The following is a 144,179-nucleotide window of genomic DNA, read 5'->3' as shown; positions in this document are numbered from 1 at the left end:
AGGGATTCACAGCAGATTCTGACAGGTACCCACTCAGTCTTCTAAATGATCTTTCAAAGCAGTGCTATTCACATATGGTGGGAATGGACCAATTTAAAGCCCGGCCTCCCGCCGCCATGTACGCAGCCACTTCTGGGTGGTGAATGATGAGCAGCACTCAGAGAGCAGGAGGTGGCGGTTAGGCAGAACTTCACTTCAATTGCTTTATTTGCACAATGCTGTAGCAAAGAACCTTTGTATGTACAGCAGAGGCGTAGACAGGGTAGGGCCTGAGCGAGTTTCAGGCCCCACTTGCTAGACAATCCTGGCTATGCCTCTGATGTACAGGCATGGGCAGCGCCAGCCTAGAGCTTGGAAGGACTAAAGCCCACCTTCTTTGAAGCAGCAGGCATCACTCTGCTAGGATACCCATACCCAGCCCATGGCAAGCGCTTGTCACATTTCTTACTTCAGAACAAGGTGTATTTACTTGCTTTTAAACAGTCATTTACGTGAATGCAGCAAACGAACACTGGAAGAGGACAAAAGCCTGTCCAGGTGACATCAATAGATCCAACGCCTGTGTGCAAATCAGGAAGTGAGGGATGTGGCCAGTACCGTGGAATGGGGCACCCATGTAGCTGGAGAGCACGCGACAATAATCCGGGGGCCCAGGGTAACGGAACACGCAACAAACATACAGGCTGCCTGGAGCAGCCAAGCAACATAAAGGGAGGAAGCTTGGCACCCTCTCTCCCGCCACACACCACACCAAAACAATTGCACACCAGGGTGCTAATGGAGCAAGGGGACAAGCCCCAAAACAGGAAGTGGCAGGGAGACAAAAGAACAAAAGCAAAGGAGGGCCACACCAAGGTCCGGCCACGCCAGTCGGCCGGAGCGGCAACAAGCCCACCAATACATGCATGGCCTCTGGCTATAAAAAGGGAATAAAAGGAAGTAGCTTGGACAAAGGAAGTCAGTTCTTCATGGTTCTCCGAACGGAGCACCAGCAGTCATCCCGCGAATGCAGGTGACTTTTTTTTCTTTCCTTTTGAGCATTGTCCTGCTCACACAGGCAGCAACGAGCATTTCACTCTTCTTGAGGGATCCAGCATTTCGTGAGCATCTGCCTGATCAGAGAACCAGCACTGAGCTTTCATCTAGCTTGAAGGAAGCCAACAGTTCCAGCGCATGACTGAAGTCGACGGCGTGTGCACTGCTCACTGGGGTAGGTAAAACCTACAGCTGGTAGACACAAGCGTGCGGCAACCGGGACAAAAACAGCAAGCCAGAGAGAATCAAAACTGTGTGGAAGAGAGAGCGACACTGCAGGAGTCTGAAAGTCCGAGCGGAGAAAAGCGACAGCCATCGCTGCATTTGAAAGAGTGTACCAGAACATTGGAAGTCCCCGCCGGCATAAGAAAGACACCTTGCCACCCTGCATGAACACACTTGTTGAAGGAGCATCTCACAGTGTTTCCTGACGGCTGCGAGCAGGAAGACAAGAGCCGGAGCGCATCCGCAGCCTTCCGCATGGGGGCGCAGCAAGCGGAAGAAGGACAGCGAAAATAGAGCCTGGCCAGGGTTGCCAAGCAACCACCAGGGGACTCCCTCCAACGGGCTTTGCAGATTTAGCAGGGCAAGTACCGCTGGCGAAGTAGATGGGAAAGGTATTGCCAGTTTCACAATTTGAAGCAAAACAGGGAAAGATTATCAACACAGTTGTACACCGTGCAAGCAAACTGAATCCTCATGTTTAAACTAGTTTGCAGAAAAGGCAAGACGCTGCAAAAACAAGGCACAGTGAAACACCAAGATGACTGTGTGATTTAAAGGTTACCTATTGACTGAAACAAAGTGCGTGATCCTCACAGAGCTCTCAAAAAGACATAACTTCGTGAAAGGAAAAATGGCAGAGAAAAGCCTGACCAACGCAGAGAAGAGAGGGAATAGATTAATGGAATGGGCAGCAGCTGCAGAGAAAATACATGGCTGGTTCTGGGTGCACAAGAGGCTAGGGGAGGACACACATTATGAAGAAGATATCATAGAGCTGGACAAAGGCGAGCCACCAAAAAGGAAACCGCAAAGCCAACTACAACAAAGGAACAAGTGGAAGCAGACGCAGAAGGGAAGAGAAAGAAAAACAAAGGTAAAACAGAGACAAGTATAACTGAATTGATGGATACTTTTGTGAACAAGTACATTGCACAACAAGAATGAATAGTAAATGCTAAATTTGATAGGCTAGCAAGGATTGTGACATAATTGGGGGAAAAGAAAGTAAGGGACACAGGGGCAATTGTAGAAAATGGCCACAAAGACGGTGTCCACATGTCGGAAAAGGGAATGGCCAATTTCCACGCTAAGGTCATGAATAACTTAGCCACAAGAGGATGCAGGTAAAGCCGTAACTTTTAGGGGAACCAGGATGGCCGAGTACCCATCCAGGTGTGGCAGCACGGGCCAGGTGGGCGCCCCCTGACCCATGTGCCCAAAAGATAATAGTGTTTATCACTGTGTTTTTTGAAAAATTTACCAAAATATGTTTTATGATTATGCGTTGTGCAATATAAAGCACAGCCTTTTATTGCCAACACCAATACGTGCCTCAAGTCGTCATTGTACAACACTAAGCAGGAGAGGGGCCAGTTGGCTCTGGGCTCCAGAGATTATGCAAGAATTGAGGGCTGTATGTAGAGCAGCGTGTGCAGACAGAGAGGGTATTGGACAGAGCAATGTGCGCTGACTGTGAAGGGTGCAAGTGCAGGGCTGTGTGCCGAGCTGTGTTTTCTTCTGCAGCCTGTGTGAGGACATTATGCCAGTTTGTACTGTCTCTGAGGGCTCTGTACTGAGCACGAGGTATCTGTGCAGTGCAGCAAGAGCTGTGTTTAGCCCGTCACTGGCTACCCTCTAGCCCCCTTTTACCATCCTTGCACCCCAACTTTCTGCACCGGATGTCACAAAATTCAGCCCACTCGTATTGGTTGTAAAATTCAAGGCCGCAACTTTTTTGGTAGAGCAGAGCATTGTGCGCTAGCGGAAAGACCTCTTGCTTTTGCTGCATTCTCCTCGGGTTATGTATAGCATTGTTCAGAATTGGGGTAAACGGAAGACACCCTATTACAGGCAACACATGGAGTTATATGTATACTGTACAAAACGGTTCTGGATAAACTGGTAACTAGTTTAGTAAGTGGAGCGCGTGCTGCAGAAATACATGTCACCTGCAGATCATGGGTTACAATCGCAAAAAGATAGCTCAGCTCACCTGCTGCAGAACCCACTGCCAGTGACATAGTGTAGGGGGCATGGACGCTGCTGCAAAGATGTCTGTTTTAAGATGGAGGTTGCAGGATCCGTACCAGTGAGATGGTTATGGGGTTAATTCACTTGCTAAAGAGTTGCGTTTATGGCTGGAAGATCAGAGGTCGGTCCAATCCTCATATATAACATTGGGATTAATATTAATGGGCCTGCTGCAGAGATGTGTATGTAGCCTGCAGGAAACTGGTTCTCATCCTAGCCAAATAGCTAAGGATGCAATGTGTTCGCTGCAGAGCTCAGCACATGCCCTAAAGTCCAGAGGTTTTTGGACCGCATGCATGACCAACCCAAACTTTCCTCCCTCGCAGGCTGATATCATGTGTGTGTTTTAAATGGGAATTAGAAGCATGTATTACTACAGGATTGGAATACACCGAGGACTAACCTCACTACATAAAACAGAAAAAAAGTGAGGCAGTAACATGTTTCTATCGAAGTTAACTTCAGTAACTTCCGTTTTTCATTTTTGAAACGGGGAGACAGGCTTGTGACCCCAACAGTAGAAAAGAATACCCCTCTACCCGCCCCCCGTTAATCCCACTATTAGAGAGTTGAACAGATTGTCATTTTTTGGGTAGTCCAAAGGAATCATTTCCAATTTACAAGTATAATGCACTCATCATATATATTTTTTTTAAAACGGATAAAAAAGAAAAGCACACGCAATAGTCTGAAAGATAAGAGTGCCCCTTCCAGAGAGACAGCTGAGAAGTATGAACACATGAATGAAGGTCTATATTTACTGCCCCCTTTCTTCCCTTCTCCCCCTCTTTAAAGCCGCAGTCCCATATTACACATTCAGAGTGCGTAATTGAGGGGGGCTTGGAGCTACTTAGCTGCTGCTTGAAAACTAGAAGGGCCTGGTTAGTTTGACACCAACAGCCACCAGGAGCTACTTTTGGCTCCCCAGACCAACTGATGCCAAGCAAGCAGATCTATGTGAATTTAACTCTGTGTTTGGGACAATTTATCAATACACATTAGTGCACATCTATACAACATTTAAAGCATATATAATGGACAAAACGCTATGTTTGCATCGTTTGTGTAAGCTACATTTGCGGAATGCTGTGCACTAGCTCCTTGTTCCCCTTTTGGTAGCTCCTGGTCACTGGTTAATGCTGGATACACAGGAGCTGATTTTAGCTCCGTTTTATACAATCTGAATTTCAAGCCCTGATTACATTTGTAAGTTTGTGCCCTCTTTTCCACTTGATACCATAGAAAAAAAACATTTTAGGATCTGAAATGTATGTATACTGCATCACCCAGTAGAATACGTGTGCAGTCACTTTTAACATGCCTCAATTAAGTGCTAATGGGTACAATCAATGCTAATGTACTCATGCTCCAGCCTCCAGCTCGTGATCAAGAGCTGGGGCGTCCCTCAGACACACATCTTCTCTTGCTGTTGGCTTGGCCTATGTATCCTGTTCGCCCAGAACACAGACCATTTCTTGATGATTTTGAACGTCTTCATTAAGCAGCACAGGGCCCAGCTCACTTTCATGCAAAGTTTACTCTTCTGGCAGTTGCAGCTGCCAAGCTTGCCCTGGCCTAGCCCAGTGCAGGCAACCTGAAAGATATCAAAGCCCTGGGGCAGTGTACCTCGCCCCAGTCCAGGTGGAGAGGCAGTGTACCTCTCCCCCACCTCGCCCCCAGTCCAGGTGGAGCCTCCAAAATAGAGACCATGGACCAAATTCTCAAAGCTATTTAAAAAAAAGATGCAACCTATTCTGAAAGGGCGTTTGAGTCTGTCAGTCAGAGATACACAAATTCAAATGCCCCGTTTTCACAGCTTTGCTCATTTGCCAAAGCAGGGGGCATTTCTGCCTATTTTAAAATGCATCCCGAATTCACAAACAGGAAGCGCTTTAAAAGGTGCAGTAAACAACAGCATTCCCCAACAACTGTGAACAGGTGCAGGGGGAAAGGCATTGTATCCGTGGGCGTCTAGGCGCTAGTAACAAGGGATGAGCGGTTACGCAGATAAAGCAACAGATACCAGGCGGTTGCGGCTGTTATCCTTGCATAGGCCTTGCATTGATTCCCCTCAAGCAAGGATAGAAACGTTTTTAAGAATATATTTGTAGCATTTCACATTGACAGGCCACTTGCCTGTCACTGGGAATCCTCCACACCCCACCCCCCACACGTCCTCCCGCCCCCAGCACCTAAGCCTGTAATACTTTAGTCTCAGGCGCGAGCTACCGACACTAATGTATGCCTGGGGGCTCGCCAGCGTAACCTTCGCACTGCTGTCCAGACCCCAAAAATGCGCAGGTCGCCACATAGAATGAGGTGACCTGCGCATTTGATTTACGTGAATGCAAATGAAAAAAAAAACACCCCCTGCGCTTTTTTCATTTGCATTCACTGTTTAGCATCTTGCCCCATGTTCTGTTGGCAGGAGGTATTTCAGGGATTTGCTGGACCCCCAGAATTTGCGACTGCCTGGAGCTTTTTTTTCACGTCAGCTGAAGATTGGGAGCTGTGCATCCTGAAAGGGAGCCACAAAGGTAACACGAGCTTGCTTAGTATGTGACCTGGCCTGCTTAACTTTGCATGTGTGATATTACTTTTAAAAGTGTGCATGAGCAAGATGGCCGCCAGAGTCATTAGGGGCACAGACCAACGCAGCCTTACTGCGAGGAGGCGACGAAGGAACAGAAACATGCTTCCAGTTTCACATTGTGCCTCTCTGCTGTAAGCCCAGAGCACGCACCCAGCACGAGCGCTATCAGCCATGATAAAAATGTCATGTTTACAATAAAATGAAGATTTGTACAACGTCATTATAGCAGCACGTAGCAAGTGTGTTTCTTTATCTTATAGCAAGCTATTATCTCCACATACTAACAGTAGGAGGTTTGAAAAGTGAGTTTTGATGAGAATAAGGAATGAAGCTGTAGTTTTTATAGCCAATATAGTTTCAGATCTGTCAGGGGTCTACTGTATAATTCAGCTAATGCATATGGGACTTTGTCCAGGCAGACCCCATATTACATGAATGGAGGGTTTTTCCTTCTTGATTGTCCAGGATAACAGAGGAACCTTATTCTCCTCGCGCAAAAAGATTATCCTTTGCCATTGGCTCCATAGGAGGCCCCCTGAAGTGCTCTGATAGACCAGCAGTTGAAGCGTTTAAAGGAAAGTGACTCCAAGAACGAGTCCAAGGATCAGATGGCAGCAAATTCCTATTAGAGTTTCTCATCCAATGGTGCTGAATATGGTAGGTTGATCCCAAGCCTAATCTAAACGTAATGCCTTCCCTGGTCAGCTCAGATGGCTGGAATCTCAGCCAATCAACCAGGGGTGTTGCTAGGTCTGTAAACGATCTGGAATGCTAATGTAGAGATTGGTGGGATTCGGGGCTAGCTAGCCTTTTGTTTGTAGCCCCTAAGCTTCTATCCGGGGCTAAAACCAAAAGACCCAGGGCTATAGCCTCCCCAAACCACTCCTCTAGCGATGCCTCTGCAAGCATCAATTGGCCAATAAAATGCCACATTGTCGCCCATTAATTTTGAATATAACACAACTCTCAGTTGCCTTCTTCAGTCATTGCTTGACACCTGGGATTTTCTTCCTCTGTATAAGACTACCTAGGAAGCAGACGCGACAAGTTACTGAGGGACTAGATGAGCCTCCAGCTTATCCCACCCACTGTAAGTTCTCCTGAAGGCCTAGACTAGAGCCATTGTCTCAAACTGTGCATTGAGCCCTGAACACAATAGAGGCTGGTCATTGTTTTTTCTATCTTGTTGGCACTAATACAGGTGTGATGTAAAGACTGGTGGTATAGTCTGAGAAATTTCTGTAACAGAGGAGCAGCATCAAACTGTGGTCTTGGGGAGCTACAAGAGAACACATTATAAGCACCCAAGCGTTACCCTTAACAAGCATTGGCAATGCCAACAGTTTGGGCTTTTGTGTAGGCATGGAACGGCACTTGCCAGGCACCGCTGTAGTGGTATCAACTGACCATTGATGGCAACAGGGGAAATGGTGCGAACACCTGTGCATCTAATAGCAGTGCCTGGGAAATGCTTAATACTGATAAAAAAGCCAAAAACTGTTGGCTTTGCCTGTAACGGTCTATTGAGATGCCACCCTCAACAAAGGGAGTTCCTCCCCTCCCCAATCTAGATGTCACACAATGAAAGGTTTTATGTCAGTTCTTTATTCAGCCCTATTTCTGATGCATAGCATACCCCTTTGAACCCTCCTCCAGAGCTACCCATGAGTCAAGGACCAGGCCGGTGTACAGGAAATATATTTGTATTTATTTGGATGATAGGTAATAGAAATCACACTAAAATGTCACTCACCACTTTATCCGTGACACAACACAATACACTTCTCTCTGCATAAATAACGCACATAATTTGGTTGGGAGCACTTAAATCTCAATATTTTACAAATTTCAAAATAAAAGATCATCAACACTGGTCCCTGAATACCATCATTTTATATTTGGAATGCTGTATAAATTCGGTGTTCCTGCATGCTTAAAAGGCTAACAGTAAATAAACACAGGGTGATTTGGCAGTGGGTTTTTCAGACTCCCCCCACCTTACTTTGGTCTACGTTGGGGAAGTCAGACAGACAAAATGGGATGATTGAAACATATGGGTTTTCAGACCCCCTCCACTTGAAGGCCTATGTTAGGGAAGCTGAACAGAAAGATTGACCAAATTACAAACTATAGTTTTCAGCGCACACTGGTTATGAGCTTTGTTAATTTCTAATTTTAACCAAAATCTCCCCATGGTGTTCTGCTAAGGGGAATTAATAAAATTATTTTTTTTTTTAGTTAAAGAGGCTAAGGATCTACACAGTTTTTCCCATCCACCAATCCCACTATAAAGGGAAAGGAGTTAAGTCAAGCAGATTCCCCAACCTTTGGTTTCAAATGTCTCAATTCTACTCATATTGAAAGCCTCTGTTTAAAGTCCAGGAAAGCCAGCTGCATTTCAGGACCCTCTAGGAGGACAGGGCAGGGGTCTGGTCACTCCACTCTCAAAGATGGTCCCCCCACTCTTCGCCATAGGACCTAGTCAGCTTTTCTAAGCCTTCCCAGTAGTATACAGCTCCACAAAAATGCAATCTCGGCAATCTCCTCTGGTGTTTCCTTGCAGCTGTCAGATGGTAAATTTCAGCAGCTCTCACCGATGGTAAATGTACCAGCTCTTCCACCTTTCCTCATAGTGCATACACTTTAAATACCAGTGATGACACAATCAAGTTTATAACATTGGGCAGTTCCCTACAAGAGTTCTCGCAACAAGGATTATCCAGTTACTATTCTCTCTACCCCCAAGTCCAGCCTCTCTCTATGGATTGGTTTAGGAGTCTAGAACAGATATATGGCAACTTCCATTTGAAATCCCCCTTTGATCCCATATCAACTTTTTTGGCAAAAATCTAGTTGTGTGTCCTCATGGGGAATTTAATAAAACCATTTCTGCATCATGTCGCATGGCCATGTGGCAATTTTCTGCCATTTACACAAAAAGCATAATAATTATGAAAATGTAATTTACTTTCCAAATACCTAAGTTTACCCCCCACCAGTTCACCAACCCTTAAATCTGGGACATGTTCATAGCAGTCAGGAATACCTTTTAGCTCGCCATTACAATACCCTCAGTCACAGGTGGATGAATTTTATTTTAACAAAATTGCCTGGAAATTACCTAAGAAATGACACATCAAGCAGGGAAGTATGACTTATGGATGCTGAGAAAAATGCTTAAATGATAATAGTCCTTTTAAATTAATAGGAGATCTTTAGGTTAGGTCCAGTGTTTTAATTAGTCTCTTTGTTGTTTGACATGTAGGCTGCAGATCGTAAATGGGGGACGCATTTGCTACACATAGATCCCCCTCCCCATATTCTAGTCATGCACTGGCTAGAGCCATTTGCTCTGCACAAAAATGAGCTTTTAGAGACACCAAGTCTGGGGAAAGTCTGTATTCAACACCTCTTAGCAGCCACAATGTAGTTGTAAACAGCTGGGATGCCAGTTACGCTTTCAGTGGGTGAGTCCTTTGTTAGGTTTGCCCCACAGCAAGCAAAAGGTTCTGCTCTGGGCCTACAGGAACTTTTTCATGGAGACAAAGTGGGCTTTTCTTTTCAAATGTTTGCCAGTAGTTTGCATGTGAAGCATAATATACATTAATTCTTGTGAACGCACAGTTTTCCTTGACATCTTTATGTTGGCAGGGGAACATTTTCTCATTTCTTGCTTTAAACTGCAAACACCCATGCAAAGTCATTTTGGTGTCAGTGTTTGAAAAACCTGCTTTCCACATGAAAGGGGCCTTTGCATTTCTTCTGCCACTGTTAATAAGAATGCTGCTGTTCCTTTTGTAATGAAAAGCAAGCCTTTTTACATAACGCATCCTTGTGTTACGTGCAGAAACCCCCGCTGTCTGCCTTAATAGGACCAGTTTCTGTGTCAAGGTTTTTCTTATTTTCTTTGATGAAAGTTGGCAGGCCATGTTGCCAGTGCCCCTTCAGATTCATTTATTTGGGGGCTTTGATTAATCTCCACATGCCAATACTTGTTTTAACAGGACTTCAGTGTAGGACACGCATTGGGCTTATAAATTGAGTGGTTGAAGACACTCCTGGTCAGCATTTTTATTACACCATTAGCAGGTTTACAGTTCCAATTAAGTCATTAACTCTCAAAAGACTGCTTTGAAAAAACACTTGTGAGTACTTCTAGTACAACGGTTGATGGTAAGGCAAACTCAAAGAATTGCAATGAAGAGGTGTTTTAGGCAGGGAGGAATATGAACTGGGTGGGAATGGCCAGAAGGATTGGCATGGCCATGGGCAGTCAATGGTGGGAAAATAACCACAAACAACATTTACAAGCTGTAGGTCTCACCTCATATGCCATTCCTCCCTATATGTACTCTAATGCAATAGTTTTGGCTTATAAGTGGCTCTGTCAAAATGACCTCTAATCCATAGAAGTTTAAATAAAACAGCATGCTGTATATATTGGGCTTTACCAACAATGCGGCTTTCACTTAGTCATTTTCGAAACAGTTAAGAAGCTAATTCCCTGTTGTGGAACATCAGGGAAAATGCTTTTGTATTGATTGAAAACGTGGATGAGTGCTTCAGTCAGAAAGACTGTACAGAGTAGCATAAAAAAAATTGTACACCCACTTAGAAGGCGGCTTTAGGGGCAATAGTGTTATGTTATGTTACTTGGCATTTATATAGCGCTCTATATATCATTGGTATGACCTCAAAGTGCTGGTAGGTTGAACGCCCTCGGGAACCGTAGATCTGGTCAGTAGAGAGGGATAGTGTCATAGGGTGCATGGGTGCACCAGATATGTGTGCAGCTGATGTAGTTGCTGGGTGTTAGCTGCATCCTAGCATTAGGTGTGGTGCAGGAGATATCACTTGTATGTGTGCAGTCTTGTGGATGGATACCTGAGACTGGGCTCTGGTTGCGTTAGGCCTGAAGCACGCATATTTGAGCACCTATACCGGAATGTGTTCGGCTAGCTCTGTTTTATTAGGGTGATGAGGTGTTCATGGGGTCGTATGTGAACAGCTAGGCCGAATTAATCAGGGGTATAGCTGTGTTCTAGTTGAATGATGGTGTAAAATAGAGAGTAAGCGTAGTGATGTGATATGATGTTATCTTTAAAGTGCCCGAGACTGGGCAAGTGTACAGGTTGGCAGAACAGAGCGACACATGGACATATACAGACAGGGGCTGGGATTACAGTGACAGGGGGGGAATAAGGATATGTAGCAACAACATGGGAAACAGGAGGGCAGGGTACACAGTGATACACATGTGGGGCATGTTAACATTTACATTCTTATTTCTATCAGATGCGATTCACGACAATGTTCACAGCTCTAAGTGTGGGACATGCCAACATTTGCACTTCCATCCAGAGGCGGTTCAGGCCAACGTTCACAATCCTGACAGGATCTGGTGCAGGCCAATGTTCACAGTTCATCCATCCCATCTGCTCCGTCCACCCCGTCCACCCCGTCCACTCCGTATGCTTGGTCCACTCTGTACGCTCCATCCATTCATCGACTCCCTCCATTTCATCGACTCCATCCATTCCATCTGCCCCATTCATTCCATCCACTCTGTCCATTCAATACATTTCATCCGCTCAGTATATTCTATCCACTCTATCCATTTTATCCAATACACTTGTTCCATCCATTCCATCCGTCACACCCAGTCCATCCATCTACTTCGTCCACTCTATCCATTCCATCCACTCAATCCATTTCATCCATTCCATCCATTTTGTTAATTTTATCCATTCCATCTACTCTATCCATTTTATCCATTTCATCCATTCATCCATTCCATCCACTCTATCCATTTCATCTATTCCATCCTTTTCATCCATTCCATCCACTCTATCCATTCCATCCACTATCCATTCAATCCACTCTATCCATTTAATCTATTCCATCTGTTCTATTCATTTCATCATTCCATCCATTCCATCCTTTTCATCCATTCCATCCACTCTAACCATTTCATTCACTCTATCCATTCCATCCGTTCCATCCACTATCCATTCCATCCATTATCCATTCTATCCACTCTATCCATTTAATCTATTCCATCCGTTCTATTAATTTAATCATTCCATCCATTCCATCCTTTTCATCCATTCCATCCACTCTATACATTCCATCCATTCCATCCACACTAATCATTTCATCCACTCTATCCATTTCATCCGTTTCATCAATTTCATCAATTCCATCCACTCTAACCATTTCATCCACTCTACCCATTTCACTCTACAAAACTCAGGTTTGTTGGGCCTCATTTAGAGTTAAAATACTATTAATGCATGCACTAATGCCCGTGGAGGAGGTGTAGCTCTTATTTTCAAATCCTCGCTTGACATTAGATCTGTGACCTCCCCTCCTCTAAATTCCTGTGAACACCTATCCATTAAAATTCAAACCACTCCTAAGAATACTATCACCCTGGAACTAATATACAGTCCCCCTGGTCCCATAGGTTCCTTCGAGGAAGATATAACCTCCCTCATAGCTGAAAAATCTATACCTTTATCACAGAATATTATTCTAGGTGACTTTAACCTGGGATACAATGATCCTCACGACACTTCAGCATCCTCCCTTGCTAATGCACTTTGCGAACACAACTACATTCAACTCAACACCTTACCTACACATCAGAAAGGCAGAACCTTAGATTGGCTCGCTGCCCACAACTGTAACATTACCTGCAAAGACCCCCAACCACTTATATGGACGACCACTTCCTACTTTCATTTGACATTAGCACTAATAACGCACACCACACACAGTTCGCACCAGCATGTCTGACGAGAAACAAGCGGAACATTACCGCTGAAGCCCTCACCCCATTGGTTCTACCCACCCTACACATGATCCCCAACACATCGGACCTTAACTTACTATTGGAGACCTACAATAACGCCATGACCAAAGCTATTGACCTTGTTGCCCCTCTAAAACTATGTAAAGGTAAACCTAAAGCACATCTTAACTCCTGGTACACACCAGAACTTAAAATACTAAGAAATAAAAAGTCCAAAATGGCAACCCTTTGGAAAATGAACCCATCAGAGGAACACAAAATCAATCTCACAAATGCATCCTCCCTTTATAAAAAAGAAATAATTTGCACCAAAAAGGAAGCCTACAATACAAGAATAAGTAATACCAAAGAATTATTCTCCATCCTGAAGGAGTTAGAAAACCCCAATCCACCTACGGACTTATCCGTGAAGGATCAACTCTGGTGCACTAGTATCCAAGATGCCCTTGAGAACAAAATCACTGGCCTACAAACAAAAATTGAAAACAAAAGACTACAACTTTCTAATAGTAGCCCCACCCCTAGCCCCCCTATCCCTAGCCCACCCACCACCCCTAACACTAACCATGGCTTCACCTTCAAAAAAGTAAGTGCAAAAAATCATAACTTCCCTCAAACCGTCAAACTGCAAAGGGGACAGTTGCCCCGCACAGATTATAAAAGGTGCAGCAAGAGACCTCGCCCCCTTCATTTCCAAGCTCATAAACGTGTCATTCTCCACCAATTCGGTACCCAACAATTTGAAACAATCATGGGTCCTCCCGCTACTAAAAAAACAGACCTTGGACCCAGCCATCCCCAGAAATTACAGGGCTATCACAACCGTTCCCTTCCTGTTAAAAATCCTTGACAGAGTCGCTTACTTGCAAATTCAGCATTACCTAGAGTCCAACCAATTACTCGGTTTGCGTCAGTCTGGCTTCCGACCTCAACATGGAACAGAAACGGCCCTTGTTGATCTTAAAAGTCAGATTGACGAAATTAAAGAGAAGGGCAAGGCTGCCATCCTAATCCTTTTAGATCTCTCAGCAGCCTTCGACTTGGTCGACCATAAAATATTCTGCAACCACCTCTCCTCTGCCGCCCACGTTTCCCCCTCTGCTGTCACGTGGATACAGTCCTTCCTGGCCAATAGAACTATGGGAGTCTTCTCTCCGGTGGCAGCAGCAGACCCCATCCCTATCACTTGCGGTGTCCCACAAGGCTCATGTGTTTCACCCACCCTATCCAATATCTTTACAAAGCCCCTCTTTGATAAACTGGATCATCTGGGTGTCACCTACACAAACTACGCGGATGACACCCAGATACTCCTCACCATCTCGGGCAACTACAATACGGATGTAGCCAGGATCAACAAAATCTTCTCTGTCATTCAGGCATGGATGGCCACACATGGCCTCTGCCTGAATGACGAGAAGCCTGAACTGCTCATTGTTGGCTCATCTAACAACTTACTAAAACTAAGTCCCAACTACTCCAACATCATAATTGATGGCAATACCATCCCGGTCGCCACAAACGTGAAAACACTTCTACCTCAATGCCAATATTAACCTCACTAAGCAAGTCAACTCGACCGCCTCAGCCACTGCCTATACAAGAAAACTAATTAGAGCTTCTAGACCATTTCTTTCCCCCAACAGTTGCCTCACGCTAGCTAGAGCTCTTATACAATCTAAGTTAGACTACTGTAATAGCCTCTACTTAGGGGCCAACCAAGTGATAATTAGTAAACTCCAAGTCCTTCAAAATAATGCGCTACGGGCAGCACTAAACATTCCCAGGCGTGAGCACATCTATGCCACCAGAACTACATGCAAATGGCTCCCTATCCAACATAAAATCGATCTAAAAGCCCTCTGCCTCACGACAGAGCTCTCAACCATCTAGCCCCCACCTACCTTACTAACAAATTCACCATGAAATCTTCCATCAGAACCACAAGATCTTCCAATACCTTATGTCTCACAGTACCCAGATTTACCACTAAAAGAGCCGGAGGCTCGAGCTTCACTGTCCTCGCCTCCCAACTCTGGAACGCCCTGCCACTGAATATTAAGTCATCCAAATCCTTCCAGTCATTCAGGAAACTTGCCATTGGGTGGCTTCTGACAAAAAGTCAACCTTGAAGTTAGACTTAGCTATAAACTGTACATATTGCACATGTCTCATTTTTGTCATTATTGGTTGCTATTACCCACACTGTCTGTATATTCTGTATATAACTGTGTTCAACTATTACTGCTTATTATCATGTACTGTGCCTTGTAACTTGTACTAAGCGCCCTATTACTCCCGGGTCCGGAGCGCTATAGAAATAAAATAAATAAACAAACAAACAAACAAACAGAATGCAATAATGGGAAGGGTTTGCGTGATTTAAAGTCGTGAGGGTCATCTAGTTATTCCCATTTCAAGTCCCATTGGACGCAATGGGGCCTGTCATTTAACTAATTAAACGGCAATATCGCATGGATAAATAATTTTGTGTGGCCAACATGTCTCCCACACAAAACCATGCAGTTTTGGAGAGTTTCAATTTAGAAACTTGGAATTTGGAGGAGCAATAAAACATGCAGTATTCAGAAATACTGCATGGGTTACTGTTTCTGCCAATGCCAAAGCCAAATTCTACACTGGGCCCTATTGTCGCATTTCTTCGATTGCCCTTTGACTACTTATTCATGCATCCCCAGCTCCTCAGACAGTTTTAAGGCATGGTTCTGTTATAATGGTGTTACTTCATATCCGTGTATGTCATGTACTAGAATAGTTCTGGTATGTAGAACATTCCAGAACAGTTTATTGTAGTGTGCTGCTGGTCCTCGGATGGCTGTTGCTCTCCGGGGGCTCTTATCAATAAACCAATAAACCAACCGTAGATCCTTTATTACCATGCCTCGTATATTTCATAACAATTGGCGACAAGGAGAACTACTGAGCCCCCAGAGAAGGTGATCAACTGGTGTGTCTGCGACGCCTGCCACAGCCGCTGGCAGCAGAGGGGAAGCTACACGGACACGGTGGAGGCGAGAGTAGCGCAGGGAAAGTAAGGTGCAGCACGCCGGAATAAACAAGTACCTGTTTGTTCTGGCAACAGCGAAGATAGAGGAGGAAAGACCTGATTGCAGTGTGCATCTTTTGAATGGGCAACGGCAAGGGGCGAATGAGCGGCATGTTAGAGGAAAGCACCTTAAGACGTGCATTGAACGTGGCGGCCATCTTAGAAATTGTTTGTTAGGTTGCCGTGACAATCAACGTACAGAGCTTCATGAATGAAGCGGAACGAAACGTTCAAGCTTTAGATAAAGATTGGACAATTAGTGCATGTGCATCTAAAACTACAAACATGTCCTGTGCTATATACATCAAAGTAACAGATTTTGGAAGGAAAGAAACTGCAGCACATATGCAATTCAGGGTAAAGAAAATAAGGCAACAAGTTATGCATCATACTTTATCAATAGTTATGCCATAGACAATTGTCCAGTGCCACGCAATACAAGCCAGTACATAGTAAATGCATGAAATTGCATACAAGACCTAATTGCTGAGTAGATGTATGAAACAGTATACAGACTCCTGAAAGAATGATAGAAAGAAAACAAACACCTTTCTAGCTAGCAGCTAACACTATATAGCTCACAGAATTCAATGCCTGCATAGGAGACACCAACATCTGGAACATGCTGCATGTAACTGCGCCAATTCAGTTTCTTCCACAACCAGGAAATCCAATCTGTCCATGGAAGCAATGGATAAATGGGTTCCAGGTGTACTTGAGGGCAATTGGAAGAGCTAAATACAGTGATGACTTGAAGGAGGCCACATTACTGAACCGTATAGGTGCAGAAGCATTAAGAATTTTTCGTGCATTACCTGATCTCAATGGCACTGAAAGTGGATCAGGGGATAATAACAGAAAGTTTTAGAGTGCTTTGGGAAAAGTTGGCTAAACGCTTCGGAAACAAATTCAACATTGTTTTAGAAAGGTCTCTTTTTTTCCAAGGTGACAATTGAAAAATTAATCTATTGATGCTAACATTGCAGCGTTTAGGAGTCTTATGTCCACGTGTAGGTTTACGGGTATTGCTGATGAGGATTTAAGAGACCAGATGGTGCTGAATGTAGGGGACTCTCGCATTCAGCAAAGGCTCTGGCAAGCCAAAGACCCTTCGTTAGAGCAGGCACTAGAGATTGTCAGAATGATGGAGCTAGGGGAACATTATATGAGAGAAAGGCAAGAAAGGGGTGAAGTGAGAGAAATCAAATCCATTCAAGAAGAGAAGAAAGAGGATAGTGAAGAATATTTAATAACACTGATAAAGAGGGTGACCACTAACAACACCCAAGTAAATCCCAGAAAAGAGAGAGAAACAAGTTATAAGTTTCAGTTTCAGAATCGTAGCCAAAAATGTGGGTGGAACAGACATGGTAACATAGAGAAGGAATGTCCTGCAGTTGCAGTTGAGTGTTACAAGTGTGGCCATGTGGGACATTTTGCTAAAGTGTGAAAAAATGTAAGAGGAAGAGGCAGATTTGGACAACAAACTGTGAATAGACCTCTGCAGAACATAGTGGGGCTGGTGGAAGAAATTAAAGGCCCTGGCAGTCTATTGTCCATCGCCAGCAACAGCACAGAAGATGTACAAGTCCTTACGGTCACGTCCAGTGAAGGTAATAGATGGCCTTGGGTACACATGCAAATATATGATGTGTCCTTACCAGTCATGGTGGACACTGGTTCACCTTATACAATGGTGGATGTTGACACCTTTGTTACAGAGCTACGGGGTAAACTTGAAGAACTACAGTGTAATAGAGTGAGGGCAACTGGCTATGGCAAGTCACTGATAGGCATTATTGGTTACACATGGGTGAAACTGTGTTTTCAGGGCAGAGAAACTTTCTGTAAATTGTATGTGGCGAGAAATGGGTCATCAGTGGTAGGATGGTGGGAGTAGGCCACTTTGCAGGTTAAGATCCACCCAGGTGAGGAGGTCCCTATTTTGAGTGTGTTGAGGAGAGCTGCAACATTAATTATGCTTTAACTAAACAGTTTCCCAGAGTGTTTAATGATTCAATTGGACTATTAAAGCGTTTTCATCGCAAAATAATTCTCAAGAAAGGGGCGAAACCAGCGGCACAAAAGGTGAGAAGTATTCCGATTGGAACTAAGGATGCTCTACAAAAGGAGCTCACCAGACTGTGTGAATAGGGAATAATTGAGTCTATAGAGAGTTCAGAATGGCTCTGCCCAATTGTGCTAGCACATAAACCTGATGGCGCCATCATGATGTGTGTGGATTTTAGGGATCTAAACATGAACATCTGGGTGGATAGACATCCTTTGCCAAATATTGGGGAATTGTTAGCAGCCATGGTTCCGGCAAAGTACTTCACAACATTAGACCTGTCCTCAGCATATCATCAGGCCATGCTTGATGAAGAATCCAAACATCTGACTTCATTCGTCACTCCACTGGGGACTTTTATGTTCAAAGGGATGCCATTTGGGCTGGCCTCAGCTGCAGCAGTTTTTCAGAGACTAATGATGCATCTTTTTCGGGGTCTTAAAGGAGTCTATTGCTTTCAGGACGATATCCTGGTCTCGGCTGAGACAGAAGAGGAACATGATGCCAAGTTAATGGGAGTGTTACAGGTGAGTCAAGAGAGGGGGCTTACCTAAAAAATAGAAAAAGTGCAAAATCAAAAAGGAAGAAGTATTGTATCTTGGCCACTCTATAAATGCAGATGGAATAAAACCTAGGAAGGAGTTGGTAAATTCTATCATGAACATTCCAAAGGCTTGTAACAAAGATCAATTGAGGAGTTTTTTAGGGATGACCGAGTACTACTTGAAATTTCTAGCCAATTATACTGAAAAGACCAAGTGTATGAAAGAACTGATGAAGAAATGTGCCAAGTTTACAAGGATGTAAAAGGGAGTTTAAACAAATAAAGAAGGACATCAATAAAGCTCCCACATTGAGAATGTTTGATTGTAAGGCTAAGACTGGGATCTCCGTAGATGCCAGCAAGATCGGATTAGGGGTTGTGCTGGAACAAGTCCAGGAAAAAAGGTTTGGTCCACATCGTGTTTGCCTCAAGGATTTTGAGAGGTGCAGAACTAAATTATTGACGATTGAGAGAGAAGCACTGGGGCCGAAATGGATTTTAGAACATTTCAGAAATCTCATTTGGGGGTTGCCTATATTGCTGAAGACTGATCACAAACCCCTGGTGCATGTGCTACAATCCAAAACACTGCATTTGGTTTCACCTAGGATACAGCGATGGGTTTTGGATATAACGCAATACAATCTAAGCATAAATTACACTCCAGACAAACTGAATATGGTGGCTGATTGCTTTTCAAGGTTACCATGGGACAGTGGAGATTATGATGATGAGTCTTGCAGTGATTTCAACTCTGAGAACATTGTAGCTATAGTGAATCCAGGCATAGCGAAGGAAGAGTGGAGCAAAGCTGTGGATGATGATGCAGAACAGGTCAGTCTCAGGCTGGACATAAGTAGTGAGTGGAATGAAATCGACCAGAGTGTAAATGTATACTCTGAAATAAGGGATGAGATTTCAATGGATTCGTCATGTGTATACAGAGGAGACTGGATTATTCCTCCCACAGGGCCAAGGGAGACAATAATAAATTTGGCTCATGAAGGACATGTGGGCAGAAGTCTCATAAAAAGGAGGGCGAGAGGTAGTTATTGGTGGCCTGGCATGTGGAAGGAAATGGAAGAGAGGAGTGTCAAGAACTGTCTGACATACATGCCAGTGATAAAGGAAGGACTGTGAAGAAGGCCCCTTTGCAACCAGTGGAAATTCTGGGACAGTATGGTCCAAATTGGCAATTGATGTAATGGGGCCATATGAAAAGTTGGACTTGCAAAAGATTTATATTTTTCTTTTGGACTACACCTCAAAATGAGTGGAGTGGGGTGTTGCTGAAGGCACTGTCACTGCTGGAAAAATAGCAAAGTTCTTGACTGAAATTTTCAATAGGGGGGGTGATCCATTGGAAGTTGTGTCCAACAATGGAGCCCAATATGTATCAACAGAATTCCATTTTTGAGAGAGAGGTAGTTGAACGTAGGACTACTTCATTGTATCATCCCATGGCGAACGGACTTGTAGAGAGGTTGAACAGCTTTGTTAAGAATATCACTCAACTAACCCTTGCTAATGCGCTTGCATGGAGAGAAACATTTAGAGAAGCCCTTAATACGTACAGGACTACTCTGCATTCAGTGATGGAGGTGGAACTGTTCACCATGATGAGGGGAAGGTTGGCATTGAACAGATTGAGGCCTGCGTGGATGTTTGCAAGTGACAGACAAATTGATAATGGTGACATTGTAAAGAGAGTAAAGGAGAAACAAGCTAGGTACAAGGAGTACTATGACTGAAGGAATGGAGTGGTGGAGAGTAAAATCAAAGATGGGGACTGGGTTTGCATAAAGGAGCCCAAGAAAGTGATGAAAGGAGAGTCAAAATGTAGGCCCCCGTCAGAGAGTGATAAGTTGCTCTGGAAAGTCAGGGTTGTTGGATGACGGCAGAGATGGTCCTGCGATGATGTTGTACGGATGGAGAAGGGTGCTCAGAAGGCGACAGGAACTGGAGCCAGGAATTCACAGGATTGTGGTTCACAGGACTGTGGTCGTAGTACCGAGATTCAAGATGTTGTAGTGAAGACTGATGATGCAGGAGACATGTTGTCGAGAAGGAACCGAAAAGTGATCCAAAACTTTTATAAAGCCTATATTTATTATTAGTCTTCATCGGTGATGAGCAATCATCCATTTTGATATTTCCACAGCTTGGGTTGAAGAATGTATCCTTTTCTACAAGTTATTTTATTGCAGAACAAGTTTTTCTTTCTACTTTGGTTTCCCTGTTTTCCATTCTCACCTTCCCTGTTATACTTTCCTTTAACTGGTTTAAGTTGTAGGGGGGGGGGGATGTTATAATGGTGTTACTTCATATGTGTGTATGTCATGTACTGGAATTGTTCTGGAATGTAGAACATTCCAGAACCATTAATTGAACTGTGTTGCTGGTCCTCGGATGGCTGTTGCTCTCCGGGGGCTCTTATCAATAAACCAACTGTAGATCCTTTATTACAATGCCTCGTATATTTCATAACAGCTTCCTGCTTTTTAAACTCTAAATGTGTACCAAGAGTTCCTCAAAGAGGCACCTGACCTGCCTCTGCTTGTGAGCTTCCGGATTGGGTGCTGTTGGTACCTCGACTAAAGCACATTACCCTCTAAACACCTTCCCACACTCAGTTTCACTGGCTCCTGCTTCTAATAGAAATATACAGTGCCTTTGAAAGGAGCATAATACAAGTCTCTTGGCTAATGTTACTTCCCCAGAGGAGTTTAATAATGACGTGGTTGTGGTGTGGTAGCAGGATATATTTACAGATATTGAATTTGAGCCACTGCCTTAATCTGGAGGTGACTTTTATATTGAAGCGTTGGGACTGGCAGAGCTCTACATGGTGTCATGATCAGCGTGGAACTGCGGTATGTCGCGACTAGCATTGCACTAGGGGCATTGGTGCCAGCACAGTGACTCAAGAGTGATGGGATTTCAGCACCATGTAAAGATGGTTGGCATTTGAGTCTTTTCCAATACTGGGCACTGGTAGCATGCATGTTTTTTTTGTTGCAGAAATAGAAAGAGGACATGATATTTTTCCGTTGTTGTCATGTTTGCCAATGTAACCATTTTGACAGACCTTCAAGATGGAGGAGGGCATATCCGTTTAGTACTGTTCCATTCTAAAGTGTCATTGCCGGGATTTTGTGTACACCCGCTTCCTGTCAGTTTGATGTATTTAAGCAGGTCTCCATGAAGGAGACTGAAAGTCTGATGTCGTGCCTCGCTGCTGCTGGGCAGGGATTTGTCCTATGCCTTTTGGGGCTTGTCTTGAAATATTACATTTGGTAGGGCTCTTGGCAGTGTCACAAGCAGTTCTTTAATTCCTGTTTGATGCAGTTTACTTTCTGGATACAACATACTTGTTCTAACCAATCTAAGGCTAAGTATATCAATGAACATTTGCCTTGGGCGGCTTTGTTCTGGGAAATGCCCCTTTGAGACAGTTGCTGCTCTGGTTAAGGATAATTTACACCCTGGGAAGGGTGCTGAGCAAATCAGGTGGCTGGAAAAGTGGGCAAGAACATACATTGTACCGCCTGCATTTGCCCAACTGCCCAAGGCCCTTACCCAGGTGCCGCCATCTTGAGTGTGTGGCGGCAACAAGGAGAACATCGCTGTTGCCTCCCCATGACTGCACCCTCTGCCCTACCCCAACACTTCCTGCATACTTCCCCAACCCCTCCTGCCCTGCCCACTTACCAGCTGTACCAGAGCTTTCTGCTAATGACCTGGCACTTCCTCCTAGTCCTCGGCACCCGTCATAGAAAGTACAATGCCCCCTTTCTATTTACTATGACAGGGGCCATCTTATTTTCTTTCTTTTTCATGGGAAATGGGGCTTGCGCAACATGCGCAAAGCCTGTTTCGAATTTTAAAACAAACTATTGGCACCCTGGACGGAGACCCGGCGTAAAATAGCAATCACCCACTTGCCTTATCCCTCACCGAGGCCCTTGCTTCGCTCTGGTCTACCTAGCCACGGTCTGGCAGGTTGTTACGCCCCCTGACATGGGGGTGATTGCTACATTAAGCAACATTTCTGGTGAGGATTTACCAGATATTTGATCAGCTTTAGGGTCATGTCCGATGGAGTGTTTGTGACATGTAGAAAGGAACAGTGGATGTGCGTTATTGTTTCGCAAGGTCCAGGCAGTCGGCTGCTGAAACGAAGTTGGTGTAAAAACACAATATACCCTCCTAACATTCAAGGACCAATTGAGTTGTCTTACGGGTTGTTTTCTCCTCCAAGGGCACAGACAGGGAAGACAGAGGGGTATGCATTTTGGACAATATTTGCCTCCATGAGGGGCAGTTGAAGGAAACAGTAATTCTACCTTAGGGTTGCTTAGGTTGCCTGATATAGACAGTGCTGTAAAACATCCTTTCAGCAGAAGAACGAGGATGCCGGAAGTCGCGTGAATTCTGCCTTTATTGTGTCATCTTTTATCCGAGTGTTTAGTACACACTGCAAAGATTTCCAGAAGTAAAACTACACACCCCTTTTGCTGTTTTAGTTCCTGGGTTTGCTGACCAATCGGTGCTTGATGCTGTGTATACAAAAGGTGGGTTTCGGTTGATGCCGAGGATTCTGGTTCTCGTTTGGAGCGTGGGGGTTCTACTGGTATAGAATAAGGCTCTACGGTTACACGTGGCTGAATGCACACCGTGTCCAATATTGAACACGAGGCGTTAACCGAACATTGACAGCAACATGTTTATAATGCATGCCTCCGACATCTCTAGCAGGAGTTTCCCATTGTTTTTACTATTCAGCCTCTGTGTGGACTCCTTCTTCTCCACCCACTCTCACTGTTGCACTCCTCACCTCATTTTGCTCACTGCTCCGCAAGCAGATTTAGGTCTGGAGCACCCGGGCGGGGTCGCAATACATCAAGGACAAGGACCAGTGCTCTGAAACTATTACAGCGGTGATATGACACAGTTTAAAAGCAGAGTAACATAACACAGGGAAATCAAGAAAAAGCCTCATGAGTTTTTGGTGCACTACCATGCCTGGCGATTTCAGAAAATATGTTTCTTCTTGTCCAGCTTCTGCCCAGAATGTCAGGACACACATAGCGTAGCGCCTCCCTGTATCCTCGTTACTTTTATCATACAGTTGCCTTCCATTCACAAGTAGTAGGACAGCAGAATGTGGAGAAACATACACAGACATCATGCACATACACCCTCATCATTACCCGCAGGGAAATCGGGCATGCGCAGCTGCGATTCAACGTTATACCATGAGGACCAAACTCTTTTCCTTCACTAACCCACACTAAAACACAACATACACCTGCAAAAACACCTCATAAAACCAAACACGCCCAGCCCCAACAGCATCTAACGCTAGTCCTGCACTGAAGCAGGTGTGGATATGAAGACGCAAAGGCACTTTCATAGTGTCTGATGAGGCTGAAATTAGCAGCACCTTCATCATGGAGAGTTTTTTTTGCAATGGCCTTGGTCATGGTCCATGCGCCACCTTGTGCAGGGTGGTAGGGACACCAGCTTTTGCATTCACCAAGAATCAAGGTAATTTACAATGCTTTACAATTGCAAAGATTCTGCACGGTTGCATTACAAAAAAGACATATGGCCTCATTACACGGTAGGCGGTAAGGGTTTACCGGTACCGGTAAGGGCAACGGTACCGGTAAACCCTTACCGCCTTACTACGAGTTCCCTTTGCGGGACCAGACCTTAACGGCTGGTTTTACCAGCCGTTAAAGTAGGGTGCTGCAAAGGGACCTCGGTGCTAATTACGGTACAGCAATTAGCTCCTTTCCCATTCCCATTATGCCCTATGGGGGCAAAAATGGGAATGGGGAAGCGCCTTGGTGAATGGGGAATTACCGCCCCCGCTCACCTTCGAGTAGGGCGGTAATTCTGCCATCCACCAAGGCGGACACGGTAAAATACCGGCGGCAACAATGGCGCTAATAGCGCCATGGTTACCGCCTACCATGTAATGAGGCCCATAGACACTTGCTCTGTGCAGTAAAAGAGTCATCAGTGTTGTGGGACCCAGAGGATCCCTAAAATGGGGATGGCTGTTGGCTGGCTACCCAAAATAAACTAAATATTACTTGTCTGCTGGAGCCATAATCTGGCACAGAATGCTTATTTACATCCATGACCAATGGGGTTGTTAATGCTGTTGGGATATCCCTTGAACCATGGCATAAAACTGCTGGCATTCCATTGTGGGGTTACCAATCTATAGGTGGTGGTTGGTTAGTATAGCAACAGTAGATACTGTCTAATATGGCACATCTCACTATTAGCTCTCTGCTGACAAATGACTTTTTCTTTATAAAATAAGCTCCAGTGAAATAAGGCATTGTTTCTTTCTGTTCTGCTTCTACTTCATTTTTTTTGTCTAAATTCCTATGGGGGAATCTACTATTTCTTGCACCTCAATGCATGCTCAAACATAGTCAGCCAGTCCATGATGTCATTTTTCTCATCATACACGCTAAGCATATCTTTAGGAAATCTAGGATGTGAGGAGGAAACAGAGCCATTTTCAGATCTCCATGAGGAGCTGTTGGTTGCTTGAAGCTTGGTAAACTCCAACTGATGTTCCCTATCTTTTTGTTCTTCCAATGTTTCCATCTCCAGCTTAGCCATGTTAAACTCAAATTCCTTTTCTGTCAGCTTAAGCTTTTGTCTCATGAGATCTAACACAGCCTCAGCTTCAGAGGAAATAGAAGACCCATGGGATTGGGCAACCTCATCCTCATCCCCTCTCTCTATGATGGCGGCACCAGACATATCATGACTGTTACTGGGAGCAGCCCCAGCACTTTCTGCACTATCACAGGAGGGAAGAGGTACAATTCTACTTTACTGCCGATCAAAAATCTTTTGGATTAGCTCAGATTTTGTGCCAGAGGTAGTGGTACCTCTTTCTGCACATAGCTTATTAGGGTTTTAGACTTAGAAGCACTCACAGTAATAGCAGTGACTGATTCCATTTTATTAGTTAAGTGGTTCACAAGTACTGGCTAATGAAGGTCACTCTGTTACTGTGTAAGTGTAATCCAGTGCCACACCAGTGTACAAGACCCAAATACTTCAGTTCTGATCCCACCGCTGTACACACATTTGTTAGAATGGATTTCCAAACTCTGCTCTGGTGAAGAGATATTTAGGAGGCCACCTTTGTTAGTCTAACGGGGAACACATCTGCAACGTTCTGGACAATTCAAGGTAGCTTGGAGAGTAGCTGAGGCTAAGTCTCAGGAGTAGTGGAGGTGATCTGAGGTCTTGGATGAGCACACACAGCAGGATGACAAGAGTTACCCTTAGACAGCAGTATATCAAAAGTATACAGTTTGTAAGGCCCAGAACAAACACAAGGGAATAATGGCAAACTCAGTAATACCACTACTTAAACACACACTATGTAAAATATATGTACAATCACTTTTCGGTCAATTCGGTAAAGTGTGGTTGCCTGCCAAAACCTGTCGCGAGGGAAAGCAGACAAACTTTAATACATTGGCCAACTCCAGAGATGAATATCCATAACTTAAAAAGTCCAGCCCTACGAAGATTGAAGCCTTGTGCTGAGTGTCAAGTTTGTGCGAAAAAATGCCTGGTGATGCCTAAAGCTTACAAAGGACAATAATCAATGGGAAGAAAAAGTTAGGATTCTGGAGTGTGGAAATTTGGTTCCAATAGTCAGAGAAGAATCTGATGTGGAGAACAGGGCTATCCCCGACTTTCGGGCAGCTTTAGGAAGCAAGAGCCACCCAAGCCAATGCAGGGATCATAAAGGATCCTTTGTGCGTAGAAATGGGTTGGATGAACTAGGGGCCACCGGTAAGTGGTATGATTACTCACTGCCCTTAGATGACTCCAAGTCCAAACTTGGCAGGCTTGCAGATGGTCGCCTGGAATACAAAATCCTCTCCTTGGTTCAGCTTCAAAGTGAACAGGCACTGCGGGTGCAGATGCAGATCTGGTTTACAAATGGAGCTGGATCTCTTGTCAAGAATGCAGGACAAAGAAAGCACTGATGCAGCTGGTCTCAGGATACTTGAAGAAAGGAGGGAAAGTCACCAGTAGCGACTGCCACTTTCGCACTGTGACCCAGGGGCACCCAAATCTTGCAGTGTGATGCACGCTCCTCTCTCACGGCCCAAAGCATTTGGGTCAACAATTTGACGAGGAGATGCTTTGCAGTGTGAACTAGGATTTGCCCAAAGCTCGAGGCAAAACTCGATGTAGCAATGCTCCAAGCTGGTCAGTCCACTGGAGGGCCCAGGGACACTGCCGAGAAAGCTCGTTTGCAGGGCAAAAAGGAGGCGTTACTCGCACCCATCTGACCAATGAGGAGATCTGCCACACTCATGCATGCCAGCAGTGGTCCAATCAGGGACCACTGTGGATCTCATGCTCTCGTACACATCAGATATCCTGGCACCAGTTGTGTGGATTGGGACCAGACAGTCCCAGCCCACTTCCTAGATACCCACACATGTAGCATGCATTAGCCCATGAAAATCTCTGGCTTTCGCAGGTGATTTCATGGCCAAATAAGGACTCCTCGGGTCACAAAGACCAGAAGCAAGGCCAACAGACAAAATGGCCAAAGCAGAAGACAAAAGACCTTGTGGCGCGGCCATGACAGACACTAGCCAGAGTCATGAGCCAAATGCAGTAAACGCGGTATGGCTTATTAAAGAAATGTATCAACACATGACAATGCTTCTGCTACCATCAGGCTACTCCTAGGAACATTGTCCAGGTACCAACAAATCCTTAAAGGATGTCTAGGGCCCAAAAAAAACACAAGGACAGCAGTGCGCAGTACAGTAATGTACTTTGCGCAATGAAATACAGTTGCCAAAAGTGGCAAAAAATTCATAAGAATAAGAGAAAGAATGTTTCACAGTACTGACTGCCTAAAGTCCCATTTAGAGTGGCCATTTTCAGTGGCTGGGCCTTTTGTGCAACGCGGTTAGTTTCAGTGACTGTGTCGTACTTGTAGCCCCTTTTTTGTGTCCATGACAGTCAGGATCCGTTTGTCCCTCGTCTATGTGAATGAAGAGAGGCGGGTCGAGGACACGCGCGATACTTACACAGGGACACCTGGCATCTTTCTACTTCAAACACCGGTGTCCGCGGCGAGACATTAAGTATCGTGCTGTCTGCCGACCGAATTGAAAGGATTCATTGTCTTCGTATGGAATTACGCGGTAAGCATTTAATGAGCGTTGCTCACGAGCGGGAGCTGGCGGTGGCGGCCGTATGCTTCGATCTCACATGGTTCTGTGCATGCATCACGGACATATCCCTCCGAGATATCCTGCACGCTATTAAGGGTTTCTTTTCTTTTTCTTTTCCTTTTCTCTATGATACACAGAAGAGGCAAGAGATAGAGAGAAAGAGAAGATGCATGCCGGTCGTGACTGTTTGGGACCGCTAGATCGGTTTTCCATTTAAGCACGGGGAAAAGCGCCATAGTTATAATGGGGTACTTCCATTTATTAGGAGACTATTTGTGCCGCCTTCATTCTGCTTGATAGTAGGTGGGGCACAGCCCCCTTGTGAATTAGACATTCTACTTAGTGTACTCTCCGTTCTGTCTCTGTTTGTTCCACAGTGCTACAGTGATGTGGTGGCACACGAGAAAAAACTAAACAGAGGAGATATTTGTGGAAAAGAAGTCTTAACCAGCAACAGTGTTAGTGTAAGTGTTTGATCTTGAATTTGAATAGAGAGGTGTCTGGTCACACGATAGACACCTAGAGGTAATTCCACTTTGGTTTTTATATATCCCATAGGCTTTACAGCTAGTTGAAGTACTTTGGGAGGAGATTTCCCACGCCCTGTCTTGCCATCCCGCCAGTAATCAACGTGGGGGTGAGTTAGGGCCGCTGTGCCCATTTTTTGACAGCACACTGTGATATTATGTATCACCGATAAAAGAAATAGGGATGACAATCTGGCTTTTATTTATTTTTTAGATGTATGCCTGGCCCTTACATGTGGAATATCGGGCGGAGTAAGTGCTCCTTGCCCGACGTCCTGAAGAAGGTCTTTTGACCGAAACACGTGTCGACGTGATCTCTATGAGAGAATTTTTGGTGATTTAAAACACCAAGAAAGAAGTGACACCCGATACTATGGACTGGGTCATCATTTAAAATGTTAATATACATGAGAACAAAATCATTTCTGTAATCATTTGTACTGAATAGCAAAATCTGGTGCTATTCTCACATTAGGGTGTTTTATGGTCCGATGTTTGAATGAATTTTATGAATGTGAATACTTAAGTAGGCATGAGTGGTTTAGAATGATTTGTGATGTATTTTATGATGAACTTGTATAACTTTTTGAAATTAAAATATGTGATTTAAATAGAAAATAGCCAGTGTCATCCGATTCCACTGATCCAACCTTTTCTTGTTTATTGCACACATTACCTGAAGGATCAGTGTTGCAGGTATACCCCTTTATTTCTCTATCTGCTTAGTACAGCCCGTGGCTGCAGGGGCATTTATTGTGGAAGTGTTTGAAGATTCGTTCTTCTTCTTCTCTATTTTTATTATTCTTCCATAATGGAAACTGTAAATTTATTTTCATTCACGGATGACCATTATAAAAAGATGTTAGAGATACCTATGGTTCCCTTTGGAGAGGGACCGATAGCAGATAATGTGGTCGCTACTAATGAAATTGAAAAAATTTTACAAAAAATGAAAAAACTAACACGAACAGACCTACATGGACAATTCATGTTACAGTACTTGAGAGCAGGGATTATCCCTGAAGGCCTACAGGTGAAAAATATCCCTAGGATATTTATTGATAATCCAAAATTCCAAAAGAATTTTAGTGGTGTGGGAAACCGATGCTCAAGAGATTGGATCATGTTAATTATTGAAACGGCCCAGGAGGAAACAAAAAAACAGGGGGAGGAGCTTGAGGCGCTTGAAAAAGCGTTCTTAGATAGTACTATGATAAAAGATGCCAAAAAACAATTGGAAGGTTTGGAAGAAGAAATTAAAAAATTTAAAGATTTAAATTTGGAAAGAAAAATCAATAAATTAAAGAAAGATGTGGCAAATTATAATGAAGAAAGAACGTACCCTTATCTAAGAAAGGGATTCTTTACAGATCCCCCAATAGGATGTTATAACTACCGAAGAAACAATCGCTACAACAACTTTTCCAACACCTCGGGATCCTCTAGTGGATCGGACCCCTCCCTCAATGCCCAACCCGGTACTAGTACTGGGACCGGCGGGAGAGGGCAAAATCAACAACGGGTTTTTTTCAGGGGAGGCCAACGGGGCAGGCCCAGACAATGACAACCACAATACGGACAGGGACAAGGGATGAGGACCAGGCAGTGGTACTCCAACCAGTGATCCATGCGATCCCCGACTCCCTGCCCATCTTTAACCTGTCAGAATACCCTTTAGACATTTCAGATTTAGCGCTGTTATCAAAAGGCCTTTCCTATGTCCCCACTACGAGAGCCGATGCTTTTAGTATGGAACTGGAATTACAAAGATTCTTTAGGAATGTTAGACTAAAACATTTCTTTGAGGTGTACTTGCCAGCACACCCATATGAGAAGAGTTCCATCTCTGATATGATACCCAATATAAGTGGACTAAAAACAAAATCTAATTTTATCCCACCACCACATACCTGCACACCGGAAATTTTAGCCTTTGAGAACATCGTGACGCGGGAAGTGCTTGCAGTCATTAAAACTAAGAATCACAAACCTGATAACCTCACCAGAGCGGAGAGATCCAGTCTGACCAGGCTGTGTAGTGAAGAATCGATCACTATAAAACCCGCAGATAAAGGGGGCGGGATAGTGGTTTTAGATACAGCCAAATATGAAGCAGAATGTTTGCGATTGTTAGGTGATACCTTGTCGTACAAGAAATTAGAAAGGGATCCTACTAGTCGTCTACAAGACGAAATTAAAAGCCTTACTGACCATGCTATGAGAGAATGTTGGATCAGTGAAGAAGAAGCACACTTTTTGAACAAAACGGAGTCGAAAAAGGCAGCTTTTTATATATTACCGAAAATTCACAAAAGTACCACTGCGCCTCCTGGTAGGCCTATAGTGTCAGCAATAGACTCATTATTAGAACCGCTGTCCGTTTATGCTGAAGTGTTTCTTAAACCTTTCGTATTGAATATGCCATCATATATTAGGGACTCTACCCACATGATTAACGTTATTAAGGACATCGAAATCAGAGAGGATGACCTTCTCGTCACCATGGACGTAGAGTCCCTCTATACGGCCATTCCACAAATGAAATGTCTTGATGTTCTTGGTCAATTTCTCGATAGGAGGACAAGGCCCCATCTTCCCCCTACTGAATTTGTCCAAGAATGCATAAAGCTTGCTATGACAGAAAACTTTTTCTTGTTTCATAGACAACTTTATAAACAAGAGAAAGGTGTCAGTATGGGGGCCACTTTTGCCCCAGACGTGGCAAACCTGTATATGGCTTCTTTTGAGGATCAGTTCATTCTGGGTACAAATAATTTACTGATACAACATCCCATACTAAGTAAAAATCTTCAATTTTGGAAACGATATATAGATGATGTTTTTATAATTTGGAGAGGAACAGTTACATCTTTAAATGAGTTTCATCTATGGTTAAATCAATGTGACCAAAATATCAAGTTTACTATCGAACATAACTTCCGACAAGTAAGTTTCCTTGACCTGGTGATAAAGAAATCAGGTAACCGTTTGATTACAACACTTTTCAGGAAACCTACAGACAAAAACTCTCTATTACATTTTGACAGTTTCCATCCAGCAAGCCTTCGACATAACTTAGCGTATGGTCAATTTTTACGAATAAAGAGAAACTGCTCAGAAAAAGAGGAATTTAAATTTCATGCAGAACATCTAAAAGAAAGACTGAAAAACAGGGGCTACCCAAATAGACTTGTGAAGGATCATTTGAAGAGAGCAGATAATACCAACCGGGAGATATGTCTCACTGCCAGAGAAAGAAAGAAAAATGAACGCCTAGTATGTGTAACTACTTTTAGTCCGGTTAGCACGGATGTTAAAAGAATCATTAATAGACATTGAAATTTAGTGAAACAACCGGGGACTTTACAGAAAAAACCTATGTTCGCATTTAAGCGGAACCAGAACCTCAGGCAAAAGTTAGTACACACATACCTTGAGCCTAAAAAGGAAGCCACGATTAATGAGCAGTGGGGCCTGCCTGCCATCTATGGTCACTATAAATGTGGGAAATGTGTTGCTTGTCCGTTAACAGAAACTACAAAAGAATTCCATTACGGTAATAGAATATGGAAAATGAATTGCCACACAAACTGCCGAACAAAAAATGTGATCTATATCATTAGTTGCCCATGTAAACTTCTGTATGTAGGCAAGACCACACGGGAGATAAGACAAAGAATATCTGAGCACAGGAGTTGTATTCGAAATAAGGTGGCAGATAAGCCACTGGTAGAACATTTTTCGAAAATGCAACACAAAGACACTGATATAAAATGGTTTATACTTCAGCACATCAATAACACGATGAGAGGTGGCGGTATTGATAGGACATTACACCGTATTGAACAGAGATGGATATACACTCTTGACACTGTGAAGAATGGATTGAATATATCCGTTGAATGGAACAATATGATAAAGAATTAAGTACAAATACTAAGTAAGTAGCGGGGATGGATTCAGACACCATATTTTGTGCCTAACCTTACTATCTAGGTCAAGTTAACCACTATGTGTCTGTCTGTGGTGTCATCTTCTCTCAATTATCCCCTTGTCACTCATGAGTTTATACAAAATATCATGTGTGTGTACATATCTCTTTGCTGTTACATCATGAAGTAGGTAGCAGACACTGATGCCACCGTGCTGTCGAATCCATTGTAAATTCTACGTATGTATGACAATTATATATTGTTTATATGCAATGTATGTGATGGTGCCCCAGTTCCTCTTATCAGGGGGCTAACTTTATAGACTCTTTAAATATTGATATTTACCAATGTAGGTGTTGTCTTTGCTTTTGCCACTTGTTTTTACTCTCTCTGGATTAGGAGTGTTTCCTTCCCCATAACTCTGTCTGAGCTATTCTCTGCGAATTAGGGAGGTGCTATTTACAACGCGGTAACATACAGAGCAATGGGCAGCATATGGAGAAGCTGTAAGATCTACTTCATCATTTATAGTGTCTCTCTCTCTCTAATTATTCTTGGTTGTTTTTTGGGTCTTTTTAGGTCTAGGAACATGTTGCTCTTTCATTATTTCAATTATTTAATTTTTGGTTTTTTCGTTTCTTCATTTCTATTATTTTTCTTCATCGTTCCTATTGTGTTTACTTTTTTACGTTTACTTCTCACTATTCACTTACACTGTTTGGGTGTTTTCTGGACATTTGTCCTATGACAAGTCCCATTTAGAGTGGCCATTTTCAGTGGCTGGGCCTTTTGTGCAACGCGGTTAGTTTCAGTGACTGTGTCGTACTTGTAGCCCCTTTTTTGGGTCCATGACAGTCAGGATCCGTTTGTCCCTCGTCTATGTGAATGAAGAGAGGCGGGTCGAGGACACGCGCGATACTTACACAGGGACACCTGGCATCTTACTACTTCAAACACCGGTGTCCGCGGCGAGACATTAAGTATCGTGCTGTCTGCCGACCGAATTGAAAGGATTCATTGTCTTCGTATGGAATTACGCGGTAAGCATTTAATGAGCGTTGCTCACGAGCGGGAGCTGGCGGTGGCGGCCGTATGCTTCGATCTCACATGGTTCTGTGCATGCATCACGGACATATCCCTCCGAGATATCCTGCACGCTATTAAGGGTTTCTTTTCTTTTTCTTTTCCTTTTCTCTATGATACACAGAAGAGGCAAGAGATAGAGAGAAAGAGAAGATGCATGCCGGTCGTGACTGTTTGGGACCGCTAGATCGGTTTTCCATTTAAGCACGGGGAAAAGCGCCATAGTTATAATGGGGTACTTCCATTTATTAGGAGACTATTTGTGCCGCCTTCATTCTGCTTGATAGTAGGTGGGGCACAGCCCCCTTGTGAATTAGACATTCTACTTAGTGTACTCTCCGTTCTGTCTCTGTTTGTTCCACAGTGCTACAGTGATGTGGTGGCACACGAGAAAAAACTAAACAGAGGAGATATTTGTGGAAAAGAAGTCTTAACCAGCAACAGTGTTAGTGTAAGTGTTTGATCTTGAATTTGAATAGAGAGGTGTCTGGTCACACGATAGACACCTAGAGGTAATTCCACTTTGGTTTTTATATATCCCATAGGCTTTACAGCTAGTTGAAGTACTTTGGGAGGAGATTTCCCACGCCCTGTCTTGCCATCCCGCCAGTAATCAACGTGGGGGTGAGTTAGGGCCGCTGTGCCCATTTTTTGACAGCACACTGTGATATTATGTATCACCGATAAAAGAAATAGGGATGACAATCTGGCTTTTATTTATTTTTTAGATGTATGCCTGGCCCTTACATGTGGAATATCGGGCGGAGTAAGTGCTCCTTGCCCGACGTCCTGAAGAAGGTCTTTTGACCGAAACACGTGTCGACGTGATCTCTATGAGAGAATTTTTGGTGATTTAAAACACCAAGAAAGAAGTGACACCCGATACTATGGACTGGGTCATCATTTAAAATGTTAATATACATGAGAACAAAATCATTTCTGTAATCATTTGTACTGAATAGCAAAATCTGGTGCTATTCTCACATTAGGGTGTTTTATGGTCCGATGTTTGAATGAATTTTATGAATGTGAATACTTAAGTAGGCATGAGTGGTTTAGAATGATTTGTGATGTATTTTATGATGAACTTGTATAACTTTTTGAAATTAAAATATGTGATTTAAATAGAAAATAGCCAGTGTCATCCGATTCCACTGATCCAACCTTTTCTTGTTTATTGCACACATTACCTGAAGGATCAGTGTTGCAGGTATACCCCTTTATTTCTCTATCTGACTGCCTAAAGGACAAGTCAGTTTCCCCATAACGATGAGAGGAAGATGTGAGAAACCAGAAGGTGTCTCACCCACTAGTCTCAGGGATCTGTCATCCAGGTGGCCAGGACACGGCCATCGCTTTTGGATACAATTCCTGGGGGTGGGCCAGTGTGGGAGGATCAGCTGGGTGAGGTGTCTTTGGGGAGTGGGACACTGGATGTTGAGATGCGATATCCCCTTCCCTGTAACACCTTTACTCCATCATACCAGGTAGGATATTTAGGAACTCTACCCCCCTTGCCCAGGCAGCTGGCTAAGGGCCAGAGGGCAGCTCACCTCTGGGCAGCTCCCATCTCTTGTTTGCCCATGTTTACCCATGTGATAGATCAGCAAGGAATATCGAGGCTTAGTACCATCAAAAATTGAATATAACTTTATTCTGTACAGATACAAATATCAAAGCAGATAGCTATCTGGCTCCCAAGCACCTTGCAGTGTGTACCGGCAGACACAGTGAGGGGTGAGAGTACTGGTCATCACAAAGCATGCAGTATTTATACACAGTCCTGGTCATTGCCCAGCCCTTCTCCAAACTAATAAGTTACAAATTTGGGTTTGTGCCCAGTTCACATGACAAATATAACAATATTAGTTTACACTTTTGACATGTTGTCTTATCCTTGGAGATTCAATGGCGATGTTGGTTCTCCAGCTCAAGTTAAACCCAGTTTCAAGAAATTAATTCAATGGTTTATTGCAAAGGCACTTGGTTTTAGTTTGTCTGCCATTCAGTTCTGATGTTTGTATATGGCTGGATCTATTGATGCAGACAACACTTGAATTGCGGTTCACTGTGGCTCCAAGGTTCCTTAAAGATACAATACTGGCAAACATTGTATTTGTTTCTTGAGCCTTAGGATAAGTCCTGTTCCAAGAGATGCATAAAGGATTTCTTCCAAAACACACGGCTGTAGTTGCTTTGCTTTGTGCGTCATTGCTTGAAAGAGGTTGAGTCTGTAGGCACAGATAACACTTTGAATGGGAGTTCATTTTGACTACAAGGTCTCTTTGCACAGGACACACATTTCTGCTTTTGGCACTCCTAGTGTTGACATAGGCTCAAAGGACATTCTGCTCAGTGGCAGCTGAAAATATGGTTAATCATTTCTGAACAGGCAGCAGGAGTTGGGATCAAAATGGCGGATGTTTTCAAGATGGCAGTGAAGTCAATTCTATCTAAATCGAGTTAATCATAAGTTTTAATTAAAATGCAAATGTCTTAGCCAATGTTCATAATCAGGCGGTATTTATGTGAATATGGTTTAACACATTGACGCCTGATGGGACACCCTAGGGTTACACCAAGGTAAGGTGGTATGGCCAGGAAGTACAGCCATTACTGTGCTCTGGTAAAACCCAACCACTCCTACATTACTGACACCTATTCATGACAGTATGTTATCATGCACTGTGCTCTTGGATTTGCTGTTGCATTGCATTTAGAAGAAATGCAAAGGTTTGCCTATGTATTGCATTTAGAAGAAATGTGAAGGCTAGCCTATGATATATTTTAGGGGCCGGTAATGTGTTACACCTAGATGTATTTTGGGGGCAGGCAATGTGTTGCACTTCGATGTATTTTGGGGGTGCTTTTTTAAATCTGTTGTACTACATGCTTTTTTTAAAAACATTTTTATTAACTTTTCAACAATCAATACAACAAACTTACAGTGCAAGAATGGAAAATAATCAAGTACACAGTGCTGCATCCAGGTCCACTGCTTCTCCCGTTCCCACCCCCACACCAAGCCTACTCCCCCTCTTTTCCGCTACTGCATCCTGCATTAGGGGTTCCTCACCCATGATACTCGTTAAATCCTGGTCGCTAGGGTCTTCATTTGTGAGCCCAAATAGTTCAGCCATTAATTGCCTCCAGCCTAATAAGGTTCCCGCCTCTTCCTCCCCCCGACCTTCACACGCTTCCTGCCACACCGCAGTCTCTGCCTCTGCCCATTGTTGTAGATCTTTCCGCCACATCTCCAGTCTAGGTTTATAACACGCCTTCCACCCCATAGCAATTCTTCTCTTTGCAAGAACATACGCCAGATCTTTCAACTTGCTTACATGCTGAAGTTTGCGTGGCCTGGGGAACCCACCTATTAGGCAAGCCCATGCTTTATCCACCCCCATTTTGATTCCTTTGTCATCCATCTTTTGTGCTATTTCCCCCCAGAATTTCTCTATTATTGGACATGACCAGAACATGTGGGTCATTCCCGCATTTTCTTCGTTACATTTGGAGCATGATTGACGTACTGCATTTTTAAATTTGGCTATTCTTTGGGGTGTCATATACGCCCTGTGAGTTATATATAATTGTATCTGTTGTAATCTGGCGTTTATTGACACTTTTTTATGATACCCTTGAGCTCACTCCCACATCCCATCACTCATCTGGGCCCCCACCTCTTCTTCCCAGTCCAGCCTGAGTTGGATCACCTCTTTCCCCACTTTGGTCCTTATCATCTCATACAATCTAGATGTTTCATGCCCTCCTTTTGCTATATCTTATATCATGTCTATGGTGGCGTCCGGCTCCTCTGCTAGCACTACTTCTGACCAAGTCTCTTTAATTCACCACACCACCCCGTGATACGCAATATACTGTCCCGCATGCAACCCTGTATCCTCCACCAACCCCTCAAAATCCTGTATATTCCCCTCTTACCACACATCTCCCATTGTAGATATTCCTACCAGTTCCCAGAGTTTCCTAATCATTAGTCTCAGTTGTCTTTCTTCCTCGGCCACAGAGACCAATGGGATCTGCGGGGAGCATGGGGTTGGGTTCCCCATTACCTGACAGGCTTTCCGCCATATCTCCCACCCAAGCTTCATCATCCTCGGGCGTCTTCCCATTTCTGATTTAGGCAACCATATCACCTCTCTTGAAAAGAATGGGGCGCTATCTATTTGGAACAATCTGGATTCTGAGGTTGGCTCATCAGAGAGCCATTTAGCTGCATATTGTAGTTGGCTTGCTATGTAGTAAGATTTAAAGTTTGGTAATTTTATGCCCCCTTTCTCATATGGGTTTTGTAGCTTCCATAGGGCCACTCTGTTCCTCGTCCCGTGCCATAGGAATTCCCTACATATGCTGTCTAACCTAGTAAAGAACCCTCTGGGTATCAGGTATGGAATATTCGCAAAGCAGTACAACAGCCTGGCAAATACTACCATTTTAAGTATTGCCCCCCATCCCATCATTGCCAAGGGAAGCTTTGCCCAAACCTTCATACTATTCCCTATTTTCTTAACTGCTACCTCCGTATTATGTTTATGTTCTACTTTATTCCAAGATATCTAAAAGTGTTTACCTCCCATGGTATCTGCAGGGTCGGCAGCCGCTCTGACGGGATCCCCTTGTACCTGCCCAGTGGAAACATACAGGACTTTCCGGGGGTTCACAGCTATGCCAGAGAGCCTCGCAAATCGCTCCATCACCTCCAATATGTATTGGAGGTTCTCCTCCAGATAGCGTAGGTACAACATATCATCAGCATACAGGGATATTAGGTGCGGTTCCCCACCCATGTTAATGCTTATTACATCGTACTGCTGCCTCAGATATATTGCCTGGGGCTCTAGGGCCAGACTATACAGCATGGGGGACCATGGGCATCCCTGCCTAGTGCCTCTTCTTAGTTGCCATCTCTCTGATATTACAGCTCCTGTCTTGACCCTGGCCAATGGTGCACTATATAATAGCTTAGCCCATTGAAGCTATCCTGGTCCTATGCCATAATTGGCCAGGGCTGCAATCAGCCAGGGCCATCTAACCGAGTCAAATGCCTTTATCGCATCCAGCGATACAATCGCCATCTCATCTGCATCTTCTTTCATATGTTCAATGACTCAGTGAAGACGCCTGAGGTTGTGCAATATGTTCCTGTTGGGGACATAGCCTGTCTGGTCAGGGTGTATTAATTTGTTGATTACCCTCTTCAGTCTATTTGCCAAGACCGCCGTTAATATTTTGCTGTCTTGATTTAGCATTGACAGGGGCCTGTACGAGCCACAGTCACCTGCAGACTTATTAGGTTTGGGAAGTGGTATTATACCCGCTTCTCACAGGGACTCCGTAAGTTTCCCTATCTCGTATGCTTCGTTCAGCATCTCTAAGAGCGGGGGGAGTACCTCTTTTCTGTATGTTTATAGAATTCGCTTGGGAGCCGGTCAGTCCCCGGGGTCTTACTAGTAGGTAATTGCCTCACTACCTCCTCCAGTTCCTCCAAGGTGATCGGTGCATCCAGCTCCTCCCTCGCTTCTGCGCTAATCTGTGGCAATCCAATATCTTCTAGCGTTTCCCCTATTTCTTGGCTGTTGCTCCCATCTTGGTCTTCGTATAGGAGCCTATAATAATCTACAAAATCCTGATTAACCTCCTCCTGAATGTCTGCTATGCTCCCATCATTCTTCACTATCGTTCTGTTTGTGGGTCTAGGGGTCTCATTTTTATATAGCCATGCCAGTACTCTCCCTGGTTTATCCCCTCCTGCATGCTGTCTCTCTATATATTTTTTATAATTAAGGTTACACAATCTTTCCCAGCATCCCGCACATTTCTGTTGCAGTCCGAGAACTACCTCTGCATCTTCTTTAGTATTGCCTCCCCTTTTCAACATTTTTTCTAACTCTGTTTCCACTTCTTGTAGTTCGGTTAAGATCCCTCCTTGCAATCCTTTGGATTTAGCTATAGCTATCCCCCTCACCACCACCTTGAAGGCTTCCCAGAGAGTGCCCGCTGTCTTAACGCTGCCTTTGTTTATCTCAAAAAAGCTTGTTATTTCCTCTCTCATGTCCTCCCTATATACATTGTCTTTCAGCGCCTCCGCTCGCATGCGCCATGTCGGTATCCTTGCTCTCGGGGCCTAAATTACCATACTATTCTCAACGGTGAGTGGTCTGAGAGGACTCTCGCCTTGTACTCGGCTTTCACTAGTTCTCCCATTAGTTCATGCGTAACAAACACATAGGGCCTCATTACACGGTAGGCGGTAAGGGTTTACGGGTACCGGTAAGGGCACCGGTACTGGTAAACCCTTACCGCCTTACTACAAGGTCCCTTTGCGGGACCCGACCTTAACGCCTGGTTTTGCCAGCCGTTAAGGAACGGGCCCGCAAAGGGACCTTGGTGCTAATTACGGTACCGCAATCTGCGGTACCGTAATTAGCTCCTTCCCCATTCCCATTGAGCCCTATGGGGCAAAAATGGCAATGGGGAAGTGCCATGGTGAATGAAGAATTACCGCCCCTGCTCACCTTGGAGTAGGGCGGTAATTCCGCCATCCACCAAGGCGGACACAGTAAATTACCGGTGGCAACCATGGCGCTAATAGCGCCATGGTTACCGCCTACCGTGTAATGAGGCCCATAGTCTAGTCTGATATATAGGTTCTGCGGGGCTGCATAGTGAGAGTATTGTCTCTCCTGCGGATGGCGGGACCTCCATACATCGTCCAGCCCAAAATCCGCCAATAGTGACTGCAATGTCCTCGCAGCAGGAGTGGGCCTATCTAGCTTGGTATCCGATCTATCTATTTTCGGGTTTAATACACAATTGAAGTCTCCCCCCCAAATCACTGCCCCTCCAATGCTCCCACTAAGTTTGCCATATAGAGTTCTAAAATATGCTGCTGTGTCCTGATTTGGGGCATAGGTGTTCACAATGCATATCTCTCTGTTTTCCACCAACCCTTTCATCATCACCATCCTCCCGTCTGGCTCCACAGTGTGCTGTAATAGCTGAAACGGGACATGCGGTGCTACCCAAATAATTACCTCTCTTGCATAGGCTGAATATGCCGCCCCCACAACAGTCCCCCTCCACTTCTTCCGCACCATTTCCAGCTTTTCCCGCGTTAGGTGGTTCTCTTGTAACAAGGCTATGTCGATTTTCTGCCTGCGCAGATACATCATCACCTTATTTCTTTTCAGATAACTATTGAGTCCCCTAACGTTCCAGGTAACTACTTTAAGGTCTCCCGTGACTTATATCTTTTTCCAGGGTGTAGGCTCGCACCCCAACTATTTCCCAAACTTCCCCTCTACAAACACTTCAACATCCCCAACTCCAACTCTCCCTCCTCCCCTACCCCAAATTCCACTGCAATCCCCTAAACCCCCACCCACCCACAACTGTTGCCCAGCTCCATCCCTGGATCTCAGGCGCCCTCGCATTTAGCCCCTTTCCGGCAAAAGCGGTACTTACAGCTTACAGTGTATTACCACCCTAGTGGCGATGTAACTATTCTACTACTTGGGGGTAAGCCTTCTTCAACATGTGGCTCCAACTGAGTGTATCAGTTTAAGCGCCTTCTTCACTACCCATCCTGCATTTCACTGGTTATATTCAAGTCCAACATGTCCAAATGTCATTCGTTTTACATTTCGCAATGCTATTCAATTTCCCAGTTCTGTTGCTCCTATGCTGGCAACCTCCTCCCCCCCGCCACCATACACGGCATTATGATCACTTATTGTGTTCCTGCCGGGCCTGCTCCTCGGTACGGACAGCCATTTGCATCCAGCCATTTTGCCGCCTCCTCCGAGGTGTCGAAAAACAGCACTTTATTTTTGTGGAAAATTTTGAGATTTGCAGGATACAGGAGCATGTATTTGTATCCAGCTGCGCGTAGTCTCCTCTTAACCGCCACATAGCTGTATCGCTGTCTTTGCACCTGCATGGTGTAATCCCGATATGCTGTGATGGTAGCGGTTCCCCTCTTTATCGTCCCTCCTTTCCGGAAGAATTCCAATATCTTCTCTCGGTCTTTGTAGTTCAACATTTTTGCAATAATTGCCCTGGGAGGGGCCGCAGGTTGTGGTCTTCTCATCAGTGCCCGATGGGCGCGCTCAATTGCAAACCCTTGAGACAGCTCACCGGCGCCGATCTCCTGCAATATCATGTTCTCCACATAGGTTGTGGGGTAGTGCCCTTCCTCCCCCTCTGGCAGTCCGACCATCCATACGTTGTTGCGCCTCGCTCGTCCTTCCGCCTCCTCTGCTCGACTCTCCAGGCTAGCCACCTGCTGTTTTAGTATGTGGACCTCCTTAGTGTTATTCACTCCAGTGTCTGTGTTGATCTTCACCGCACTTTCCAAGCCGCTCGTTCTCCCCACCAGCGCCCTCATGTCCTGTCTCAACAGGTTAACCTCAATTCCCACTGCATCTATTTTATTCTCCAGTGCGGTTCTCATGTCTGCCATTGTTGTCCCCCACAAGGATTTCAATTCCGTTATGGCCTTTAGAATAGCGCTATCCCCTCGAGGGGTGCCTATCTCTGTGGGTGCACTCGCCATACCTTGCACCGGGGTGTTGGAGGTTTGTTGTGCCTTTGCAAAGATGTTCATCATGGGCTGTTTGGCCTTGGCTTTTCCGCCCCTCACAGACATTGCTCCACTCTGGTCATACCCTGGGGTCTGTTCTTGTCGGGACTGGCTGCTGCAGTTTATCATGCGTTACCTTCCTGTGATATAAGTTCTAATGCCCCCCAATGATTATCACTCCAAGTCGTGTCTGAGCACTTTATTTACTGCAGCACTTGTCTTTCACTCGGGCCGTAGCTCATGACTTATGTTGTATCATCATTGTCCCCTGGCTCGCCTGTTGCTCCTCTAATTCAATTGCATTCAGATCACTGGTTAATAAGATCCAATGTCCAGTATATATATCATAGGGTCGCTGTGCCTGATCATTCCACTGTGCACATCATCCCGGGGAAGGGGCCCTGCGCCACGCTGTCCACCCTACCAGAAGTTCTTTTCTCTTGTCAATCACAGCAGGGGTCGAGGGGGGACACCACCAGCCACACGCCTTCCCAACAATTTACCCTCTACTCCCTGCTCACGGGCTTATCACTGAGCCTCTGTGCAGTTGCAGGCAGCCTCTGTACTGGTAGTTGTGCTGTGCCACCCCTCGCTCCTCGCAATCAGGTGTGGCCACCTTCTGTTGCTGCCCTTATACTGCGCAGGGTCTTTTATGGCCTCTGTCCCCAGCTCCACACACCCGGATCACCTTTCACTGCTACGCGGCACGGTCTTGCGTGTTTCACCAGCATTTTATACTCTTGTTCCCATGTCCACCGACCTCCGCTTCTCACTCGCCACAGCTTACACACGCTGCAGCGAGCTGTATGTCCTGCGATGTCCTCTTCTTTACTCACGCTGTCTTCGCATCTCGTGGACCGCAAGCATCTTGTAACAAAGGTGAGCGGGCCCAGGTAAGCTTTTAATTAAGCTTTATTGAAAGGCCCCCGGAGGTTATCTACTCACTATTGTGCAGGTGGGCATCCTCACCGTCGGCTCCGCACCTCATACGTTCGCTCACGCCTCCGTTCCTATTTCGTGTGGCCACCTCTCATTTCTTGCTGCACACTGGCGCTGGGACCATAGTTCGCCTTGGACACGCACGGCTGCCCTTCCCGTCCCACTGTCTCCGGCGGCCTGCTCTCACCTCCGAGCACCGCGTATTCCGTCTTCCTTCCTTTTCCGACCAATGCAGGAAAGCTCACAGCAGCACAGCGCACTTCTTCTTCCAGTTGCTGGCGCGTCATGCTTTAATCAGCAGCCCGCTCCGCTTTCTCTTCTGATGTCCTCTCGGGTCCCTTGTCCCGATCACGCCGCCATCTTGTCTTTGTTACCTTGTTGTTGCCGCTCATGATCCCTGCAACAATGTTTCAAATCTAGCATTGTCCTGAATCAATCTGCTCGCGGACGCTCGCGTGCTGTTTCAGACGCCTTCATGCACCTCCAGTGCTATTTTAACATCAAAAACTGCTGCCGGGCAGCTCGCGCTTCACAGGATTAGTTGCCGGATCACAGAGCAGATTGAAGATGCAGCCTACTCCATGGCTGCCAAGCCACGCCCCCCTGTTGTACTACATGCTTATGGACCTTTACCTGAAGGCACGGCCACAGATTAGCATGCACCTGCCATCATACACCACTCATAAACACTTCACATAACACCTCTGCCATATGAATACAGCTGTTTTTCAAGACAAAGATTCAATATATAGCTACACACATAATAACTATACTGTTCTTGCATACCCCCTCTAGACAGCCTCTCACCACAGATCGACATGTCAGCTCGATATGGGTGGCTAGCAGGGACTTGGCTGCCCCTTCATATCTTCGTACTGACCGTTATGCACACATGCATACTAGCACTTCTCAAATGTTCCCATACCTGGACTTTAGTCCCGCAAGTACGTTCAACCTACAGTGCGTTGGGCCACACCAATGGTGAAAGGTGCTATTCAAATTATATAATACAACTTATAGGCTACTGACAATGACCTAGGAAAGCTTGAAGGCGATGGGTAGGAGGTTGGGTAAGCTGGCTATTTATGTTAGGGATGGGCGTCTGTACTGGTGGGTTTTGGAATGAGGAAGAAGGGTTCCATGCATTACCATAAAACAATGATTCTCAGATCTTGGAAAAACATCATTATCAAGCCCTGAATAGCTTAGCCTTTTTGGGAGTGCCATAAAAACATTGGCTAGGAACAATTATGGTGTTATTCTTCTGGGATATTTAACGTGCCCCGCAGCCCTTTGAATGGTCTACAAGCACTCTGGCAGATTTGTAAGAGAGGTGTTAGGCTAGGAGGAGTGACAGAAAATGTGAGACAGCTTTGCTGCTTTATTGATGTGCGCAGTTCGGAAAAACCCAGGTAATGTGTGTGAGACTATTTTTAGGTGGGCAGTGTCGAGGGCATAGAACAGTGGTGGGCAAGTCGAGGTACCCCAGATTTTCCAGCCCACAACTTCCATAATCCCCCACCATTGGCTAGGGCTATTGGAAGCTGCAGGCCAAAGCATCCGGAGTATCACCCACCACTGACTCCCCAGCACCGGCATAGAAACATTGGTGTCCAGATGAGAGCTTTATGTGCCCATAGTGCTAGTCTGCATTGGCAAGGGCAGTGGTATGTAACTTAGTTGTAGAGGTCTAGAGTTCTGTTGTTTGAGGTATATAGTGAGACATTTTAAACTAATGTGTTTGAATGGCATAGTTGGTCTGTGTTTATTGTGTTTGGGCATGAAGAAGAGGGTATCAAGGTTGGGGCAAACAATTCAAAAAGTAAGCAAACAATCTCAGATGCTAAGAAGCAAAGCACAGCGGGGTAACAATTAAACTATGCGAATAATGCAACAATTGCAAACAATTCATAAAGTATTTGAAGAGCAAATACAGTAGGGGAACAGATAAAGTTGAGCCAACAATTTATACAGTGGGGCAACACCTTTTCCAGCTTATGCACCGACCTGATCTGTCTCAGTATAACTGTTTGCCTGTACAACTGATGTAGTTTCCCTGTACCATGTGGCACAGCTTTTCCAGTTTATGCACCCACCTAATCTGTCTCGGTATAACTGTATACCTGATGTAGCCCCCCATACCATGAGGCGCAGCTTTGCCACCTCATGCAACCACCTATTTCTCTATGTACAACTATATACGTGATGTAGCCCCCCCATACCATGTGGCCCGGCTCTGCCAGTTTATGTACCCACATGAATAGTCTATGCATAACTGCACATCTGATGGAGCCCCCCCATTCTTTGAGGCGTGGCTTTACCAGTTTATGCAGCCACCTGATCTTTTTCAGTATAACTGTATACCTGATTTAGCCCCGTATCATGAGGCACGGCTGTACCAGTTTATGCATCCCCTGATTTGTCTCTGTGTGATTGTATCCCCCGTAGTAGCCCCCGGTACCATGAGGCACAGCTTTGCCAGTTTATGCACCCACTTGATTTGTCTATCTACAACTGTATACCTGATGTAGCCCCCCCCCACCCGCACCATTAGGCCCGGCTTTGCCAGTTTACCCACACACATGAATTGTCTCTGTATAACTGTATATCTGATGAAGCCCCCCATACCTGGAGGCGCGGCTCTACCAGCTTATGCACGCACCTGATTTGTCTCAGTATAACTATACACCTGATGTAGCCCTCTATACCATGAGGCGTGGCTTTTCCAGCTTATGCACCCACCCGATTTGTTTCTGTATGACTGTATACTTGATGTAGCCCCCAGGTACCATTAGGCAAGGCTTTGCCAGATCATCCTCTTCAGGAACCCACGATTCACTGTTATGCTGTAACCTGTTTACATGCTCCTGTACTTTGAAGAATGTCACTTTGCACTTACCGTGACAAGTGCCCTGATGCCTGAGGGTTTGGTGAGCTGCTATAAATGTAAACATAAATAAATCAACAGCTAATCTAGGATGCTAAGAAGCAGAATACGATAGGGCTCTATTTAAACTACGACAAAAAATGTAACTCAGGATAACAATTCATGTAGTGAAGCAACGATCAAACTAGGGAACAATTCAGACATTGCAAAAATAAAACTGGAGCAAACAATTCATACGGTGAGGCAACAGTTAATATAGAGTGCTAATTTGAGAGTATTTACATGTGGGATATGTGCATGAGAGGAAGTGTGCATGTGCTGTAAATATTCAAGTGTGCAAATATGTGAGTGTGCAAACACAAGATTACACAAATCTGTAAGTGAGTATGTGCGAGTGTGTGCATACGTACACAGATGTGCAAGTTCAAATGTGCAAGTGGGCAAATGTTCAAGTCTGCAAATATTAGGATTTTGGAGTGTGCAAATATATGAGTGTGCATTCTCACACTTATGCACATATGCAAACTAGAACATTGACACACTCGAACATTTGCCCATTCGAGCCTTTTCCCACTCGCACACAAGTGCGAGTGTGCACATGTATGTATTTATGTACAGGAAATAAGAATGTTCTTTTGATCGCACATGTGAGAGTATGCGAGGGACCGGAGAGGCATGTGCAGGTACACGCACACCAGCGTTGCCGGATCTAGCACCAGGTCTGGCCATGGACCCCAATGCTGTTTGTTAATAGATTTTGGGATCCCGGCTGCGGCTGGAGCCATTTGTAAAGAGGGAACTATCTCTATGCAAGGAGGAAGATATCAAATATTAACAATACTATTTAAAATATTTCTAACGAGGGAAACATGCGGTTACGATTCACAGGAAGTGAGTTATAGTAGCGGGTATGGGTGGACTGGCCTGTAAGGAACTCTGGAGGTTTGCTGCTGGGCCTCTGCACCCTGGGCCTCTTTTGTGTGTTATTTCTAAGGTTCCCCATAGGGAAAGGGTTGGGCTTGCTGAAAATGTGTAATAAGGGGCCACTTTGAACATTATTTCCAGGGCCTCTTTTGGTTCCCAGTCCACCTCTGGTACTAGGGAAAGGAAAGGACCCTGCCAGCTTGCAAGGAAAGGACCCTGCCAGCTTGCCGCTATGGCGTGCCATGAAGCGCATGATGATCCGTTGCTTGATGCTTCAGTGGTTTGGTCATTTTAAGGGAAAGGGACCAAGTAAGTGGCTTCAGGTCTCCTCTTCCGGAGCTGGTATCGCCGTTGACTTCTCAACAACTTCCTTAGTTCTGGCAACATACAAGTAAGCAGCTTTTCTATAAAAATGTACTCTGCATTCATGGCCGGGATACACACAAACAGCTTGAATGAAGCACAGCACAAAACAATCGATAGCGGAGTAGGTCACACAATTAGGTTTTCGGGCTACTGAGGACCTAACAGCATGCACTACACCCAGCAAATGCACTCACGGTGGGGTGATGCGCGCAAAGCACTCTTTCCGGAATCAGTCCAGGCAGGCAAAGAGAGCAGGGCTTTAGCAACCCCCCTCCAAATTCTGGGTTAAGTTGCCTTGACGTCACTAGCCTACCGAGCCATCAGCAGGGAGGGCAGGACACGGATGATACACTGTGCCTGGGGCTGGACCGTTAACAATGACCTGGCAATTACTGCTGTAAAGCAATTCATGGTTAGCAGCTGCACTCTTCATGTGCATACTTGTTTGGGCAATTGAAATTGTGATGGGAGGTTAACATTTGCATGTCAGGGGACTGCTTGGAAAGGGACAGGGGCAACACATCCTGCCAGCAGTCCTTAAGTGTCTGGTTTCAGACCTGAAGGGGAGAGTTAACTGCTTGTAGCATTGAAGCGTCACCTAAAGAGTCTCTTTAGAACGTGTAAAGACGTTAGATGCCCTAAACAGCACATTTGGCCAACAACGCCACAGAACAATAGTGACTCACACAATATAGCTACTTCTTAACGCTATGTTTATAACCATGAGGTCTACTAGTTTAAGATGAAAAGAAAACTCCATTGGGCTGGGATTCCACTATAATGCAACCGGTCATGCACCACCAGCAGCTGAAAAATCCAACCCAGCCACAGCATTCCCATGCTGCAAGTACCAGCGGAAGTGCTGCCTTTCAGCCCTGTCATGTTTAGAGGCACTGCCAGTAGCCTGCTGTGCTTCCAATTGCATCATTTGCGGCTAACTTGACACTAGCTCCCACAAACATGCCTTGGCAGAACACGCCCCCACTTAAATACGTTTGCTCCTCCCTCCATAGTCTGAAGATAGCCCCGGCTCCCAACGTTTGAAGGGTCAACGCCCACCCCTCCAAAGTTTTTGTCTAGTTGCACCCTAGACGGGGAAAGGTCGAGTCTCTCGCACTCGAAATGTTTTGCACTGCAAAGCAGGCGGGAGTCTAGCCCAGGTGCATTCTGATACATTGGCAAGACAAAGGGCTTCTGCCAGCATCCGCAATCTCTTTTGCAGTGCCCCTCTAAAGCTCCTGCCCTTCCTTGTTCCTCCCTCCTCCTATTGGGGCATCTCTTTCACCTGAGTGCTGGGTGTCTAAATGGGAGCATAATGGGCTTTACAGGGACGCAACAACCCTCAGCCTTCCCTGGAAGCAGGCATGTGAGAAAGCCTTTCATGCCTGAAGGGATATAAATACACAAAACAGGCCAACTTACTCCCCTATGAAGCACCGCCCCACCCCTGTGGAGATCAAACCACTGGGCAGCCCCCGGCCCTAATCTAAGGTACTTTGGACAGGCAGTCCAGGCAGCAGCTTCTTCTCACCTGGCATTTGTTTTCACCTATTATGTGTGCGGGTGGGGGAGGGGGACTGCACCACAATACATGATTTCTGGTGCCCCGCACAAGCGAAGCTCCCAGCTCAGAATGTTCAGAACTAGGATGAAAAGATATCGCTCAAGCCATTGAATCTTACACAGTCACTCATCCACAGGAAGGGATCTCAGCTATTGCAAGCTCCATGGCTTGCACATACAGTCAACACCTAACAACAAGAGACTAATGGAGTGTTTTACCGACGTCTGGACCTAACTCCACTAAAGCTTTATAGACAATACAAGACAAAAAGATCCAGTCGTCACTCGCCTGTAAAGTTTGTCTCCTTTCTAAGAAACTCGGTCCATGGACCAAATAGGCACCAAGTTGTCAGTGGTGGAAAAATGAATACACAGTTTATTAATACATCACAATGTTAATATCACAATATATAAAACATACTTCACAATAAAAAAGTGTAAAACCTAGTGCACATTACTAAAACACACAGTACGAAAAGATGTTAAAAAAAACCTATAAATGAACACTAACCCATTTGTAACCTGTACATCATAATAAACACAGCAGCTTGCCTATACAAATCTTTCAAGTAGAATTTGTGACAAGCAACAAAATTTCAAAGTGTATAGCAACACAATGGTTTGTAGCACCTCAGAATTCTAAGATCAGAATTTATTCAGAGGTCACCATTAATGGTTCACCACCGTACTGTCTAACCTTATTTCAGCTACTTGGGTGACTGTAACAACTAACTATGATACTAATCAGGACCAATATTATTTATGGTACCTCTCTATACCCAACATGTTCCGTTCATACACATCATTCTTATTGTTACATGAACTTCTTCAGGGGACCAAAGATGCCCTCTATACACAACAACAACGAAAATGTTGCACTGTTCTACTGCCGTAGTGGTGAGGCCCATCTGGAATCGAATCCAATTTCAATCTTCCAGACCAAAAATACCAACAAGTAATGAATAAATCTTGGTTCTGGTATCCGGGGGAGCATCTTGTGAGTAGACAGTCATCACATTCTTCAGAGAAAGTTTCTTGAAGGTACTCAACCAGACGTGTAATGCATAGTGTCTTCCCTCACTCCGCGCGTTGCCAAAGGTCCAACTAAGTGCGCTTATGTGGACAAGGAACTGATTTTCAGACTTCCTCAGTGTTGAAAAAATACACTCCTTCAGATGCCTCCCAGTGTCCTGCCTCCTTCTTGGGTGGTACACCCAAAACATACAGTCACTCATATACCGGAAGGATCCTAAGCCATTGCACGTTCCATGGCTTATACATCCAGTCACGTATCGACAGGATCGATGTGAGCTTTTGCATGCTCAATGGCTTGCATGTACAGTCATACATCAACAGGAAGGAATCTGAGCAGTTGCAGCCTCCACGGCTTGACCCTACACTCACAAATACACAGACAGGGGTCTAAGCTGTTGCAGGCTCCATGGCTTGCACGTACAGTCACTCATCCACAGGAAGGGATCGGAGCCGTTGCTGGTCCATGGCTTGCATGTACAGTCACTCATCCACAGGAAGGGATCTGAGCTATTGTGGGCCCCATGGCTTGTACGTACAGTCACATATCCGCAGGGAGGGGTCTGAGCTATTGTGGGCTCCTTGGCTTGCATGTACAGTCACGTATCCACAGGAAGGGATCTGAGCTATTGTGGGCTCCTTGGCTTGTACGTACAGTCACATATCCACAGGAAGGGATCTGAGCTATTGTCGGCTCCTTGGCTTGCATGTACAGTCACGTATCCACAGGAAGGGATCTGAGCCGTTGCAGGCTTCATGGCTTGTACGTACAGTCAATGCTGGTCATTAGGCCACATTTTGTTCCATTTCCACCACTGTGTACAGTCACATATCTACAGGAAGGGATCTGAGCCGTTGCAGGCTTCAGTCTTGTACGTACAGTCACGTATCCACAGGAAGGGATCTGAGCTATTGTGGGCTCTGTGGCTTCCATATACAGTGACGTATCCACAGGAAGGGATCTGAGCTATTGTGGGCTCCATGGCTTGTACGTACAGTCACGTATCCACAGGAAGGGATCTGAGCTATTGTGGGCTCTGTGGCTTCCATATACAGTGATGTATCCACAGGAAGGGATCTGAGCTATTGTGGGCTCTGTGGCTTGTACGTACAGTCATGTATCCACAGGAAGGGATCTGAGATATTGTGGGCTCTGTGGCTTGTACATACAGTCACATATCCACAGGAAGGGATCTGAACTATTGTGGGCTCTGTGGCTTGCATGTACAGTTACAAATCCACAGGAAGGGATCTGAGCTATTGTGGGCTCTGTGGCTTCCATATACAGTGACATATCCATAGGAAGGGATCTGAGCTATTGTGGGCTCCATGGCTTGAACGTACAGAGACGTATCCACAGGAAGGGATCTGAGCTATTGTGGGCTCAGTGGCTTGTACGTACAGTCACATATCCACAGGTAAGGATCTGAGCTATTGTGGGCTCTGTGGCTTCCATATACAGGGGCGTAACCACGGGAAGGGATCTGAGCTATTGTGGGCTCTGTGGCTTGTACGTACAGTCACATATCCACAGGAAGGGATCTGAGCTATTGTGGGCTCCATGACTTGTACGTACAGTCACATCCACAGGAAGGGATCTGAGCTACTGTGGGCTCTGTGGCTTCCATATACAGTGACGTATCCACAGGAAGGGATCTGAGCTATTGTGGGCTCCGTGGCTTGTACGTACAGTCACATATCCACAGGAAGGGATCTGAGCTATTGTGGGCTCCATGACTTGTACATACAGTCACATATCCACAGGAAGGGATCTGAGCTATTGTGGGCTATGTGGCTTCCATATACAGTCACGTATCCACAGAAGGGATCTGAGCTATCGTGGGCTCCGTGGCTTCTACGTACAGTCACATATCCACAGGAAGGGATCTGAGCTATTTTGGGCTCTGTGGCTTGTACGTACAGTCACGTATCCACAGGAAGGGATCTGAGCTATTGTGGGCTCCGTGGCTTGCATGTACAGTCACGTATCCATAGGAAGGGATCTGAGCTATTGTGGGCTCCGTGACTTGTACATACAGTCACATATCCACAGGAAGGGATCTGAGCTATTGTGGGCTCTGTGGCTTGTACATACAGTCACGTATCCACAGGAAGGGATCTGAGCTATTGTGGGCTCTGTGGCTTCCATATACAGTGGCGTATCCACAGGAAGGGATCTGAGCTATTGTGGGCTCCATGGCTTGCACATACAGTGACGTATCCACGGGAAGGGATCTGAGCTATTGTGGGTTCCATGGCTTATACATACAGTCACATATCCACAGGAAGGGATCTGAGCTATTGTGGGCTCTGTGGCTTCCATATACAGTCACGTATCCACAGGAAGGGATCTGAGCTATTGTGGGCCCCATGGTTTGTACGTACAGTCACATATCCACAAGAAGGGATCTGCGCTATTGTGGGCTCCATGGCTTGTACATACAGTCACATATCCACAGGAAGGGATCTGAGCTATTGTGGGCTCTGTGGCTTCCATATACAGTCACGTATCCACAGGAAGGGATCTGAGCTATCGTGGGCTCTGTGGCTTCTACGTACAGTCACGTATCCACAGGAAGGGATCTGAGCTATTGTGGGCTCCGTGGCTTGTACGTACAGTCACGTATCCACATGAAGGGATCTGAGCTATTGTGGGCTCCGTGGCTTGCATGTACAGTCACGTATCCACAGGAAGGGATCTGAGCTATTGTGGGCTCCGTGGCTTGTACGTACAGTCACATATCCACAGGAAGGGATCTGAGCTATTTTTGGCTCTGTGGCTTGTACGTACAGTCACATATCCACAGGAAAGGATCTGAGCTATTGTGGGCTCCATGACTTGTACGTACAGTCACGTATCCACAGGAAGGGATCTGAGCTATTGTGGGCTCCGTGGCTTGCATGTACAGTCACGTATCCACAGGAAGGGATCTGAGGTATTGTGGACTCCGTGGCTTGCATGTACAGTCACGTATCCACAGGAAGGGATCTGAGCTATTGTGGGCTCAGTGGCTTGCATGTACAGTCACGTATCCATAGGAAGGGATCTGAGCTATTGTGGGCTCCGTGGCTTGTACGTACAGTCACGTATCCACAGGAAGGGATCTGAGCTATTGTGGGCTCTGTGGCTTGTATGTACAGTCACGTATCCACAGGAAAGGATCTGAGCTATTGTGGGCTCCGTGGCTTGCATGTACAGTCACGTATCCACAGGAAGGGATCTGAGCTATTGTGGGCTCCGTGGCTTGCATGTACAGTCACGTATCCACAGGAAGGGATCTGAGCTATTGTGGGCTCCGTAGCTTGAATGCAATAGCCCTACACAGCCCGTAAGTAACCTCCTGAAATGTGACACCATGCATTATGCACACCTGCCTCCTCGGCATTGCTACAGGACAGCCTCAGCTCCTCCTGCCAGGACCAGCCACAGGGCCCCCAACCATACCATGCTCGCAGGCTTAGTCTGGAATGTAGTTTCCATACACATGAAAGGAGAGCATTCAGAGAAATGCCATCACTGAGGCAGGGGAAAGGCCGGGTGGCACGGAAGAATACGCCAGAATCCTCCAACACTGGTCTGCCAGGACAGAAGGGTTCGGAAGGCCGTGTGTATTCCTGTTTTGGGGTTTGTGATCATAATTGAAAAATGCCCGAAATAAGCTAATCTATGGCTGTCTAACTGGTGCACATAAGCAATGTGAAAGTAACAGCAGAAATGGGTATATCATTCATACTATTCTATGTAACATGATTACTAGTGTAGGTATGAAATGCAAACTGGACATGGAGTGCAGTATGATGTTCATTCACAACCTAAGAAAACATTTGAAAAAAAATTAAAAGCATACCTGGATGGGAGGAAACAGAGACAGGATTTGTGATGGGGTGGGAAGCCTGTAGAGTAACATAACTATAATTCTTATTTATCAAGAGAAATTACCATTGTTTGCCACTTTAGGAACAAGGTATGTGCTTTGAAAGCATAACAGTGGTGATTTGGTGCATTATAAAAACAAAATAGTCGTATTTTAGACACAGGCAGATGTGTCATGTGGTAGGACCCATGCTGACCTGCAGGGGGTAAATTAGTGCATGAGATGCCATTTCATGTCAGCATTCCCCTGATTCCCCTCAACCTAAAAGCAAGTAGGCTTGAACAGATACTTAAGGCAGAATATGGTGCCTAGAAGCTAGATGTGAGGTGCTTAGAACTACATGCAAATAAGTGCTTTGAATAAGCAGAGAATACTAAAAAGCGCTAAAGGCTGAACGGTAATTAACCTGAATGAGTTTGCTATACCTTTGCAACATAACCTCCCAGTGAGCTATGTGCCTTTAAGCTTCATTTATGAACGTATCTTTGCCTTGTGTCATAACGTGAAGAGTGAACCAGCAACTAGAAAGCGATTCCTTACTTCCTTCCAAAAGCGATTTTACAGTAGCTCTCAAGAGAAGGTATGTGATGTGGCCTTGCCCTTTACACAGGGAAGAAACAAGTTGTCGGTGATTGCAGAATGATGACAATCACCAACAACATCTTTCTAGGCACACGATAAGTGCACGCCTTAAGATAACGAAGGTGTCTTGCCGCCTTACTCCAGAGTAGGCAGGTGCATTTGCATCAGACAGATATGCCATCTAAAATTGGGAATTATTCAACAAACTTTAAGTTAGCATACAACTTGTACGATTGTGGGCGTAACCAGTAAAGGTTGTTATACATCATATCTTAAGGGGCAGGGTTTCAAAGTTCTGGCAAGCTGACCGACTGACCGGCTGATTGTATTTTAGGGGGTTAAAAGGTTTAGTCCGTCCTCCTCTGCAAAGAGATCTTCGGGTTAACAGGGGACTGCTGGTGATTTGTTGCAAAGGCTTTGAGGAAAAGCAGAGTTTTTAAATCCTTTCTAAAGTTTTTGGTTTTCTGTCAGTCTAGGTTTTTGTGGGAGGTCGCTCCAAAGCTTAGGTATTAGCACCCACAACCAGCCTTTTTCCTATGCTGTGGTCTCTGTTTGGTAATATCACACAGGCGTGCCCACGGGTCCTCATTTTATTATTATCTCATTTTTTACACTGCGGAGTCTCATCTAGCAGCCTCAAAGTGTGCAATCCGTGTCCGAGTTAATGCACATTAAGTCCCGCCCAGGAACCGCAGGACCATTTTAGACAGATATTGGGGATTTCTGAGTTCAGGAATTGTGGTCCTTCATTTAAGAGTGCTTGACGGAGAGTGCACACAGAGTCTTGAAATGCACTCTGGCTTCTACTGGAAGCCAGTGGCGGGATTGCATAAGCAGGAAAGTGGCATAATGCAGTGCCACCATAATAATAACACATTGAAATGGCACAAAAATGCAAGACAGCCCACAAACAATAATTATGCAGAGTGAGTTAAGTGGAAAAAAATAGGATTGCATTCCAGGCCTCATGTAGTCCATCCTTTTAGGAGCTGTGACCAAACCTGCTGATCTGTTTAGATGGAAGGAGTGTGACAGTAAGAGAAGGGGAGTGTCGGTCGGGGGACCCCATTTATTTGGTATTTAGTTCATCATCATAGAGCTGTCACTTCAACTGTGCTCTTGTTGTGCATCAGATGTCACTTGGCGGCATATTAGTACCATGGTCGATAGGTGCCTAGCTAATGTTTTGAGTATTATAGCTAGTGCCGGCCTTAGAGGTGGCAGACCCCAGGCAGTGAAAGAAAATGCTGGCACCCCATCCCCCGCGTCCCTGGTCAATGCCGGTGGGAGGAGAGGGCGTCACATTTTTTGTTTGACACTGGAATAGTTTCCCTATGCGAAAAGCATCAGCACCCTATTTTAATGAAAATCGCCCTGCTCCCACGCCAGAGCTGGGAGGTAATCAGCTCAAAAGGGTGCCGGTGCAAAAGCATTAGCACCATTTTGGTATTAAATGGGCCCCGCTCCCACGCTGGAAAGCCGGGTGCCAGCACTAATTTGAATAGGGTGCCTGCCGTGCCTTCTCCCACCATGCCACCACACCAGCTCGGGGGAGCCCTTGAAACACTCGCTGACCTGGCGTGGCGGTGGACTAATGGCGCCCCGGACAGGTGCCCGGGCAGCCCTGCCCTAAGGCCGGCCCTGATTATACCATCAGCCCTGCACTAAAGAAGTGTGGGGCTATGCCTCACAACACAATGAGACAAGAGGGTTTTAACTAACTCAATTTAGCTGTCCCTCTATAGGATATTATCCTTACAAAATACACAGAAGCTAAAGGGTCTAGTTGTTTCACACAAAACAGAAGGTCGTCACACAGAAAGCAATGTTTGACTTCTAAAAAATGGTAAAAAATGGTAATTTATGAATCCACAAAATACAATATTATTTCATATAATTCAAAACACATAAATAACAATATACTACTATCAAAATCACTACAGACAGATCTGCTGGCAACACTATGTTGTCATCACTACCTCTACAAGGGTTGTTATCGATGATAACGGGAATACCGTCCTCAGAACTTCACCACTGTTTTTGTTATTAAAGTGCTAGTGATCTTAGTGCAAATAAATCCACAGGGCTTAATAAATATCAATTCATTGACTCCGAAACCTAATTCTCTCATTCAGATTCACATCCCATACGCCCTACATGTTTCATTCCTCTCTGCACATTAACAAACGTATCTATGAACTTCTTCAGGGGCACGCCGGCCTCCGCTTGCACTAAAATATACTGGGCCTCATTCCAAGTTGGGCGGTAAAGGATACCGGGCACCGGTAAGGAGACTGGTGCCGGTAATCCCTTACCACCCTACTACAATGTCCCCTAGCGGGTCCCACCAGGAACGGCAGGTCTAACCTGCCGTTCTGGACAGGACCCGTTAAGGGACCAGGGCGCTAATAACGGGCTTGCAAGTCACGAGCCCGTTATTAGCACCCTCCCCATTCCCACTGAGCCCTATGGGGGCTCAATGGGAATGGCATTTTCAATGGGGACTTACAGGTCCCGCAAAGGTCGGACTACACCGGTAAGTCCCCATTGAACTATACCGGTGCCGGACCCGTTATTGGTGGCAGTCATGGCGCAAATTGTGCCATGACTACCACCAACCTCGGAATGAGGGCCAGTTGTCTGTTTTAGGTCTAGCCTTGCACACTGTTTCAACAAATAACCCATATCTTCTTCTGGTCAGTGCTAATCTGTACACTCTTGAGATGGGTTTAGGCCGACTCTCTCATCTCTTCCGTGGTTTTGTAGTTTAGCATCCGTGTCTATTCTATTCCACCGCTGTGCAGGCGTTTCATGCTAATTCTCAGAGCTCCCAGACTCACATTCACACGATGTTCATCTTTTTAACCTGGTATAGTATTGTAGTGTCGTATCCAGCGCTGCGGTTGCTGTGTATCTAACGTCCTTTTGCGTTGTGTTATGGTCATCCAATATCGTCTAGTCTCCCCAAATATGACCTTTACATACTCGCGTCACCAGTGTTTTAGTGATGCTCTCAAGGCTTCCTGCGATCCTCGGTGTATACCACAACTGAGCTGGTGTGGCAGGGGTCTAATGGCACCCCGGGCAGTTGCCCAGGCAGCCCTGCCCTAAGGGCGGCCCTGATTTTAGCATCAACCCTGCACTAAAGAAGTGTGGGGCTATGCCACCTTCACCCTGGGTCGTCAGGAGGTCACCCCGGTACCCATGGAAGGTTCTAGCCTGGGAAAGTGAAGAGTGCTCCACCTTCACTCGTTAAGAGGGGTGCTCAGGATCAAAGGGGTGGTGGGGGCTGTTGTAGTTGTTGGGATGCTGATTTTTCAAAGACCATGTCACGAAATGGGAGGTCTGATATTGGCTGCAAGTTTGTTTCTTATCATTATTATCATAATAATATTATTTGTTTAGTAAAGCACATGCAAGCGCGCCCTTGCAGCTTCGTAGCACTGTAACATTCTTCCAGTTGCATCTCGCCCAATCCTGTTCAGTGCCCGGTAATTGCGATGAAAGGACGCTGGCGCCTGTGTGCAGAGAAATTGCAAAGGCGCCAGCGACCTGGAGGGCCTGGAGCCGAGAAATGTTTCTCGCTATTTTTAGCCGCCTGCTAAAAGTGGGTCAGCGCTCAGTGCACGGGGGCGCCCGCCCGCCGCCAGGCCTATGTAGGCCAAGAAGCACTTGTTTTTCTCGCGCCAGCTCGCCTCCCCTCGCGGTTATTGGAGGGAACAGCATGGCCTCCTTTTTTGACAGCAGAAGTTGGTGGGGAGAGGAGTTGTAAAAGTGAAAACAAAAAAATAAATATCTTCATTTAATTGTTTTATATAACTCCAGAATATTACATTCTGGCCGCTTCAGAGCATTCCGATGACTACAATCTACTCAAATTCAACAGTTGTTTTCACTTCTGTTCTGATCTTGCATTCATTCCTTTTTACATTACTTGCCATCTCGCTGGCCTTCTTTCCCCTCACTCTCCCATTCCCTCCCTCTCTCTCTTCCTTCTTTCCTCCTATGCCTCTCCATATCTGTCGCTAGCAGGCGCCTAACATTCCTTTCTTCTTCCCTTGCTCCCCCCTTTCCCTCGTCTCTATTTCTCCTGTCTACCCGCCCCTCTCGCTTCCTTCCTTCCATCGCCATTTATTTCTCCCTCTATCTCAACTCCCTGCTCACCCTCCTTCTCTCCCTTCCTCCTTGCCTTCCTTCTTTCCTCACCCTCTTGCCCCTCCCTTTCTTCCTTTCATCCTTCATTTCACCCTGAATTCCTGCGCTCTTTTCTCCTCTCTCCTCTCCTCCCTTTCTTTCCGTTATCCCTAGCTTATTGCCTTCCTTGCTCCATTCTTTCCTTTCTCCCACTCTTTCTCGCAGCAACCTTCCATTACTTTCTTCCTACCTAATCGCTTTCCTTCCTCTTCCCTCCATCTCCACTCCTTTCTCCCAATATCTCCTCTCCATCTTTCTGTTTTTCTTTCTTTCTTTCTTAATTTCTTTCTTTGTTTCTTTCTTTCTTTCATTGTTTCTTTCTTTCTTTCTTTCTTCCTTCCTCATGCCCTCACCCACTACCCACTCCCTCCCTTTCTTTCTTACTTTCGTCCTTCCTTTCCTAAAATTTTCTCGTCCTTTTCCCTTACTCTCTTCTTTGCACTGTTCCACACACCATCCTCCATCCTTCCTTCCTTGCCTCCTCCTACCTCTTTCTCTTAACTCCATCACGTTCTCCCTCTAGTCCTCTACCTGCCCTTCCTTCCTTCCTTCCTTCCTTCCTTCCTTCCTTCCTTCCTTCCTTCCTTCCTTCCTTCCTTCCTTCCTTCCTTCCTTCCTTCCTTCCTTCCTTCCTTCCTTCCTTCCTTCCTTCCTTCCTTCCTTCCTTCCTTCCTTCCTTCCTTCCTTCCTTCCTTCCTTCCTTCCTTCCTTCCTTCCTTCCTTCCTTCCTTCCTTCCTTCCTTCCTTCCTTCCCACTCCCTCTGCCCATGCGACAAATCAGCTTCCAGGGCACCAGTGGTCCAGAGATGAATATCGGTTTCTAAACCATTAATCAGCCCCACACCTCTAGTACATCAGAAGGTATCTGAACAGATTGGAAACACAAGTCCATTATAAACCTCCGTGTCCAATTTTGGTAATGTGGACCAAACGGCAGGCTTATCTCAACAAGGTTGTCGATCGTTGGTTAGTTAAAACAGAGCGAAAATACAATTATTACTCAATGATAAAAGGGACTGTCCAGTCAAGGTTGTATACACATATGTACTTTATTATTATTACAACAGACAGTTCTAGGACACTCCAAAATACAACCCACCCTGTAACGAAACACAGAATACCGTTTCATGAAGGAAAGGGATGCACTCTGTATACTGACAGGAGCATAGTCGGTAAAGCAATCAGTCCTAGCTGTTCAAGGTTATTTGGTTTAGCACCAAGGGAGCAAGGGGTCGTAAATGTCACTAGGGGCCTTTGGAGAACCACAATGTACCTGATGCTTGAGATGACCTTGATGCTCGATAGGGTCGAGTCGGTTTCCTGGACGCTTTGCAGCTCCTACGAGAGAGTTCAAGACGGGAGACAGCTGTGGGTATCAGGCGGCAGGCAGTTCGGCAAGCGAAGCTGGATGGACGGCTGCAGGCTGGCCTAGACGGCTCCGCAGGGTCAAGAATTGTGGTCTCTGTGTTGGTTGGCAGATCTGGAATGCTGGTCGAGGCGTCTCGGGCGGCTTTAGTGACTGCAGCCTGACTGCCTCGAAAAATGTTCTTAAAAGATGGACGCTGGTTGATGTTTGTGGTGGCACTCCTCCTAGCTTCTTCGCTGGGCATGTGTTGTCCTTTAAGGCGGATGGCCCAAAGCTGAGGAGAGTGTTTGCAGGCAACAGCCTTCTCCTTTGGTCAGAGACTTTCTGGCACTTCCCACCTAGGAAGCTTGCTGGCAGAACCTAACAGGGCACTCTGTGTGTTGGCTTGGTACAGGGTCTGGAGCTGCTGGAAAGGTCCTCTGAGATAGGTATCTCCCTCGGTTCCCTGGGAGATGTTTATGGGAGGGATTTTGCTTCCCTCTTGGAAATTCGGGCCTTCCTTCACTGGCAGAAGCTGTAAGGCAGACTGTACCTTCAGCCCAGGTCCAAATGAGTCCTTCCTGTTACTCCTTTCAAAGTCGTCGGATGATCTGCCAAAAGAGGGGCTCAACCATCTTTTAAAGCTAAATGGGCCCCAGTGATTGTTGCAGGCTATACCTACCTTAATGAACCAATCCTGGGTCCTCACCAACAATCTTCTGTTATGTGTGAGGTAATAACCAGAGTGCTTTGCATCATGAAAGGTAAGGGGTGACAACATGTACTACTAAGTCCCGCCCATCTTCCTTTCTGTTGTGGATCAAAGTGTCTCTCTGGTTAATTGAGCTCTCTGTGGCTCCTGATCAAAGCGCATATCTCCCTTGAAGTTTATGGCGAGCACAAACGTTCTGCCTCCATCAAATCACATATTTCTTCCCTCTGAAAGGGAGTCCCTTGCAGGGGTTGCCTACTGTAAACAGTTTTCCCAGACATGATATTCACTTCGCTTCATACCGAGGCGTGGGAGCTAGCTTCAAGCTGACATATTGCATATCAAAAAGGTGTTGGGGCGTCATGCCCTTGTTAGTTCTGTGACCAGGCCTCTTTGCAGGCCTGCTTCAATTAACTCTCATCAGTATGCGCTGCCCCCACACAGAACTATAATGGGCAGGGCAGATCCATGGAGCCTTTGATATTTAAATAGGCTGGCCATTTCAGGAGGAAGGTGTTGCCTTCCCCATTCCTGAGATGCTTTCTTGTTCTAGTGGCTGTCACATTACAGCTAAATGTGACATGGAGGACTGTGCATGTATGCTGTGTCCCCCAGAGTACACTTGACTATGTGTCTAAATGTGACATGGAGGACTGTGCCTGTATGCTGTGTCCCCCAGAGTACACTTGACTATGTGTCTAAATGTGACATGGAGGACTGTGCCTGTATGCTGTGTCCCCCAGAGTACACTTGACTATGTGTTTGTTTTGTGGCGCGCATAGGAAAATGCATGCGGATTAGCCCCACACATTTTCCGAGGTTGATCTCCCATCATTCAATTTCTTAAAAAATGTCAAAAAAGCCCAGGCGAGCGTACACTCCCTGTGCAGATGGTCGAATTCCTCACAGTCACTTTCTTCCATCCTTCCTGCCCTCCTTTCTCCCGTTCTTCTTTTCTTCCTCTTTCCCTCCATCTCCATTCCTTTGTCTGTCTATCTCAACCCCCTGCTCTCCAGCCTTCTCTCCCTACCTCCTTCCCTTCTTTCCTTGTTTCCTTCTCACCTCGCACCCACTTGCTCCCTTCCTTTCTTGCTTTGTTCCTGCCAAACTTCCTTTTCTCCCTTCTCTCTTCCTCCCTTCATTTCCTCCTTTCTCACTCCCTTTTTTACTTCTTTGTTTTCTTCCCCTTTCCTTTCTTCGGGTCTTCCTCACACCATCCCTCCATTACTTTCTTACTTCCTAGATTCCTCTTTGCCTCCATCTCCAATTCTTTCTCACTCTGTCTCCTCTCCCTGGTCTTGCTCCTTCTCTTTGACCGTCTTTCCTTCCTTTCTTTCTTCCTTCCTTCCTCACCTCATTAACCACTCCCTCCAGCCTTTTGAAGTATTCTCATAGGCTTTCAAAGGTAAGAACACAAATGGCTTCATTCATAATAAAGACCTGGTGCCCCGCACTGCATCCACCGCCATTCGGCCTTCGCTTTCAACTATCTCTCCTCGCCCTGTTCCATCCAAACTCGCTACACATTTCTAATCCAAACATTCTAAGCGTGCGGATGCAGGCGAGGTGCGCTTTACATCACAAACGTTAATGAACAGCACTATACATAATAGATGTCACAATACCCATGAATCAGGTACAGAAAGTTAACATCATCATGCATGTAACCTAATATAAGATACTACACTATCCCCCCTATCAGAATTAAAAAAACAAAAGGAAAGCATGAACAAAACAAAACAAAAAATTAGAAACAACAAATATTACACATCCTAGAATTTACACCAAATACCAAATGCTTAACCCTAAAACAGATTCCTTTAGCATGTAACCACCTACTTGTCCATGACATAGTCCCTGGACCAAACTGGCAGTTTCCTAACTCTTCTACCTTGCACAACTCCCTCATTATTAACACCAACAGCATGATCACCTCGATGCATATTGGCCTCTCCAACATCACTGGCTTGTTGCTCATTCACGCTGCTAGTTTCTGGGTGTGATTCATCCTCAAATAATTCAATTGCTCTTCTGTTATCTGTCCTTTTGATCCGTTCACCTACACCATCATCACTCACCCAATTCCATTTACTGATTCTATCCAAATTCCAAACTGACCCACCTCGGACTCTAACAGCTCGTTTAAATACTTCTATTAGTTCCACAGGGTTAGAATATTTGGACTCACCCTTTCTTACATTGCATCCCTTTTTAATCCTAACGAAATCTCCCAGGACTAATCTCAATCTGCTTTTCTCAACACATTCATTCATGCTAACACTTCCATTCTTGTCACCTCTTTTCTTATTCCTAAAATTAACACAAACTGGGTTGAGTAAAGTGTTAGGTACTCTGCCTCTCATCATCTCAAATGGAGATTTTCCTGTGTCTCTCCTGACAGAAACTCTGCTGCTCCACAACTTCTCTTTGAGTGCCTCATCTATAGGCATATTAGTTCTCAACACGTGTTCAATTGCCTCCACTATAACTCTATTCCATCTCTCCACCAAACCATTGGTTTGAGGGTGATAATACGCTGAAAAACTCCAATCAATCCCTAAATGCTCTGCAAACTCCTTCATTTCTTTGCTCTTGAACTCTACTCCGTTATCACTAATTATAACTTTAGGGTATCCCTCTCTCCTAAAAACTTGTAGCAGAAATGTTATGACCTCACCAGAATTAACTTTACTAACTGATTTGACCTCCATCCACCCTGAGTAGTAGTCCACCAACACAATAATAAACCTACTTTCTTGCATTAAATTTCCATATGGCATAACAATGTCAACTCCTAACCTATCCCATGGTGCTTCGACTTTTGACATGCTGATAGGCTTCATTTTATAACTCTTGCAGCTGTTATCGCAATTTTGGAATGGCCAACAATTTCTCACATATCTTTCAACCATCAAATCTATACTGGGCCACCAATACTTCGCCCTCACATTATTTTTTGTCCTTGTAATACCTGGGTGCCCTTGATGAGCTTTTTCAATTAGGTCCATGCGTAATACTTCTGGAGGAACTAACTTATCTCCTCTTAGCAATAGATCCATCTTCTACCGAGAACTCCTCTCTGACTTCCCAGAATTTCATACACTCATCATCAAAAAACTTTTTGTCTGGCTACCCTGACTTGGTAAATTTCATGACATTAAGAGTTTCATCCTTGGCAAGTTCACTCAACCACGTTTCCCTTGACGTCACCTCAAAAACTGTTGCTACCACCTCAATATCTTCATTTATATTAGTGTCGCAATATATTATGGGCAATCTGGACAAGAAATCAGCAATCAGATACCTCTTCCCTGGAACATACTTCACTACAAAATGATAATCTTGTAGTCTGGGGCTCAATCTGGCTAATCTGGGAGAAACTCTACACATTCCACATACAGTAAGTACTTCAACCAATGGCTTGTGATTGGTCTGTACCACAAACGTATTTCCCCATAAGTATTTCCTAAAATAATTGATTGCCCAGACACAAGCCAACATTTCCCTTTCAATAACTGAATATCTGCTTTCAGTATCTGTAATTGCTCTGGATGCGTGATTTATGACTTTCTCATGACCATCTTCTGTAACTTGTGACAACACAGCCCCTAAACCACTTCCACTGGCATCTACAGTGACTCTAGTCTGTCTTCCAAATACAAACCCTCCCAATTCTATGGCTCCACAAATCCCTTCTTTAATACACTTGGCTGCTTCTCTGCATTCATTGTCCCAAACCAATTTCACATCCTTTTTTAGTAATTTCCTCAAAGGTACAGTAACACTGGCAAACATTTTTACAAACTTATTGTAATACTCACACAACCCGAGAAATGACCTGAGTTCATCTTTTGTGGTGGGATCAGTTGAATCCTTGATTGCCTTCATGGCCTCTACCTTGGGTTTGTACCCCTTTCCATTCCCAATGTGCCCCAAATACTCAACCTCCTCTACCTTGAACTTGCATTTACTCCGCTCCACTTTCAACCCACAAGCATCCAATCTAGACAACACCTCATTCAACCTTTTGTCATGTTCCTCAGCACCCCTGCCAAATACAATTATATCATCCAGATATACTAAGGTTCCAGCCAATCCTCTCAACACATGTGTCATGACCCTCTGGAACGCTGCAGCCACAGAGGCTAATCCGAAAGGCATCCGCTTGTATCGATATAAGCCAAATGGCGTAATAAAAGCAGTAATGTCTCTACAGTCTTCCTTGAGTGATATTTGGTGGTATGCACTTGATAAGTCTAACGTGGTAAAAGTATCTGCTCCCTCAATACAATTCAACATCTCTGATATTATTGGCAAGGGAAATATGTCTGTGATAATATTTTTGTTCACATCTCTCAAGTCTACACATATCCTTGGCTTTCCATTTTTCTTTATGGCAACAACGATAGGGCTCACCCACTCTGATGATTCTGTCTTTTCAATTACCCCTTCCATTTCAAATCTTCATAGTTCTTGTTCCAACTTATCGACTAAAGCAAATGGTATTGGCCTGGCTTTAGTGTGTGTCACTGGCAACGCCCCTCGTTTAAGTTTTATTCCATGAGCAACATTTTTAAGTAAACCTAATTTTGCTTGAAAAACATCATCTGGGTTCAACTCTGTTTACTTTACTTGTTCACTACTACTGTTCACAATCAGTACTTGTTCTTCCTCACATGGATCCAATCTTATTTGCAGTGCCGCTTGATCCCTCCAACCTATTACATTTACACCTTTCTCTGCCACATAAACCTTAACTTGAGCTCGTCGATCCTTGAACTGGATGATGCTGTAGAACCAACCCTTGATTTGTATCTTTGAGCCTTCAAATCCACCTGGATTTTTTATATCTGGTGCCTTTAAGTTGCATCTGAGACCTTCCGCACCAAGTGTCTGCCATGTCCTTTTCATAATTATAGTGTAGGGTGAACAACTATCGACTCATACCACTAACTTCCAATTGTCTATAATGACTTCACACCTTGGACACTTCAATTCTCCCCTGGGTGGTTCATGAATCACAAATATTCTTTCTTCATCAGATTCATCTTCCTCTTGTACTGACGACACTCTCTTTTTCCGCCTGTAAGTGACCGCAAAATGTCCTTTTATCCGGCAATTTCCACATTTCTGTCCAATTACGGGCCAATTTCTGGAGTATGCATAATGGCCTAACCTGCCACAACTGAAACACCTATCACCTTCTTTTGTCTGTGGAGGATGCATCTTGGAGTCAATCCTTGTCCAAGGTTTCTTGAAGTTTCCTCTCACTTCTCTATACGCCGATCCTCTGGACTTGTTGCCTCTGTTCGTGACATCCTCAAGCCGTTCTTTGGTGCGTACTACATTTACTAGCCCTTGATCTTCTATTTCTTGCATATTTCTGCTGCTATTTTGCAACATACTTTGAGTAGCTTCTTGTTTCTTATTTGTCATTTCCCTTGAACACAATTGGCTATGTTCAATCCTTTTCGCAATTGCAATAGTTTCTGGTAGAGACGGATTTCCTATCATCCATAACCTGTCTTGTATTAATGAGTCTTTTGTATGGATTATGATCTGATCTCTAATGAGTTCATCCAATGTGATTCCATGTCCAAAATGGCACGTGCGGGCCAATAACCTTAAAGCCGAGACATATTCCTCTATACTGTCTTGTTCCTTCTGGGTTCTTGTGCAAACATTGTATCTATTGATTGCCACATTTGTTTACGGTGCATAGTATTTGTCCAGTTGTCTCAAGGCTTTTTCGTGCTCATCAATGTCACCGGCTTCATCTACCGTCAGCTCTGTACACTTCCTCTGACCTTACAAACCCAATGCGTGGAGTAACAAAAGTTTCTTCTTGTGAGACGTCAACCCTTCCTGTTCAACAGTTTGGATGTAATTTATCCAAAATTCTTTCCACTCAGACCATACCACTATTGGCTGACCTGGTGTTGGCAGGAAACTTGCCGGTGGCTGAATGCTAATACCTTGTATGGTTGTTGTGTTAGAACTGATATAATATTATTTCGTCCTCATTGTATATGTTGGCCTATGCCCAGTCGCTTTGCGAGGAAATCCGTATTACAAGGTCGTGACCTTAAGTAAATCAAGCCTCCATTTTAGGTTAAAGCCGCCATTTCAGTTATTTGTGCAGTCACCCTGCAGTCTAAAATGGCCGTCTCGTGTGCTCTTGTTCTTGCTTTAACCTCTCCAACCTCTGTAGGGGAGTTAATGTCCAACCTGCCTTCAGGCTAGATGTTAGGGTCATGTAGACCTTGTCCTTCGTTGACCTCGGGATCAGGGGATTACTTGAATCAGCGATGTTAACCTACAAGTATACAAGAACAATAAGGCTATCCAAACACGACATGCTAAACATTTGTTTGATCTGTATTAAAGCAATGTGTAAAGAGTGTAAATGTTAAACTAAAGAATACTAGTGTGTGTAGTAAATATGTTGAAAAGTAAACCGCATGCACGAGATATGTAAATTAGGAAACGAACCTGGCGCAACCCTAGCCCAGTATATAATTAACTTGTAAGAGGCTGGACATCATTATAACAAACTGTATAAATACGCTGGTGTCCAGCTAGCAAATCCTGCTCAATGCTCACATTGAACCCTGCTGGTGGTCTCTGTGATGTATTGACAGCCAAATAGCTATTCGTGTACTTTGTTCGATACTGTTCAGTTTTGTAATAAAGATTCTGGGAATCTTTACAAGCCCATGTTGGTGTATTTTCCTTTGCATGGAGTAAAAGCCTTAATATTGTATTTTTCTGATTCCACAGTTGCTTTACTTGTTGCCTGTTGCACAATATATGCAGTTATATGTTCAACTTCAATTGTATTTGACACTCTTTAGACTTGACTGATCCAAATTCAAAAGATTTTTTTTTTCTACTGAGACGAGGAAGAGGCATGCTGAGCTATCTCCTGCCTGACTTCCGTAATTTGGACAAAATGGCATCACGCAGCGTGACGTTCTTGTGTGTCCTTTCTTCTAATGTTTATGATCGTAATAACAATGTGTTCATTTTTCCCAATATCCTTGGTCTCCGTGTGCTGCCCTTACCCTGCCACGACCACACGAATAACTTGAGGCGTTATTACTCCGTGTACACCCGATCCACCAAATAGCACAGATGACATCACTGTTCATCCGGAGCATCGGCTCTCCGTTGCACTGTGGGCAAACAGCGCCGGGTCGTCCTCGACGCCAAAATGAAGTATTCTCATAGGCTTTCAAAGGTAAGAATATGAATGGCTTTATTCATAATAACGACCCGGTGCCCCGCACTGCATCCACCGCCATCCGGCCATCGCTTTGAACTATCTCTCCTCGCCCTGTTCCATCTGAACTCGCTACACATTTCTAATCCAAACATTCTAAGCGTGCGGATTCAGGCGAGGTGCCCTTTACATCACAAACATTAATGAACAGCACTACATGTAATAGATGTCACAATACCCATGAATCAGGTACAGAAAATTAACATCCTCATGCATGTAACCCAATATAACATCTTTTTTCCCTTCCTTCCTTCCTTCCTTCCTTCCTTCCTTCCTTCCTTCCTTCCTTCCTTCCTTCCTTCCTTCCTTCCTTCCTTCCTTCCTTCCTTCCTTCCTTCCTTCCTTCCTTCCTTCCTTCCTTCCTTCCTTCCTTCCTTCCTTCCTTCCTTCCTTCCTTCCTTCCTTCCTTCCTTCCTTCCTTCCTTCCTTCCTTCCTTCCTTCCTTCCTTCCTTCCTTCCTTCCTTCCTTCCTTCCTTCCTTCCTTCCTTCCTTCCTTCCTTCCTTCCTTCCTTCCCTCCCCTCTCCTTTAGGATACCATCTTAAAGCTGTGATGCAATTGCCTTCAAACGGCCTGTGATAGAAGCAGCATATTGTGTGCTGTAAGCGCCTTCAAAAGAAAAGACAAATGCATCTTCACTGGTCAGACATTTCTAAAATCCAACTTTCTGGTGTTTTTTTTTCAATGTATGTTATACATTTAATCTTTTAATTAAAAAAATTAATATCGTCAATAAAATGAATATGAGTTTTGTTAGAGCAGAGAGGGTGAGTGATGTCCATTATTAAACGAGTGCCTTCCCTTTCCAGGTTTACATCTCTATTTTCAAACTTATTTCTTTTGAAATATGTTTTAATATTCATTTTCTGTGTAGTTTATCTAAATAAATGTAGCACTTTTAAATAAATTGTCCATTATCACAGCACTGAAAACCATAACGCGCTACATAAAAACCTGTTATTGTTATATTATGCACGCAGGGGGTGAGAGGGTTTTTTTTGGCCTCCGCGGTAGGGGTGCATTAGGTGGAGATCCTGGGGCTATGTCACTGAGCGCCGATGCTATTTTTGGGGTGCGTCAAGAATAAACAAGCAATTGTAACATTATATAATCCTGCCATGGTGAAAAATAACGAGGTCCGAATTTGAGAATAGCTCTTGAGTGAGCAGCAATTAAGAAAGTATGAGTCGACGGCGCCTGCGGAGAAGTGCGGGGATGTCCTTACCACAGACAGCGATGGCCCGGGTGCAACCGGATCCCCTTCCTGTCAGAGGGCACGCCTCTCACGTTTCAAGGAAGTCCGACGCAATTAATGTGACCTCAGCGGCTATGCATTGTTTGGAGACACTGTTGGCATGCACATGAGATGTCAACATGTCTACCCTGTATCTTGCACATGGAAACGTGCAGCAACTAAACTACGCCTTTCGCTCGCCTCTCCCTGCATTAAAAAAGTCGAGTCATCAAGCTGTATGCGTGAGTTTGTATGGTGCTGATGTCACCCAGCACTTCAGGAAAAATACAATAATAAAACACTGGAAGCGAATTAGTCTCACGCTATTAGAAACGTGCAGATGAACGATGCGAGCACCCAGGCGAAGACCCGCCCGTTCTGATAAAGGTCATGGGCACCTGTACTTCACGTTCTAGGCTCTGATGTACCAAACCTGCCCTTGTCTGCAAGGTCCATTCCTCTGACGTTCGAGTGCCTCATTAATTTTCCGAAAGGGTGCCACCATGATTTTACTATGCACATTATTTTAGTGGCCTCTAAGGACGACAGGACGCCTGGAGTGGTTCAAACTGCCTTTATTAATTAACAGAATGGGTGAGCTCAATTATCCATGTGCTGGGCAGGGGCAGGTACTCACAGTCTCAGGCTAGGCCTCCCAGTTACTTCACTGGAGGCAAGATGTGCAATTGGATCACACGCTGTAAACTTCCAGGGCCCCCATGAGGCCTCCTGTGGCATTGGACTTATGCCCTGGAAGCTGGCTGTGTAAGCTCATGTGGGCCTCAGTCACAATGGCTCCTTATCAGGAGCAGCGCTTTTCAGGCCAACTTGTCTGGCACTCTGCCAGTCTTGGACTCCTGCCAACGTTCTCCCACAGAGTGCGGGTATGTGAGATCTCGTTGTAGCGAGATCTCGCGAGACCATGCTCCCGCGATCACATGACTTCCCCACATACCTCATTTGCTGGGAAAAGGATAGATGGTCATTCCATGACGAAGTCTGCAAACTTGCTGGGTTTCCTTTTCTCTCTCTGTGGTCTGCCTTGATCTGGAAGCGGGGCAGGGTTGCGGGAGCACTCTTGGGGAGGTGCAGGTGATTCAGGTTCTCCTTGTCTTGCCCTTCGCTGAAACGCCCTGAGTGGGGTTGGGGAGTTGGTGCTTGAGAACTCGCCGCTGTAGGGTGACTCCTAGGCATCTCTTTCTGACTGGCGAGGGTTTTCGGATGGTTCTTGCTGGTCTTGATCTTCTCCGGATTCCCAGTGTGGCTGTTCAATAGATTCTTTCCTGCGGTACATGGCCACCCTTTCTAGCTTCCATTCCTTCCGTCGCTGGTGCAAATGTGGTTTGACCCTTTCAAAATGACTTCTATCGGACTCCTATATCTGGAGCCGGTCGAAGTGTCTTTGTGTGAAAGATGTATCTTGACCAGGTCGCCTCTGTTAACTGCTGTGTGGCGAGCGGCCAGACGCGTGTCCCCTTGAGCCTTCATGGCTTCTTTGTTCCGCTGCATGCGAAAGACTACGTCTTCCATATCCACATCTTCATCAGCCCTCACTTGATGGAGCCACGGTGGTACCAGTGTGGAATCTGCCCTTCTCCCCATTAGCAGATAGAATGGTGACACGCCGGTGACGGCGTTGGGAGTGATGCGGTGGGCTGCGACGGCCTCCTTGACCGTCTTGTACGGGTTTAGGCCCGAGGCATGCGCTAGTTGCAGCGCCCCTTTGATGAAGCGGTTCGCCCGCTCGACCAGGCCATTGGCCTGTGGGTGGTAGAGACTTGCTCTTCGCTGTTGAATATTGTTGAGTTTGAGGAATTTCTCCATTTCTTGTGAGACCAACTGGACACCACTGTCTGTCACTATTTCCTCGGGGAGGCCTTCGTGCTGGAATATGGCGGTGAGTGCTTCGATGACTGTGTTTGTGTTGATGTCCGAAGTGAAATCAACTTCGGCTCACTTTGAGAAATAGTCGACCGTGACTATCCCCTATTTATGTTCTGGGGGCATGCTGTCCAGGGGCCCGATTAAGTCCAATCCTAGTTTGCGCCACACCCCTTTGGGGACTTCGGTGGGCAGCATGAGGGCTTGTCTCACAGACAGGCGCTTGTCACTGTTTGTGCACTCATGGCACCTTTCGACCATTTGTCGTATGTCCTGATCCATGCCTGACCACCAATAGGCGTTGCGTATCCTGCGTCTGGTCATGTTGCACCCCAGATGGCCAGAATGTGCTCTGCACAGTATTACTCTGCGAATTCCGCTGGGCGGGATCACTTGGTCGCCTCTCAGAATGAGACCGTTCATGGCAGTGATTTCGTCATTCACCTTCCAGTAAGAACGTAGGCCTTCGAGGATTGCTCTTTCATCAGGCCATCCTTTGCGGACCCAGGCTGTTATGCACCGTAGGGCATTGTCCTGCTCAAACTCCTCCTGCCAGTGGCGCTCACTCAGGTCCATGTACTCGCCGTTCCTCAAGTCTCTTATAGAGGCTACGACACATTCATCTTCTAAGAATGTGGTCCCAGGGGCGTTTTGGTTCAGGAGCCTAGACATGCAGTCCGCTTGTGCGTTTTTCCAGCCGGCAATGTGGCAATCTCGTACGTATACTATTGCAGTTTTGCAGCGATCCTGGCCAGTCTCGGGGTGGCAGTCTTGGTGCTGCCCGGGCTCAACATGTGAATGAGGGGTTTGTGGTCAGTGACCAATCTAAATTTCGTGCCCCAAACGTAAGATCTGAAGTAGTCGACGGCCCAGGCACAAGCCAACATTTCTTTCTGTACGGTGGAGTAATTCTTCTCTGCTGAGGATAGGGCTTTTGATGCAAATGCCATGATATTTTCAGTGTCGCCCTTCTTCTGGGTCAGGGTAGCCCCCAGTCCATACGCTTTGGCATCCGTAGTGATGCAGGTGTCCCATTCAGGGTTGAAGGGTTTTAGGCATGGTGCGTGCAGAATCCTTCTTTTGACTTCAGTGAAGGCTTCATCTTGCTCTGGTCCCCAGGAGTAGGTTGCCCCTTTCTTCAGAAGGTCTCTCATGGGGGATGTGGTTTCGGAGAACCTTTGGACAAATTTTGCGTAGTACTCCGCTAGGCCCAGGAACGAGCATAGTTCTTCTCTGGACATCGGGGCCGGGGCGTCTGCTATGGCCTCCATAAGGTTCTTCTTGGGGCTCAGCGCTTCGCTTGAGATGCAGTACCCAAGGTATTCTACCTTGCTCACTCAAAAAACACATTTTTTGTGGCGTAGATGAACGCCTGCCTCTTGAAGCTTGCTCGGGACTGCCCTGAGTGCTTTGTCATGGGTCTCGTTGTGCCTGGCATACACGAGGTTGTCGTCCTGAAAGAATGAGACGTTTGTGAGTCCTTTGAGTAGGGAATTCATCATTCTCTGAAATGCAGACGCTGCCAAAGACAGCCCAAATGACATGCGGGTGTATTGAAATGTGCTGAAGGGAGTGATGAATGCCATAAGGAGGCGCGAAAACTTGTGTAGTGGAATCTGGTGATAGGCGTCATGCATGTCCAGCTTCGAGAAGATTGCCGCCTCTTTCATCATGAGGACAATTTCGCTGATGCTGGGGAGCGGAAAGCTATCGGTAACAACCTCTAGATTCAGACTTCTCAGGTCATTGCATATTCTGAGGTTGTTGCTGGATTTTTTCTTAACTAGGACCACCGGACTCAGCCACTCAGAGGATTCCACTGTCTCGATGGTTCCTTCTTCGACCATCTTCCGAAGATGGGCATCTAATGCAGATCTTGCCGTGGCAGGCACCGGTCTAACTTTATGTTTCACAGGCACTGCATTGGGTTTCAAATGAATCTTGTGGACAAGGTTTCTCACTTTCCCCGGTTTCTTGGAAAACAGGCTTGGGAAAATCTCCTTGAAATTTTGCGCTGCTCCTGAGGAGACCATGATTACCTGTTCCGGAGTGCTGGGGTCTAGTTTAATGCTGAGTCTGTGTTGATCGTCCCATCCGAGCACGGATGGGCCTTTGGGTGAGAAGTACACCTTGGTGGTGGTAGACCTCGCTTTGAATTCAATTTGGGCTCTGATGTAGCCCAGTAGGTCAAGGGTTGCACCTCCGAAAAACATTGGTTTTTGCCTGGTCGTTCTGATCTCCACTTTTGATTGTCCCATCATCTCTTTGTACGTGTCGATGGGAAGGATTGTGAGGTCTGATCCTGAGTCTGCCATGACACGTGTTTCCATGCCGTCCACTTTAATGGTGCAGTGGGGGTTTTCTCTCCTGGTGTGGAGGGCGTTGACCATGATGACCATGGGTCTGTCCTGTAGCTTGTCATCGTCGCTTGCAGCGCAGTCGCCATCGACGCAGGAGATGGTTTTTTCCTGCCGCATGCATGCCGGGGCCACGTGACCAATGCGTCCGCACTTGGAGCACTCCTTATTCCTGGCGGGGCAGTCACGATCATTCGGCATGTGTTTGGTGCTGGTACTTCTGTAGCATTTCGGCACCTCCCTTTGCCTGGGACCTTTGTCTCTGGGGCTGTCACGGGACTGTTTGTCTCTGCGCCCTCTCCATTGCAGCGCCGTAAGCTCAGGTACGGGTAGATAACTTCCCGCCTCTTTGCGCCTGCTGGAGGTTTCTTCATCCGCCCTGGCAATTTGGATGGCCTTGTCGAGGGTCACCTCCTTTTCTTGTATGAACTTGTCCTGCACTTTCCTGGAGTTGGTGTGAACGACCAGCATGTCGCAGATGACTTGTTCTGCGTTTTCGCCGAAGGCGCATAAGGATGCCAGCTCTCTCATCTTGGTAATGTAGTCGTCCACGGGTTTGCTCCCTTCTTTTTTACGGGTGTAGAACCTCAGCCTGTGTAACACCATGTCCTCCTTATTGGTGAACCACTTTACAATGTGACGGGTTGCCTCTTTGTAGACGTTGTCGTCGTCATTGTCCACTGGTATGGCTGCTATACTGGCAAAAATGCTCTGTCCTTCAACCCCCATTGCGTTCAGCAGCATCGCCTTCTTCCTGGCAGGGGCATATCCCGTGCCACCTACAGCCTCCAGATACATGGAGAAAAGGGGCTCCCACTGCATCCACGGAATTGCCGGGGTCCCAGGTGAGGGGAAAAACGCAGGGGGCGGTGTGGTGCCTTGCATGGTGGGTCCGTGGGTATTCTGATATCCTCGTCGCCAGTTATATAGTGGCCTCTAAGGACGACAGGACGCCTGGAGTGGTTCTAATTGCCTTTATTAATTAACAGAATGGGTGAGCTCAATTATCCATGTGCTGGGCAGGGGCAGGTACTCACAGTCTCAGGCTAGGCCTCCCAGTTACTTCACTGGAGGCAAGGTGTGCAATTGGATCGCACGCTGTAAACTTCCAGGGCCCCCATGAGGCCTCCTGTGGCATTGGACTTATGCCCTGGGAGCTGGCTGCGTGGGCTCATGTGGGCCTCAGTCACATTGGCTCCTTATGAGGAGCAGCGCTTTCCAGACCGACTTGTCTGGTGCTCTGCCAGCCTTGGACTCCTGACAACATTCTCTCGTGGAGCGTGGGTCCTCGAGATCTAGTTGTAGCGAGATCTCGCGAGACCGCACTCCCACGATCACGTGACGTCCCCACAATTATTCTCTCACAGTTCACTTTGAAAGGTCACCATTCACGGCTTTCAGTCGTGCACATTTTATCACAATCACTGTCAATGGTCAGGGGGACGCGGGAGGCTTGTCTCGGTTCCCTCGTGAAGCCAGGTTGCCCCTTCACCGATGTCAGGGAAAACGTTTTCACTCACAGGGAGTGGAATGGGCAGGTTTGAAGTTTGTAGTGACCGGATGCAACCTTTTGGGGTGGACGGTCGAGTGGCAAAAGTTGCTCAATCGACCTGGAGGCAGAGTACAAGTTTCTCTCTATGTTTGCGGGGGTCCTGTGTAAAGATGTGTTTGTACCTACCGCCCTTCCGCTTTGTCTTTATAGCAGTGGCAACGAGGGCGAGTTGGTAGTAGAACCTCTGTCAGGTGCTGTGCCTTTTGGGGTGTTGAGCAAGTGAAGCTGCCGGAGTAACAAAGGGGCCCGTAACAAAGTGACAGATGGAGCTGGTGGTCAGGTAAGCATGAGCTTTAGCATCCCTTGCAGGGGCCCGGGGCAAGAGATGAGGGTTTTTTGCTGGGCATTGTAGAGCAGGAGTAGGGGGTCTCTGAGGGCAGGGCCATTAAAAGGGGGCTGTATTTAGGGGGATAAATAAAAAAAAAAAATATATATATATATATATATATATATAAATAAAAAATAAATAAATACATATTTTTTTTTAAAAAACCATATATATATAAAGAAATACATATTCAGTTACATAGTACCAGTGGGTTTTATGATTTGTTAATTTTACGCTGTTCAAAGTTAGCAGTTTTGGCATTTTGGGTATAGGTCCACAGGTAGGTTTTGGCTCGGGGGCTTAGTTTAGCTAGCTTGACTTTCAGGGGGCATACTCTTAGTGCACAACCAGATTATTGGTGCACAATGGTGGGCCAGGGAGCTAGCAAGAAGGGTTTGGTCGATGCTAGGGCACTGAGGGAGGCACTGGAAATCATTAGCAGGGCATCTAAGGCCCAATTGGAAGGGGTGGTAGGGGAAGTAATGGGAGAAGGGGAGGTAGGTGGGGGCAGGCTGCAGCGTAGAGCTGTGGCTGATGGGGCTCTCGCGGCAGTGGTGGCTTGCACCCCCGCGGCGGGGAGAGGGGAGGTTTGGGAATACAGGGGCAGGAAGATGAGGAGGGAGATAGACAGGAGGGCGTCCAGGGGAGAAACTATCTCAGGTGGGAAGCCAGTGAGGGAGGGAGTCAATGATAACCGAGGGGAAGCTGGGAGTGCGCAAAAGGAGGTGGCTCAAGGGAACCAAGGTGGGGCGGTGATGGGGCGCAGAAGGGGGTGACAGGGCAGAGGGGGTTAATACCTGCAGAAGAGTACAGGTGGGAGAAGGAGGGAGAGGTCCCCATCAATTGAGGAGGTTAGAGTGGGGTGCGGAACAGCCCCCCAGGGTAGGAGGAGTGAGGGCGGAGGGCGCGGCGCAGCCCCCGCTGGTCAGGTGGAGGTTAAGGATCTTGGAGCGGCCCCTCCTCGGTCAGCGGAAGGAGAGCCTAGAGGGTGCAGCACAGCCCCTAGCGATGAGGATTCCAGGGTGGAGGACGGCACGCCTCGCCCGAGAGAAGAGGACCAGGCAGGGGTTTCTGCGGCCCCGCCAAGAAGACGTCACTGGAGTGGCGGGGTGGACGCCCCGGGCTCGCATGAAGAAGAGCAACTCAACTCGGGCATGAGCTTGCATCCACAATGGTATTTAAGGGATGATGAAGTTGGATTGGAGGATTATGTGGGGCAGTGGAAGGTAGAAGGATACGGGGTTGTAAGGAAAAGGGGGGAGGAGAGAAGAACTATTGGCTTGGTGAGTCTGCTGATATATTTTGTTCCCGCAGTAGGAGCCCGCTAAGAAAAGAGATGAGGTGCATTGGTGTGGACGCCAGACCGCTAACGGCCTGTGTGGAAAGAGGTGAGCGGGAAAGGGAATGGTCATCTGCATGGCAGAAGGGGGACACGAGAAGGGGGGCGGGAAATTAAGGGTCTGGACTGCAAGGGGTGAGGAAAGAAGTTGGTGTACAGGCCATCGGAGCCTTGGGGGATGAGAAGGGCATTTGCTCAGTGGAAGTTCAAACGGATAAGGTGGTGGAGCCATTGGTGCTCGAGGTGCCAGTTGAAAAAGAAAAGGAGGTTGAAGCGAAAGGCAAGGAGAAAAAACTGCCATACATGGGTATAACAAAACCTTTGGGAGCACACTTGATGGCAGCGACCAGGGAGAAGATTCAGGCAGGGGAATTTGTAGATGTTTTTAAGTTGCTCCATAGGGAAGTGAGAGCAAAGGAGGGGTCTAAAGAAGAAGAGAGGGAACTGGCTTCGTGCCCAAGGGTCCCGGTGACTGTTGAGAATTGGACATCGGCTTTTATCATTTATGCAGTGTATATTGTGAAAAATTCCCGGAGCGTTGCGTGGCCCTGCTTAAATATATGGACATAATTAGGAAGGCTTTCACGTGTTTTGGGGGTTTTGCCTGGGTATGCTATGATGAGGAATTCAGAACGAGAATGGAGGAGGACAGTCAGGCGGTCTGGGGGGAGATAGACATGGATCTTTGGCTGCAATGGATGGCTCCAACGTGGCCTGCCCCGACATGGCACACAGCAAGTGGGCTGCCTGTGCCTTACCGGCCCTTTCTTGGTCACCCCACCCATGAGGGGGTGGGGAGAGGAGGCAGAGGACAGCCCTCGGCAGCATGTTGGTCGTTCAATGAAAAAGGCTGCACGAGGTGGATGTGCAAATTTAAACACGAGTGTAGCAGGTGTACAGGGTCGGCATCCGGTTACAGATTGTTTTCAGGCAGGGGACAGTGGGTCAGGGCGAGGAGCGGGGCAAGGAGGTGGGGGGAAGGACCGCATGCCAGGTAAATTGGGGTGTGCTGGTAGGTCGGGCTCAGTTTATCGTAAAAGGAGGGGGGGGCACAAGGTTTGATTAATGGTTTTTGGGGGCGATTTAAAGGGGGTAGGAGAAGGGTGAGGAGGAAGACGCGTAGGTAGGGGAGGGCCGCAGCGGGGATGTAACTGTGGAAATTGTTAAAGGGTGGTGGCCGTCATTTGGAGGGCATGGACGACGGTGGCGAAGCCCTCACGCTTGCCGCACGACAAGGTGAGTAAGCTTCAGGCTGCATGGACGGAGGTGCGGGAGCGCCTCTGGTGCAGCAAGGGGAAGTGATGAGATGGGTCTGCATGGACGGGGGTGCACTAGGGCCCCTGGTGCAGCTGGGGGAAAAAAGTGGAGCAACGAAGCAAGGTGCTGGAAGAGGAATTTATGTGGAATGGACTGCATGGACGGGGGCGCAGGTTTGGCCCCTGGTGCAGCGGGGGAGAGGAGTAAGGCAGAAAAGGGGCCTGCATGGACGGGGGTGCACTAGGGCCCCTGGTGCAGGTGGGAAACAGGTGGTGATGGACGCAAGGAGCTTGAAGATCAGTTATATGGAAGGGACTGCATGGACTGGGGTGCAGGTTTGGCCCCTGGTGCAGTGGCGAGAGGAGTAATAAAGTAAAGGGCCTGCATGGACGGGGGTGCATGTGGGCCCCCGGTGCAGGGGGGGCAATGCAGGGCCAAATTAATAAGGTGATGGAAGGTGGGGGGGCAAGGGTGAGCAGGAGGGTAATAGTTTAGAGGAAAAAGGGGGGCTAGGTGGGTTTAGGTGTATTGTTTTAAGGTTAGGTGAAAGGGCCGAAATATAGGGGGACAGGTAGGAGAGGACCTGGGGTGTTTCCGGAGAGGGTTAAGGAGATGGCCAGAAAGGATAGGGTACTGAGGAGGTGTTACTAGTGGTGTGGGAAAGGTTAGGAGGTTGGAACTCATTCATTTAGGAGGGGTGCAGCATCTGAAGGTAGCGGGCTGGGCTATTAAGAGGAGTAGGTGAATTGGTTGGGTCGCTGGGAGTAAGGGAGATACAAAGGGTATGGCAGGGACGGGGTCAAACAGAATGTCTTTATAGAATTCTTTCAGTAGGTAGCAGGAGTGTTGCTTTTATTAGGATGTTGTTGATTTTTAAGTGATTTGTAATTTCTTTTTCAGATGCTGCTAGGAGGTCCGGCCAGATGTCAAAAATCTGTTTTTTGGGACAGTCTAGGGTTAAGTGGGCGGGGAAAGAAGTTGAGCCCCAACAAGGACGAAACATGTTTGGGGATGCTTGTGGTCTCGTGCAGAAGGGATGTGACCTAGCAGTTCGGGCTGGACTGCCCCTTTTGGGGTGGGGCCAAGCCTGATTTGCATATGGTCTTTCCCCTTCTGTAATGGCTTGGCAGGCGAAGAACGATGGTCTGGAGGGTTGCCCCGAGCAATGCCAGTGGTTAAGATTCAGTCTAAACCTTCCAGCCATCACCTCTTTGTTTTTGCTTTGTCACCCCGAGTGGGACGGGTATGCCCAGACATGGGTCCCGTGCCTGCTGGGCCTAGAGACCCAAGCTACTCCTCACTGATGAGCCCCAACAAGGACGAAACATGTTTGGGGATGCTTGTGGTCTCGTGCAGAAGGGATGTGACCTAGCAGTTCGGGCTGGACTGCCCCTTTTGGGGTGGGGCCAAGCCTGATTTGCATATGGTCTTTCCCCTTCTGTAATGGCTTGGCAGGCGAAGAACGATGGTCTGGAGGGTTGCCCCGAGCAATGCCAGTGGTTAAGATTCAGTCTAAACCTTCCAGCCATCACCTCTTTGTTTTTGCTGAGTAAAGGGTTGTTGGCAGGCAACTGGGGTGCAACTATAAAGATGTTGTGGTAAGATGGTCTGGGTTTGGGGTGCTGGGCTGGGATCAGTTGCTTCCTATGTTGGCTGGGTTGAGGGAAAGCTATGGGCCTCCAGATGGGGGGGATTAGTCTTGGTGGGGAAAATGATCTGGTAAGAGATACGGGTGTGGCTCTTCTTAACAAAATAAAAAGGGTTTTTTGTTATGGGTCCGGCAAGTGTGGCCCCAAGGAACTGTAGTGGAGACTAAGTGGTTGCCGCAGAGAGTGGAAGGGGAGCGAGAAATGTGGGTCAGATAGAGCGGGCAAGGAAGGGGATAAACAGAGAGATGTTCGAATTTTGTACATCGGTGGCAGTACAGGTTTTGGACCATAAGGAGATGGTTTAGGAAGGATTGATGAGATTTAGAGAGGATGGGTAAACTTTCCGGTTTTTGGGGAACAATAATTATCTGGCGGACTTGAGCTCTTGGCTGGGAGATTGGTTGAGGAGTTGGAGGTAGGAAAATTGGTGAAGGGGGGGTGGGTCATAAAGAACACCTCGGGGGAGGGTTTTTCTGGTGCCGGGGGCATGGCCCCTTTGGATGTGGGGGGAGGGAAGCACAATGGGGGAATGACACGGGAAAGGATGGGGTGGTGCTGTTTGCACAATCGGGCCACCACGGGGGAACAGGTATTGAACCTGGAGGGGCATGGCCCTGGGGAGAAAGCGGGACGCCTGGAAAAGGGGTAATGAGACGGTAGGGTCCAAGGGATAGTTAGGGAGGAAATGGCTTTATTTAATTATTTAATTGTTGGGTAAAAAATGAGAATGTTTAATTATTTAATTGGTTGTTTGAAATATGTCTTTAGTTTGTAAGGCCATGGAGCCAGGTAAGCGTTTAATTGTAAGCTTTGGCCGGTCACATTAAAGTGACCTTTTCCACTTTTAAATGAGTCTGGGTTTTTGTGCAGTAAGCCAAAAGGGTGGCTGCGGGGGGAACGCGAAGCGTTTCCCCCCGGGGAAGTTTTTGGCGCTGCACACGGCCAGCGAGTGGCCGTGGGGGGCAGAGCGCCTCCCTAGGGTATTTAAGGGCCAGGGAAGGTTCGGGAGGCAGGCGACGGTTGGACTTGGTGATTGTCCCGCCCTCCCACCCTTTCATTTTGGGTTAGGTCTGGTCTGGTTTTATTAAATGGGGATGGGGGACCATTGTACTTGGTTTCTGCGGGGCTTTTTTACGTCCCATGTCAAGTTCTTACTGGGTTTTTTGGTCTGTTAAGGAGCTATTATATGGTAGTTTTGTGTGACAGGTCGGGGCATCAGTGAAGTGTAATGTAAAATTTTGTTGCTGATGTTGCAGGTCAGACTGGCTGCAGGTTATAAGAAGGGGGAGTTTGGTGAAGAGGGAGTCTGAGGGGTATTGAAGTGGTCCTGGGCTCCGGGGGCATGGCCCCTTTTGATGTAGGGGGAGGGAAGCACAATGGGGGAATGACACGGGAAAGGATGGGGTGGTGCTGTTTGCACAAGCGGGCCACCACGGGGGAACAGGTATTGAGCCTGGAGGGGAATGGCCCCGGGGAGAAAGCGGGACGCCTGGAAAAGGGGTAATGAGACGGTAGGGTCCAAGGGATAGTTAGGGAGGAAATGGCTTTATTTAATTATTTAATTGTTGGGTAAAAAATGGAAATGTTTAATTATTTAATTGGTTGTTTGAAATATGTCTTTAGTTTGTAAGGCCATGGAGCCAGGTAAGCGTTTAATTGTAAGCTTTGGCCTGTCACATTAAAGCGACCTTTTCCACTTTTAAATGAGTCTGGGTTTTTGTGCAGTAAGCCAAAAAGTAACCCGTGAATCTCTGCAGGTCGTGGAGCTCTGCAAGCAGTGAAAAGGGAATGTTCACGGGTCACTTTCAGGGGCTTTACACGGCCTTAGTCTCGGAAAGGGTAGGTGGGTGGGTACAGTCCTAGGCAGGACCAAATCTTGTGGGGACATTGCGAGCCCCAGGCCTCGATCCAGGGAGGCGAGGGAATTTAAACACACTCATGGAGCAGTGTGTTCAGCCAGAGTGCACATGCATTTTTGTTGGGCGTTTATTCATAACGAGGCAGGGTGCATTCTACAACATATCAGAGCTTCTGCACTAAATGAGCAGAGTTCATTCTGGGAAATGTAGTTCTGTGGTGCCTATGTAGCACTCTGGCATGTGTTTGGGAATGTAGGCTTATGATAGCAAGCCTTGGCGTGTTGTTGGAGTGTCTGGGCAGGCGCTGTACCCAGAGCCAGAAAGGAGCACGCCTGAATATCTGATGTTTGAGCCTGAGCATATGCTCACTGCAATTTCCTCTCACTTTGAGCCAACCACCACCACAGGTTCAAGGGGGCCCAAAGAGTCACGCCGAGTCCCTAACACTCGCTTTCCACCCCGTGCATCAATGCAACGAACACTTGAGAGTCAGAATGCCGTGCAATCGCGCAAGCTATCTCGGCCAGCAGGTATCTGTGATCCTGGCAGTCAGCGCCCTGCTTCCTTGGCCAACAATGTCATGTTATAAGGTCATATGCATGGCCAGAGGGATTTCCTTTCATAACACACACAGCTCGTGCGCTCACATGTGATGTAACCACATCTGACTAATTGCCGAGGTGTGCCAGAGCTCAAGTGTGAAGCACGTGTTTCTAATCCATGACTGCTGCTGGAGCAGCTGCGCCCAGCCGGCACTTATAGGTGCTTTTCCTGTTCGTGTGTAAAGGAGTTTTCTAATATTCGTCACCTGGATCTCCTGGACTCAGGGAATTGTTGAGACTTAGGGGGTCATTTTCTAAACCCCCAGACTGTTAAGGTGGAGTGTAAAAGAGCAAGTCGGACGTTCTTTACGCTTCACTTTAACGATCTGGGGATGTTGTTGCCATTGGAAGGCGCAGTTTGGGGCACAGAGCGGGATATGCGTTCCGGGGCTGCTCGCCTGCTATGATATGATATATGATATGGCATTTGTAACGTGCCTATACACAAGTGTTTCAAGGCGCGATGAGGCAAGGCAGGGGGAACAGAGGGTAGACAAAGACAACGATCTTACTAGGCCAGTTGACATTGAGATCACACAGGTGCAAGAGAAGTGGGAGGGGAAAAGTGCCAGGGGAAAGGGCAGGGGGCAGTGCTGTATATGGAATCAAAACAATAACTAGGAGTGCGAGCAGCAGGTGTCAGGTGCAAGCGTAAGTACAGAAAGCAGATGTCCAAAAGTGCAGGTAGGGTAGGTATACTTTCAAAGAGCAGCAGGGTTTTTCACATTCACGCTGGTGGAAAACCAAAGGATTCCTATGGAATCTGCCTGATTTTTGCACCTCCTAAAAACAGGTGAATTTGACAGGAGTCTATTTTAAAGGCTTTGCGCGCACCCGAAGTGCATTCAAAGTGGACTGTTGGGCTGGAGAGACTGAACTACCTGCCTGCTGCAACTCAGCCGTGTCCGCGACCATATTCGGCAAGAGGAAGCTGGTTTTCCTGCTGCAACACGTTGGACTTTGATTACTGGACATCAAGCCTGCCAAGTCATTGCTTTTTGGATTTATGCATTGAACATTTTTTTTCTTTTTTGACTTTATTTTTGGTGCCCTGGCTTCGCCTTGGCTTGCTCTATTGTCCTCCAACTGTCTCAGAGTTCTCACCAATGCCCTCTCTGCTTCCCTTGCAGTCATCCCACCTTCAGCCCGCCTTTGAGCCCGCCCCCTAAGCTCCCGCCCTTCTCTTTCCACTTCCACTTCCACTTCCTATAACTGCACAGGTTCGCGCATCCGAAGTACATTCAAAGTGGATTGTTGGGCAGTTTGGCTATAAGGCTGCAAGGGTGCTAGTAAGTGAAATAATCCATTCAAAAATTGCATTTTTATCACAAAACACATGCTGAAGTGAATAACTAACTTTTATGGCTGTTCCTAACTAAATGTTGCAAGGCGTGGCTGTACATTATCAATAGAGGCAACTTTGAATTCTTATGGCATCCCCACTGACAATGGTCGATGGGCTGCACAGCGGTAAGAAACTAACCATGAATAAACAAAAAAATATTGCGGTTGAAAATTCCGTATCCAATCCCACTTCAGTACCAACTACAATTCCCGCTATCTTAGAAGAGGAAATTAAGGAGACCCATTACTCCGACTCAGATCTACCTCCCCCTGAGGGGTTGGATTTAGAAGCTCCACTAAAGAAAGAGGACACCCTGCCGGTAGTTTCTGAGACGGAGCACAGTGATAAAGAAACTCTGGCTAATCCCGAGATAGGAAGAGAAAAGGGCATACACACCCCACTTTTATCCAAAGAAATGTCTGCCGCTAAATCCCCCAACAAAGAGGATGGAGTTGAAATAAGTAAGTCTGGTGCCCTCAATCAAGAAAAACTTATGAAAAAAGAAACTGAGACTCCTAATTGCAGTCTGTCTCAGAGGAAAGAGAATTCTCAGTCTCTTTGGGAATGTGAAACTCCCAAATCGGGAAAAACAACCTCCGCTTTTAAGAAGGCGGTGGGTTCCTATCGATCAAAGAGGCGAATAAAATCTCCCCAAGAGGGTGGGGTAATGCCGTACTGAACCCCGATATTAGCCTTGACCGAGATGAGATCAGGAAAAGAATGGGGATCGAAAAGTTTGGCACCCACCCTGCTGACTTTTCCATTCAAGCCCGCGCAATAGAATCTGAACTGGGTAAGCGCATAAGACTTTCACATGAACCCTCAACTCCGGTTAATAAAAGCAAATTTGGGATTGAAAATGTTTTTCTATTCAATAACCCTTCCAACTATTCATATTCCATGCCCTCTCATTTTAAGGCACAGAAAGAAGCCCGAGATATAGGGAGTATCTTCTCCCCTAGAATGTCCACAGCACCCATAATCTACAAACAGATCAATAGTTCCCCAATTTCTGAAAATCAATCATTCATGGTACACAACCCTCACATAATCCTGAAGGCTTTGTTGTCCCACTAGACAAATACGAGTCCATGGACCATATGCAGGGGTCACACGCAAATTATAGACCTGAGGAGCAGAAGAAAAGTTTGGATGATCAACAACAATGCTTTGAATCTTTTCCTGTATTGACCCGGATTCTAAATTTATTAGATAAAGGTCATGAACAAACACACAAAGAGATCAAAACATTACAACGCCAAATGTGTGAACTTATTAGTAAGCAAAGTAAAATGGAGGGAATGCTCCTGACATGTAACATGTTCTCGGCACTGACTCAGAAGTCAGATGAGAGGCCTATTACACGCAACAATGCTACACAGACTAAGTCATTTGCAGAGGCAGTGACAGAAGGTATAAAACCTAACCCTGTCTTAGAGACTAATGCAATCGCATCCCCTGCACAAGAAGAAGATGCGATTGCTCTGAACATCATAGCACTGACAGCTCTTGTAAAAGAGATGGCTACTACTTTTGCAAATCATATCAATCCAATTCTATCAGAGGTTAAAGCCCCCATGACTGGTCAGGATAACGGTCCTTTAGACAGTCCCTTGCCGCTCACTGACCTGATTGATCTGACTGAGGAGGGTGACTGAGGAGGGTTTTGAGTTAAAAGAAGTCAAGAAACTGCTCCCAAATTATATTTAGACTGCTGAGCCCTCCATGTTTCTGCAAACTAAAAAACAAAGGAGAGCTATAGCTCGTGCAGAAAAGCGAAAAATGATTGAGAAAAAATGAAAGTAAAAGCGGAAAAAAATTTAAAAATCAAGCAACCGAGAAAATAGACACACACAGCACACATATGAGGGATATCTGTAATCTATCTGGGGGAGATGCAATTATAGATTTAAACCAACTGAATGAAGAATCTAAAGCGCTTCTAAATCTCCCCAAAGCCAACAACACCGACCAACCAATTGTAATTTAAAATATATATATATCTGAAAAGAATGCTGAAACAGTAATTAAAGAATTGAATGAAACCGAAACAGGACAGCCAGATAAAGTTGAAAAAAAATCCAATACAAAAACCAAATAAATGCCTGTCAGTATATTGGAAGGAACATCCTGTGAAAATTTGGGATGCAACCCAGACAATCAGTCACCAAACCATAAACAATCAGTACTTTCTCATTTCTACCCAATGCTAGGGAAGAAAAAGACAGAAAAGGTGATTATTGGTATGGAAAATAAGCCAGGGACTCCAAACCAAGCCGATTGCAAAAACAAGAAAGGAAACATTCCAACTATGGCTCAAAAGGGTTGCAAACCACAAATTGCTGATGAAAAAATAATAGCCAATAATGCAGAATTTGACAACATAATTGACCAAGAATTTCAGCACGAATCAGAGCACACGACTCTACCAACAACAAATAGCAATGCTTCGATCTTGGGGCTGTCTTGCCCCTCAGCACGTGATAATTCAATTAACCTAAAAACTGCAGTTGTGATGGGGTGGGAAAGCGATTTGAAGCGTCATGGAAAGGCCCGCTTGAATCACGCCTTCTTGTTGTCAATTTTACAGGAGATCCCAGCACTTTCCATAATTAGATCTAACAATATTGACTGGGTGAAACTGGCAAATGTAAACAACAACAGAATGATTTGCAAATTCACTTCCCCCTTTATACTTAAACTAATTTGGGAGTACAATGAGGATTTAGCCTCTATAGGTTTGCCACCTAAAATGTTTTCCTCCCTTGATGATGCAATTGGCTTTTTGGAGACCCTGCCGCCTTCCGAGTAGCTCATGCCCACTAGTTCCTCCAAAGGTGACTCTACAAATATTGATGCAAACACAATGAAACAATTTATGGCCTTTGTATCAGTATTGAAAGAGATGTCATGGAAGGATCCTAAATCTGACCAAACACACAATCAACCTAATATTATAGTGAAAGACTCATAGCCTGGCCAAATTTCACTTCATTTCGTGGAATTCATGCGGCCTCAACAATTTAAAAAAATGGTACAACTGTAATTACCAACACAGACCCGACATCACCTTCTTACAAGAATCGATGACCCAAACACATTTCAGGGGGTCTTGCAATCATGATCAATACCGCCTGTAAGTGCTCCACCGAAATGCTGAGCAGATCTGATTCTCTATTAGCTATCATACTTACAGATGAAGAGGATCCTTCCATCATTCTCTTACTAATATGCATCTATTGGAACAAACATAATACTGCACTTGAAGACATTTTGGATGAATTGAACCACGTGATAGAAAAAGCAACGATATTATACCCTTCTGTTAGAATAATTGCTAGAGGCGACTTGAATTGTTATTGTTATGAAGAAAGCTCCCATCTGATAACTTTGTGGAACAATCATTCGACCCAATCAAAGCAAAATGGGCAATCGTGGAATCAATTTTTCCTTGACTGGGATATGCAAGCCCCTACGTACCCACTGAACCCTTACAACTATTCCTGGAAAAGAGGTGATAACAAATCCCTAATTGACTACTTTTTTCTATCTTCGAATTTGTATTGGTATGTTGATTATTTGTTGATAACTGATCCTACTGTAGGAGATCATATGATCATTACATTGACTCTGAACATCCCAATTGCTCGCTACTCTGAAGAGTTAACTTTAGCTTTGATAGAACCTGATCGTTATTCTCTTACGGTGAGGTAGAATCAAAGAGCGTGTACTACATTCATTAACCACTTAGAATGCGATGCTGACATCACCACTAACATTGCCTCTGGAGGCCATTCCCTCCTCCAAATTGAAAATATGAATACCCTAAGAATAAAATTCCATCTGCACAAATTGGTACACAATGATAAGAAGAACATTAATGCGTTATCTTGTCATGTTCACAAATTGAACCAAAATATAGCGACCTTGAAACCTCAAAAGAATCTAGAGATCAGGCAATTAATAAAAGCAACTTCCCTCTCAGAGGGCCGCGCGGATCAAATAAAAAGGATTAAACAAACCTATAGGAATAAGGTAAAATGGATGAAAAATAAACTGCACTATGAAGATAATCAAAAAATCATTTATCATCTGTTAAAACAAGATTCAAGGCAAATTTGGTCCACGCTGCGGACTATTACATCTGATTCAGTGAATCTGATAGAATCCGTGATTCCTAAAGAAGTTTGGGCTTTGCATACAAAAGCTAAATTTCAAATGCCTGATCGCTTTACTCAGCTTAGAGGGAGTGAGCCAAACGGGTGTTCAGGCTATGTGGACCATCCAGGATATTATCGAGGCTATAGGGATCTTAAAACCCTCCAAAGCTCCTGGCCCTGATGGGCTACCTGCCTGCGTATATAAATCAAACCCAGTATTTTGGGCCCATATCCTGAAAATCAACTTTGATACTATCCTACAGACAGGTATTACCCCCTTCATCCTGGTCATCAGCATTAGTCATCCCTATATATAAAAAGGACCCTCCAGACTCGACCTCTAACTATCGGTCGATAGCGCTTACTGACATTTTTCTTTACTTCTGTTACAAAAGTTGCAGAAGCACATTGGCAATCATAATTTACAAGGGTTTAGGAAATTCATAGGATGCCCGCTAAATGCCACCATACTTTGCCATCTCCAGGTGCAAACGCCATCCTCCAAAACCGGTTCAGTATATATGGCTAGCCTGGATTTGACCGCAGCTTTTGACTGTGTTATACGTGAGATCTTATGGAATAAAATGTTAGCCTTGGGAATCCCATCATAATTGGTTGCTTTAATTGCATTGTTACACAGGAACACCAACTATCGAATTCGGCTAAATAAGGAAGGAGCACTTACTGACCCCATTACCACCGAAATGGGGGTTAAACATGGCTGCAACATGGCAGCAGTACTGTCTATTTGTATCTTTTGGGCCTGGATGAACAATGGAGGAGTGGGGAGTGTTGCCCTGTCAAACTTTGCTCGTTCAAGTTGGATTGGATGGGCTTTGCAGACGATCTGCTATTCTTTGACAGAACACCTTTTGGCCTGCAAAGAAAATTAGATCTATTTGCAGAATTCGCCTATGCACATAACCTATCCCCAAATCCTAAAAAATCCTTTATATCAATTTTCTCAGATGGGAAACTCAAGTCTCAACGATTTTCATGGTCCCTGAATGGAATCAAAGTAGAATATTCAGCCATGCTTCGATATTTAGGATATCCTCTTGCCGACTCATACTCTGTGAAAATGTGGAAAAACTTCCTAACACAAAAGGTCAAAATTCTTTCTTCTCAAATGAAGATCATATTCCACAAATATTGCATGTTTTCCCTACTTCCGTTGATACAATTTTATTTACTCAAAGTAGAACCCATTATACTTTATATTTTGGATATTTGTACTTATGAGCTCGATGACTTCTTAAACACATTACAGGGCAAACTTTGGAAAAACGCATTGGGGAAGGCTTCCTCAATTCCCAACGTAATGATTTGTCATGAGCTAAATCTGTTACCCCTGTCTGCAAAATACAATTGGAGAAGTATAACAAATTACATCAAAAGGCTGAATCCGCCCAAAAATACTCTATACATAGCGTTGAATAAATCTTTGGGCGACTCAAGCATTAGATCACTAAATAAACTAACTCTAAAACTCGAGAAAATTTTATCAGTGTAATGAAGTGAAGGATTTGACCATTGGGAACTCTGGAGTGGCCCGGCATCACAGCAAGCAGAGGACAATAGGGTGATGTCACCAGGGAGGGAGTGAGTTGATTGACGGTGATTCGGAGCCAATCGGTGGAGGGGAAAGAAGTAAGGGGCTTTTCTCTAATGCTGGCGTTGTGTGGTTTGTTTTTGAACAGGGACCGAATCGAGAGGAAGAGGAACCGTCTTATGAATGGGCGTACTAAGAGCCCTAAGTAAATCCTGTTAAAAAGAGTTGATCCGGCACCTGTTGTGCCCATTTCGATGAGGAGGAGGCCAGTTAGCCGAAATCCACAAGTTGAGAAGACACGGGTCGTGTCCTGTTGTAAGGAGAGGGAGCGAGAGGGCAGCTCGCCGCGGCCCCCTCCGTTGTGTGGGAGGAGTTCGGGGAAGAAATCCCGATGATGCGCGGCTGATCCAGAGAGTGCCAGACCGAGGAGCCGGAGAGGCAGCCCACGGCGTTGCAGCAGCTGATCGAGGGGAGAAGTGTAATCCGGAAGAGAGTCCCCGAGAAGATGCAACGCTACGCGTAAGCAAACAGCTGATGCGCGGCTGATCCAGAGAGTGCCAGACCGAGGAGCCGGAGAGGCAGCCCACGGCGTTGCAGCAGCTGATCGAGGGGAGAAGTGTAATCCGGAAGAGAGTTACCCGAGTGGCCGAGGAACTAGTACGAACGAAAGTGCAGCGGAATGACGGTGAGCCGTTCAGCGTATGGGGAGAGACCCTATTAGGAATTCCTGAGGGTATCGGGGTACTAACACAGTGACCCAACGTATAAACTGGGGAACAACTGGGGAATTGGGCATTCCCTGAAATCCTGTAAGAAAAAAAAACCCTCACAGAAAAAAAATAGTGGGGAACGAACGAAGAACCCATATGAGAGCCGAGACTGTGGGGATCGTAGAGATAAGTAGAGCTAAGAAAACCCTTTACTAGGAAAACTCGCCACCGACCACGAAATTCTACGCAGAGTCATTACTCTGAAGGGACTTCTTTTTTCCCCTTTTCTTTATTGCCCTTCATGTTGAAAGCTGAATAAAAGAAATCTGTTGAATTAACCAAACGGCCTCAAGAGTGTTTATCCCGCCCACTAAGTTGTGACATTTGGTGGCAGCGGTGGGATAAACAAGGACCATGGAGGAGCTGATCAAATCATTGGCCGAAGGACAACAATTGTTACAACAAGCGCTTCAAATGCAGGGACAACAAGCACAGGCCGACCGGCAGGCGTTCCAGCAAGCCTTGCAGCTACATCAAGCTCAACTGATGGAAACAACCAGTTCAAGGAGCCATACGCAGGTGCCTACCTCTGTGCTACAGAAATTTACATCGGGGGAAGACCCGGCTCACTTCTTTGTGAACTTCGAGAGAGTGGCTCGGAATGCCCAGTGGCCTGCAGACAGGTGGTGTCATTATGTGGCTCCCCTAATGACGGGGAGATGCAAAGCGCATACCAGGCAGCCAACCCCGCAGGAGACACCCCATATGGAGAGATGAAGCAGGCTGTCCTGGAGAGGTTGGGTCATGATGAGGAGGCCTACCGAATTAAATTCCGAGAGATTCTACTACTTCCTGATGAGACTCCCCGTCAGCTGTATTACCGGGTGAAAGAAATAGGGGACAAGTGGTTGCAGACAACCACCTCCACTGCCCATGAGATGTCGGAGAAGATAGTGCTGGAACAATTCCTCGAGGCATTACCCCTACCGATACAGAGATGGGTACGGCAACATCATAGACCATCTCTGGTCGAAGCTGTGAATATCGCCTCCGCCTATCAGAAGGCAGGCCAGGGGAAGCTATTAACCTATCCGGCCGTTCAGAAGGGGATGGCGGGAACCTCCGGTACTGGCCTGAAACTCTCTGGAAGTTCGAGGTGGCCGAACTCGATGATCCGAAAACCCGATTGGGAAGGACTAAAGACCCGACCTCCCAGTGAAGGCTTACCGACCTCATTAGTTCCCAGACCCCCTAGCCTCAGTGCCCGGGGACCCCAGTGGTTCGAGTGCGCAGAATGGGAGCATCTAGCCCGACTATGTCTCAAGAGAGGGAAAACAGAACCTATGAATGTGGGGTCACTGGAGGTCACAAAGGAAAGTAATCAGGCTGAGGTGGGGTTTGGAACGAAGCCTTCTTATCCCTATGTGTGCGAGGCAGAAGTGGAGGGCCGACCTACCAGAGCCATGATTGATTCGGGAAGCCTACAGACCGCTGTCAACCCGGAACTGGTAGGTGGTATGCCGGAGACGAATGAGACTGTACAGATACGCTGTGTGCATGGGGATGTCAAAAGATACCCAACTAAAGAAATTCATTTCAAGTTAGTCGGGGAAGAGATAGGGGTACGAGCAGCTGTGATGCCGGTGCTTCCGGAGCCCCTGTTAGTCGGATCCGACGTACCAGACCTATCGCGTATTATCCAGAAAATTGAGAGAGGATGGTTGAAAGAGGCACCCTTCCACCGCCAAGAGATCGTATCGGGATCAGACAAACAGAGGAAGAGTCGGGTAGAAAAGCGGAGAGAGAAACGAGAATGGGTTGCGCGAAACATGTGTCCTGTAACAGTAGATTGGACTATGGAGGATCAGGGGGACAGTTTCCGTTCCGCACAGGAACTTGATCCCCTATTAAGAAACGCTAGAACTTCGGTAGGAGAAAGGACAAGTGGGAAGGGACCATACTTCATCAAAGACAAAGGACTATACAATAGAGTGGTCACCGACCCCGCCGAAGGAGAAATTCGACAACTGCTGGTCCCCAACAAATATACCAGGTCCGTGCTGGAAGTGGCACATGTCCAGTTAGGAGAAGGTCATCTCGGAGTGGAAAAAACTACCAGGAAGATACTCGCTAGATTTTTTTGGCCAGGGGTATATGGGCAAGTGGCACGCTTCTGCCAACAGTGCCCTGAGTGTCAAAAAAAGAACAAAGCTAATGTCAGAAAAGTACAGTTACAAACGATGCCCTTAATACTGGAACCGTTTCATCGGATAGGGATGGACATAGTGGGGCCACTAGAACCTACGAGCAGAGGTCACAAATACCTATTGGTAATCGTAGATTATGCAACTCGATACCCAGAGGCATTTCCTTTACGATCCATTAATGCGCAACAAGTCTGTGACGTATTGGTCCCATTTATTACAAGAGTCGGCATCCCCAAAGAAATCGTAACGGACAGGGGCACCAATTTTATGTCTGCCGTGTTAAAACAGGTGTGTGACACCCTCCACATAGAACAGATTAAGACAGCAGTGTACCACCCACAAACATATGGTCTAGTGGAGAGATATAACCAAACCATAAAACTAATGCTAAGGAAAACCATGTTGCCCGGAGAACGTAATTGGGACAGACTAATTCCTTGGATTCTGATGGCCTTAAGGAATACACCACAGTCTTCGACAGGTTTTGCGCCATTCGAACTCTTGTTTGGCAGGCCGGTGAGAACTTTATTAGATATTTTACGAGAAAACTGGGAGGAACAACCCAGCTCAGAAATTACGCTGACCGAATATGCCTTACAATTGAAGGAGAGGGTGGAGAAACTTCAGGCAGTTGCACAAAGTCATCTTCTGCAAGCTCAACTTAACCAGGAACATTACTATAACCAAAAGACTCGCATGAGAAGTTTCCAAGTGGGAGACAGAGTTTTAGTTCTCCTACCTACCTCAGAGAACAAAATGTTAGCTTCCTGGAGAGGACCTTATACCATCGAAGAAGTCTTGGGTCCCGTGACGTATCGGGTTCGTCAACCTGGAAGGAAGATACAGCTCCAGACCTACCACATTAATATGTTAAAAAAGTGGGTCGATCCTGTGCCGACCATAACCATGATCAACGTGGAAGAGATGACGGAAGAGGGTATGCCTAACAGTGGGGAAGAAATAGGCAAGGAGGCATTGAACATTAATCCGGAGTTGACTACTAGTCAGATGAATGAGTTGGCGAACTTGGTGGAAGAGTATGCAGAAATATTTTCGTCACGTCCCGGGAAAACCACACTAACTTGTCATCAGATCCAAACCGACCCGGGAATCAAGGTCCGACTTCGCCCATACAGAATTCCCGAAGCAAGGGTTCAGGCGGTGAACCAAGAAATACAAGAAATGCTCAAACTGGGGGTAATCGAGCCGTCTTATAGTGAATGGTGCTCTCCCCTAGTTCTCGTACCCAAAGCAGATGGGACATCAAGGTTCTGCCTGGATTTTCGAAAGTTGAACGAAGTATCGAAATTTGACGCATATCCCATGCCACGTATTGAGGAACTTCTGGAGAGATTGGGAAAAGCCGAATACCTAACAACGATAGATTTAACCAAGGGGTACTGGCAGATCCCTTTGAATCCAGCAGATAAAGAAAAAACGGCTTTTGCTTCTCCCACCGGCTTATATCAATTCACCGTGCTGCCATTTGGCCTTCATGGGGCACCGGCAATGTTCCAAAGGCTGATGAACTTTCTAATAAAGGGTCATGAAGGTTATGTGGGAGCATACTTAGATGACATTATTGTCTACAGCCAGAGTTGGACCGAACATTTAAGTCATTTACGGGCCATCCTACGCACACTACGAAATGCCGGACTACACATTAATCCGAAGAAATCTCACTTGGCCAATTTCCATACTAAATATCTGGGGTACCAGGTGGGTCAAGGACTGATTAAGCCCCAGAAGGAGAAACTAGAAGCCATCCAGCGTTTGCAATTTCCAGTAAATGCTCGACAAGTGAGGGCGTTTCTGGGATTTGTGGGTTATTACCGACGTTTTATCCCACATTTTTCAACAATTGCGGCTCCCTTGACTGATCTGTTAAAGTCAACGGCTCCACGCCAAAGGGAGTGGAGAAATGAGAAAACTGAGAAGGCTTTTGAAGGTCTAAAGAATGCCCTCTTGAACGAAGCGGTGTTAAAATGTCCCGATTTCCAAATGCCATTCTTCCTACATACGGATGCTTCAGGTTATGGTCTGGGGGCCGTCCTTTTTCAGAACGATGGAGACAAGGAGAGACCAATTCTGTTTATAAGTCGTAAACTATTACCCAACGAGATGGGATATGCCACCATCGAGAAGGAGTGTCTGGCGGTAAAGTGGGCAATAGAAGCCCTAAAATACTATTTGCTAGGAAGATCATTCACGTTGGTGACGGATCATGCTCCCCTAGTGTGGCTCTCTAGAAACAAGGATACGAACCCTCGAGTGTTGAGGTGGTTTCTATCCCTTCAGCCATATTCATTCAAGACGGTACATCGACCTGGTCGTGGAATGGCACAAGCAGATTTCCTTTCTAGGATGCATGCTCTTCCCGAACGTAAGAGCCCGGAAGAGAGGGTCTGTAATGAAGTGAAGGATTTGACCATTGGGAACTCTGGAGTGGCCCGGCATCACAGCAAGCAGAGGACAATAGGGTGATGTCACCAGGGAGGGAGTGAGTTGATTGACGGTGATTCGGAGCCAATCGGTGGAGGGGAAAGAAGTAAGGGGCTTTTCTCTAATTCTGGCCTTTTGTGGTTTGTTTTTGAACAGGGACCGAATCGAGAGGAAGAGGAACCGTCTTATGAATGGGCGTACTAAGAGCCCTAAGTAAATCCTGTTAAAAAGAGTTGATCCGGCACCTGTTGTGCCCATTTCGATGAGGAGGAGGCCCGTTAGCCGAAATCCACAAGTTGAGAAGACACGGGTCGTGTCATGTTGTAAGGAGAGGGAGCGAGAGGGCAGCTCGCCGCGGCCCCCTCCGTTGTGTGGGAGGAGTTCGGGGAAGAAATCCCGATGATGCGCGGCTGATCCAGAGAGTGCCAGACCGAGGAGCCGGAGAGGCAGCCCACGGCGTTGCAGCAGCTGATCGAGGGGAGAAGTGTAATCCGGAAGAGAGTCCCCGAGAAGATGCAATGCTACGCGTAAGCAAACAGCTGATGCGCGGCTGATCCAGAGAGTGCCAGACCGAGGAGCCGGAGAGGCAGCCCACGGCGTTGCAGCAGCTGATCGAGGGGAGAAGTGTAATCCGGAAGAGAGTTCCCCGAGTGGCCGAGGAACTAGTATGAACAAAAGTGCAGCGGAATGACGGTGAGCCGTTCAGCGTATGGGGAGAGACCCTATTAGGAATTCCTGAGGCTATCGGGGTACGAACACAGTGAGCTATCGGGGTACGAACACAGTGACCCAACGTATAAACTGGGGAACAACTGGGGAATTGGGCATTCCCTGAAATCCTGTAAGAAAAAAAAACCCTCACAGAAAAAAAATACTGGGGAACGAACAAAGAACCCATATGAGGGCCGAGACTGTGGGGATCGTAGAGATAAGTAGAGCTAAGAAAACCCTTTACTAGGAAAACTCGCCACCGACCACGAAATTCTACGCAGAGTCATTACTCTGAAGGGACTTCTTTTTTCCCCTTTTCTTTATTGCCCTTCATGTTGAAAGTTGACTGAATAAAAGAAATCTGTTGAATTAACCAAACGGCCTCAAGAGTGTTTATCCCGCCCGCTAAGTTGTGACAATCAGCAATTAATTAAACCCCGGAATCGATATGCATGTGGCTTCCCAGCCAAAAAAAAAAATACCAAAGATTTCAATGGTGCTGGATACAATGGGCACATATCCCTCTTTTGAGGAATATAATTTCTTCCGGGGTAAATGGTAGACTAGACAAAGATACATTATTCATTTCCCATCGGCAAAAGCTAGAAAAACATACATGCGATTTAGACTGAATCAATTTCCAACAGCTTTTAGAACAAAACATTGGTATGGTGGTCAAAGCGCTGTGGGATCAGGAATGTGTCGATTCTGTGTGGATAATGTTTCATCTGAAACACTGAAACACCTCGTAATTTTCTGTACCTCCCTTTAGGAATCACGTATTTGGATCCTTGGGAATTTCTTTTTAAATAAATCACATATTGCAAGGAAATCCCTTTGGAAACGCTGTATGGAAGGGTACAGTCAAACATTAATACTCAGATTAATTGAGTTACTTGTAATTATAGAGGCAAAATTAGACGAAGTCCAGCCAGGTATGTAATTGCTATATTGAAGAGGGCGAAGTTCAAAGTGGGAGAAACGGATAAAATCACCTAAGGAGTTCCATCTTTAATGAGGTTAATGTAATGCATTGTAGAATCTTTCTAAGTGGAGAGAACCTTCCTGTATGAAACGTATGAATTGGAAGCCAACTAATTTACTTATTGTACCTAGAAATTTTTCCTTGACCCAGCATCCAAGAGCTTTACCCTAAAATATGTCATTTTATTAGTTACTGCTCAGTACACGGTTAGGCTTTGTTTGGATCATAATTTAGGATGCTGAAAAACAACTTCAACTTTTATGAGGTTTTGAAAAATGTACATGAATATTGTAACAAGATTGTTTTCATTGTTTTTTTGTTTATGTAACTTGATTGAAAATATATTGTAAAGGTTTTTAACTAAATAAACCAAACACAAAAAAAGGCTTTGTGCAAAGTATTATTTTTAGGCAGCGTTTACATTATGTCCACAACGAATTGGAAAAATGAAGAGTGAAGGCGATTTTACTCATGTTTTACTGTTCACATTTCCATTCCGTTTTGGAAATGTCCAATATTCCACAGAAGCGACCATTTGCATGTAAGTGCAAATGGACACGACCCTCCCTTGCATTTTAGGCATGAAGTAAAATTACCTCATTAGTCCCCCCCCTATGAATTCATATTAAGGCAATAGTTTAACATAACAAAACTCTTGTCATTCAGCATATTTTGGAAGCTATCCAACCTTAACTCTGAGGCCCCTGTTGTGCAGCCTATGAGTATAGGTGTCTCTGGAGGGGTTAAATGGGGGCAAATGCCCCCCCCCATTTGCTTCTTTGTCCCCCTTAATTGGTGGCTTGCAGCCCACTCTGACAAATAACTCTTTCCAGGATTCTTAAATGTGCTCATTTGCCTACACGTCGTTCGCGCATCTGCAGGTTCTATTTGCTTAATCTGTTTTCTTTCTTCTGGCCTGAACGGGACATGATGGGAATCGATGGGCCATGAATATCACTGGAGTGGAGGCCATAATATATATATTAAAAGCAGGCTTTCTACATGCTGGGCATTGATATTATTTTCCAGGTGTGCAGCTTACACGTTCGTAGAGAAAAAAAGACCTTTCCAAACTCAAACATGCTTCTTAAACTTACATCCATTAGGTTTCTATAAACTGTTTAGTTTTTTGTTTGACTGTCACACAAATACCCTGTCACCTTTGTGTCCCCTGACTTAGTGTTTTATCACAACCTATATTGCTAAAGATGTTATATTCTTGTCAAACCTCTTAATCACAAATAAATGCTTGTATTGTGCTGACAGCAGTTATTAGGAAGCTAAACTGTGAGCTCATAGGCGCCAACTATTGATTTTTACCAAGGGGCAGAAATTCCCCCACCCCTGACCTGAATATAAACAAGCCTCCAGCCCACCCCATACCATCCCCTGGCTGAACACATTTTATAGCACTTGTTTTTTCTATAAGGAAATCCAAAAGTCCTAAGATTAACAAGTTTTAAATATAAAACATCTTAGCAACAGTCACCCAAGCTGCTGAGCGTCCTTTCACATGCTCAAAATCACTGCATTACTAACAGGGCAGTTCATGTACATGACTTTGAAGCCAGCATTATTTAATCTCCAGCCACACTGACCATGTGCATAGATTCATTGAGGATGTACCAGTGGCGGTCGTCCATAATGGGCGAGGGAGCACCGACCCACCGGTACCGTTGCCCATTTTGAAGGAGCTGAGACGCCAGACGAGTGTAAACACTGAGCACCCCCTCAGCTGCTTAGGGATTGCTCCTGGGCTGGTTTGAACTGTCCAAGGGAAACACGGTTTCCGTTTGACAGTTCTGTTGCCCAGCCACGCATGTCCAATGGGCCATGCAAAGCCGTGGGTGTTTTGTTTCCCCAGCCTTGCATGACCCATTGGGGATACTGGCTGGGGAACTGCATGTTTGTATATGCGACAGGGGTGTTTCTGCGCCTCCCCACCCATACAAATGGAGTGGGGTGCTTCATCATCAGCGCTACGGCTCTTGCACCACTGTGCACGAATCAGGAAGCACTCTTTGCTTCCTGGTTTCTGTTCTCGCTAGAGCACTGGAAGGAAACATTAGGACTGGAGCAGAAGGTGAGTTAATGTAAATGTGGGGGCATGCTTTTGTTTTGTGTAATGAGTGAGTGTATAATTATGGGTGCGCATGTGAATGAGCAAGTGCATGCTGTGTGTGAACGTTTTGTGTGTATTTGTACTGGGCCGGGGAGTTGATTTTTTCTTAAAGGGGTTGTGCAAAAATAGCATTTTCAAAATGCTGTTGTTGCGCAACCCCTCCCCACCTGCCAAAATCAGCTCCCAGTGCGAGGCTTTCGGGGGGTGCCAGTGGCAGGCATGGTATCTTTATTACCTGGCATCAATGATAGATGCCTAATAAAAAATAAGATGCCTGTCCCCTAGGCCCCCCAGTGGCTTGCATACACGCATAATCAAATGTGTGCATCTATTGTGCTGGGGGGGCAGGGGGCCAGGCACAGCATTCTTCTACTAGGCATCTATGTTGGATTCCTAGTAAAACTCAATTGATTGCGTGTGAGGAGCTGAAAGGTTAGGAGCAGGCATGACATTTTTTAGTGGACATCTACGATAAAGCAAGCATGATAAGTGTTATTATGTAACTAGAATGGCATTTTAATGTAACCAGTCTATACATTTCTTACTGTGACATGACATTTTGTATTGGGCTTCCTTTTATAAAGCAAACATGAGTAGTGTTATGTGGCTAGAATGGCATTTGGGTGAAGACAGTCAGGCCATTTCTTGTTATTGTATGCCATTTTGTATTTGGCTTCTTTGATAAAGAAATCATGATAATTGTTACTATTTAGCTAGACTGGCATTTTGGTGCAAGCTGTCTAGCCATTTCTTAATGTGGAATGGCATTTTTTACTAGGCATTTTTGATAAAGCAAGCGTGAAAAGTGTTATTTCGTGGCTAGACTGGCATTTTGATGCATTTTGATGCAGCCAGTGTGGACATGTTTTCATACTATCGCATGACATTTTTAATGGTAAAGCCAACTGGAGTATGTTCTCACATGGAGTACTGCCATATATTGTTAGAACAAGCAAGGACATGTTTTCTTATGACATCATTAATGTTATGTTATATTGACTTATACCATGCACCGCTACCACCCATATGCACTCTCCATGGCATTATGTGCAAAGCAAACACAAGTATGTTCTTATATGGGAATACTGGCATATATTGGTGCAGCCAGCATGGAAATGTATGGGCATAGCCAGCATGGTGTGCTTCCAGTACATCCTCTGACAAACTGGCCTGCCGCCTGCTGCAAAGCCAATACTGTCCCTCTGTCTGCACCAAGAAGAAAGCCCACATCCAAGCCCGCGTCTCTGCGGCATCTGAGAACTCAGCCGAACTCTTTAAAATCTGTAAGGAGCTGGCCAATCCTGCTGCAGTCTCTACCTCTCCTGTCCCCTCCCAGGTCCTCTGCACAGCCCTGGCTTCTCATTTCATCTCTAAAACTCAGGACATCCTGTGCTCTCTCTCTTCATCTCCCCCTCCTCCCTCTACTCTCTGCTTCTCCTCTGGCCCTACTTTGGCCACCTCTCCTCCCTCCTTCTCTGCCTTTCCCCTGTTCTCCTCAGATGGGGTTTCTAGACAAGTCTGATCTATGAAAGTCTCGTCAAAACAGGTCCACCCCAGCTCCTCCAAAACCATCAAGGACGACATTGGCACCCTGGCTCCTGCTCTGGCCGATTTCTGCAACCAATCCTTCGCCACTGGAGTCTTCTCCTGCCCCCGAAGTACTCCCTTGTGCACCCTCTTCTTAAGAAGCCCTCTGCCGACCCCTCCTGCCCAGCTATCATCCAATCTCCATCACTCCTTTCCTTGGCAAACTCCTGAAAAAGCTTGCCATCTCCCGGCTTATTCCTCACTCTGAATCTGTAGATTGGCTCCATGGCCATTAGTCTGGCTTCAGAGCTGCCGGAAGCACAGAAACTGCTCTCCTGAACATCTGTGAAGACCTGCTCTCCAACCTCAATTCCAACAACCCCTGTGTCCTCATCTTACTTGATATCTCTTCTGCCTTTGACACGGTCAACCATGCCATCCTGCTCAACCGTTTCCATAATAACCTGGGCATCACTGATCAGGCCCTGGCTTGGCTGACCTCCTTCCTCTGCGATCGACCCTCCCAGGTCCAACTTGGGTCCTTACTCTCCTCTATTTTTATCTCTACCTGCAGTGTTCCCCAGGGGTCCAACCTCTCTCCCTGGCTGTTCAAACAATAACTGGCACTTCTTGCCCACCCCATTGCCGCTCTCTGCCCCAACTTTCAGTGCTATGCGGATGACACTCAATTCATTTTCAGGCTCCCTACTGCCACCTCTTCTCCTTCTCTCATCTCTGACTGTCTGTCCTCCATCCAGAAGTGGTGCGCCGCCAATGATCTCTGCCTTAATGCCAGTAAGATCGAGATTCTCCTAATTGGCACACCTGCTCCGTCCTTTCCTGTCACTCTCTGGCTGGCCTCTCTTGGCCCTCTTCCTGTTCCCACCTGTGAGACTAAAAACCTCGGGTTCATCTTTGACTCCACACTTTCCTTCTCTCCTCATATCTCTGACGTCTCTAAGAAGTCACACTATTAGCTGTACCGCCTCAGGGGTATTCTTCCTTTCCTCTCCCTCCCCCTGAAGCCCAATGTCTCCAGAGCTCTGGTTCTCTCTAGGCTGGACTACTGCAACAGCCTCTTTCTAAATCTGCCTGCCTCTACTCTCCGCCCTCTGCAACTCATCCAAAACAGGACTACAAGACTTGTCCTTGGCCTCAAGCCCAGGGATCGTATCTCTCCAGGACTGAAAGCTCTGCACTGGCTCCTAGTGGCGGTGAGGATTAAGTTCAAAACCCTCTGCATTGTCCACAAGGCTTTCTGGGGCCAGGGGCCTCAACACCTTCAACTCTCTCTTCCTAAATATCTTCCTTCTCGAGCTCTTCGCTCACCCGCCTCCAACTCCCTCAGGGTTAGTCACTTCTCTAAGCAGAGAGTTGGTGGTAGATCTCTTTCTACTGCTGGGCCCTCCCTGTGGAACAGCCTCCCTGCCTCACTGAAACTTGAGAAGAACCATCTCTGGTTCCGGAAGCACCTCAAGACCTTCCTCTTTGCTTCTGCTTTCTCCCCTTCCTCCTCTCACCTGTTGATCTCCTGGCGGAATCTGATACTGCACTGGTTACCTGGCTACCCTCTGATCTCGGGCCCACGTCCCCTCCCCACCAGCTGCACACAGCACTGCAACCCTTGCACTCAGGGACTGTTTCTGTATCCCTACAGCCCCTACTAGCACCTGACTTCTGATGTCTGCACTTACCCCCTGCACTTGCCTCCAGCTGGCTGCACTTTTATTATTATTTATTATTTATTTTACTGTTATCCTATGTACTGCACAGCCCTCTCCCCTTCCCCCCGCACTTGTCCCCCTCCCCTGCCTTTGCGCTATCTCAATATCACCTGGCCTAGTAGGATCTCTGTCTCTGTCTTCCCTCTGTTTCCCCTCCCTTGCCTGGCCGTGCCTTGAAACACTTGTGTATAGGCGCGTTATAAATGCCATATCATATCATGAAAATGTTTATATATTGGCATATATTGTGGCCAAAGACGACATGAAAATGTGTAGGGGAAATGCTCCTGTGCACTGTTGGTGACTTCATCTACTGGATTTTTTCGCATTTAACCCAATTTCTTTTTTAAAAGGGTGCTTTAAAATGCACCATTGTAAGCCATTATTTCAAAACAATTCTCGGGCAGGGCAGAGGATCCTCCGAACCCCTCTTGATTGGTTTGGGTTCCATCGCTATGATCAGTTGCTCTGGCATATTTGGGAGAAATCTTTAGGCCCCTCCAAATCATAAATTCACGAGGCAGCACTGGGATTTTCAGCCAGAAACTAAACATGGTAACAATTCTATAGGGGCAACGTCAAATTCCTTCAACCATTACTAAAGAACCAAGGGAGCATTTGCCTCCTTTCCCCCATACTCAGCGCCTTTAGGTCATATTTCATCTTTTAAACATACTGTCCTTGACTATCATTTGAAACTGCAGTGAGTGATATCTCTGCGTTTAAACTATCTCTTTTTGACTGACTATTATTTGAACCTGAGCTGTAAGTGATATATTTTCTGCTAAACACCAGGCACTCCTTCTTAGACCCTCAAGTGGTCTTGTGGGGAAGTGTCTTTCCTCTCAACTTACTGATCACGGTTCTAATCCCACCCCTTAGCATTCTCAAATACATGTAAAGTGCACATGGATTCCCTAGGATTGGGGAGTGGGATCGGAGATCACAGCAGACATTTTTTGCCGTTTCTGGCTGAATGACAGCATTGCTAAATACTGCCTCAAACTACACATTATTTGAAGCTCCGCTGGGAGTGATGTCTGCTTGAGTTAAAAGAATGCAGTCACTTGCAGAGTAAATTTTTCCAACTGTTGAAAGTGAGTTGACTTTTTAGGATGTATATTAACTTGATGCAAAATTTGACTTGTCTCTTAACCTACTCCGAACATGTTTTATGTCACATGTTATTTAACCAGCTTGGTAAGATGTAGGTTTATGTGCCATCACCCCGCGCTTGTTGTATTTTTGCCCCCTTGTTTGCCCCCCTTATACTAATTTCTAGTGATGCCACTGCCTATGAGCACACAGATGCCCATCAGCTAAACCATTATTTATGGCATCACTGGAAACTAAAGCACACTGGTTACAGTCATAGCCTATTGCCACATTGCCTGGGGCATGCCCTTTGGCCATGCCCGAGGTAATGGGGTAGCACCAAGCCACCCAAAGTAGCCATTGGCTCAGGCCTGCAGGCATGCCCAGTGGCCACTCAACCATCACAGGGGTCCCTGGGCAACTGGTCATGGCCTTTAGCTATGCCCAGATAGCCCACACTGCAATGAGCTCAGCCCATGAGCACATGCATGTGATCACAGCACGGATCAACATTCAGATAAAAAATGACATAATAGGGGCATCTACGAGGGGGGGGTCAATATTTCCCACACCTGCCCAATTCCCTGTTCTTATCAGGTCATCCTACTCTTCTTAGCTTTTTCCAACCAATATATACTCAATATATATATGAGGTAAACAAAAAGCTGTTCAATCAAGAAAATGGTTGACAGCACACACAGACCAGTGACACTGAGGACAGACAGCTCCACTTCATGGGAAAAGGGACATAGAAAATGTTAGGTCACATGTTAAAATGGACAGAGTAACCTAAGGCAGAGAGGAGAAAAGGGGTGAACGTTGAGCAGTGAAAAGGAATGCAGTGGGAAGGCGCCCTTTCGGTGTGAGCATCAATGGAACTATAAGGTGGATAATACAAAATTTAATAGGTCTAGCTTAGGGAAAGGGTTTCAGAAAAATTTGAAAGAAAAAAAGAAAGGAAACAAAATGAGAAAAATTGATGAAAGACTTGGGGCCTCATTACACGTTGTGCGGTAAAATCCTCAAAATACCGGCATGGCGCTATCAACGTGTCCGCCCTCACAAGAGGGCGCTAATAGCGTACCATTACGAGTACGCGAACACGAGCATAGCGCCATGCCGGTAAACCCCCTACCGCCATGGCGGTAAAGACCCAAAAAAGTCACTTACCGCCCTCGACGAAAGTGCAGATTACACCTCTGCCCTCCTGCTGCATGCAAAAAGCGGTCACCCCAATTAGCGGTGACCGTTAAATTGCGGAACCGGAAATAGCGTCATCGCACAGGAACGTGAAAGAGCACGGCGGCCATCTTCAAAAACACAATCCATTGCCATCCTCTGCCCCCTGGACCTGTTTGGAGTCGTTAGCAGTTGAAAATCATCCGGGACACCTTCAACATGCCCAAGGCATTCAAAAAAAGCAGACAGGCAGCGCAAAGAAAAATGTACAGCAGAGGAGTTGAACATGCTGACCCAGACCCTGGCTGACAATGCTGAGGTTGTTTTTGCCAATGCCATGCGGCGGCCGACAATACTTAAAAAAAACCATCTGGGAAGAAGTGGCAGTGAAAGTCAGTGCAGTGGGCACCAGCACCCGCACTGTGCGTGAGTGCAGGAAAAGGTGGGACGACCTCAGACTGCGGGTGAGGGGCATCCTTGCCGAAAACCACCGAATAGCCAGTGCAGATGGAGCTGGTTCACCCATCAGACTAAAAGAATGGGAGGAGACCTTTGGAAACCTAATCGCTGTGGAATCCATTGAGGGAGTAGGCACCATGGAGCTAGGCGTGGGTACCACTTCGGATGGAGGTGAGTGTACACATGACAGGATGCTATGCGAATGTACTGTTCGCCCAATATGTGAGCACAGAATTCTCTCATGCATGGACACACATCCACACATGCATCCATCCCTCACCATGTCAGTGTCAGACCCAAACACAAACACATGTACACATCACCAGAGACAAGTGCCAAACACAACCATGCATGGATGAGGCACTGAACTGGCACATCACCTGCATCCACAACTACTAAGTCCCAATGGCCACAACTGCATCATTGATGTATTCTGCATTAGGTATATTGAAACGCAACCAATGCCATCCCCCTTCTTGTCCCTGACAGGCTCAGATACAGATGGTGAGGATGCCGCAAATGCATCCCAGGCACCAGCTACGAGTAAGAGGCCAAGGGCACAGGTCTCGGAGGACACCCCCACAACATCAAGGGGCAAGGGGGGAAGGTCACACCTGATGAGTATGAAACATCGTAGGAGTGCCACTGCCAGGGCAGAAGTAGCTGCACCACAAACTGCAGCCCCACCACCGGAGGTGAACCCACAGCCACCAATACCAGCCACCGAGGGCCCACCATCAGCTGCGGCAAGCTCCGCTGAGGAGGCAGCCGCCACTGCCCCCCTATCTGATCCTGAGGACACTATAGTTGGCCCAATGGAGATGCACACCCCAAGCCCCCCTAGAATCCCAGAGCCAGCACCATTCCAGACGCCTGGGTCTGATGTTACTGTTGAGGACAACATTCAAGCCATAATGTCCCCCATGGTGGCTTCACCTGCTGCAATGGATGCATCTGAGGGCACAGCATCCAGTACACCATCACCCAGCACTGCCCTCCATCTGCCCACCATCCTGCAGCGTCAACAGGAACTGACTGTGCTGGTTGGCCAGCATGTTGAGGAGGCTGCCCATCTCAGGGAGGATATTGTGGAGACGGCAAGGCACTCCACTGAGAGGATGGACGCCTGTACTGACAGGCTATGTGACGAGATATCCAGGCTCAGGGAGGTCCTTACTCGCATAGCCGATACAATGAACCGCCACTTCTCACAACCAGGACAGTCTGCCCCATCGTCATCTGCCGGCTCAACACAGACAAGCCCCCTCCGCCGCTCAACACGCACCACCAGGCGCACGTCTGGCCATCCTCCAAATGCTGCTACAGACAATGGCCAATAGGGGGTTAATGGCGATTCCTCTGCGTGCATGGGCCAACGCAAACATGGCAGACACATGAGGAACTGGTGTGGGGGGTAGGGGGAAGGGTGTTATGGGTCTGTTGCGGGGGTGGGGGAAGGGTGTTATGGGTCTGTTGTGGGGGGTGAGGGGAAGGGTGTTATGGGTCTGTTGTGGGGGGTACCGGGAAGGGTGTTATGGGTCTGTAGTGGGGGGTGGGGGGAAGGGTGTTATGGGTCTGTTGTGGGAGGTGGGGGGAAGGGTGGTGGGAGGTTTGGGGACATGTACTTTTTTATCTTTCCGTTACTTAATACACTGGTGTCTAATCAAAACACATGCTTAGACATCTTCATTGTGTTTGTGTACTTTATTGGAGACAGTGTTCATTGCGTACTTCTAAACATACACCAGTGCATCACTACCCATGTCCATGTGACAGTACCAAAACATGTCCCTCAGAATATTTGGTTGATCAGATGCTGTCTCACACCACGTCCCTCCTGGCCATCCCCTCTTGCATGTCCTGCATCCCTTTCGCCTCCGTCCTCATCAGCTTCATCATCCTCATCAGGTGCTTCTATTTCAACGTCAGGGGGCAGTGGCACATTCCGTCTGGTACACATATTGTGCCGCATGACACATGACATGGTGATCTTGGCCACTTTGTCATGGCCATACAGGAGAGCGCCACCAGACCTGCTAATGCACCTAAACCGTGATTTCAAAAGGCCAAAAGTCTGTTCGATCACGATGCGGGTACGGGTATGTGCACGATTGTATTCCTCTTCATGCCTGTTCCTGTGGGTTCCGTACAGGTGTGAGGAGCCAGCTCTTCAGGGGATAGCCCGCATCACCTGTATGGGGGAACAAATGGGGTCCTGTTACTGTTCACCTGCAGAGTAGCCTGTTCATATCACACAAATTGACATTGCATAGTGATTCCAGTACACAGTCAATGGCATACATGCAGATGGTCCGTGTGACAGCAATGTGCAAGGGTGAGCTTGACCCTGCAAGTAGACATGCCTCATTACAGTCTAGAACAGTAACTGACATGTCCTGGGTGAGGCGAGGTCTTAGGTGTCCCTGGGCCTAGGAAGAGTTTGTTCCTCACTGTTTTTGTACTGCCATTCCAAATAGATGTTGCCATGCAGTGAGGCATCACTTCAGTGGTGGTAAAGGTGGGTGGTGAAATGCAATGTGTATGGCTAGGGCTGATCCTTTTGCATGCATCATACGGCACATTACATTATTGATGTTGTGCTGGACTGATTCCGGATGACTATCTTCATGGCACGTATGGAATCTGGCCATTTTGTGGCATACAATGTTGTGCAATGTGTATGTGAATGGATGTTTGATGCTACTAGACCTGGAATTTCTGGTGTGTAGTGTAGCTCATACTTGCATGTCGGTTCATCTCTAGTACGATGCAGCCTTCCCAGATGGACATTGGCGTACATCTTTATGTGCATTTCCCAGACAGATGACAAGCTACACCCAGTTGGAGTATGTATCTCTCCCCCCACCCCAATCACACCCAGTTGGAGTATGTATCTCTCCCCCCCAATCACACCCAGTTGGAGTATGTATCTCTCCTCCCCAATCACACCCAGTTGGAGTATGTTTCTCTCCCCCCCAATCACACTGCCATGTGCTTGCCCTGCCACTCACCAAGTAGCCACGAACGTTGTGCGGTTTGTCGCTCCATGTAGCGTGGGATAGTTGAGTTCTGCAGGACCATGGAGTCATGGGTTGATCCGGGAAATCGGGCACAGCAATGTGTGATTATCTTGTTGGCGTCACATACCATTTGGACATTGATGGAGTGGAATTGCTTCCTGTTTTGGTAGACCACTTCATTGTGATGTGGGACCACCAATTCCACATGTGTACAGTCGATGACCCCGATGCAACTTGGGATGCCTGCCAGTGAATAGAATCCATTTTGGTGTTTGCAATCTCCTGGGCAGTCCATGGCATGGATATGTGTTCAGGTGCATGCTTCAGGAGGGCATCAAGTACCTGATTCAGCGTGCGTGAGAATACTGGTTGGGAGATGCCATGCATCTGGGCCACTGTATGCTGGTAGGTGCCTGTGGCCAGGAAGTGGAGCACAGTCACCACCTTTAGTAGAGGGGAGATGGCGGTTCTGATGTCTCTGAGGCTCACAATGTCGTTGTGTATCATGTCCACGATGCTGGTGATGGTATCCCGGTCCAGACGGTACAGGGTGTGTATCTGCTCAGGGGTTAGGTTAAATGGACTGGCTCTGATCCTGGGGATTGGTGGGTGCCTCTGTGGTATGATTAGGTGCTGTGGTGGTGCTTGCTGTGCCTGTCTTGCCCTCCTCCTCCTCCCCCTGCATCTTCTTTGTGCTGCCTGTTGTTGTTGCAGCTGCGCTGCAATCATGTCCTCCAGCCCATGTAATGCTGCTAGTATTGGAACCATCTTGGTGTTGGAAGGGGTGTGTGAAGGGGTGTGGTGTGCTCCTCTTGAGCTGCCACAGTCTCCATTGCCTCCACCTATGCTGATTGTGTCCACCTGCGGCAGGTGGGAACACTGCTCAGTTCTCTTAACGTGTGGTTCGCAATGCCGGTATTTGCGCCATGGCGGTAAGGGGCTTGGGGGGCTTTACCATGCCGCTATCGGCGTGTCTGCTCAACTTGTGATGCTGTGCTAATAGCGGCATGGCATAATTTACGGGATGGTGGGTCGCGCGCACGCGGACTGCCCGCTATTAGTCGCACCGTACTTAGCGGTGCCGCTAATAGCGGTGTGTCGCGTCGTGATTCGCATGGGGATTTAACGTTACCGGTATTTCATTACCGGTAACGTTAAATCCCTACCGCCTACCGTGTAATGAGGCCCTTAGTCTCTCAAAAGGAAGAAATGTGAGGGCTCAACGTATGGGCTAGCATTTTCTCTGTCCATTTCCCCATGAAGTGGAAAGGTCTGTTTTTCTGCAGAAAACATCTTTCCCCATTCACTCTCTCCCCATCGTGATTTATGATGGCTGCATTCCTGAGCTCCTAATGCTCATACCAGCTACAGGAGACAGGGGCGTAGGCTCTTATCTGATTCCCATGCCCCACTTCCCAGCCCCACCCCCACACTTACGGAAGGAGAAATCTGTACCATTCCACTGCAGTTTAGATTGTCCTCCTTCACTACAGCTCAATACAGAGGTAATGCCTTTTCTCTTTACTGTCCTCCTTAATATCTGTTTATCTTTAATGGGTGTATGCAGTGTGTGGATATATGAAACTGGCTGGACTATGGAGATGGGTGGAGCCTCTACAATGGCCCAAGAAAGTGGTGATACCCTTTTACTGCCACGTTTAACTTGCCTACAGCTGGCAAAACCAGTCTGAGGCACCTGTGGCATGCACAGATAATAATGGAGAGAAAAGGGAACGGAGAGAGGGGACGAGTAGCTGCAGGTTATCACAGGCCAGGTTTATTGGCCTCTCCACAGAACAATGAAAGGCAGCCAGCAGGGAGTGGCATCCCAAATGCCCACTGAAAATCTATTACACTCTCTTTGTCAGCGAGGAACTAATGTAGTCGAAACTTGAGTCAAAAAGTAAAGAGCTGATAAGAATAATGCTGGCTACAGCTACAGCAGGGCCAAAGGACGTGATGGCATGAGGGTGCCAGCAAAGGCAGCCTGTAATGTGCACACTGCAAAAGCGCACATTTAATGTACTGAATTGAAGAAGTATTTTGCTTTGTGATAAAACAGCCAACAAAGGCTGTTCAATAAATTTGAATGATTTACTGTATTGTATCTCTTTACTGTATCCCTCTTTTTGCTTCTCTCATCTGTCTCTCTTACTAAATGCTGCGATGCCACAGTGTTTGGGCATTATATTAATATCGTAAATAAATAAATAAAGGGTCAGACGCTCGGGCTCCCTGAGGCTCGAGGCTCATTTCTGGTTCCATGAAGGTTTGACGACTACTGTTCGCCGACCCACACCTTCACCGAATATTTTGTTTACAGATTCTTCCACTTTTTTAATGCAAATATGTGTGCGGTGACCCCTCTGCATCCTTTCCTCATATCCCTACCCCGTATATATCTTACCCCCACTTACCATCTCTATTATTGCGGCAAAAAAGTGGGGAAAATACGAATCAAAATATTTTTGGTGAAAATGTAGGTCGGCGAAAGTGGGCTAGAATTTCTTCTGAAGAGTTTTGAAAGTACCTTGTGCCATCCATCCCTCTGCACAAGATCATTACACGGAAAAGAAGGAATAAGTGTGTATTTGTAAAGATACGAATCCATTGCCTTCCTCTACTGAAAAGGGTTCTCTTCTGCTCTGCTGCTGCTTTCTGCAGGCGTGTGTGGTTTCTGTCTGTTCTACTGCACCATGGATTTGTGGTGCAGGTACAGAACTGCACAGATCCCGGCCTGCTGTAACCTGCCTCCAAAATGCGAATATCACCAAACAACAACCTTTCCGCATACACCACCGACTTGACGGCACTCCCAACCGATCAGAAAAGCCCTTATTAGTAGCACGCCTCCCCCTCAAAATTGAGTGTTAACTAAGTTCAGCAGTTAGAATCCAAATTTGCACCACAACTGGCACTGTTCATTGTGTGAATTGTGCACTATGACAATCACTGCAAAACCCCTGATGGCACGCCCACCGCTAACACTGTTATTGCATTACCCCACTGCCTTCTCTCAACTTTCACGCTTCCAGTACCTCGCAATGGAACAATTTCTATGAAGATCTCCTCATCCTCCCCTGTGTTCCTTCCCTCTGCAAAGCCCTCCCCTACAGTGGTACAATAAAAGGGGGGACATGCATACCGTTGCCCGGCTATTTGTTCAAGGTGATAGATCATGTGACGAATCAACTTCCGGGGCACCAGTGATACAGGGATGAACATCGGTTTCTAAACCATCAATGAGCCCCACACATCTAGTACTCAAGAGGCATCTGAACAAATTGGAAACACAAGCAAACTATAATTCTCCTTGTCCACTTTTTGGTAGCATAGATGGAACGGCAAAAATACAATTATTACCCAATGATAAAAGGGTCTGTCTAGTCAAGGTTGTATAAATATATCGACTTTATTATTATTCAACATACAGTTCTCAGCACACTACAAAATACAACCCCCCCTGTAAAGAAATGCAGAGGAGAGACAGTTTCAAGATGGAAAAGGGATGCACTTTGAATTCTGATAGGAGGGTAGTTGGTAAAGTAATTAATCTCAATAGTTCAAGGATACTTGGTTTCAGCACAAAGGGAGCAATGGGTCGTAAAATGTCAATAGGGGCCTTCAGGGAAGGACCAGGGGGACATAATCACAATGTACCTTGTGCTTGTAGAAGTTCTTGGTGCTTGACAGTGTTGAGTCAGTTTCGGAGCACTTTGCAGCTTCAGCGACAGAGCTCAAGATGGGAGCAGCTGTGGATATCAGGCGGCAGGCGGTCCGGCAAGCAAGGCTGGACAAACGGCTACAGGCTGGGTCAGGAATCGTTGTCTCAGTGCTGGTTGGCGGGTCTGAAGCACTGCTCGAGGCATTTCGGACAGCATGAGCGACTGCGACGTGACAACAGTCAGAGGTGCAGTCGGTTGCAGCTCGAGGGGCTTAACTGTCTCAAAAATCTCCTTAAAAGTGGACACTGGTTGATGCTTGTCTGTGCCCTCCTCCTAGCTTCTTCGCTGGACTTCTGTCCTCCTTGGTGGATGGCTCAAAGCTGAGGGGATTGTTGCAGGCAACGGCCTTGTCCTTGGTTTGGTTCAGACTCTCTGGCACTTCGCACCTTGGAAGCTTGCTTGCAGAGCCCAACAGGGCAGCTTGTGTGCTGGCTGGGTACTGGGTCTGGAGCTGCTGGAGGGTCCTCTGGATTTAGTATCTCCCTCTGTTGCCTGGGAGATGTTTAGGGGAGGGATCTTGCTACCCTCTTGGATTTCCTGGCCTTCCTTCACTGGTAGAAGATGTAAGGCAGACTGTATTTTGGCCAGGGTCCCAATGAAGATTTCTTGCTACTCCTTGCAAAGTCTTCAGATGATCTCTCAAAAGAGGGCCTCAGCCCTCTTTTAAAGCCACATGGGCCCCCATGATTGGTGTTGGTTAACCCTACCATAATTAATCAATCCTGGGTACCCACCAACAATACTCTGTCATGGGTGAGATCGATCATAAACGGAGTGCTTTGCAACAGGAAAAGTAAAGGGGTGTACTACTAAGTCCCAGCCATCTTCCTGTCTGTTGTGGATCAAAGGGTCTCTCTGATTAATTGAACTCTCTGTGGTTCCTGATCACAGTTCTCCCTTAAAGTTGTGGCGAGAATAGGCGTTATGTCTCCAACAAATCACATACTCCTACCATCTGAATGGGGTCCCCCTGTGGGGGTTGCCTACTGTAAACACATGTACCAGCCATGACACTTCACTGCTCTTGATACTGAGGGGTGGGAGATGGTTTCAGGTTGACACAGTGCATTTCAAAGGTTGTAGGGGGTTTGCCTGTCTTTTGTTAGCCTCTGCCATGTGGGCCTGTTTGAAGCATACTCTATCACCATTCTTGCAGGTCCAACAAATGATAGGGCGGATCCATAAAGCCTTTGTTATTTAATTAGGCTGGCCATGGCAGAGGAAAGGTTTTTTCCTGCCCTTCTTGAACTGCCTTGATGTACTCCTGGGTGTCACATTCCAACTAAATGTGACAGGGAGGACTGCGCCTGTAGGCTGTGTCCACCCAGAATACACAGGTCTATGTGTATGTCGTGCAGTGAGCATAGGAAAATGTGTGCAGATTAGCCCCACACATTTTCCAGAGGTTGACCTACCCTCATTCAATTTCATATAAAATAAAATAAAAACGTGATTGCACACCCACCATGCGTATGGTTGAATTCCTCACAACATGCAGGGCATGCAGGCACATCAAAGAACTAGTGGCTTGGATCCATTTTCCATGCAAGGATTCGAAGGGGGCAACAATACCTGCTGTCACCCTGGTTAAGGGGTCCTAAGGGACTACAGAAGGGGCACAGAAATGTTAAGCATGAACCTGGTAGGAGCTGCATTGAGCAGGAAGAGTCTGTATCATGGACCTATGTCCTTCGGGGTTGTTAGAAAAGGAAATCCATCTATAGCCCAAATGGATTTATAACCAGCCCAAAATTATCCCAACCAGATACTTCTGCAATGGCCTACATTTTCTGTTCAAAATATGATTTTGCATGCATGTAACACCACTTTTTGGGGATTTTACATGAAAAGATGCAAATCAGGTAAAAAAACGTTTGCAACAAAGATTTCATGGCGAGAGAACATCACTGATTGAATGCGGTGTGCTCTGTCAAGCCAGCCAGACACAGAGGGGAGGGAATCCTATCATATAAGAGCATGCATGCCAACATGCCTCATTCCTTTCAGAACATACTAGTCCAGTCTTGGTTGTAACTTTGCATTCTGAGATTTGTAGTGCTGAGTTCATAATATGGAAACCCAGGACTGACTACAAACCCCAGAATGCAAAGTTAAATCATCCAGTGTCTCCCAAAGGGAATGGGGAAGGTTGGCATGTATGTAAGAGATCTTCGGATGTTAAGCTCTTATGTGATTTCCTCACCTCCGTGACTGTCTGGACGGCTCCCCAAAACGCAGCGCATGCAATCACTGATGCTCTCTCACTCTCAAATCTTTAAAATCACTGATTGTATGCAGAGTATTCCGATGGATCAATCAAAATGGAGGTGAGGAAATCACATAATAAAATAGCTTCCCATAGCTCACGCCACGTTTGGTGAGGTGAGTCCTACACACGCTTTACACTGGCCACCATTGCCTGCACATCATACAGGTCACTTACTGGACATCTTCCACAATCCCCCAGGCCTTCATATGTTTTGTTAAGGTTTGGCATGTAAACTGCTTCTCAACATACTTTAGACTTCATTGATTTAATAATGTATGGATATGTTGTAATATATACAGTTATGGAAGCGGGGAGAAAGGAACTAGTGGCACTCTATCTGCATCCAAACGTAGGGAGTGGGATGGAGTGAGAGGCAGGGGAGGAGCAGGGAGAAAACAAAACACAACATTTGCCTGTGTGCTGCTTGAAACCCCCAAATTCGCATGGTGTGTCCATGCAATCAAAGTTGCCACTGATTGGAGAGCTGCATGGTAACACTAACCATGTCGATTTAATTCTATATCCCACCCTAACCAACAACATATCTCGAAACACAGGTTACAAAATGGATGTACCATCAGAAGGTGCACTCAATTTCCCTTCAAGTCACACTAGCTCACCACAGATACACCACAGACAACTACAGAATTCTATTAATAATCTAGAGCGCACACTAACCACTGCTACAGACAGCTAACAAACGTACTAAAACTTGCAGTCTACAGAGAGCCCTACATTTTCAGATCTGCAACTATCAACCCTGTATCAAAGCAACCATGCCCTGCTCTTCCCTGCCTCGAAATAAGTCGCCTGCCCTGCCACTAACAATTCCTGAATCTGCTAGAAACAGTCCAAATGGCAGGTGGCACGCTGCGCACGATTCCATAGCATAGCATAAGAGGGCATAGAAACGAGTTTCACTTATTCTCCTGTGGGACACACCTGTGGATGGCACAAGCAATTTCCGTGGCTGTCAGCAGGGGATGAAATTCATGTATGTTTTGTGCCGCAGCCCTGCCTCCCCCCACTAAGCACCTCTGGGGCATTGAATGGCTGGTGAGACTTTACCTGTCAAATCAAGTGGTATGGGACTGAGGTAGGGCCAATGCAACAAACATTTAATTTTAGGTGACAGCGTTAGGGGCCCCTAACAAAGGAGCGTGAGGTTACATCATTCTGTCCATAACATCGTTAAATCTGCCCCATTGTAAGGGTGTCTGTTTTCACATAGTGAGAATTTAATCACTTATTAAGGACTGCAATTTGTGCAGTTAAATCAGAGTGAGATTACATTATTTGCCCAGGATCACACTCTTTGGCTAAACTACTCTCTCTATTCATTCTTGGGTGTGCCTGTTAGCCAGGAAGTAAAGCTTACCTGATAGGAATCGAGTAAGTAAAGCTTCTCTTTTTACTATTGCAGTTAAAAACCAAAAAAGACCGAAAGATGCCTCGAACGTTTAGCCGCCATGTTACAAGAGGATGGTGTAGAAAACGTAATAGTAGTGCATTCCAGTATGTATAGCCTGATCGCTATTGGTCCCACTAGACCAGCTGCTGTTTTGCCCATGGGTTTAATAGCAAAACCCTCTGTGTATCAGTATATATACCTTAATTATTATAGATCTCACTCAGGTTCTAGTATAATTACAAAGAACGATGTATATATAGCTCTCATGGAACGTTTTGTCTTTTGATATAATACAATTGAAGATGTACTATACAGAATTATATTCTCTAGCGCTAACTCACTAGTTGGTAAAGCTTATTCATCAGATTTATTTTAAGTTGTTCAGTTAGTATATTTATCTGTAGAGCGCATTGGTATCATTTCATGGGGTGGATTTGGTTAAACTACCAATAGTATGAAGGTACATTGATAACTGAAGAGTGGGGGTGGGCGGGGGGGGTTCTACTAGTATAGATCATTAGTCGTGGATGAAATGACGGCAGAATTATTTACTTAGATTGTATTTTATGCCATTCAATGGCTTCATTCAAGCCTTTCTTGTCACTTTGCGTCTTGTAAATAAAATCTTGTTCTTTATCGAACAATTTAATGTTTTTTACCCTTTCATTTTCCCCTTTACCAGAAGTACTGCCCATTATAAAGAGTTCAGATGGACAGTACTTCTGGTAGTTAACCAATATTTTGCAGGAATGGAATGGAAACCAATGAAAGGGATTGCATTCTACAGCGACTCTCTGGTACAGTGACAGGCAAAATACAACGTTTCATGTGAACCCTGTAATGTCTGCCTGCACTATAATGCCTGGCTGGCCACTAAACTATTTTTCTGTACTTCTTAGAGTAATTATACTCACTACAAACTCTTTTTATGCTTGTGTTTGATAGTCATCCCTCGTCTAATCTGAACATGTCCTAACTTAAGAAATTACACTTAGGGAGTCTTTACGAATTTGGTAGATTTTTTGGTAGAAATACCACCGACTCTAAATGCCACCTATTTCTGAAAACCTGCCTTATGCAGAGTTTACCACTAGTAGTGGTATTTCTGGAATGACACTGGTGCTATTCCAGAAACACCACTGCTACTAGTGGTAACTTGCTGACATATTTTTATTGTAATTTGTTTATATCCTGTCCCACCTACAATATGATGACGGGTAAGAATGATGTGCAGAAGTGGCCATGCACCCCAATAAGATAAGATGGTGTTGGGGCCCCCTGTTTACCTCCTTATAGCCCCATGTGCATATATCCTTCACTGTATTAAAGGGCAGACCCCTGCCTCCTTTCTGTAAACGTTAAAACTAAGAAACGTGTACATATGTCTGTGGCCTTCAGTAAAATAGTAGGACTTGGGCTAAAATCAATCAAAGGACTTTGCCTCAGGCGGTGTTCAATGTTGGCAGCACCCTCTGCCACTCAAATGTACCGCCCCTTTTTACTGCTGTTACTAGTTCCTGAGCAAATGCAACTGAAAAGATTTGCTCTTGACCACAGAAGAAGTGGGAGTATCTTTTCCTATGCATTTGGGACCTACACCGTATTGGTCATATTCGAACATGCCCCCGCTGTAACTGAGTTTAGTAGTACTGATCATACCCCCTATAGAGCATCTGAAAACTGTCCATATCTGCAATTGCCCGTGAGGGACCTTGCCTTACCTGTAAGTACTTGTCATGGGGCAAGGATGCCCTATTATTGGCTGTGTCTATTACTGTATACACAATGACGTGCCACGTCAGTTACTGTGCATGTGAAACTGGTAACACTATGTACTTGACACATGGAAATTGACAATTGGAGTGTAATCTGGGAAGTAATTGATGTGGTCATGAAAGCCTTGTAATCTCCGCCACAAGTCCAAGGTTGCAGATGCCACTAGAAGAGGTTAGGTAGATGCGGGAGAAGGGATTTACAGAAAGTTGCAAGGGACTGGAGGGGGACCCCTTCTCTTCATCTACTTAAGTGGAAGCCCCCGGTCTATCCCAGGATTGATGGCGAGGTGGAGGGGCTTCTTAATGTTTTCATTGGTGAAAAGGCAATCTACAAATTAGGGGGGTTGGATCTGCCTTTAACTACACAAGGTGTTTCATGGTTGGAAGTCCCTCAGTTTCTATCATTGTACTTGGGGAATGAGGCCAGAGACATGTTGTATCGTGCTGTCATCCTTAGATCTTTCGTTGTTTTTTTTCTTGTATAGTTTTTTCTTGTGAGGAATTTCATGGGCTGTGATAATGCTTCTTTGTAAGTGATAGGATGTGCCATGGATTAACACTGATGCACTAATGGCGCGAGGTAACGCCATCATTGGGACTAGCACCTGCAGATTTCAACATAGTGCAAACTAGGGGGCTGTTATATACTGAGACAGAGCACCCATGACCCTGGATGCTCTGTCTCAGTATATAACAGCCCCTGGTTTGCAATATGTCGAAATCTGCAGGTGCTAGAGGTATTGGTATGGATTTTGGCAGGGGTGCTGTGGGGGGCTAGTGATTTCTCTGTGTGGGGTTGTGGTAGCAGAGATACTGATGGTCGCAGTTGGTGGGAACTACCACTGGACACAGGGAACTTCCTCTGCTGTGCACCCATTACAAACATTATCTCTATATAATAAAAGGCCAGATGTACGTTTGTCCAATGCAGTCATAGCTCCGTCTGTTGTCACCGCTAGAGGGAGCTGTTGTGTCAAGCCCTGAGGTCCATGTGGATTAGTATACCTCCGTCCCCAAGCACCAGTCAGAGAGGAGCAAGAATACTCGCTGACCGGTTATTGGAGCCACAGGTGGGGGGTAAACAGGAAACAACAGGTCCCGGGTGGCTGCAAAGAAAATACCAGGTTAGCTAGTGGCTACACGGTATTCACAACAAGCATCAACAGATATAAGGAAAAAGACACCTACCCTTGGGATGGTTGATGAATGCTTTGAACCTAACTGTTTCCCCCCTTGGGGTCAGATGGGTGGTGCAGAAGAGAGGATGGGACCACGGGATCTGAAGGGAGAGGAGTGGGTCTGGATAGAAGGCAAGCAGTACTTGATACAGTTCCAGGAGTCTGGACCAATATAGCTGGAGGTTTACCATATGCCAAGTCCAAAGGTTAATCCATAAGCAATCCAAGAATCAGTCCAAAGTCCAGGTAAACAAGGTATACAGACCAGTAAAAATCCAGGCGTCAAAATCAAGGGGAATCCAGAAGAGAAAACAAGGTCCAAAATCCAAGAGGTAGAAAACCATGAAGTACAGAATGCAGAAATCGCTAAACGCCGTAAAATCAGCTGAGAAGCAATGTGTGTAAAGGCTAATCCCCTTTTATTGCAGTCTTCCTGGTTTGTTGGCCAATTGTGGACGATTTCCTGGTCACGTGATCATTCCCTTGATCACGTGACCAACTGGTTCATCTGGCGCCTGCTTCCTGGAGGCGTTCGCTCATGTCACGTGACCCTCCTTCGTGACATGCCGTGCCGAGCGGAGGACCGCAGCATGGAATGGCACCCCCCTCCGTGCCTGCAATCTCCAAGGCAATCCCCAATGCAGGCGCGGAAAGTGGCACCAGGGATACCTCGGAGCACAGCATCCCCCAAAAGGTCGAGCGAGGCGGCCGCGGGAAGGGTCCGTATTTCGCTCCGACGCCTGCACACCACGCGAGCATGATCGGGTGAGTCTGAGGGCATGACAGAGCCCCCCGTCAAGGGCACACATCCTCGTGGGCTATGGGGGTTGTTCCTATGAAACCGGGCGACCAGCAGTGGGGCGTGTACCTGATCAGCAGGCTCCCAAGACCTTTCCTCTGGGCCGTAACCCAACCAGTCCACTAGGTAGTAGCGACAGCCCTTCGTGAGTCGGGATCCAAGAATGTCATTGACCTCGTATTCCTCAGAGGTACCTTTCATTACAGGGGAAGGGGGAAGGATGATAGGAGTGGAGAGTGGACACGGTTTGAGAAGGTGTGGAACACGGGGTGTATATGTCAAGTAGTTGGCAGCGATACTCTGTAGGCTACTGGATTGATGACTTTGGTAATACGATACGGCCCCACAAAGCGAGGAAGCAGCTTACGGCAACCGGGTATAGGTAGATGTCTGGTGGAAAGCCACACCCGGTCCCCGACTGCATAAGTGGGGGCCGTTGTACGTTTCCTATCAGTGGCCTGACACATAGAAATCTGTGATTCCCGGAGATGTAATGTAACCTGGTCATGGATGTCTTTAAGACTCTGTACAGATGAAGAAGCAGAAGGAGAGAGTAGAGGAGGTACATCTGGAATGGGAAGTATAGGAGGGTGTTGACCGTACAATGAATAGAAAGGTGAGTAGCCTGTGGATGAGTGGGGTGCGTTATTGTACACAAATTCAGCTAAATGCAAGAGTTTGTGCCAGGATTGATGATGTTGTAAAGAGAGACAGTGGAGATACTGCTCCATGGTCTGATTGACACGTTCTGTCTGCCCGTCAGTTTTGGGATGGTAGGAGGACAAGAAACGTGTGTCTATACCTAATTGTCTTGTAAGGGATTGCCAAAAACGGGAAGTAAACTGGGAGCCCCTATCAGAAATGACGATAGCAGGTAACCCAAAGAGACAAAAGACGTGTCGGAAGAAGTGGTCAGCCAGGGCAGGTGCTGTAGGTATACCGGTGCAGGGGATGAACCGGGCCATTTTCGTGAAGGAAAGCGATCACTACCCAAATAGTATCAAACCCATTAGTTTTAGGTAAATCGGTGACGAAATCCATAGTAACTGTATGCCATGGTTTTAATGGAAGAGGCAATGGTTGTAGTAGCCATAGAGGACGACCCTTTCTGTTTTGGCATTGAGCACACACAGAACAAGAAGCAACATACGCCACTGTGTCCCTGTTCATAGAAGGCCACCAACACCAACGTTGGAGCAAGGCCAGTGTGCGCTTCTGGCCGGGATGACCATTTATGAGGGCATCATGAGACCATTCTAATGCGATGGAGCGTCTGTCTGGCGTGGGTAAGTATAATCTCCCCTGTATGTATGGTAGGCCTTCATACATTTCTATCTCCCACTCCAGTAGTTGTTCTGGATGTGACATGGCCCATTGTCGAATTAAGGTCAATAAATCTTTTGATGGTGTACACAGACATATGATATGTTTGCTGTCCAGAAGTGTCTCCGGAAAGACAGGTAAAGAAGCGCCCCCAGAGATGCGGGAGAGAGCGTCAGCTTTGCCATGTGCTATGCCCGGTCGATGTTTAATGACAAAATCCTAGGCGGCAAAGAATAAATGCCAGCCGACTTGCCGGCTATTAGTGCACTTAAATGTGGCCAAATCCTGGAGATTGCAGTGATCAGTATAAACCGTGACCTGAAGTTTTGCCCCAAGTAGGTGGTGATGCCAAACCTGGAAGGCATCTTTAATGGAGAGAAGTTCTTTCTCTGTGACTGTGTAATGGGTTTCAGCCTGTGTGAATTTTCGGGAATGAAAGGCGACCAGGTGTAAAAGGCCTGTGCATGGGCATGATTGAGATAAAACAGCTCCCAAAGCATAGGAAGAGGCATCAGCTTCAAGAATAAAGGGGAGGTCTGGATTAGGATGCTGTAGGATAGGGGCTGTGGTGAAGGCGGTCTTGAGAGCTGAGAAAGCATTTTGTTGAGAAGAGGACCAAACAAACAGGGTACGGGGCTAGTGAGTTGAGTTAATGGGGCAGCCAAGGCCAAAAACCCTGCAATAAAACGCCTGTAGAAGTTGGCGAAGCCAAGGAATGACTGCACTTCCTTGACAGTTTGCAGAACGTGCCAGTCTGCGACTGCACGGATCTTGGTTGAATTCATAGCCAGGCCGCCGGGTGTGATGTGAAACCCCAGGAGGTCTACTTCCTTGGCGTGAAATAAGCATTTGTCAGGTTTAGCGTAAAGGGAGTGAGTGCGCAGCCGCCTCAGGACCTCTCTTACATGAGTGACATGTTCTTGTTGTGATTGAGAGAACACCAAAATATCATCCAAATATACCACCACGTAATTATTTATGATATCGTGGAACATTTCATTCATAAATCTTTGAAAGGTTGCGGGTGCATTACATAGCCCAAAGGGCATGACGATATATTCAAAGAGGCTGTATTTGGTACAAAAAGCCGTCTTCCATTCATCCCCCCTTTCGGATGCGTATGAGATTATACGCCCCTCGTAGATCGAGCTTGGTGAAGATAGTAGCATGTGTGAGATGATCTAACAGCGGGGTGATGAGCGGTATGGAGTATCTATTCTTGATCGTGATGTTGTTCAGATGACGGTAGTCAATACAGGGGCGAAGGTCGCCTTCCCTCCTGGGTACAAAGAAAATAGGACTGGCTGCAGGGGACTGTGAGGGTCTGATGTGGCCTAAATGTAAGGAATGTCGTATGTACTCTTTAAGAATCAGGTCTTCAGATGCTGAAAGGGAGTAGATGCGCCTGTGGGGCACGAGAGCCCCTGGTTCCAGATCTATAGGACAATCGTATGGACGATGCGGGGGTAAGTGTTCAGAGGATTTTTTGTCAAACACTTCCAAAAAGTCATGATATTGCGAGGGTATCAGGGACGAGACAAGACCGACCACATGCCTAGGGGTGTCAACCTCCATTTGTTGTGGTTCCTGTATCGACAAGCGAGCTAATGCCCCAAGCGCTTGCGCCAGTGTCGTCACCTGTTCTGGGGGTACCAAACAATGTTCCTGACAGAACAAAGATTCGAAAGAGATGGAACCCAAGGACCAATTGATGAGCGGGTTATGTGTACGTAGCCAGGGGATGCCAAGGATAATACCGTATTGAGGAGTAGTTATCAAGTCAAAACTAAGGATTTCCTGGTGTGTGTCCTGTACTATGAGAATTACTGGGGCTGTCTGTTGTCTGATAGGACAGGAAATCAACGGAGATCCATCTACCGCTTGTACAGGCTCTGGGTGTTTCTTATTCTGTAATGGGAGGTTCAGGGACGCAGCGAAAGCACTGTCAACGTAATTACCTATCGCCCCTGAATCGATAACCAAGTGTACCTGGTGTTTGATGTTGTCAGCGGAAAACAAAAGGGCCGGAAGGAACAAGGGCCGGGTTGAATCCGGCAATGAAGGGGGTATGTACGGTTGTACTGGTAGGCTCGTCCTTGCCCCCTGATCTATCGACGAGCCTTCGGAAAACCCGTTGCTCTTTGTTTGGGCCTTCGGGGGCATTCCTTGACGAAATGACCTGAGAGTCCGCAGTAAAAACAAGCGTTGGCCTGTCAGCGTCGTTCTCTCTCTATGGGCGATATAGGACTGCATATTCCCCCTATTTGCATGGGTTCGCTAGTTTGTTCTGTAGAGGACGAGCTTAAGGAAAATACTGGGTTTGTTCTTTTGGTCTCGGTGTTTCTCTCATTGAATCGGGCATCAACTTGTAGGGCCGAGTCAATCAATTCAGGGTATTGGGTAGGTAATTTAGGTACAACGGACAGAGCGTCCTTCATACGTTCGCTGAGACCTTTATAGAATACAACTGCCTTTTTTTCTTCTGGCCAGCCAGTTTCGACAGACAATTGGTTGAAGCGGGTTATGTATTCTATCAAGGGGGTTTTCCCTTGGGTCAAGTCTAGGAATTCTAGGTCCCGTGTTTGTGCTTTATGTCGTGTGTCAAAAACCTTAGTCATTTCTGCCACCAACCTATCAAAATCGTACAAAACGGAGCTATTGTTTTCCAACAAGGGATTCGCCCACGTAGCGGCAATGCCACTTACATGAGATAAAGTGAAGGCCGCCTTAGTAGTAGAATCAGGGAATGCCTGTGGCCGACATAAAAAGTGTAATTTACACTGATTCAGGAAAGTGCAGAATTTGCGTGGGTCACCCTGGAATTTCTCGGGGGCTGCCAAGGGAAACGAAGTGGGGACATAGACTGGGGCTGGTGCCACTGCCCCTACAGGAGGTGCAGCCTGTTCGGGCAAATCCCCAAACTCCTCATCTGGTGGCAAGGCGTGTCTTTCACTTTGTAAGGAATCTAACTGCTGATGAATAGCCGTGGTAGCGGCCGTCACATCAGCCCTTAAAACAGTGATTGCTTGTACAAGGGCAGCCACCGGGTCCCCGGCGGAAGTATCCATAATCCAGTGGTGAGATGGCTTCTCAGTCTGTCAAGCCCTGAGGTCCACGTGGATTAGTATACCTCCGTCCCCAAGCACCAGTCAGAGAGGAGCAAGAATGCTCACTGGCCGGTTATTGGATCCACAGGTGGGGGGTAAACAGGAAACACCAGGTCCCGGGTGGCTGCTAAGAAAATACCAGGTTAGCTAGTGGCTACACGGTATTCACAACAAGCATCAACAGATATAAGGAAAAAGACACCTGCCCTTGGGATGAGTGATGAATGCTTTGAACCTAACTGTTTCCCCCCTTGGGGTCAGATGGGTGGTGCAGAAGAGAGGATGGGACCACGGGATCTGAAGGGAGAGGAGTGGGTCTGGATAGAAGGCAGTGGGTCTGGATAGAAGGCAAGCAGTACTTGATACAGTTCCAGGAGTCTGGGCCAATATAGCTGGAGGTTTAACATACGCCAAGTCCAAAGGTTAATCCATAAGCAATCCAAGAATCAGTCCAAAGTCCAGGTAAACAAGGTATACAGTCCAGTAAAAATCCAGGCGTCAAAATCGAGGGCAATCCAGAAGAGAAAACAAGGTCCAAAATCCAAGAGGTCGAAAACCATGAAGTACAGAATGCAGAAATCGCTAAACGCCGTAAGATCAGCTGAGAAGCAATGTGTGTAAAGGCTAATCCCCTTTTATTGCAGTCTTCCTGGATTGTTGGCCAATCGTGGACGATTTCCTGGTCATGTGATCATTCCCTTGATCACGTGACCAACTGGTTCATCTGGCGCCTGCTTCCTGGAGGCGTTCGCTCGTGTCACGTGACCCTCCTTCGTGACATGCCGTGCCGAGCAGAGGACCGCAGCATGGAATGGCACCCCCCTCCGTGCCTGCAATCTCCAAGGCAATCCCCAATGCAGGCGCGGAAAGCGGCGCCAGGGATGCCTCGGAGCACAGCGTCCCCCCAAAGGTCGAGCAGAGGTGGCCGCAGGAAGGGTCCGTATTTCGCTCCGCCGCCTTCACACCACTCGATCATGATTGGGTGAGTCTGATGGCATGACATGTTGCCTTAGGATATATAGAGACAATGCCAATTTGCATAGCTTCACCTGTTGTCACCATTCGAGGGAGCTGTTGCTTTGGGATATATAGTGGTTCTACTGTGTCAATAAAAACCTGTAATTTGGCCTGTGTACATGCGCTGTTACACTAGTTTGACTATAAAGCAAAAATATGAAAGGCCACTTTAGAATTTTCTTCAAGTAACACCTAAGATTTATTAAGATTTTTGCAAAATGTGCTTAATCATGCACCATATCACTTGTTTGCAAGTAAGTTATCTACTGTTAGCCCCGTCCCATCCAGTGTTTACCTTTGCTACTGGTTCAATACGTCTTAGAAATGTACCCTTTACTACCTAATGCCCAAAGCATTCCTTAATGCTGTATTTAAATTATGTTCACTTAATACAAACCTACTGGGAAGAAACCCCCAAACTCCAGCAAAATTGTCTTGCAATTTGATTCAATGTAACCAACATTACTAGTTTGGTATGCTATAAACAAAAACATGGCCACTAATGTCCAAGAAATTCCTTGGAAAACAATTGCCCACCACCCATTCATGTTTCACCTATCCAGATGGCTCAGTTTGCTTTAAAATGTAGCATTAGTCATTCATTTCCCCAAACATTATTTGGGGGCCACATTCAAATACTTTGTAAAGTTCAGTTTCGATCATAGCTAGTGTTGCCTTATTTAAGTGGTCCAAAATTCTGTGAAAAAGCATCCCTTACCCCAGCATTTCCCAGAAATCCTCTGGTGAAAGAGTGGTGCATGAGCGGCAGCAGGGAAATGGCAGCCGGGGCATTTCCCGCAGCAGATGTGTCCATTTACTTACATTAAAGCCTAGGGCTACAGCAGGAGCAGAGCAGAGCAGCAGTAGTGAGCAGACGGCCTGGGCAGTCCTGGTCTGGCCGGACGACCGTGGGGAAACCCTCCCCTCTGCTTCCCTTTTTGTTGTAACAGAGGATTGTGCATTGATGTATATTGGGAGCAGTAGGTGAGGAACTGTTATTTAAATCCTTCCGAAGAGTCTCTGGGGAGGATAAGGCTGTCTGTGGGGTTTGCAGTCTCGGTTTGATTCATACCTGCCTACATTTGAAAATCAAAATTCCTGAGATGTATGCCCCGCCCACAGCCACACAAGCATCCCCCCTTTGCACATGGCCCCGCCCACCTGTCAAAAAGGTAAACTCGGTTGTTGTAGCCTTCAGTTTGCTTAGCATTGAAAATAATTAATTCAATGCTATAGTAAGCAAAATGAAGGCAGTGTCGCCGCCGAAATAATAGTGCTTTCAATCCATGTCATTGGATTGAAAGCACTATTATTGTTGCGGCGGCGCCCTCAGTGTGCTTACTATAGCATTGAATTAATGATTTTAGTGCTATTGTAAGCTAAATGAAGGCAGCGCCGCCGCCGAAATAATAGTGCTTTCAATCCATGTCATTGCATTGAAAGCAGCATTATTTCGGCAGCGCCGCCGCCGCCGCCTTCATTTTGGTTAAAATAGCACTGAAAATCATTCAATGCTATAGTAAGCAAAATGAAGGCGGTGCGCAGCAGAAATAATGATGCTTTCAATCCAATGACATGGATTGAAAGCAGCATTATTTCGGCTGCTGCGCCGACTTCATTTAGCTTACTATAGCATTGAATTAATTATTTTCAGTGCTATGGTAAGCAAAATGAACATGGCACCGCCGCCTTAATAATAGTGCTTTCAATCCAATGATATGGATTGAAAGCACGATTATTATAGTGGTGCAGGCAGTGGGCACAAACATTTCGCGCCGTTTCCGGGTCCCGTCACATTCTCCACCTGATTGGCTAACGGAGGCAGCCAATCAGGTGGAGAATATGACAGGACCCGGAAAGAATCTCAAAATTCCTGAGATTCAAGGAACTTTTCCGGAGACCCGGAGAAATGCTTGAAATTCCGGAGTCTACGGAAAAATTCGGGAGGTTAGGCAGGTATGGTATGTTTGAGGCTGGTCGACGCCGTTGAAGTACATAACCTTGTGGCATCTATTGCTCGAAGTCTGTGAAGTCCGCAAGCGACCAATTGAATTTCAATTGTTACTTACTCACCCTGAATTGTTCCGATTCGCTCTGAATTGTTTAGTCAATAGCAAAAAACAGAATTTGATTGAGTTTGATGGAATACAAGAAAACAAACTCCCAATGTTTAACCGGGGAGCTGGTATGGTGTGTGTGCCCCTTTAAAGGATAGTTCCGGGACTTTTTTTTTATTGTCCCTACGGTTCGGCCATTTGTTTTTAAGCATAAATCGGTAGATCGTAGAAAACTTTCCTATGGACCATACCCGACTTTTCGTCCATTAACGCACTCGAAATCAGCCGCCATTTTCTGATAATCCTCTCACTTGCCGCATCGCCCTGGCTCACCTGCTTTTGCGGCACTAAATCAAATCCCCCGCCCCTGAAACAGGCTTTATCAAAACATTCATATTCCCCGCCTCTATCCGTGACGTGACTGAGCTGCGTAGGCAAACGCGCCCAGGCGTCTTCTACGCGACTCCACACAGAACCCGGAAATCAACACAGATGAGCTCACACAACACAGCGCGCCACAATCGGGAATATGAAACTGTACTTTTAAATTAAACTTCAAGATTGTAAATTTGGTAAAGTACATTTATTTGACATCAAATGTTTTGAGAATATTCAGCGATTTTCATTTTTATTTGCTCACGTTCCAAAAAGTTCGTTTTGAGGCACGCGATGTTCCTTTGCTGTACACAGGGTCTTAGATCATCTCACAATACAGCGCCACAATTCGGAATATGAAACTGTGGTTTAAAAGCAAACGGCAAGATTGTACATTTGGCAAAGTACATTTATTCGACATCAAATGTTTAGAGAATATTCTGGGATTTGCATTTTTCTTTGCTCTCGATCCAAAATAGTTCGTCTTGAGGCAAGCGATGTTCGTGGGCAGTACACAGGGTGTTGGTTTACGATAAAATAAGCTCTTCGGTCGCACTGATAATCGCATGGCTGTTCCAACAACGAGGCACTAGGCCACCACAACGGTCTGTATGTTGCATCTAGCCATTAGTACCGCGTAAGGGCATACTTGTACTTGGCGATCGTCCCATAAAATGGTCAGGGTGGTAACGTTGTTCACGCGGAGAAGCAACTGGCGGTTAAAAAAAACATCCGCCGGTGTCTGGTACTCGTGACACATGCAGTAATGCATGATGTACCTGTTTGAAAAACATAAAAAATGAAATTAGTCTCACCATCAGATCTTTATTAAAATTATTCATTTTATATATTAGGTCGGGAAATGATTTCATAGCTAGGACAGTGCAACTGGGTATTATACTTCAAGGGGTGGCTGTAGGATACTGAGACAGTCCCCCAGTGCAGGGGTTGACAGGGAGGCAGTGCAGGTGGAGAGTGGAAGGGCCCAGGACCGAGGTCGCAGACAGTGGACCAGTTGTAGCAGGGGAGAGGGAGAGAGAAAGCAGAAGCAAAGAGGAAGGTTTTGAGGTGCTTCCGTAAAAGGAGATGGTTCTCCTCAAGATAGTGGCGGAACAAAACAATATGCCACATAGAACGAACAAGTACAACTTAACCCGTCTTTAAAGCTACTGTATAGTAATTAAATTGCGGTATAAACTCATCTAAAGAGTTACTTACATTATATTTGCATATTCCATTGTGTCTGTGCGTAGGGCAGCCCCGAAATACCACTCCTTCTATGCCGACGTTATTTCTTCTAATGAACGAACATGAAATGGCTTCATTATCGTTTCTTACGTTATTGCCCCACACCCCCAAAAAGAAGTCTTTCGGGATGGTCCCGGCCTGTCAAGGTCAAATAACAATACAACCTTATACTGAGTCGTGGGCCATTCCGGCACCCGAGCAAAAAATCAAAGCAGCTGACCTTCACTTTGAACGAGCGCACATTCCTATTTAGCTACATTCAGTGTAAGGCCATCTCACAGGACTTGAAATTTACACTCCATTTTTGCATTTTGTCTGCGTGCTTTGCAGCCCAAGAGAACCATAAATACGGAGACATTCTATATTTTTTGAAAAATGATTTATAATACTGTTTGGTTTAATTTAATGCGCAGATGAACAAGGTTGGATAGACACATTGCATGTACACTGAGCAATCACTTTAATTTACACATTACATAGATACACATATTCAATGGGCCTGCGACATGAGGAGACTCGAGAGAACAGACAATCAAATTACAATCATTTAAACCGTGATGTGTATTTCTCAATGAGCTCTTCTTTAGGTGGACATGGAACAGAGGCAATGTTGGGTGGCAATGCAGTTGTCCCCTGCACAGGTTCGTTCACAACTCCATTTATGTGCCTATCTAGGACGTCAACAATAAGTCTCTCAATAAACTCATATTGCATATCCTCAAACACTGGTTTGATCACCCATTGTTTACTTCTTTTAGTGAAGGCCTTATTGTAGCGAAGCGTCCCTAAAGTTCCGGTCGTCCTACTTTGTTGACGTCCAACATTATGGTTATGTGCCAAGACCGCTAGAAGAGTCCGATTTATCATGCCCTCCATGCCAAAATGCAATCGTTTTGGCCTGTACTTTAGGCACATATTGTGGAACACCTCCAAATCTCCTGTGTGGCAGAATTCCGTGAGTCCCCTCAAATCTCTTGTTATAGTTTTATCAAATACAATCTTTTCAATGGCTTTGTGAGTGGGTGATGAAGGAATCAACCACTTCTTCTTCCGTGCCTCCTCTGTGGACAAATGGCCATGTTCACAATTGTGGAAATGTTGGTTTGTGTTCCAACGGTGAACGTTTGTGCAGTGTAGCATTACTGACTGCCATTTTTCCAGTAGAATTTCCAACGACCCTCCACATGTTTTTGAGCTCCACCAAAGATGGTTGCTGATTGACTTGGACCACTGTGAAATACCTTGCGTTTCTTTTTTTTTACCTGCAGCAGACATTTTTTTATTGATTGTTTTTGCAAGATGCCAAACGTCAAATTGGTGATTTATATTTTTGTACTCTTCTCTCATTGTCTTGCCAATTGAAACGTGTCTGTCCGTGGCTATCAGGTCGATCACCATTCCCCGCGATTGTAGTTCTTGCAATGATGCTACAAAGCCAACTTTCTCCATGGCCACTGAGGATGTACTTTGTGACACCTGCACGACCACCGAACTCACAATTTTCTTACTTTCCATGTCCTGAAAGTGGTAGGTGCAGTACTTGGCTGAAAATCCTGGGCTGTCGCACTGTCCATCACCGGCTAGCCTGAACCGTTTGCCCGCGAATGTACTATCAATAGACATTTTTTCCATTCTCCAAGCTTCGCTAATGGCTGGAAATAGATAATCGGTTTGGTATTTGTAGAACTGAGTTTTCGCAATGAAATGGATTCCCACAAACTGAAAGAAAGACTCTAACTTTTTAAAACTTGAACCACTAAAAAGTGCAGCCGCTGCACAAAGTAGATTGCCTGCTGGCAGTTGCCCCAGCATGGGTTGTGCAGACCATGAGAAAGGATGATATTTTGTACAGGTGGCATGTATTTTAAGGTTAGTGCCTCGAATTGCACGAGTCACATTAATCAATGGCTCCCCACATACTTCCCCACCAACCGAATGCCCACATTTCATCCGAATAATAATATCAATCAAACAACTATCGAATACAATGAATTTGGCCTCTTTCCTTATACTGTCACTCTGCATCCCAGCTGGTTCTGCCTGTAACGTTGAGGACATGTCACTCACATGAAAGGTAGAATCTCTGATATCGTCTTCCACTATGTTCAGTGATATTGATGGTGTTTCATTGTCATCCACTTCATTCTCTTCCATTGCAACATCTGTTCCTTCTCCGGCGATGGGTGAATAAAACAATTTCTTCAACTTTCTCGCGGTCTTAGTTTTTGCGGGTGTGGATTCTGTGAATTGATCTCTGACTGCATCCGAACTACCAGGAGGACATTCACTATCAATGGCTGGTGGTGGTATAGCTCCGTTGTCAATCACTTCATATTCTTCCCATTGGCACGATGCATCTCCAGTCTCAAGTCCCTGCCAAAAGGTTTGACAAGCAACATCTCTCGTTCGCTTCACTGTCTGTGTAGATCTAGTTCGTACACCCACTCGCAACTAGAGGACAGATTGGAAAAGGGATGTTCAGTTTAAACACAACTACAGTATTGAACTATTAACAGTGAAAAACAACATAATATAGTGACCAGGACACTAACTTTCTTTTGCTTTCTTTTCTTTGAAACTTTCTTGCCTCGAACTTCAACATCAGGACGCTGTTGCTCCGACTCCTGTGTGCATGTCTCCACTTCCTCTTGCGCTGCAACGACTATATTTTCATGATAAGCACATCCATCACGCACTGACGCTCTATCGACTCCCTGAAACATAGAACTTTCATTAGTATGTATAATAATATCGAAAACACAAAATGTACTTGGGGACCAATACCCACGTACATCTCAATAGCAAAACACGAATGAACGCTTTGTGTAGAACATTCAAACGACAATTATTCACGCATTGTTGATCTAGTTAGATGGAACTGTCAAGATCCATACCTCGGGCTCCTCATAGACTTCCATTGATGATATTATTGAAGATGATGCTTCAGTGACTCCCTGAAACACAGTAATTGCATTAGTATGGTTTTCTATTTTGTTAAAAAGAACATAAACTTTGTGCAGGCGTCAACGGCTCATCTAAATAGACCTGCACAAATGATCAGTTGTCTAAAATAAATAATGGATATGTAAATATGATTCGATTTGCTCGATCGTTGGAAGTGTCACCACCCAGAGATCTGCATCAACTACTAGGGGTGATGTTCTTGTAGAAGAAGGTCCGTCATCTCCCTGAAACATAGTACTTGCGTTAATAAAGAAGGAAGTATAGCGGATGTAATCACGTCATATGATTTCGCTTGATCGAACTGTCAGTATCCATACCTCGAAATGCATAAGAACATCAAGGGACGATGTAACTGCGGTGCACACTTCTGCAAGCTGTTGCGCCGACCCGTAACTGCATGCTCCCCCTTCTTCTTGGACTAATGCTCCATCGACTCCCTGAAACGTAGGACTTTCATTAGTAATGAACACAATATTGAAAAAAGAAGACACATAGGAGGGCGACGACAGAAGGACATATCAATGGCTAAAAACGAAAGAAACATTGTGTGTAACAATCACGCTACAAGAATGCAAGATCTGATGATCTCCATCGATGGAACTGTCCGGAAACGTACCTCGAGCATCTGAGTGACATCAACGGTTGTCGTCAATACGTTGGACTCCTCAGCATCTCCCTGAAAGACAGTACTTGCATTATTTTGGATAACAATAATTATAACTGAAAACAAAGACTAGAGGACGAGTACAAGGGTGTACCATTAGGTAAAATAATTACACGATAAATTAAAACTATTGATTTACATGCCTAAAAAAAGTCAGTGGCAGAATAGCCAAGTAAGATTACCCGATAGGCGCTTGAAGTGGCTGATGACTGCAATAACGACACGGATGGAGAATCTTCCGCCTTCATATTGAGTGGATACATAAATGGGGAAATTATTGTTAGCTAATGCTACACACTACCGCAAGGCCGAGAGATAAATACGTAAACTTGACTCACCAGTGGAGGGATGTGGACGAATAGAGTGGGAATAGCGTTTGAGAGCAATTTTCGCCTCGCTCGCGGTGTGTTCTTCTTTATTAGCAATGATGTGGAGTACATGTCTGAGCTAAAGTGCCTGCTGCAGATGCGGTATCGATCACCCCTCTTGTCCGCAAAGACTTCTAGGACTCTACTTTCAAGCTCAGACGGTGGATATCCGCAATATCGGACCCATTCTCTTATCTGATCTATTGTCTTAGGGAAAACATGCATTATAGTACCTTCAGATTTATTATGGGTCTTCGAAGGGCAACCGCCAATGGAACAGGCAGGCATTGTGGAAAGTTCTGAAAAGTAAAGATCAACAATTCTCTATGAATACCAATGTAAACTCAGAACATGTGACTAGTTCCTTGCATGTACTGTCTTGAACAAAAAGAAATTGGACGCAAAATGATTATGGTACATGGCCTTACCTTGACGAACAAACAGTTAGATGCAGGGATCAGAGTATTTTCTTGTCGTACAACAGGGAGCAGTTCACCGGTTGCAAACTGAGGAGTTTCCTCGGAGTGGTCACGGAAGTTCACAGAGACGAAGAGCAGATAACCAGCACCTTCACGGGTTGACTAGCAAAGCGCAAAGAAGTGCTCATTAGAAATATGAAGTGGGTTATAAAGAATTCGAAACAGGGGTGTGTTTGTGAATGAATGACGTCTATATGTCGTGGCATTATGCGGATTGCAGGGGGCCGTCCAGCGTGAAGGGGGATGCTTGGCAGGAGACACGGGGTCTGGAGGTAGACATGGGAACAACAACCCATGCTCTATAGACCACTTTGAAGTGTACATGGTCTTTGGCACCTCTTGGCCTTTATCGCTCCCTGACAGCTCCACTTGCCAGCACAAGTACCCCGGTGCGAATTGCCTTTGATAGGGCGGGGGGTGGATTGGGGCGCTGGTCGTGCAGACAAGACACAGGAAGACTCGTGAATGGAGACACACTTATGTGTATTGCAGGGGGCCGTCCAGCGTGAGGGGGGATGCTTGGCAGGAGACACGGGGTCTGGAGGTAGACATGGGAACAACAACCCATGCTCTATAGACCACTTTGAAGTGTACATGGTCTTTGGCACCTCTTGGCCTTTATCGCTCCCTGACAGCTCCACTTGCCAGCACAAGTACCCCGGTGCGAACTGCCTTTGATAGGGCGGGGGGTGGATTGGGGCGCTGGTCGTGCAGACAAGACACAGAAAGACTCGTGAATGGAGACACACTTATGTGGATTGCAGGGGGCCGTCCAGCGTGAGGGGGGATGCTTGGCAGGAGACACGGGGTCTGGAGGTAGACATGGGAACAACAACCCATGCTCTATAGACCACTTTGAAGTGTACATGGTCTTTGGCACCTCTTGGCCTTTATCGCTCCCTGACAGCTCCACTTGCCAGCACAAGTACCCCGGTGCGAACTGCCTTTGATAGGGCGGGGGGTGGATTGGGGCGGTGGTCGTGCAGACAAGACACAGGAAGACTCGTGAATGGAGACACACTTATGTGGATTGCAGGGGGCCGTCCAGCGTGAGGGGGGATGCTTGGCAGGAGACACGGGGTCTGGAGGTAGACATGGGAACAACAACCCATGCTCTATAGACCACTTTGAAGTGTACATGGTCTTTGGCACCTCTTGGCCTTTATCGCTCCCTGACAGCTCCACTTGCCAGCACAAGTACCCCGGTGCAAACTGCCTTTGATAGGGCGGGGGGTGGATTGGGGCGCTGGTCGTGCAGACAAGACACAGGAAGACTCGTGAATGGAGACACACTTATGTGGATTGCAGGGGGCCGTCCAGCGTGAGGGGGGATGCTTGGCAGGAGACACGGGGTCTGGAGGTAGACATGGGAACAACAACCCATGCTCTATAGACCACTTTGAAGTGTACATGGTCTTTGGCACCTCTTGGCCTTTATCGCTCCCTGACAGCTCCACTTGCCAGCACAAGTACCCCGGTGCGAACTGCCTTTGATAGGGCGGGGGGTGGATTGGGGCGGTGGTCGTGCAGACAAGACACAGGAAGACTCGTGAATGGAGACACACTTATGTGGATTGCAGGGGTCGTCCAGCGTGAGGGGGGATGCTTGGCAGGAGACACGGGGTCTGGAGGTAGACATGGGAACAACAACCCATGCTCTATTGACCACTTTGAAGTGTACATGGTCTTTGGCACCTCTTGGCCTTTATCGCTCCCTGACAGCTCCACTTGGCAGCACAAGTACCCCGGTGCGAACTGCCTTTGATAGGGCGGGGGGGTGGATTGGGGCAGTGGTCGTGCAGACAAGACTCGTTTGCCGCAGGGCCTCACCAAGGAGAGGCCATCTAACTGCATGTAAGAGGCAGGCTGCAGGATCTAGTACATGGAAGGCAGGGGGGTGACTTTATAAATACCTCACCCTCCCAGGAGAATATATGGGTGCAAAGGTTATGTGGATTGAAGGTGGGCGGCCAGCGTGAGGGAGGATGCTGGCCGGAGACATGTGGTGTGACAAGACAAGGCACAATGGAGACACACTAGATTCATTTAAAAAATGAAAACAACCATTGTTAAAATATATGTTGGGTTTTATTTTAGATCTTAATTTCAATTGAACATAAATAATAAACATTACACATTGTAAAGTTCCGGTTGCAGCACATCCAGGGAAAATCCGCGGTATTGTCCACTGTCGCTTGGGAAATGTTGTCTAATGGCAAGTACCGCACAGGCAGGTATTACTCTCCGAACGCGGTGTCCGAGCCTCCCGTGAAGCCACCAAGTGAAGCAACGATAGGCCACCAGCCTGTAACACCTGTGAAAATGAAAGATGCAAACTGTATTAAAATGACAAAACTTTCTTATCATTCTGCTTTGAAAAAAATTCTATCTAGAAAATGCACAATATGGACCCAATTTACATGCATTCGAATGATATGTAGATGTAATTTTATATGTGGGAGACGACCATGACATAGTAGTGGCATCACTGACATCAAAACCAGAGTATACTTACTCGTTACTCGGATTACGCGGACGAACAGTGCCGCGAAGTTCGTGCATAAGCACCATCATCATCCTCAACACGGTCCGTGAGAGGCAGGCTTCCCTGAACTCTGGCAGCTCGGTGATGCATTGCGGACTTGGCTCGCCTTCCGAAATGTAGGCCAAGCACCCGGAATTTTCACGGCAGCAGCAGTTCTCCTCAGTTGGCATTAGCTCGCACCGATTGCACGTGCACCAGGTGGAGACGCCGTCCATGCGACATGGTCCAGGCTCTTCATCCGTTGACTGGTCCTCCCAACTGCCGTCCGAATCCCCATCGTTTTCGCGTGCTTGCCTTTCCAGTAGTTCTTCCTCGGTGTACTCGGGCTCGTACATATACGGCATTATTGTAGCCATTGTGTGGTAAAGAAAGTAAAATAATTTACAGAGATGGTACAGATGTTCACAAGGCCTAGAAGTGGCGAAGGTAGCTGACCAGAGCACAGAAACGAGTCACAGAATACTATAAGTAACACAGAGAGAATAATGGAATCGAAAATCTGCTGTTGTGTGTTGTGAAACGGTGTGTTTATACTTATTAAGGAAAGAGGCGTCCTGCCATTTCCATGGCGACACGTCATTAGCTGAGGCGCAGCGATTGTTGACACGAAACGTGCTTTGGCGTTGGGAAATGGGCGGTACGCGTCTGCTGATGATGCGTCAGGCTCAGGGGCGGGGGATTTGATTTAGTGCCGCAAAAGCAGGTGAGCCAGGGCGATGCGGCAAGTGAGAGGATTATCAGAAAATGGCGGCTGATTTCGAGTGCGTTAATGGACGAAAAGTCGGGTATGGTCCATAGGAAAGTTTTCTACGATCTACCGATTTATGCTTAAAAACACATGGCCGAACCGTAGGGACAATAAAAAAAAGTCCCGGAACTATCGTTTAAGTGCCCCGTGCGTGATGTGTTAAGTCACAGGGCCAAGTTAATAAGGAAAGGTCGCCCGTGTCACGTGGTCAGTGATCACAGGGAACGCTGTGAAGCACAACGCAGTCTCCGCGTCTCTATTGCAGAACGGGCAGGCCTCACCTGGACGAGGCACTGCCCCAGAACACTGTCGACGAGGCGGTTGCCACGCCAGATCAAATCCACGTGGTTGTGAACTCGCTACCGCTCTGCTGGGCCTCCTCGCTGAAGGCGTGGGGTGTACGCCGCTGAGCACTTCGGCTGAGGCTCAGCACCGACTGCGCAGCAGCAGTGCCCACAGGTCAAACATTGTGGGGCACGCTGCCCTGCAGTCATCAGGCGACCAGTGACACGGCAAACAGCGCATACCATTATCTCCCACACAATCACCCGATGTGTGTTGGGAGATCACAATCAAAAAAAAAAAAAGAAAGGGAAGGCAACGTGTGCATGAAGTTGTAACGCCGCCTGATTCACACCGAGCCCAGTAACCAGTGTTTATCTGCAGGGCGTGACTGGATTAATAAGCCACACAGTTGAAACGCCATGTTCTTTTGAAAAGAAAAGTTGAGGACAACAGTACACCTTAGGATAGGGGTTGCAGCTTGAACATGGAGTGCTTTTGCGCCCGTATCCAATCTTAAAAGTGACCAACTCTGCCTATCCACCCACACTAGGCCACGACATGGGGACAGTTAGGCGGCAAAGTCTCCACAGGAGGGTTGCAGCTCCAGCATGGAGTGCTTGTGCACCCTGCCTTTGAGGTACACGGGCACTGCAAGCGACTGATACCTAACAACCAAGCCAGAATCTGACTGTGGCCGCAGCTAGGATAACGGTGGTATACCTACTCACAATCATGCCACTTTTGGACATATAAGCCAGAGGCGCCCCTGCGGGTGTTAGAATGCAGCGCCCATCCATGTACCTTGAACCTCTGCAGGATTTCGATGTCTCTGGGGCCCCGTCAGCCCTAGGTCCCAGGTGGTCTCCCTGGGGGAAACGCCTGGAGATGTTCCTAGCAGCAACGGGTGAAGACAACGATGATACAAAAAAGTCAGTTATGCTCTACTCGGCTACAGACAGGTCATTCAACACAGCCAAGGCGGCACTCCAAGAGCACTTTGCTCCAATAGCTAATTTAGACTGTGAGATATTTCCTATGAGGACTGCCCGGCAAAAGGAAAAGGAATCTCTCAAAGCGTTTCATAGCAGACTGCGGCAGATAGCCACGACGTGCGTGTGGCCAGATGAAGAATCGAATGTGAATGAAGGGCCTCCTGGTACTTCAATGATCTGCCCAGGTAAGTCAAGTAGTATTGATCAGGGCATCCCGAACGGATGACAACATATAGTGACTCAGAAACTCTTGTGGTAAGTATCACTCTTGTCAAGGTTATAAAAGAGTTTTGGCAATCGAAGCACTAATACTCCTCATACAAGGATTGATGGTAGTAATCCTAGTTACACAGGAAAAAACAGGACATAACAGTCATTTGAACTGAAGAAGTTAGCTGACAAATGTACATGCAGAACACTATGAGTGAAATTATTGACAATACATGTTGTGTATAACAGAAATAGGAGGGTCCCTTACAATTTTTTGGAACCAGACAAAATATCTAACACTGGTTAATCTAAACAACTTCGAAATGTCAGTGTAGACGTTCGACACTGTGGAAGGGAAATGTCGGATGTGTTTCAGCCACTGGTAGTGGATCAGGCGTGCTTAAGATTGCGTGGCCTTCATCAGGACGAGAAGAGAAAGAGATAGGTGTGGAGCAATGGAAGCAGGATCCTGTGAGACTGTGGAAAATGGGACAGTGGACAGTGTAAGAGCCACTATTTTGGTCATTTTGCGAGGAGCCACCTTTCAAACCTGACCTGGACCCTCTGCAACTAATGCAAGTGGAGTCCCATATACACTGTGTCAAAAAAGATACACAATGTAAGCCCCTCCAGGGGTCCTTCTCATTAGGTAAAGCGCTAGGAGCTTACTAAATAATCATTTTTTACCTGAATGGCAAAATATGGTCAGTGAACACGGGGACATCTGCGAAGCACAACGCAGTCTCTGCGTCTTTGTTGCAGAACGAGCAGGCCTCACCCAGACGAGGCACTGCCCCAGAACAGCTGGCAGATTTTTGCAAGCTCTAAAGATTAACCCAGGGAAATATAGTAGGGCTAAGAACTACGACCGTGGGCCTGCTGGCATGGAGGCACTGTGGGGGTTAAGATAAATAAGGTGCAGCCATTCTATCGATGGTGCTAGGACCCTTGAGAGGCCTGGCAGACCCAGCAGGAGAGGCAGAGAGGAGAAAAACGCCAAGCCTGTGGCGCTGCCTGTGGGTTAGGCATACTCTAAGCAAGTATCTTAGTATCTGCCTTATCTTAACCCATCCTTGCACCCGCAAACTCTCTCTCTTGCTTAATATCACCAATTGTGAAGAATTTAGCAAGAGACTGTAGTGATTGCTGGTGGGGAAGTTGGGATGGTTGTGGGGGGGTGGACTAAGGCACCCCCATAAGCTGTCGGGGCATTCCCCTTTTGTACCCTGATCCTTGACTATTATTACACGTTCTTGCTTCCCGCTGCTCCAGCGAGTCCTCTTGTGCCTGCGACACTCTCTCCTATCTACCATCAACTGGAAAGTTTTGTGAAAGTGCTGCGAGGACTGCTGGTGGAAAGCAGGGCTGGCCGGTGGGGAGGGGGACAGCCTAAGGCAGCCCCTTAAACTGTGGTGGAGCTCCCCTTCTATGCCTTTATTCGGATTACTAACGTCGTCCTGCTCCTTGCACATGTTACTTCCTGGAATTACCTCATTTTTACTCTGAGTGGTCTGTTATTTCAGATCGGGCTGCTTTACATTCTTACAAGTGTTATATTTGTTTACTCTTAGTATAGTAATATTAGGCTACAATAAACGTTTAACTTTGTTTCCTTTTTAAAATCTACCAGTCATATTTAATCTATTTATCTATTTCTTGATGGCACTATTTGCACCTACTATGCATTTTAAGCACTATTTGCGCTGACTGCACTTTCCAATTAAAAGGTATTAGTCAAGTCATAGATATACTATTTGGGTACATTTATAGAGCCCTAATTATTAGAACACCTCAAGTCTCTATGACCAAACGCAAAGCAGCCAATAGTCTATGGGCCTCGTTCCGAGATTGGTGGCCCCCAATAACGGGTCCGGCACCAGTGTAGTTCAATGGGGACTTACCGGTGTAGTCTGACCCTGGCGGGACCGGTAAATCCCCATTGAACATGCCATTCCCCATTCCCATTGAGCCCTATAGGCCCTATAGGGCTCAATGGGAATGGGGAGGGCGCTAATAACGGGCTCGCGACTTGCAAGTCTGTTATTAACGCCCTGGTCCCTTAGCGCCCTGCAAGGGACATGTGGTCAGACCACACGTTCCTTACGGTCCCCGCCAAGGGACCTTGGAATAGGGCGGTAAGGGATTACCGGCACCGGTCTCCTTACCGGTGCCCGGTATACCTTACCGCCCACCTTGTAATGACCCCCTATATCCTCACAACTTGCCAAAAAGATCCCAAAGTATTGCTAAACCTATCCAGGAAGACATTGAAAATCCCATTGACTCTTTTAACAATGGCGGTTCTACTGCTATCCCAAATTGTGTTGCCCGTGATCATTTTTAAATTATCTCAATAAATAATAACACCCCCACCCCGCGCCCCGGGAAAACAATGACCAAGTTAACCATTCGGGGTAAAGTAGGTTGAAATTAAATAATACCCCAAAGCCATATATTAATCCATGCAGGATTCCAAAACGAGTGAATGATCTCCATATGTGTGAAATCACTCACCCAGAACAACATGAGGGTATGGGGGCTATTATATCCCTATTGAGGTCCATCCCCAAACCCTGTAGGATAGGCTCCTGTCTGCAGATGCTGAAACATCATCAGATGAGAACAGAGTGGCTCCTATGACTAAGAACCTGTGTCCTATATCGGCATCTCGGGAGATACTCAGGACTTTAGCAACAAAAAAGTGTTGCATTCCTACATCTAATCGTTTTGAAGTTCTTACATCATTGAATGACGTTGATAATTGGACATCAGCCAAGACAGTTCTGCCCATTCCATGTGTTAAGGCATGTAGTATTCCACGGTGCACCACATTTAAACTAACAAGGGTAAAGCACTCGACCCTTCAAAGTTTCTTTAGAGTGACCCCCCCCCAATTGATAATAGCAACTTTCCAAGTTCACTGCAGTACAATAACAATACCATTAATCTGAAAGAGACTCTTATTTCTCCCGACCAAGTGAAATGTTAATGTTAGAATCACATTGGGGATTTATGTAGGGAAATCCTTGAACTTAGAAAACAGATGGAAAACCTTATGGGAGCTGTGGGTGACCTCACTAGGGGTCCCCAACAGAAAGCTCAGTTACCAAATAAAATGCTGAATAGTGTGGCTTCCCATATACCTACACCAGTTTTGGGTTGTTTGACCCTGGTAGAATTGTTCATGGCAGAATTGGACGGGAATCAATTTTTTTGCAAATACTGTTTTACCTTGGCCGAACACACCAAACCCATGCCCCCCCAATTCCCCAATACATCTCCCCAAGCCCTACTTATCTTTTCTCCATCCGCCACCTCTCCGGATCCTGCAGCATTAGTTCCTTCCCTCTAACTGGGGTCGGATCTGACGCTGCAGGGTCCCCTTTTCTTTCATCCCCTGCTGCTAATGTTCAGGAAGCGGGGGGGACCCCTGCAACCTCCGAAGGGCAACGATACCAAACATGGGGAACAGGGGACACCCACCCAACCCCTGCTCCATGTGTTCAGTATTTTTTATAATCGAGCGAATGGTACTGGCCAAGTTCGGTCAAACGTACCATTCGCTCAATTATATTCGATCTTTGGGTAATACCCCTACACCCACTGCATCTATCAATACAAAAGATGATTATCGCAGTGGTAACGTGACCTTAAACGCTTATACGGCTGCCTCACTAAATCGCTTAAAGAGTTCAATTGGCTACTTGGATAAACAGCCCAAAGATCTGGCAAGAATGGGCAATCATAGTCCTTGTATACATATATATAAACCAGAGAACACTAGATTAGAAACAAGTAACAACAAAAGCCAGAAAATGCTAAAAAGGATAGCTACTACAAATCTGGATATGAAATCCGATTAGACAATTTTATGTTGTTCTGAGACTGAAATAAGGTGCCTATGAATCTAGGATTTCTTTGAAAAACAAGTGCACCCACTGGATTCGATGCATTAAAGTGTGCTATTCTGTTATCCGGGAAGATATCGTACAATGCAAGAGATAGCATATGCCCAATTCTGTTAGTGATTTTGTCTGTCTTAAATTCAGGGAAGTATCTGTAGCACAGGGACTACTGGCTATCAAGTTCCGAAAAGGTCCCTCTACGGGGCTCAATGATCGAACTGAGAGCCAGTGCCCCTGTCCCTAGAGATGACAATGTTGATTGCCCTGTTATCATGTGTAACACCAATTATAATGAGCCATGCCAAGTGGGCGCCAAAATGAACATACAAATGCAAAGAACAAATATAATGATGGACGTAGGCTATTGTTCGATCCGCCGTTCACGATGTCACCTGGAGTTAGAATTAATGCATACTCTGTAACAAACGTCTGTGGTGTTAATATGGTGTCTGATTTGGATGCAGTGGATTAACTGGAGAGAACAAATCATGTCAATAAGATTGATACACTGGTTACTGTTGACAGCCCCCGAAGTTGAAGTAGTATAAATGCTTGATCATAAAATGTAGTTGGCCTGGTGAAGAACCTACAATATGATGATTGGTGTGATTTCATAAGAATGTATGATATTATTTGCTTTCAGGAGACATGGTACCTTGACAATATGTACATCCATGGCTATTCCAGCTACAAAAGGTCATAGAGGTAGACCAAGTGGGAGTATGACAATCTGGTTGAAGGTCTCTCTCGATACAACAATATCTGTCTATACTGGCTCCATATATAATTGAGGAAGTGGGACTTAAGTTTATTAAACTGAGTAAGGGCCTACATGTAATTTTAGTAGGTAACTTTAATTTGCATTATGAACCGACTGATATCATGGCACAAATCATGGAAGAGGAGGATTACATTTGGAGTATTTCAGATCTAAACTCAACTATTCCTAAACGTCTGGATAGGGACGCCCTTGAGACCCAGCGCTCTCTGTACAACAGGGAATTGAAGGTAAATTGAAGAGGGGTACCCCCGCTAAAACTACCTTTGCTGCTGGTAATAGTAGCTGCCACATAGATTAACTCTTAGTTGAACTACGGGATTGGCACTTAACAAGGAACTTTAGTGTTATCACTCGCATTGAGAGTGATCATTGTCCTTTAACACTTAAATTCCTATTATGAAATATTAAAGGTATGAAGATTGACATCTTTGTGAGAAGAAGTATTTTCTCTACATGGATCTGCAAGACAAACCCTGAAATGGGAATCTCTAGATATTGATATGGTGTCCTCACAACTATGCAAGAGTATACTCCCATTTTCGGAGAGAATTCTATTACCTTGTTAACCATCTCTGTGGGAAATTCTGGATGCGTATAATAGTATAATTGACACAATTTATCCATTGGTAACTAAACCACGTAAATGGTGGGAAATAAAACCTTCATTCATGACTATTGTTATTATAAAGAATGTTGCACAAAACAATCTTTGGTAATTGCACATGTCAAGAGCTCAAAAGTGTGTGAGAGAGACGTGGTGCGCCAACCTAGGCAAAATTACAAGAACAACATTCAGAGCAAAAAGCAAGCATTTTCTCAAAAAAGGGACAATTTATTAGAAGCTGTTAATGATTATCAAACATGGGCCTTTTGGAAGATCATATTGAAGGGGGATGCAGGTCATTATAAGGCTCCAAGTGTTAATGTTCAAATGGCTGACTGGTATCCTTTTTTTAGCTCTTTAAATGAAGAGAATCTACCTCAGTTTAACAATAATGTTTAAACAATAGAGAATGTGTTTCTAAAAAATCTTCTTTGCCTGCCCAAAAGTACCCCGAACATTTCTTTAAAACTTGAGCTAAATTGGTTTGACACTGAACACAACTTGATATTAAAACCTGTATTATTTTGGGTGAGGGTTTGGTCTACTGCACGTCCTATTAAAAACTCAAAATGGTTTAAATGATGTTTTGAACAAGCAGGGTGATTTACCACTGCCTTGGTGGACCTGCATTAAATCGATCCTTCAAACATGGAATTTAAATGAGTTTTTGACTAGTCCTACAACAATCGACAAAAACTCTAAACAAACTATTAAATTGACTAAGGATTCGATTTTAGACCACCTCAATTGAGCCTGCCAATGCTCCGAGCTACCTAATAATTATTGACCCGTGAAATGCATTCCAGGATATGAATCATATTTAGATCTTATTAAACCACAATTTACGAGAGTATTACACATTTGTTTTAGACTGGGCGTACTTCCATTAGGTTTTTTAATGAAGCATTGGAATTCAACCTTCAATGCTGTTTGCCAGTCCTGTAACGATGCTGCATAGTCTGTACTCTATTTCCTATTTTTTTGCCAGTTTATAAAGATTTGAGAGCTGCCTATTTGATTGCCCTGACGAAATCATTTGCTGTAAACCATGTCAGTGACCCTATTATTTTATGTAATCCAACCTCCTGTGATAGGATTTTTTAGCTATTGCTATTTTTATCTACAGACCCATCCCGAGTAATACTTAATAATTTATTGTTACTGCTTTGAAACATGATGCAATGATGATTGTATTTTGTTCAAGCTGCAAATTTTGCGACAGTGTTAGTAGTTTTATATTTAATATTGTCCTGTAGCATAATTAAATTACTATCGTATACTGGTTGTATTAGCTGTTAGCGATGTTACAGAGATCAATATTTGTATAGGTATATTATGTATTGCACGTGCACTTTCCATCAATGATTGCACTTTAATTTCTTGTAACTGCTTTAATGGCATGTGTCGAATGAAGCTAATTTGATTGATTGACACCTGCATAAAACTTCAATTCAATGTATCCAGGTTTTACTATGCACCAGTCATGGGGGTGGAGGTTGTAAGTCCTGCGGGGTGTGAAAAGTGGAGGTAAAAGCATTCTATTATTAGGCAGGAAGAGTTACAGAGCGGTGCTGACTTAACAAGCCCACCTGCTCTTATAACTCTGGCTGCCAAATCTGCCTCTCTTTTTACCAGTTTGGGGCTCATTTTGCAAAACATTTTAATTGCACGCAGGAGACTGCCAATATTTGCACTTACATGCTGTTGAGTCTCATGCAGGCAATTGTAAACGTTAACAAAAATGGAGTGTAAAACAAGCAAAATTGGCTTTACTCTTTCGTGTTTCTTTCCCTTTTGTGAAAGATATAAATTATACTTTGCAGACAGCATTTGCAGTGGATCCTTACTGAATCCACCTGCTATTAGCAGGTGCTAAATCCAGGCAGATACACCTGCATGTAAATATAATGCAGGGACAAAACATGGTGCATTGGCAGCCGAAGTAGAAATGAAAAGGAGGAAGTGTATTTCCCCTCCTGTCTTCCATCCCGTCCACAAAAGATTTTTAAAAGGCCACTTAGTGGTAAAAACAAGTGTTAAGAAAGGCATATGCCTCTTACACTTCAATTTTACATTAATTTCACCGCACTGCAGCTTTAAAATAAGCCTTGACACATGTGCATGCTGGCGGGAAACCAATGGAGTCCATTGGTAGCCGACCGGCATTTACACCTAGGAAGAACAGGGATATTACATAGGAATCCATTTTAAATGTATCCCACAATCGTTAATTGTAGGAGTTATTTACACTTTTCCTAACACGTAATGGAAAAGTAATTTCTAAAGGCGATTTTGCCTGTGTTTTACACTTTATTTTTTATATAAAAAAATAAGGGCCAGGAAAGCAGGCTATATGCAGTGGTAGAAAACCAGCAATCTATAATGCACCACATTGCTCAAACAATTACAAAAATAGAAAAAGCTTTAATCATTAGAAACTCTTGGTGGCTACAAATCGCAAAAGAAAATCACAGAGATAACAAATACATAATAGTAATATAACAGGAGCTCAGCGATTCAATGGCTCATAGACAATACAGATACAGTAGAAAAGGGGCTGCAGATGACTAAAA

The sequence above is a fragment of the Ambystoma mexicanum genome, chromosome 3q (assembly GCF_040938575.1).
Source record: "Ambystoma mexicanum isolate Mex_15411 chromosome 3q, UKY_AmexF1_1, whole genome shotgun sequence".
NCBI lineage: Eukaryota > Metazoa > Chordata > Amphibia > Caudata > Ambystomatidae > Ambystoma > Ambystoma mexicanum.
This window is presented reverse-complemented; position numbering follows the sequence as displayed.